Source organism: Ranitomeya imitator, chromosome 1 (assembly GCF_032444005.1).
Source record: "Ranitomeya imitator isolate aRanImi1 chromosome 1, aRanImi1.pri, whole genome shotgun sequence".
NCBI classification, from domain to species: Eukaryota; Metazoa; Chordata; class Amphibia; order Anura; family Dendrobatidae; genus Ranitomeya; species Ranitomeya imitator.
The window spans coordinates 904,273,603-904,410,261 of NC_091282.1; the positions used below are offsets into that span (position 1 = coordinate 904,273,603).

Here is a 136,659-nt window from a genome sequence, read left to right on the forward strand (position 1 = left end):
TGTGGCACAGACAGACGGACAGACATACAGACAGACAGAGGCCTAAAATAAAAATGGTGGCTTCATGCAGTTCAAAACTGCTAGCAGGACTAACCAGGTGGCCTAGCTGGTTTCAGGGGGGGACAGTTGTAATGTGTGGCGCAGACAGACAGACAGACAAATAGACAGAGGCATAAAATAAAAAAAAGTGGCTTCATGCAGTTCAAAACTGCTAGCAGGACTAACCAGGCGGCCTAGCTTGTTTCAGCGGGGGACAGTTGTAATGTGTGGCACAGACAGACAGACAGACAGAGGCCTAAAATAAAAAAGGTGGTTTCATGCAGTTCAAAACTGCTAGCAGGAGTAACCAGGTGGCCTAGCTTGTTTCGGGGGGGGGGACAGTTGTAATGTGTGGCACAGACAGACAGATAGAGGCCTAAAATAAAAAAGGTGTCTTCATGCAGTTCAAAACTGCTAACAGGACTAACCAGGCGGCCTAGGTTCTTTCAGGGGGGGACGTTTGTAATGTGTGGCACAGACAGACAGACATACAGACAGATAGAGGCCTAAAATAAAAAAAAGGTGGCTTCATGCAGTTCAAAACTGCTAGCAGGACTAACCAGGAGGCCTACCTTGGTTCAGCGTGGGAGGACAACTGTTATAAGTGGCTGACACAGTTACTAGGCACAAAAAAGTAAGTAGGCTACATGCAGTTCACAATTGATAACAGGAGTTCACAGGTGGCATAGCTTTGTTCAGCGGAGGAAAACTGTTATAAGTGGCTGACACAGTTAGTAGGCCAAAATACTAAAGTGGGCTAAATGTCAGTCAAGGAATTGGTCATAAATAAACTGGTGGCATAGCGAGGTACAGGGGTGGGCTCCTATGCAGAGTTGCAGACAGTGGTAGTCGGCGCAAAGTATTAACCCCTTTACCCCCAAGGGTGGTTTGCACATTATGGACCGGGCCAATTTTTACAATTCTGACCACTGTCCCTTTATGAGGTTATAACTCTGGAACGCTTCAACGGATCCTGGTGATTCTGACATTGTTTTCTCGTGACATATTGTACTTCATGATAGTGGTAAAATTTCTTTGATATTACCTGCATTTATTTGTGAAAAAAACGGAAATATGGCGAAAATGTTGAAAATTTCGCAATTTTCCAACTTTGAATTTTTATGCAATTAAATCACAGAGATATGTCACAGAAAATACTTAATAAGCAACATTTCCCACATGTCTACTTTACATCAGCACAATTTTGGAACCCAAATTTTTTTTTGTTAGGGAGTTATAAGGGTTAAAAGTTGACCAGCAATTTCTCATTTTTACAACACCATTTTATTTTACGGACCACATCTCATTTGAAGTCATTTTGAGGGGTCTATATGATAGAAAATACCCAAGTGTGACACCATTCTAAAAACTGCACCCCTCAAGGTTCTGAAAACCACATTCAAGAAGTTTATTAACCCTTCAGGTGTTTCACAGGAATTTTAGGAATGTTTAAATAAAAATTAACATTTAACTTTTTTTTCACAAAAAAATTACTTCAGCTCCAATTTGTTTTATTTTACCAAGGGTTACAGGAGAAAATGGACCCCAAACCTTGTTGTACAATTTGTCCTGAGTACGCCGATACCCCATAAGTGGAGGTAAACCACTGTTTGGGCGCATGACAGAGCTTGGAAGCGAAGGAGCGCCATTTGACTTTTTAATGCAAAATTGACTGGAATTGAGATGGGACGCCATGTTGCGTTTGGAGAGCCACTGATGTGCCTAAACATTGAAACCCCCCACAAGTGACACCATTTTGGAAAGTAGACCCCCTAAGGAACTTATCTAGAGGTGTGGTGAGCACTTTGACCCACCAAGTGCTTCACAGAAGTTTATAATGCAGAACAGTAAAAATAAAAAATCATTTTTTTTTTTTAAAATTATCTTTTCGCCCCCAATTTTTTATTTTCCCAATGGTAAGAGAAGAAATTGGAACCAAAAAGTTGTTGAACAATTTGTCCTGAGTATGCTGATACCCCATATGTGGGGGTAAACCACTGTTTGGACGCATGGGAGAGCTCGGAAGGGAAGGAGCGCCGTTTGACTTTTCAATGCAAAATTCACAGGAATTGAGATGAGACGCCATGTTGCGTTTGGAGAGCCACTGATGTGCCTAAACATTGAAACCCCCCACAAGTGACACCATTTTGGAAAGTAGACCCCCTAAGGAACTTATCTAGAGGTGTGGTGAGCACTTTGACCCACCAAGAGCTTCACAGAAGTTTATAATGTAGAGCCGTAAAAATAAAACAAAAATTTTTTCCCACAAAAATTATTTTTTAGCCCCCAGTTTTGTATTTTCCCGAGGGTAACAGGAGAAATTGGACCCCAAAAGTTGTTGCACAATTTGTCCTGAGTGCACTGATACCCCATATGTGGGAGGAACCACCGTTTGGGCGCATGGGAGGGCTCGGAAGGGAAGGAGCGCCATTTGGAATACAGACTTAGATGGAATGGTCTGCAGGCGTCACATTGCGTTTGCAGAGCCCCTAATGTACCTAAACAGTAGAAATCCCCCACAAGTGACCCCATATTGGAAACTAGACCCCCCAAGGAACTTATCTAGATGTGTTGTGAGAACTTTGAGCCCCCAAGTGTTTCACTACAGTTTCTAACGCAAAGCCGTGAAAATAAAAATAAAAAATTCCCCCCAAAATTATTTTTTAGCCCCCAGTTTTGTATTTTCTCGAGGGTAACAGGAGAAATTGGACCCCAAAAGTTGTTGTACAATTTGTCCTGAGTGCGCTGATGCCCCATATGTGGGGGGAACCACCGTTTGGGCGTATGGGAGGGCTCGGAAGGGAAGGAGCGCCATTTGGAATGCAGACTTAGATGGAATGGTCTGCAGGCGTCACATTGCGTTTGCAGAGCCCCTGATGTACCTAAACAGTAGAAACCCCCCACAAGTGACCCCATATTGGAAACTAGACCCCCCCCACAAACTTATCTAGATGTGTTGTGAGAACTTTGAGCCCCCAAGTGTTTCACTACAGTTTATAACGCAGAGCCGTGAAAATAAAAAATATTTTTTTTTCCCACAAAGGGTAACTGGAGAAATTGGACCCCAAAAGTTGTTGTCCAATTTGTCCTGAGTACGCTGATACACCATATGTTGGGGTAAACTCCTGTTTGGGCACACGGGAGAGCTCGGAAGGGAAGGAGCACTGTTTTACTTTTTCAACGCAGAATTGGCTGGAATTGAGATCGGACGCCATGTCGCATTTGGAGAGCCCCTGATGTGTCTAAACAGTGGAAACCCCCCAATTATAACTGAAACCCTAATCCAAACACACCCCTAACCCTAATTCCAACGGTAACCCTAACCACACCTCTAACCCAGACACACTCCTAACCCTAATCCCAACCCTATTCCCAACCGCAATTGTAATCCAAACCCTAACTTTAGCCCCAACCCTAACTGTAGCCTTAACCCTAACTGTAGCCTTAACCATAGCCCTAACCCTAGCCCTAACCATAACCCTAGCCCTAGCCCTAACCCTAGCCCTAACCCTAGCCCTAGCCCTAACCCTAGCCCTAACCCTAACCTTAGCCCTAGCCCTAGCCCTAACCCTAGCCCTAACCCTAACCCTAATGGGAAAATGGAAATAAATACATTTTTTTAAATTTTTTATTTTTCCCTAACTAAGGGGGTGATGAAGGGGGGTTTGATTTACTTTTATAGCGGGTTTTTTAGCGGATTTTTATGATTGGCAGCCGTCACACACTGAAAGACGCTTTTTATTGCAAAAAATATTTTTTGCGTTACCACATTTTGAGAGCTATAATTTTTCCATATTTGAGTCCACAGAGTCATGTGAGGTCTTGTTTTTTGCGGTACGAGTTGACGTTTTTATTGGTAACATTTTCGGGCACGTGACATTGTTTGATCGCTTTTTATTCCAATTTTTGTGAGGCAGAATTACCAAAAACCAGCTATTCATGAATTTCTTTTGGGGGAGGCGTTTATACCGTTCCGCGTTGGGTAAAATTGATAAAGCAGTTTTATTCTTCGGGTCAGTACAATTACAACGACACCTCATTTATATCATTTTTTTTTATGTTTTGGCGCTTTTATACGATAAAAACTATTTTATAGAAAAAATAATTATTTTTGCATCGCTTTATTCTGAGGACTATAACTTTTTTATTTTTTTGCTGATGTTGCTGCATGGTGGCTCGTTTTTTGTGGGACAAGATGACACTTTTAGCGGTACCATGGTTATTTATATCTGTCTTTTTGATCGCGTGTTATTCCACTTTTTGTTCGGCGGTATGATAATAAAGCGTTGTTTTTTGCCTCGTTTTTTTTTTTTTTTTTCTTACGGTGTTTACTGAAGGGGTTAACTAGTGGGACAGTTTTATAGGTCGGGTCGTTACGGACGCGGTGATACTAAATATGTGTACTTTTATTGTTTGTTTTTTTTTATTTAGATAAAGAAATGTATTTATGGGAATAATATATATATATTTTTTCATTATTTAGGATTTTTTTTTTTTACACACTTGTAAAATTTTTTTTTTAACTTTTTTACTTTGTCCCAGGGGGGACAATACAGATCGGTGATCTGCCAGTTTGCACAGCACTCTGACAGATCACCGATCTGTCTCAGAGCGCTGCAGCGTTACCAAGTGCCTGCTCTGAGCAGGCACTTGGTAAGCCACCTCCCTCCCTGCAGGACCCGTATCCGCGGCCATCTTGGATCCGGGACTTGCTGCAGGGAGGAAGGTAGGAGACCCCCGGAGCAACGCGATCACATCGCGTTCCTGCGGGGGTCTCAGGGAAGCCCGCAGGGAGCCCCCTCCCTGCGCGATGCTTCCCTGCACCGCCGGCACATCGCGATCATCTTTGATCGCGGTGTGCCGGGGGTTAATGTGCCGAGAGCGGTCCGTGACCGCTCCTGGCACATAGTGCCGGATGTCAGCTGCGATAAGCAGCTGACACCCGGCCGCGATCGGCCTCGCTTCCCCCGTGAGCGCGGCCGATCGCCTATGACGTACTATTCCATCCTTGGGAAGTAGGGCCCACCTCACATGGACGGAATAGTATGTCTAATGGCAGAAAGGGGTTAAGGGGTGTCTAAATGGAGGCCAGGGCCCCTGTATATTTTACTATCATCTATCATTGCAACAAATTTTTAATGGCAGTGCCATTTAAGGATTTAACAGCATAGACTACACAGTGGTGGGGCAGGGAGAGGTAAGTTTTACAAGTGGTAGAGCACAGTTCGAGCTGGGGAGAACACTCTCTCATGGGCGGCGGTACTGGCACAGGGCCCCTCATATTACGACGGTGTGTCTGACGTTGGTTGTGCACCACCACCGTCAGAGACACTTCATTGTACTATGTGGGACCCTGTGCCAGTGCCGTAGCCCAAGAGTGGGCACACCCACCTGTCCAGGCAAACGGCACTCGCACGGTGATTGCGCCAGATGGTGACCACGGCCCTGTGGGGGGAGTCAGCGAATTTAGGGAGGTATAAAATTGGCCTAGGGTAGACATTCAGCAGCTGCAAATGGAGGAATTGGAGAAATCAGTAAGAGGAGGCCAAAATCAAGACATTTTTTCACGCAAGCTACGTGTCAGCAGGGGAAGGTGGGGCAAAATAATTCAAAATCCATGATTGGTTCATTTTAATGAAGGTTAAATCATCAACATTTTGGGGAGCCAGACGTGTCCTTTTTTCGGTCAGTATTGAACCAGCAGCACTGAAGACTCGTTCTGAGAGCACACTAGCAGCTGGGCAAGCGAGCTCCTGTAATGCATATTCTGCCAATTCGGGCCAGGTGTCTAGTTTAGATGCCCAGTAATCAAAGGGGAATGACCTGTGAGAGAGATAATGGCGGAAAAATAGTTGGTAACCATACTGGACAAATGCTGTCTCCTGTCACTTTGAATCGATGCAGCAGTACCTGTCGTGTCTGCGGTCATTGCGAAATCACTCCACAACCTGGTCATAAATCCCCTCTGTCCAACGCCACTTCGGCTTTGTGAACCTCTAACACCTCTGCCATGTTGCCCCCTACAGCTCGTGTGAGAACCATCACTGCCGCTGTGTGCTGGGAATGCCTGAACTAAACAGTCTACAAGAGTTGCTTGTTTGGTAGCCAATATATGCTCAAGGTTCTCATGTGGCATGATAGTTTGTAATTTTCCTTTGTATCGTGGATCCAAGAGGCAGGCCAACCAGTAATCGTCATCGGTCATCATTTTGATAATGCGGGGGTCCCTGTTTAGGATACGCAAGGCATACTCTGCCATGTGGGCCAAAGTTCCAGGTGTCAATTCACTGCTTGTGCTGGGTTGAGGAGCACTTTCTTGAAAATCTACATCACTTGTGGCCCGCAAAAACTGTGGACCTGACCTTGCAATGCCACCAGTTTCTATTGCCCCCTGAAAAGCATCCTCCTCCCATAAATATTCATCCCCATCATCCTCCTCCTCCTCTTCATCCTCCACCTTGTTTCGGAGACTTCCCTGAGCAGACAATGGCTGACTGTCATCAAGGCTTCCCTCCTCCTCGGCTGCAGACGCCTGCTCCTTGATGTGCGTCAAACTTTGCATCAGCAGAGGCATTAGTTGGATGCTCATGATTATGATGTCGTCGTCTGCACTGACCAGCCGTGTGCATTCCTCAAAACACTGAAGGACTTGAGCTTCGACCACTGCACACCAGACAACTCCATGTCTGCCATCCAACTGCCTGCCCGTGTATGTGTATCCTCCCACAAATACATGACAGCACGCCTGTGAAGCATGTGCAGTGTGGAGTTCCACCTTGTTGCAACGTCGATTATTAGGCGGTGCTGGGGAAGATTCAGATTGGCTCAGCATACGGCTGGAGTGTACGGGCGACCGGTGGATGTGCGAGCAAAGTCTGCGCACCTTCAGGAGCAGGGCTGGTAAATCAGGGTAATTTTTGAGGAAGCACTGCACCACCAGGTTCAAGGTGTGAGCCAGGCAAGGTATGTGTTTCAGTACTGAAAGGGCTATGGCAGCCATAAAATTCCTTCCGTTATCACTGACTACCTTGCCTGCCTCAAGATGTACACTGCCCAGCCATGACTGAGTTTCTTGCTGCAAGTACTCGGTCAGTACTTCCGCGGTGTGTCTGCTGTCGCCCAAACACTTCATTTGCAGCACAGCCTGCTGACGCTTACCACAAGCTGTTCGATAATGGGACACCTTGGGTGCAACACTGGCAGCTGCGGATGGAGTGGTCGTGCGACTGCGCTCTGTGGACGAGCTTTTGCTTCTGGAGGAGGAGGGGGGGTGAACGCCTACAGCCAACTGTTTTCTAGACCGTGGGCTAGGCAGAACTGTGCCACTATGGCTGTCCCCTGTGGACCCTGCATCCACCACATTAACCCAGTGTGCCGTGATGGACACGTAACGTTCCTGGCCATGCCTACTGGTCCATGCATCTGTTGTGAGGTGCACCTTTCTACTGACCGATTGCCTCAGTGCATGGACAATGCGTTCTTTTACATGTTGGTGGAGTGCTGGGATGGCGTTTCTCGCAAAGAAGTGTCGACTGGGTAGGTCATAGCGTGGTTCTGCGCAGGCCATCTGGGCTTTGAAAGCTTAGCTTTCAACCAACCGGAAGGGCATCATCTCTAACGAGATTAGTCGAGCAATGTAGCCATTCAAACCCTGTGTACGCGGATGAGAGGAAGAGTACTTTCTTTTCCTATCATCGAGAGTCTCTTGTAGGCTGAGCTGGACTGGAGAGCTGCATATGGTGGAACTAGCGGGGGTGGTGGTGGACATGGCAGATTGAGAAAGGCTTGGTGATGGTATTCTTGATGTGGGCCTACCTACAGTGTTTCCAACCAAGAACCTTGTGATTCCCTGACTGCTTTGGCCTTTCGACAATACCTCCACATTAGCTACTGGTGGTGTCATAACCGGTGGGCTTCCAGTGAGGGAAGCAATGTAGCGTTGCTGACTAGCTTTAATATGAGCAGGTGCACCAACGGTACGGGACGTTAGGTAGTTAGTCCATGCTTCCAAGTGCCTGCTGGTTAAATGTCTACGCATGCACGTTTTATTCAAATTTTGAACATTCTTCCCTCTGCTAAAAGTCTTGGAGCATTTCTTACATATAACTTTGGACAGATCATTCGGATCTTGGTTAAAAAATTTCCACACTGCACTCTTCCTACTATGGAATGCCTTTTCAGGCTTTGCACGCTGTGCTACTGTCACCGGATGGCCACGCTGTCCTACACCTGTTGTGGTTTTTGACACACGTTTTTGGCCTGATACGGGCCTGCCAGATGACAGCTTTTGCGATGTAGATGGCTGCTGCAGATCATCCTCCTCCGCTTCTGAGCTACAGGCAGCGGCACCCTATTCCCCCAATGGCTGCCAATTTGGTTCAACAACTGGGATATCTATCACATCCTCTTCAATGTCATGTGCACCGTCCTCTGTGTCACCGTGTAAGGTGCTATAGCGTTCAGGACTGGGCACCATAGTCTAATCAGGGTCAGATTTTGGATCAGTACACAGCAAGGGCAATGTAGTCATCTGAGTCAATGGAACAGCATAATAATCTAGCTGTGGCTGTGCATCTGTGCACTCCATGTCCGATTCATCTTGTAATGGGCTTTTATCAATTTCCCTCTCTAACCCAGGCACGGTATGTGTAAAGAGCTCCATGGAGTAAAGTGTAGTGTTGCCTTCTGCATCCTTCACTTTTGTTTTGGGTGATGGACACAAGGAAGCTACTTTTTCCGGACCAGGAGCAGCCACTGACAACTCACTGCTTTTAGATTTCGAACCTTCTGAAGAGGAGGCGAAAGGGCTAAAGGCTGAGTCAGCAAGGAAAGCCAAAACTTGTTCCTGCTGCTCCGGCTGTAAAAGCTGTTTTCCAACTCCAAGATAAGGGAGCCTTCGAGGCCTTGTGTAGCCAGACGATGACGCTGGCTCAACACCTCGAGCCTTTGGTGCTATCTTGCTTTTCCCAGTACCACCAGATGCTCCACTACCACCACCATCATCAGTACCAGCTGGCAATGACCGCCCTCGGCCTCTTCCGCCAGTCTTCCTCATTTTGGGGGAAATGTTTCCAAAATAACAACCGTTATATGGTACTGTTAAACAAGGTAGAAGGTGTACATTAACTTTTGGAGAACTTATATTTCCCCTTTTTTTGGCGGGAAGACTGCAGCCAAAAACAGGCCCTCTGTATTACACTACACAATATCAGTGGCAGAACGTGGCTGCCAGATATACAACCAACACAACAGACGTATAGAAACTTGTGGGCAATTTAAAACTCCCTTTTTGGGGGGGGGAGAATGCAGCAATAAAACAAGCCCTGTGTACACTACACAATGTCAGTGGCAGAACGTGGCTGGCAGATATACGACCAACAGAACTGACGTATAGAATCTTGTTGGCAATTTAAAACTCCCTTTTTTGGGGGGGAGAATGCAGCAAAAAAACAGGCCCTGTGTATTACACTACACAATGTAAGTGTCAGAATGTGGCTGGCAGAAATACGACCAACAGAACTGACGTATAGAAACTAGTGGGCAATTTAAAAATCCCTTTTTTTGGGGGGGGGAGAATGCAGCAAAAAAACAAGCCCTGTATACACTACACAATGTCAGTGGCAGAACGTGGCTGGCAGATATACGACCAACAGAACTGACGTATAGAAACTTGTGGGCAATTTAACTCTCCCTTTTTTTGTGGGGAGAATGCAGCAAAAAAACAGGCCCTGTGTATTACACTACACAATGTAAGTGTCAGAATGTGGCTGGCAGATATACGACCAACAGAACTGACGCATAGATACTTGTGGGCAATTTAAAACTCCCTTTTTTGGGGGGGGAGAATGCAGCAAAAAAACAATCCCTGTGTATTACACTACATAATGTCAGTAGCAGAACGTGGCTGGCAGATATACGGCAAACAGAACTGACGTATAGAAACTTGTGGGCAATTTAAAACTCCCTTTTTTTTTTGGGGGGGGGGGGGGGGAGAATGCAGCAAAAAAACAGGCCCTGTGTATTACACTACACAATGTAAGTGGCAGAACGAGGCTGGCGGATATACAACCAACAGGACTGACGTATAGAAACTTGTGGGCAATTTAAAACTCCCTTTTTTTTTGGGGGGGGGGAGAATGCAGCAAAAAAAACAAGCCCTGTGTATTACACTACACAATGTAAGTGGCAGAACGAGGCTGGCAGATATACGACCAACAGAACTGACGTATAGAAACTTGTGGGCAATTTAATTCTCTTTTTTGGGGGGAGAATGCAGCAAAAAAAAAAAAACAGGCCTTGTGTATTACACTACACAATGTCAGTGGCAGAACGTGGCTGGCAGATATACGACCAACAGAACTGACGTATAGAAACTTGTGGGCAATTTAACTCTCCCTTTTTGGGGGGGGAGAATGCAGCAATAAAACAAGCCCTGTGTATTACACTACATAATGTCAGTGGCAGAACGAGGCTGGCAGATATACGACCAACAGAACTGACGTATAGAAACTTGTGGGCAATTAAAAACTCCCTTTTTTGGGGGGGGGGGGGGGAAATGCAGCAAAAAAACAATCCCTGTGTACACTACATAATGTCAGTAGCAGAACGTGGCTGGCAGATATACGACCAACAGACCTGACGTATAGAAACTTGTGGGCAATTTAAAACTCCCTTTTTTGGGGGGTGGGGGGGGAGAATGCAGCAAAAAAACAATCCCTGTGTACACTACACAATGTAAGTGGCAGAACGTGGCTGGCAGATATACGACAAACAGAACTGACGTATAGAAACTTGTGGGCAATTAAAAACTCCCTTTTTTTTGGGGGGGGGGGGGGAAATGCAGCAAAGAAACAATCCCTGTGTACACTACATAATGTCAGTAGCAGAACGTGGCTGGCAGATATACGACAAACAGAACTGACGTATAGAAACTTGTGGGCAATTTAACTCTCCCTTTTTTGGGGGGAGAATGCAGCAAAAAAACAGGCCCTGTGTATTACACTACACAATGTCAGTGGCAGAACGTGGCTGGCAGATATATGACAAACAGAACTGACGTATATCTCTCGCCCATGGAATGGGGAGCTAAAAGAGAGTGTAGGTGTAGAGGAGAGAACAAGGCTGCAAGTGCTGCTGAAGCACTGAGTCTGGAACTGCCGAGGCCGTGCCTCCTGTTGCAGGGAAAAAGGAAATTGAGGATGGAGGAGACCCATAACCTGCAGAGAGGGGGCGTGGTGAGTCAGGATAGTATAAGGAGGTTTGCACGGGAACAGAAAGGGGCTTCCCACCGGAGGGCTGAGTGAGTGAGGACCTGTGCCAAGCCGTGAGCAGTGGTAGGCTGCGTGGCAGCAATAAGGGTCGGTAGCAGTAAGGACTCGGGGAGCGCCACTGAGCGTGCAGGTCAGAGCACGCTGAGCAGGAGTTTGTTGGGAAAGGCTCCCAGCCACAGAGCAAAGAGAGACACGCGCCGAGCAGAACATTGCAGTGCGGACATCCAGGTACCAGCTGGTGTGCTGAGAGTCGGGTGCCAAGTGCAGCATTGCAGTGCGGGCATCCAGGTATTGGCGGATGCACAGGAAAGCACATGCTGAGTAGAGACTTGTGCAGAGCTTCACTCTTTGGCTCTGCAGTTCAATGGACTAGGGGCTCAGCGGGCAAAACCGGTGACTGCCTGCTGCCGCCAGAAGTGGGACCGTGTGTTAGGCAGGGAAGCCTGAAGACACAGCACCGGCATCCCATCACCCATCGGACTACAAGCGAGAAAAGGACAGCAGAGTCATGATAAGTTCAATTTGATAAAGAGTCAAATCACCAGTACACTGTTTAACCTGTTTTCCCCCTCCCTGTTATCTCCCTGTGTTCATTACTGCTGATTAATTAAATAATAGTTTACCCCTGCTCCGCGTCTCTGTGTTACTGCATCCTTATACCTGCTTTACAGCATGATGAGCCCATATAATGCTCCATAAATAATGAATGTTCCAGTGTATGATGAGCCCATATTAAATGAAATAAATGAAACACTCACCTGTCATCGCTGGCCGCTGCTCTGCTCCGGACTCCTCAGGGTCGGCATCTTCTGGCTCTCTGCACTGTGACTGCTCAGGCAGAGGATGCACAGATGCGACATCATCGTGCCCTCTGACCTGAACATCACAGTCAGAAGATGAAGAAGACACCCAGCGGTGGAGCGGGGAGAGTGCCGGCCCCTGAGCAAGCGGGGGGTCCAACTTACGGAAGCCAGCACTGGCACAGGCACCAAGCACACCGGTGTCCTTAACGCCGAGTGGGCTCCCTGGGTGATCAGGGCCCTGGCATGCTGGGTGCTGATCCTGACCCCGCTTTTATGCAATCCGAAAAAGACAGACACCGTCAGATCACAGGTCCTATGTTGTCCACAGTGCCTCCATCTGCCTTACAGGGAATCTCCCGCCGGGGGTTTTGTCTGTAGAGCACAGGATAAATGTGTGCTGAGCCTTACTATGATCTTTGGGAGGCAGAATAAACAAAACAGGTGAAGAATTGGTTTTATTTATTTTTTACTCCGTTTCTCGTGACGTATAAGTGATTAGGTGACTTTATTCTTCGGGTCGGTGCGATTACAGCAATATCACAGTTACATAATTTTTTTATGTTTTGGCACTTTTACACAATAAAAACTATTTTATAGAAAAAATAATTATTTTTTTGCATCTGAGAGCTATAGCTTTTTATTTTTCTTCTGGGCTGTATGATGGCTTGTTTGAGGGACAAGATGACGTTTTCAGCGGTATCATGTTTATTTATATTAATCTTGTTGGTCGCATTTCATTTCACTTTTTGTCTGGCAGTATGATAAGGCATTGCTTTTGCTTTTATTATAGTATTCAGTAAAGGGGTTAACTAGTGGGCAGTTTCATAGGTCAGGTCTTCCAGACTCGGTGATACCAAATATATGTACTTTCATTGTTTTGTTTTTGGTTTTTTTCAATAAACATTTTATGTTTTTTCATAAAAATATTAATTCATGGGTACAATATAGTTTGATTTTTTTATATTAGTTTTTGTTTATTTTTACAATTTTTTTCTAACTTTTTTCTAAGTTTTTAAAACTTTTTTACTTTGTCCCACTATGGGACATTCATTTTTGCAGGCTAATTGCTTGTATAGCGTGGGGATGTAGCAGAATCTCTATGCTATGCAAACTGTCAGCGCTGCACGGACAAATAAAGTTGCTGATCATGCAACATCGGGTCACCATGGCAACAATCGGGTCACCATGGCAACAATCGGGACCCCACGATGACGTTGCAAAGTCTCCGATCCAAAGGCAGAGTGGAGGTCTTCCCTCGCATTTGATCGCAGCATTTAGAGGGTTAAAGTGGCGGGAGATGTGCAGGACCACTCCTGGCACTTAGTGTCAGGTGTCAGCTATCAGAATCAGCTGACACCCGACGACGATTGTGTGCGCGCAAAATCTCCGGGACGTATCCATACATCCCAAGTCAGATAGACCCTGGTCACAGGGACGTATGGATACGTCCAAGGTTGGAAACTGGTTAAAAAAGCTCCAAACTGGTGACATAATCCTTAGCCTGGGAACTTAACAAGTGTGGGTGCTCTGGGGAATCAATAAATAGAAATATAAAGTGCTCCTCGGAGTGTCCAAGTGTGGAATCACTTGTCTTCTTGGATTCACCATGGTGGGAGACTGGACCGTGTGGAAGACCGGATGATGCAGGAAACAGACTGGAAGTATTATCTGCCATCCAACCAACCACCTGTTTGCACTGTTCTGGCTTCAAGAGTGGTGTCCTGTGCCCCCATGCAAAATGGGACAGGAAGTTAGGTCTCATGGATGAGCGTATTCGTTGTGCTCCCGCAGCAGGAACAGTTTCACCTGGTTTACGGCCTCGGCCTCTGCGTGCACCATCAGCTGCACGTCCACTTACCCCTCCCTTACCGCATGCCTTGCACATTTTAAATTAGGTATATATTTAAATGCCTGCAAACTTTCCAGTATAAGGCCTCTTTCACATGTCCATGTCTCTGATACATGTGGTGACAGTTTTCACAGATACCGGAGGCACACACGTTGACCCATTCGAATGAATGGGTCTGCACACAATCAATGTGTTTCCACGGATCTTGTGTCCATGTACAAAACACACTTGACATGTTTTTTTTACAGTCAGCACAGATGGCAAAACGTTCCGCACAAGTGCACACAGATGACAGAAGAAGCGGAATAGTAAGCTTGGGATCAGGAGGAAAAAACTTGCTCTTTCAGGGCAGATTGGTTCATGCATTATGGATGTACCTATACTTCTCTTCTTTACCCTTTCCCATCCCTTTGTTGAACTGCAGTGCCCCAGAGACCTGGTCGTTGCAGTAATGTCGCTCTGCCGCTAAGGGGAGTGATGTTATGTCTGATTACACTAAAGGAGTTCACCTGACCAGGTATCACAAGCACACATTACACTTCACACTCTAGCCACTAGGGGGAGCAAAAGGCACTATGTATTAGGCCACTCCTCACACTGGTAAAACTAGGGGTCGGATAGGAAGTTAGAACAGAACGCAGCCTGGGAGAGTCCAGGGAGGACCTGTCAGGGGTGGGTTCCTGACAGGGGCCTAGCAGAACGAATAGAAAGCAACGGAACCGCGCCTGCACTACCTTGCGGCGGTATCCTAAGAAAGGACACGAAGAGAAGGATATTGTGGAAAGTGAGAAACGAGATCAAGGCACAAAGGAGAGTCAGAAGGAGTCGTGCCCCGAGTACGGCAACATCCTACTGAGGCGCGTAGCCGGTGACCGGAACACCGAGGAAGTAACTGACTCTATGCCTTACTTCAAATACTGCAGGACAGTTAATTATAGGTTGGCTGTCTACCATACATCACCTAAGCAGACATAGGGGGCAAGCGTGGAGAGGGGCGTCTCTAGGGTCCCAGAATAGCTCCGAGCCTTCCCGTCAAACGGGTGATTCCTATCCAGATAAACTTGGGGGACGGAGCGAGAGAGAAAGAGAAAGAACGAGAACAGAAGTTGTGAGGACTATCCCGAATGCTCAGCAGGGAAGAACTACAACACACCGGCGCTAGTGGTAGGCACTGATTTCCACCTGCAAAGGGAACTCTGGATGTGCCCATCGGACCGTCCGGTCTCAGACAGCCCTGTTAACAGTGCTCTGGATTGCGGATCCCGAAGTCTTCAGTAAAAGGTAAAGAGACTGCAACCCTGTGTCCTCGTTATTGACTGCACCTCACACCATCGCCACCTACACTACTGGGAAACCCTGGGGATATACTTCACCTGTGGGAAGGTAAACCACCTAGCGGCCATCACATCACCCCAGTGGACCCCAAGCAGCGTCGGTCGACCTGACCGAGTACCACAGGTGGCGTCACAAAACTTTAGCCGACTTTCATCACCCCTTTTATTGGACGCCCCTTAGCAGGGTCACGGACCGGGTCCAGCTACCGTGACAACCTTAGAACTGAGACAGAGAGGACCGGTACCGAGTAACCCGCGGCCCTGCGTCTGGGGGTGCTCTAGAACCATTTGTCTTTTTCAACTTTTTCAATCATGCTAACTATGTAACATTTCAAGTATAGGGAGTGGGTGGCTTCCGGTAGGAAGAACGAGCATGTCACTTATTTTACTGAGCATGTTTCCGAATCCTGAAACAGTTAAAAGATGTAACAAAACATAGAGCATGTGCGCAGCAATATAGTTTTGACATTGCTGAGCATTATGTTCATTTAATAGGACACGATTCCAGACCGAATCCGTCTGACAAAAGATGACGTGAGCACATGCATTTAGGTTATTTTTCCAAGAGCACGGCTGCCATGACAGTCCATCAGCACCCAGCAATCACATCGCGAGAGCGCTAATGGGATAACAAAGCCCGTTACCTTTATCTCAACAATTAATAACTATTGAACGCGGCATCATATATGATGAGCATATATACAACAGCCACAACAAAATATGAATATCACAGAATACAACAACAATTGTTCTGCAAAAAAAACAAAAAACAGTGATTCATACAATAAAGTCAATCTAAAAAAAAAGCAACGATCGCAAAAGAAAACTGAAAAATTATTTGAAAATAGGCTTAGCCCTCAAGCGACAAAAGACACATTATTGAAACTGCAAAGCAATATCGCTATTCACAAAGAATGTCATCTGTAACTTCGATAAGGCTTTGAATGAGTTAACTGGAGATTGGCCAGTCTCAGAACTATACGAGGCTGAAGTTGGTTTCTTATTCGCTCAGTTTCTTATTTGGAGCTGAAGTTGGTTTCTTATTTGTCAGTTTCTTATTCGGCAATTTTTTCTTTTCTGTTTCTTATAGGTTTAACAACAAAAAATAATCATCACAATAATAAAAGACAATGCAGTGAGGTGCCCTGATGTGAATACACTTAAAAAAGGCTAAAAAAACAATAAAACTGGCACAAAAATGGGCATCAAAGTGGGCTGAAGAAAGGGTTAAATGCCTTTGGGCCACTGATCTCACACTGCAGATATATAGAACAGGACACCCCACATCAAAACCAGTTATCTCCAGCCTGGCCCAAATGGGTTCTGGGCATCAGAACTGGCATCAAAGTGGACAGACAGTCAATTTTGGCCATTTGAATAAGTAACTGATGTTTTTAAGGGGTTAAATGCCTTTGGGCCACTGATCTGACACTTAAAATACACAGAAAGTGATGCCCTGCATCAAACCCAGGTCCCTTCAGCCTGGCCCAAATGGGTTCTGGGCACCAGAACTGGCATGAAAGTGGGTAAACAGCCCTTTTCACAGATTTGAATAAGTAACTGATGTTTTTAAGGGATTAAATACCTTTGGGCCACTGATACGACACTTAAAATTCACATACAGTGACCCCTTGCATCAAACCCAGGTCCCTTCAGCCTGACCTAAATGGGTTCTGAGCACCAGAACTGGCATCAAAGTGAGCAAACAGCCCATTTTCACAGATTTGAATAAGTAACTGATGTTTTTAAGGGGTTAAATGCCTTTGCGCCTCTGATCTGACACCTAAAATACACAGAAAGTGATGCCCTGCATCAAACCCAGGTCCCTTCAGCCTGGCCCAAATGGGTTCTGGGCACCAGAACTGGCATCAAAGTGGGTAAACAGCCCATTTTCACAGATTTGAATAAGTAACTGATGTTTTTAAGGGGTTAAATGCCTTTGGGCCACTGATACAACACTTAAAATTCACAGACAGTGACCCCCTGCATCAAACCCAGGTCCCTCCAGCCTGGTCCAAATGGGTTCTGGGCACCAGAACTGGCATCAAAGTGAGCAAACAGCCCATTTTCACAGATTTGAATAAGTAACTGATGTTTTTAAGGGGCTAAATACCTTTGGGCCACTGATACGACACTTAAAATACACAGAAAGTGATGCCCTGCATCAAACCCAGGACCCTTCAGCCTGGCCCAAATGGGTTCTGGGCACCAAAACTGGCATCAAAGTGGGCAAACAGCCCATTTTCACAGATTTGAATAAGTAACTGATGTTTTTAAGGGGTTAAATGCCTTTGGGCCACTAATACGACACATAAAATACACAGATTTTGATGCCCTGCATCAAATCCAGGTCTCTAAAGCCTGGCCTAAATGGGTTCTGGGCACCAGAACTGGCATCAAAGAGGGCAAACAGCCCATGTTCTCAGATTTTAATAAGTAACTGATGTTTTTAAGGGGTTAAATGACTTTGGGCCACTGATCTGAACCTTAAAATACACAGATAGTGATGCCATGCATCAAACCAAAGTCCCTTCAGCCTGGCCCAAATGGGATTTGGGCACCAGAACTGGCATCAAAGTGGGCAAACAGCGCATTTTCACAGATTTGAATAAGTAACTGATGTTTTTAAGGGGTTAAATGCCTTTGGGCCACTGATCTGACACATAAAATACACAGATTTTGATGCCCTGCATCAAATCCAGGTCTCTAAAGCCTGGCCTAAATGGGTTCTGGGCACCAGAACTGGCATCAAAGTGGGCAAACAGCCCATGTTTTCAGATTTGAATAAGTAACTGATGTTTTTAAGGGGTTAAATGACTTTGGGCCACTGATGTCACTCCACGCTTACATCCCCCATAATGGTTTTGTGGTCCATCACCATTGTCATTATGTCACTTTTATTAGTGTTAAAATGTTGCAGCAGTTTTTCATTATATTTAATGAAATTTGCAAAACCTTCTTTTTACAGACTTATACCATTTTTAACGGTCTTTGAAGGCTTGATATATTTTGAAACCTGTAGAATTATACCTTTTCAACTGCACCTGTCAGGAAACAGGAAGAAGTTCTGATTACTTCAATTACACATACAGGGCTCTCAGCTGCAGTTTCCTCTGCCAGCACAAGGGTGGAATTCAAAGCCTCTCTTCCTCCCTTCCCCCTGCTATATGGATGTAATTGAAGACCAGCGTGCAAGCTCCACTGAGAAATTTTTATGGCTTTGTGCTGTGAAAGCCATCCTCTCCCTAAACCCCTCATCCCCCCTCCCGCCTGATACTAGCTATAACTGGTACAGCCTGATACTAGCTATAACTGGTACAGCCACTTTCAAACCGCATGGGACTCTTTTGTTCTTGAAAATTTATGTACAAGGACACAGATCAGGGATTGGGATATAAGGGTTACATATTCCGAATGTCCACCGAGAAATCTATAACTCACTGAAATTGCTAGTATCTACACCCAAAAAAATGCAAGGCAAGGATTTCTCCTTAAGCGAGTTATATATCTACGCCGCGTTTATACTTAATAGAACCCCCATGACATGGTGAGCATCATGATCATTGTGTCCTTCATCTCCGAGGTTCATACAGCGAGTTATGTATAGAAATGTCTTGTCATAACTCGAAGAAAGGGGAGTATTCAGCCTCTAAGTGAGATCACCACAGGGGCAGTGCCTTGGTTTTGGGCACGGAGATCAGTGAGTTAGACATCAGTCTTCACTAGTCTTTTGTCTAGGATCCAACTGCGAGACCCATCTGTAATGCATCTTGATGTATGCCCATCCCCCACAGCACATGGTCTGCTATGAGATGAAATTACATAACAAACTGTAAGTGTTTTTTCAACTTTAATCCCAATTTAGTTGTAATTGTACTGTACATACGATACTTGTCTATTTTTCAAATATCTTTTTATAATTCTGTTAACGCAGCCTACCTTTTTGTAGTAAAATATATTGCTCTACAACGTACTGTCCTGTCCTCTGAAGAGAATTACTCTACTAATTTGGGTTGCCTCCTGACACATTATGAATTTAAAAAATCAGAGCTCCTGGCAGCAGATATGTCCTCTGCATTTGAGAGACCTTGTTGCAATGGACGGCGTTGATAGTTATTGTTCCCGCCTGAGTGGGAGTAGTTATATCGCCCTCGCTGCAGCGTGCCAATTAGCCAGTACAAAGAAGGCAGACTTTCTGGCTACTAATTAAGCTAGGTGCAGTACCCTTTCTGACCTGAGGGTAAGGGGGGGTGCCATAGAGCTGCAAGTTCAAAACCGGAACTTTGAAGTGGGACAGAAATAATTCCCCTTCAGAAAGAAGTGAGCAACCTAACAACCCCGGTTCATGTCCTATTGGTATTTGTGGTGGGGATCATAAAGTTATCCTCCCTGTCAGGAACATGAGGTATTTGATTGTGTATTATCGCGCACACCGAGCTCTGCTACAACCAAGAGCAGAGAACAGACGCTGTGGGCCATTCCGACCCCCCTCTTCTGCTTGCTGCTATGAGTGTAATTTAAAACCCTCACTAGAAGTTATGGCTGTAGCTGCCGTTAGCAGTCTCTGTGAAGGCTGCTCATTTCCCCCCCTCCCACCAAAGACTAGTTTGAACTGGTGTAAAGCCCTGAGTTTCTTTACTCTATTAAAGTTATAGCGCCACTGATTTCAGCTACAAAGATAAGAATATATATTCCGGACATCCATCGATAGACTGAAAGCGCTAGCAGCTAAACCCAACAAGGGCAAAGTGCAGATTCTTCCGTAAGCGGTTCAGGGAATCAATCCGTATTTACAATTAAAAGAATCGCCCCGACGTAGTGCACCGCTTGATCCTGGCGTATTTCATATACGAGGTTCATACAGTGAGATATGCAACTAAAATGGTTTTAATATTTTCAGTAAAGGGGAGGTTTCAGCCCCAGAGTGATGTCACTACAGGGGGAGTGCCTGGGTTTTTGGGCTAAGAATATTTTTGTGTTTCAGCATTCCAGCAGTCTTGGTGCAGGAAGCAAACTAACAACAGCTCGGTAAAGCTGTGCTCATGCATCTGGATATATGGAAGCCCTTTCTCCTCCTGAGCACAAGGCCGCCATGCTGATATGAAATGACCTGAACGACCTGTAATTGTTCTCTATTCAATGTTAATCCTTTTTTTTTGTAATCTTCAATGCACATATGAGTTTGTCTTCTTTAGAACATCTTTTATACTTTATAAACACTGCCTACCTTTTTTATGGAGTAAAATATCTAATTTACTAGCTTGTCTCCCATGCTCTATAAACGAACTGTCACTTCCTCTTAAAGGGCCACTGTCACCCCCCTCCAGCCGTTATAAACTAAAAGAGCCACCTTCTGCAGCAGTAATGCTGCATTCTAACAAGGTGGCTCTTTTAGTTTTTGGTTCATGTATTCCGAAAATAAAGCGTTTTGAAAGTTATCCAAAATACCTACGTTTATCCATGGAGGCGGGTCCTCACTCCCCAGCTTGAACCGCTACTCTGCCGTCACTCAAATCTTCAGGGGCTTTCGGCGCCGCCCCCTCTGCGCTGTTTTCGCTTCAAAACCGGAGCCTGCGCTGTCTACTACTGTGTTTGCAGGCGCAGTAAGCTCTGGCCGTCTGACGTCCCAGCCAGGCTTGCAGACTGCGCCTGTGCGGGCATTGCGGCCACCCACCTTGGGAATCCCTGCTCCGCACTGTGTTATACATTATGCACAGTGCGGGGCAGGGATTCATAGGCAGGGCGGCCGCACACGCGCAGTCTGCAAGCCTGGCTGGGACGTCAGACGGCCAGAGCTTACTGCACCTGCCCCACACAGTAGTAGACAGCGCAGGCGCCGGTTTTGAAGCAAAAACAGCGCGGAGGGGGCGGTGCCGAAAATGGGTTGTTTGCCCACTTTGATGCCAGTTCTGGTGCCCAAAACCCATTTGGGCCAGGCTGAATGGACCTGGGTTTGATGCAGAGCATCACTTTCTGTGTATTTTAAGCGTCAGATCAGTGGCCCAAAGGCATTTAACCCCTTAAAAACATCAGTTACATATTCAAATCTGTGAAAATGGGCTGTTTGCCCACTTTGATGCCAGTTTTGGGGCCCCAGAACCCATTTGGGCCAGGCTGAAGGGACCTGGGTTTGATGCAGGGCATCACTGTCTGTGAATTTTAAGTGTCGTATTAGTGGCCCAAAGGCATTTAACCCCTTAAAAACATCAGTTACTTATTCAAATCTGTGAAAATGGGCTGTTTGCCCAATTTGATGCCAGTTCTGGTGCCCAAAACCCATTTGGGCCAGGCTGAATGGACCTGGGTTTGATGCAGGGCATCACTATCTGTGAATTTTAAGTGTCGTATTAGTGGCCCAAAGGCATTTAACCCCTTAAAAACATCAGTTACTTATTCAAATCTGTGAAAATGGGCTGTTTGCCCACTTTGATGCCAGTTCTGGTGCCCAAAACCCATTTGGGCCAGGCTGAATGGACCTGGGTTTGATGCTGGGCATCACTATCTGTGTATGTTAAGTGTCAGATCAGTGGCCCAAAGGCATTTAACCCCTTAAAAACATCAGTTACTTATTCAAATCTGTGAAAATGGGCTGTTTGCCCACTTTGATGCCAGTTTTGGTGCTCAGAACCCATTTGGGCCAGGCTGAAGGGACCTGGGTTTGATGCAGGGCATCACTATCTGTGAATTTTAAGTGTCGTATTAGTGGCCCAAAGGCATTTAACCCCTTAAAAACATCAGTTACTTATTAAAATGGCAAGAATTGACTGCCCACTTTGATGCCAGTTCTGGTGCCCAGAACCCATTTGGGCCAGGCTGGAAATAACTGGTTTGGATGCGGGGCACCCTGTTCTATATGTCTGCAGTGTTAGATCAGTGGCCCAAAGGCATTTAAACTTTTTTTCAGCGCTCTTTGGTGCCCACTTTGATGCCCATTTTTGTGCCAGTTTTATTATTTTTGTAGCCGTTTTTAAGCGTATTCACATTAGGGCTCCTCACTGCATTGTATGTTGTTATTGTGATGCTTATTTTCAGTTGTTAAACCTATAAAAAAAACAGAAAAGAAAAAATTGCCGAATAAGAAACTGACGAATAAGAAACCAACTTCAGCCTCGTCAGAACTATGACGTCTGCTTACTTCCTGAGTTTTCCCTTCTGTATATTAGAGAGAACAGCTTTTTCTTCACAGAGGACAATGAATATTGTTTTGGAAATCCTTCTGCTGCTGCTCACCATCGCCTACTCCTACCTGGAGGCTATGGTCAAGCTATTCTTTCCTGCAAAAAGAAAATTAGTCAGTGGAGAAATCGTACTGATCACCGGTGCTGGTCATGGCATAGGAAAGATCACTGCTACAGAGTTTGCAAAACTTCACAGTGTCCTGGTGTTATGGGATATTAATAAGGTGAGTTACCAGCAGAGGTTTCATTTACGAGGCTTTATGAGTCCCATACAGCGACCATGTAAGCTTTCATGTAACTGAATTATTATTGTTCTGTGCCTTCATCACTATGGTTATATGGGTAACTCTACAGGGGTATGTGAGGCTGCACACAAATACAGTGATTCAGCCGGGTAAAGGGGTCTTCTCATTGGTCATTTTCACATCAAACACTTCATAAGGCTTTAAAAAACTGCTTTACAATATTTCAGTAATTAAAAAGAAATTATTTTCATCATTAGTTGCTTCCTTGTGCCTACAGTGCCTAGGGGGCATAATCACAGTCCTATGGACCCCAGGGCACATATTTTTAGCTTGAGAACTTCCCTCCCCACCAGGTTGAGGCTTGGATACTGTTATATAATGGCCGAATAATATCGCCACCATATCATGGTACATTACAATTATACTGATTACCACAAATCCATGATCATATAGTGATAGACCACTCTGTGTGTGTGTGTATATATATTGTATATATACTGTATACACATATATATATATTATATAAAGCTGAATGTGTGTATGTGTGTGTGTATGTATGTCCGGGATTGGCATTTGCACCGTCGCAGCTACAGCCACAAAATTTTGCACAGTCACACGTCTGGACCCCGAGAGCGTCATAGGCTATGTTGTGAGGCAAAATTTTAACCCCGCGCGTTCCAATTCACCAAACAATTTTGCCCCTATCTACATAATGGGGAAAAAGTGAAAGAAAAAGTGTTGGAGGCAAATTGACAGCTGCCAGATGTGAACAAGGGGGACTTAAAGAAAAAGAGCGATGGCGCCAAAGAGTATATACCGTACAGTTGCTAAGGTGGGGCCCCAACATGGGATACTCACTACACACGGCGATATGAACACACACACAAAATGCGCCACACACTACCACGTGCTTGAACACATATCACCCTCAGCACACATTTCACCACACATACACAAACCTCGCCACATAAAAGTCGAAACACAAAAGTCACCGCTCAAAACCAGCCATGCGCAAAACTCGCCACATGCAAAACTAGGCTCATGCAAAACTCGCCACACTTGCAAAACTCACCTCATGGAAAACTCACCACATGCAAAACTTGCACACGCGGAAAAATTGCCACATGCACAAAAGTTGCAACACGTGCATAAGTTACCTCACACAAAACTTGCACATACTCACAACGCACCACACATAAAACTCGCCACGTGCAAAACTCGGCATGCGCAAAACTTGCTGCACACAACTTGCTACACTAACCGGTCACATGCAACTTGACACACAAAAAGTTGCTACACGTATGTCGCCACACAGAACTCATCTCACAAAAGTCACTACATGCATGTCGCCACATGCAACTCAGCACACACAACTTGACACATGAAACTCGCCCTAAAACACACACAAGTCTGGTATTATCCTACAAAAATAAAAATCTGATTAACCCCTATCTGACCTCGGACGGGATAGTATGTCCGAGGTCAGATCCCCTGCTTTGATGCAGGGCTCCGCGGTGAGCCCGCACCAAAGCCGGGACATGTCAGCTGTTTTGAACAGCTGACATGTGCCCGTAATAGGCGCGGGCAGAATCGCGGTGGCACGGTGGCACAGTGGTTAGCACAGCAGCCTTGCAGCGCTGGAGTCCTGGGTTCAAACCCCACCAAGGACAACATCTGCAAAGAGTTTGTATGTTCTCTCCGTGTTTGCGTGGGTTTCCTCCGGGTACTCCAGTTTATTCCCACATTCCAAAGACAATACTGATAGGGAATTTAGATTGTGAGCCCCAAAGGGACAGTGATGATAATGTGTGCAAGCTGTGGAATATGTTAGCGCTATATAAAAATAAAGATTATTATTATTATTAATCACGATCTGCCCGCACCTATTAAATAGTTAAATGCCTCTGTCAAACGCAGGCAGCGGCATTTAACTACCGCATCCGGCCGGGCGGCCGGAAATGACGTCATCGCCGACCCCCGTCACATGATCGGGGGTCGGCGATGCGTCTCCATTGTAACCATAGAGGTCCTTGAGACCTCTATGGTTACTGATCGCCGGTGGCTGTGAGCGCCACCCTGTGGTCGGCGCTCACAGCACACCTGCATTTCTGCTACATAGCAGCGATCAGCAGATCGCTGCTATGTAGCAGAGGCGATCGAGTTGTGCCTGCTTCTAGCCTCCCATGGAGGCTATTGAAGCATGGCAAAAGTGAAAAAAAAAAAGTTGAAAAAAATGTTAAAAAAAATATAACAATTATAAAAGTTTAAATCACCCCCTTTCGCCCCAATCAAAATAAATCCATAAAAAAAATATAAAATCTACACATATTTGGTATCGCCGCGCTCAGAATCGCCCGATCTATCAATTAAAAAAAAGCATTTACCTGATCGCTAAACAGCGTAGCGGGAAAAAAATTTGAAATGCCAGAATTATGTTTTTTTGGTCGCCGCGACATTGCATTAAAATGCAATAACAGGCGATCAAAAGAACTTATCTGCACCGAAATGCTATCATTAAAAACGTCATCTCGGCACGCAAAAAATAAGCCCTCAACCGACCCCAGATCACGAAAAATGGAGACGCTACGAGTATCAGAAAATGGCGCAATTTTTTTTTTTTTTATCAAAGTTTGGAATTTTTTTTCACCACTTAGATAAAAAATAACCTAGTGATGTTAGGTGTCTATGAACTCGTGAACCTAGCAAAAAAGCCAAACAAAAAACAAGTGTGGGACTGCACTTTTTTTGCAATTTCACCGCACTTGGAATTTTTTTCCCGTTTTCTAGTACATGACATGCTAAAACCAATGATGTCGTTCAAAAGTACAACTCGTCCCGCAAAAAATAAGCCATCACATGGCCAAATTGACGGAAAAATAAAAAAGTTATGGCTCTGGGAAGGAGGGGAGCGAAAAACGAACATGGAAGAACAAAAAATCCCAAGGTCATGAAGGGGTTAATAAGCAGACAAACTACAATAGCAACAAATGTACCATATAGGAAATACAGCAGCTGTCAGTCACATGACCTGTCTATTATGTTTATGTGTGAGCTAATATATACTACCAGCGGGGAGGGCTTCCTGTTGGCTGGGGATTTATCAGGCTGCCAATTTAGCTTACAAGTGCTGAGGTAAAAATACCGACCAAATAACGTGAAAGGCTATGTGCACACGTTGAGGATTTCTCGCAGAAAATTCCTGAGAAAAAACGGACATTTTCTGCAAGAAATCCGCAAGAAAACCGCGTTTTTGCCGCGGTTTTGACACGTTTTTTCCGCGTTTTTGCAGTGTTTTTTTCTGGACACTTCCCAATGCATTTTGGAGTGGGAAATCCGCAAAAAAACCGCAAAATTAATGAACATGCTGCGGTTTTTACCGCGATGCGTTTTTTTCGCGGAAAAAATCGCATCATGTGCACAAAACATGCAGAATTCATTCTAAATGATGGGATGCTTATTGTATGCGTTTTTTTTTGTGGTTTTATAGCGTTTTTATCGGGAAAAAACGCGAAAAAAACGCAACATGTGCACACAGCCCAAGGCTATGTGCACACGTTCAGGAATTCATGCAGAAAATTCCTGTGAAAATTCGGACATTTCTGGCAGATTTCCGCATGAAATCCGCATGCGATTTTTTGCGCGGTTTTTGCACGGTTTTGACGTGTTTTTTGCGTGTTTTTTCTGGACATTTCCCAATGCATTAGACAGTGGGAAAACCGCGAAAAAAACACAAAATTAATGATCAGGTCCATTATTTTTCCGCAATGCGTTTTTCAGGCGGAAAAACGCACATCATGTGCACAGAAAATGCGGATTTCATTAAAAATGATAGGATGCTTAATTTATGCAGATTATTTGCAGTTTTATAGTGTTTTTATAGCGCAAAAATGCTAGAAAACCGCAAATAATCTGCAACGTGTGCACATAGCCTGAATGCGGTCTAATACAGGAGGAGATGACACAGATATATACTATATACAGGAGAGATGACACACAGGTATATACTATATACAGGAGGAGATGACACACAGGTATATACTACTATACAGGAAGAGATGACACACAGGTATATACTATATACAGGAGGAGATGACACACAGGTATATACTATATACAGGAGGAGATGACACACAGGTATATACTATATACAGGAGGAGATGACACACAGATATATACTATATACAGGAGGAGATGAAACACAGGTATATACTATATACAGGAGGAGATGACAAACAGGTATATACTATATACAGGAGGAGATGACACACAGGTATATACTATATACAGGAGGAGATGACACAGAGGTATATACTATATACAGGAGGAGATGACACAGAGGTATATACTATATACAGGGGGAGATGACACACTGGTATATACTATATACAGGAGGAGATGATATACAGGTATATACTATATACAGGAGGAGATGACACAGAGGTATATACTATATACAGGGGGAGATGACACACTGGTATATATATATATATATACTAGATTGTGGCCCGATTCTAACGCATCGGGTATTCTAGAATATGCATGTCCCTGTAATATATGGACAATGATGATTCCAGAATTCGCGGCAGACTGTGCCCGTCGCTGATTGGTCGAGGCAACCTTTGACATCATCGTCGCCATGGCAACCATTATGACATCTACGTCGATACTGTGCCCGTCGCTGAATCAGAAACGTGAGATGTCTACGTCCTTTATGACATCATCGTCGCTGTGCCCGTTGCTGATTGGTCGAGGCCGCCAGGCGTGATCAGACGTGGGATTTCTACGTCCTTTATGACATCATCGTCGCTGTGCCCGTTGCTGATTGGTCGAGGCCTGGCGGCCTCGACCAATCAGAGACGCGGGATTTCTACGTCGATGCTGTGCCGGTCTCTGATTGGTCGAGGCCTGACGGCCTCGACCAATCAGAGAGCCGGGATTTCCAGGACAGACAGACAGACAGACAGACAGACAGACAGACAGACGGAAAAACCCTTAGACAATTATATATATAGATATATACAGGGGAGATGACATACAGGTACATATATATACAGAGGAGATGACACACAGGTATATAGTATATACAGGAGGAGATGACACACAGGTATATACTATATACAGGAGGAGATGACACACAGGTATATACTATATACAGGAGGAAATGACACACATATATATACTATATACAGGAGATGACACAGAGGTATATACTATATACAGGAGGAGATGACACACTGGTATATGCTATATACAGGAGGAGATGACATACAGGTACATACTATATACAGGAGGAGATGACACACAGGTATATACTATATACAGGAGGAGATGACATACAGGTATATACTATATACAGGAGGAGATGACACATAGGTATATACTATATACAGGGGGAGATGACACACTGGTATATACTATATACAGGAGGAGATGATATACAGGTATATACTATATACAGGAGGAGATGACACAGAGGTATATACTATATACAGGGGGAGATGACACACTGGTATATACTATATACAGGGGAGATGACATACAGGTACATACTATATACAGGGGAGATGACACAGGTATATACTATATACAGGGGAGATGACACACAGATATATACTATATACAGGAGAGATGACACACAGGTATATACTATATACAGGAGGAAATGACACACTGGTATATACTATATACAGGAGGAGATGACACAGAGGTATATACTATATACAGGAGGAGATGACACACTGGTATATACTATATACAGGGGAGATGACATACAGGTACATACTATATGCAGGGGAGATGACACACAGGTATATACTACATACAGGGGAGATGACACACAGATATACTATATACAGGGGAGATGACACACAGGTATATACTATATACAGGAGGAGACGACACACAGGTATATACTATACACAGGAGGAGATGACATACAGGTATATACTATATACAGGAAGAGATGACACACAGGTATATATTATATACAGGAGGAGATGACACACAGGTATATACTATATACAAGAAGAGATGACACACAGGTATATACTATATACAGGGGAGATGACACACACATATATACTATATACAGGGGAGATGACAGACAGGTATATACTATATACAGGAGGAGATGACATACAGGTATATACTATATACAGGAGGAGATGACACACACATATATACTATATACAGGGGAGATGACACACAGGTATATACTATATACAAGAAGAGATGACACAAAGGTATATACTATATACAGGAGATGACATACAGGTACATACTATATCCAGGAGGAGATGACACACAGATATATACTATATACAGGAACAGATGACACACAGGTATATACTATATACAGGAGAAGATGACTTACAGGTATATACTATATACAGGAGGAGATGACATACAGGTATATACTATATAAAAGAGGAGATGACACATAGGTATATAGAGGAGATGACATACAACAGGTATATACTATATACAGGGGAGATGACATACAGGTATATACTATATACAGGAGATGACATACAGGTATATACTATATATAGGAGGAGATGACATACAGGTACATAGTATATACAGAAGAGATGACATACAGGTATATACTATATACAGGAGGAGATGACACATAGGTATATACAATATACAGGAGGAGATGACATACAGCAGGTATATACTATTTACAGGGGAGATGACATACAGGTATATACTATATACAGGAGATGACATACAGGTGTATACTATATATATATATATATATAAGGGAGATGACAAACATGTATATTCTGAGGGGAAAATGAGAGGTGTGAGGTGAAAATGAGGAGTGTGAGGTGAAAATGAACAGGTGTGAGTGTAAAATGAGAGGAGTGAGGGAAAATAGTGGAGTGATCGGAAATAAGAGGAGTGAGGGGGAAAATGAGAGGTGTAGGGGAGAAAATGAGATATGTGAGGGGGAAAATGAGAAGCGTGATGGGAAAGTAAGAGGCGTGATGGGAAAATAAGAGAAGTGAGGTGCTATAACTAACCACAGATATTTACTATGCGCAGGCAACGCCGGGCTCTTCAGCTAGTATATATATAATATTAGTTTGCTTCCTCCCACACTCCAAAGATTTAATGATGGGGAATTTATAATGTGAGCCCCAGTGGGGATAGTGATGACTATGTCTGTAAAGGGCTGTATGGTGCTAATATAAGCACATAATATATGCATATGTATCTATATGTATACTAGATGGTGGCCCGATTCTAGCGCATCGGGTATTCTAGAATATGCATGTCCACGTAGTATATTGCACAGCCCACGTAGTATATTGCCCAGCCACGTAGTATATTTCCCAACCACGTAGTATATTGCCCAGCCACGTAGTATATTGCCCAACTATGTAGTATATTGCCCAGCCACGTAGTATATTGCCCAGCCACGTAGTATATTGCCCAGTCACGTACTATATTGTCCAGCTACGTAGTATATTGCCCAGCCACATAGTATATTGCCCAGCCACATAGTATATTGCCCAGCCATGTTGTATATTGCCCAGTCACGTAGTATATTGCCCAGTCACGTAGTATATTGCCCAGTGACGTAGTATATTGCCCAGCCACGTAGTATATTGCCCAGCCACGTAGTATATTGCACAGCGACGTAGTATATTGCCCAGTCACGTAGTATATTGCCCAGTGACGTAGTATATTGCCCAGCCACGTAGTATATTGCCCAGTCACGTATTATATTGCCCAGCCACGTAGTATATTGCCCAGTGATGTAGTATATTGCCCAGCCACATACTATATTGCCCAGCCACGTAATATATTGCCCAGTCACGTAGTATATTGCTCAGTCACGTAGTATATTGCCCAGTGACGTAGTATATTGCCCAGCCACGTAGTATATTGCCCAGCCACATAGTATATTGCACAGCGAAGTAGTATACAGCACAGAGTCACGTAGTATACAGCACAGACACGTAGTATACTGCCCAGTCACGTAGAATATTGGCCAGTCACGTAGTATATTGCCCAGCCACGTATGTAACAGGTTAAAAAAGACTTAAAATAAAAAATAAACATATACTCACCTTCTGAAGGCCACTTGTAATCCTGGCGCCTGTGTGCGGTGCACGCGGCAGCTACCGGTCCCAGGGTTGGTATGAGCGCAGGACCTGTGATGATGTCGCGGTCACATGACTGTGACGTCATGGAAGGTCCTTCTCGCATAGCATCCTTGGCACCGTAACCTGCCGCTTGCACTGCCGAGGACAGCGCACCACGTCGGAGGGTGAGAGTAACCTTTTTTTTTATTTTTATTATTTGTAACATGAGATCCTTTTACTATTGATGCTGCATACGCATCATCAATAGTAAAAAGTTAGAGTGCATAACGCGGTCTATTAACGCTGCCATTAACCCTGTGTGAGGGCTGACTGGAGGGGAGTATGGAGCGGGCACTGACTGCTCGGAGGAAGGAGCGGCCATTTTGCCCCCGGACTGTGCCCGTCGCTGATTGGTCGTGGCAATTGTCGTGGGCGTCTAGCCATGACCAATCAGCGACTAGGATTTCCATGACAGAGACCGCGACCAATGAATATCCATGACAGACAGAAGGACAGACGGAAGTGACCCTTAGACAATTATATAGTAGATATATATATATATATACTAGATGGCAGCCCGATTCTAAAGAATCGGGAGTCTAGAATCCATATATACTTTATTTATTCAAATGTAAGAATAATACAATTAATAAATAATAGTAAGAAAGAACAAAAAATGGCTGCACTCACCAGCTCTTGACAATTCTTGTTATTTAAGGTACAGTTACACAGGATCCATGAACATGCTTATGAGGGGAGGGATGAAAGACATCAGACGACAACTTTGCGTGTTGTGGGCAGTGTCAGGTAGTAGGAAAATAGCCAGTTAATAATAGGCAATAGTTCTTTGCAGGAATGCAGATATTAATAAATAGGCAGTTTATATTGCAGAGAAATTGCTGGGCAATAATGGACAATGTCCTTATGTGGCAAATAATAGAGCAATATACCCAATGTGGCAAAGAAGAGGTTAATAAACGGCAGTCTCTCAGTATAACAGTCAGTGAATAATAGGCAGTATATGGAGAAAACACCAAACAAAAGTTCAAAATTGGTGTGAAAATGTCACTGAACCACTTCACAACTAAATATATATAGTTTTGGTAAATGGTATTATCATTTTTTTGACGAAATTCGGCAGGAGCTTGAAGAGCAACGTCACTGGGCCCGCCTCCACGCAGTAGAAACTTGCTGTGAGGTAAAAATTCAAAAATCACACCAAAATGGCGGGCGGAGTGTGTCACAGTACGGCACGTTTCTGATTGGTCGCTCGCAGCAGGCGGCAACCAATCAGACACTGGACACTGATGACGTCACTTATCTCCGGACATTAGCTCCGGACATTAGCTCCGGACATTAGCTCCGGACAAAGCCACGGAAGTTGGCACAAATTGCAGGAAGTAGTATTCTAGGCAATTATATATTACTAGATGGCAGCCCGATTCTAAAGAATCGGGAGTCTAGAATCCATATATACTTTATTTATTCAAATGTAAGAATAATACAATTAATAAATAATAGTAAGAAAGAACAAAAAATGGCTGCACTCACCAGCTCTGCATTATTAGTATACTTTCTATCAGACCTAATCTTACGTGCGCCATCAGCAGCTTTGGGCTCTGTGTCATTAGTATCCTTACTATTAGAGCTCATGTTGGCTAAGCTAAACAGCTTTAAGCGTGGTGGTGGCAAACAACAGGTTAATAAGAGGCAGTGTCAGGTAGTAGGAAAATAGCCAGTTAATAATAGGCAATAGTTCTTTGCAGGAATGCAGATATTAATAAATAGGCAGTTTACATTGCAGAGAAATTACTGGGCAATAATGGACAATGTCCTTATGTGGCAAATAATAGAGCAATATACCCAATGTGGCAAAGAAGAGGTTAATAAACGGCAGTCTCTCAGTATAACAGTCAGTGAATAATAGGCAGTATATGGAGAAAGCACCAAACAAAAGTTCAAAATTGGTGTGAAAATGTCACTGAACCACTTCACAACTAAATATATATAGTTTTGGTAAATGGTATTATCATTTTTTTGACGAAATTCGGCAGGAGCTTGAAGAGCAACGTCACTGGGCCCGCCTCCACGCAGTAGAAACTTGCTGTGAGGTAAAAATTCAAAAATCACACCAAAATGGCGGGCGGAGTGTGTCACAGTACGGCACGTTTCTGATTGGTCGCTCGCAGCAGGCGGCAACCAATCAGACACTGGACACTGTTGACGTCACTTATCTCCGGACATTAGCTCCGGACATTAGCTCCGGACATTAGCTCCGGACAGGAAGTTGGCACAAATTGCAGGAAGTAGTATTCTAGGCAATTATATATTAGATATATATATATATATATATATATATATATATGTAGTGTGTAACTATCTATATATATATATATATATATACAGCAAAATTTGTTGGTAGTCTTCAGACTTCATAATGCCATGCACACGGTCAAGCAGTCCAGTGCCAGAGGCAGCAAAGCAACCCCAAAACATCAGGGAACCTCCGCCATGTTTGACTGTAGAGACTGTGTTCTTTTCTTTGAATACCTCTTTTGTTCTCCTGTAAACTCAATGTTGATGCCAAAAAGCTCTACTTTTGTCTCATCTGACCAGAGAACATTCTTCCAAAACATTTTAGGCTTTTTTCAGGTAAGTTTTGGCAAACTCCAGCCTGGCTTTTTTATGTCTCGGGGTAAGATTGAGTTTAAAGGAGAAAAAAAAGAGGCATTCAAAGAAAAGAACACGGCACTGGACTGCTTGACCGTGTGCATGGCATTATGAAGTCTGAAGACTACCAACAAATTTTGCTACATAATGTATGGCCCAGTGTGAGAAAGTTGTTTCTCCCTCAGAGGTCATGGGTCTTCCAGCAGGACAATGACCCAAAACACACTTCAAAAAGCACTAGAAAATGGTTTGAGAGAAAGCACTGGAGACTTCTAAGGTGGCCAGCAATGAGTCCAGACCTGAATCCCATAGAACACCTGTGGAGAGATCTAAAAATGGCAGTTTGGAGAAGGCACCCTTCAAATATCAAGGACCTGGAGCAGTTTGCCAAAGAAGAATGGTCTAAAATTCCAGCAGAGCATTGTAAGCATCTCATTGATGGTTACCGGAAGCGGTTGGTCGCAGTTCTTTTGGCTAAAGGTTGTGCAACCAAGTATTAGGCTGAGGGTGCCAATACTTTTGTCTGGCCCATTTTTGGAGTTTTGTGTGAAATGATCAATGTTTTGCTTTTTGCTTCATTTTCTTTTGTGTTTTTTCATTTAAGACAAATTAAATGAAGATAATAATATATTTTTATTTATTTAACCCCTTCTCGCCACGCGCCGTACTAGTACTGCGCTGCCGGCACTGCATTTGTGCCAGCAGCAGTACTAGTACGGCGCACCGATCACCGCGGTCTCGCACTGAGCGCCGCGGTGATCGGGTGCGGGTGTCAGCTGTATATGACAGCTGACACCACGCAGCAATGCTCACGATCGGCGCTATCGCCGATCGCGGGCATTTAACCCCTCTGATGCCGCTGTCAGTAGTGACAGCGGCATAGAGGGGGATCGCGCAGGGACGGGGGCTCCCTGCGCTCTCCCACCGGAGCAACGCAATGAGATTGCGTTGCTCCGGTGACCCGGAAGGAGACCCCGGATCCAAGATGGCCGCCAGACTCCTTCCGGGTCATGAAATGACCTGGCTAGACGGCGCCTGCTGAGAGCAGGCGCCGGAAAGCCAGCTAAACTGCCTGTCAGATCGTTGATCTGACAGCGTGCTATGCACAGTGTCAGATCAACGATCTGATCTAATACAGAGATGTCTCACCCTGGGACAATGGTAGAAAGTTAAAAAAAAAAAAAAATAGAATGTGTAAAAAAAAAAAAAAAAAAATCCCCAAATAAAAAAACCAAAAAACATTTCCCAATAAATCCATTTATTTATGTAAATTAAAACAAAACAATAAATGTACACATATTTGGTATCGCCGCGTCCGTAACGACCCGCTCTATAAAACTATCCCACTAGTTAACCCCTTCAGTGAACACCGCAAAAAAAAAAAAAAAAAAAACAAGGCAAAAAACATTGCTTTATTATCATACAGGCAAACAAAAAGTGGAATAACACGCGATGAAAATGATGGATATAAATAACCATGGTACCGCTGAAAACGTCACCTTGTCCCGCAAAAAAAAAGCCGCCATACACCATCATCAGCAGAAAAATAAAAAAGTTATAGCTCTCAGAATAATGCGATGGAAAAACAATTATTTTTTTATATAAAATAGTTTTTATTGTGTAAAAGCGCCAAAACATAAAAAAATTAAATAAATGAGGTATCGCTGTAATCGTACTGACCTGAAGAATAAAACTGCTTTATCCATTTTACCACACGTGGAACGGTATAAACGCCCCCCCCTAAAAGAAATTCAGGAATTGCTGGTTTTTGTTCATTCCGCCTCCCAAAAATCGGAATAAAAAGCGATCAAAAAATGTCATCTGCCCGAAAATGTTACCAATAAAAACGTCAACTCGTCCCGCAAAAAACAAGATCTCACATGACTCTGTGGGCCAAAATATAGATAAATTATAGCTCTCAAAATGTGGTGATGCAAAAACTATTTTTTGCAATAAAAAGCGTCTTTTAGTGTGTGACAGCTGCCAACCCTAAAAATCCGCCAAAAAAACGCTATAAAAGTAAATCAAACCCCCCTTCATCACCCCCTTAGTTAGGGAAAAATAATAAAATGTAAAAAAATGTATTTATTTCCATTTTCCCATTAGGGCTAGGGTTAGGGCTAGGGTTAGGGCTAGGGTTAAGGTTAGGGTTGGGGTTAGGGTTTCAGTTATAATTGGGGGTTTCCACTGTTTAGGCACATCAGGGGCTCTCCAAACGCGACATGGCGTCTGATCTCAATTCCAGCCAATTCTGCTTTGAAAAAGTAAAACAGTGCTCCTTCCCTTCCGAGTTCTCCTGTGCGCCCAAACAGCGGTTCCCCCCAACATATGGGGTATCAGCGTTCTCAGGACAAGTTGGACAACAACTTTTGGGGTCTAATTTGTCCTGTTACCCTTGGGAAAATAAAAACATAGGGGATAAAATATCATTTTCGTGGAAAAAAAATATTTTTTATTTTCACGGCTCTGCGTTATAAACTGTAGTGAAACACTTGTTGGTTCAAAGCTCTCACAACACATCTAGATGAGTTCCCTGGGGGGTCTAGTTTCCAATATGGGGTCATGGGGTCACTTGTGGGGGGTTTCTACTGTTTAGGTACATCAGGGGCTCTGCAAATGCAACATGACGCCTGCAGACCAATCCATCTAAGTCTGCATTTCAAATGGCGCTCCTTCCATTCCGAGCTCTGCCGTGCACCCAAACAGTGGTTCCCCCCAACATATGGGGTATCAGCGTTCTCAGGACAAGTTGGACAACAACTTTTGGGGTCTAATTTGTCCTGTTACCCTTGGGAAAATAAAAACGTGGGGGCTAAAATATCATTTTCGTGGAAAAAAAATATTTTTTATTTTCACAGCTCTGCGTTATAAACTGTAGTGAAACACTTGTTGGTTCAAAGCTCTCACAACATATCTAGATGAGTTCCTTGGGGGGTCTAGTTTCCAATATGGGGTCACTTGTGGTGGGTTTCTACTGTTTAGGTACATCAGGGGCTCTGCAAATGCAACATGACACCTGCAGTCCATTCCATCTAAGTCTGCATTTCAAACGGTGCTCCTTCCCTTCCGAGCTCTGCCATGCACTCAAACGGTGGTTCCCCCCCACATGTGGGGTATCAGCGTACTCAGGACAAATTGGACAATCACATTTGTGGTCCAATTTCTCCTGTTACCCTTGGGAAAAGAAATTGCGGGCTAAAACATCATTTTGTGGAAAGAAAAAATGATTTTTTAATTTTCACAATGCTACATTCTAAACTTTAGTGAAACAATTGGGGGTTAAAAGTGCTCACCACACATCTAGATAAGTTCCTTAGGGGGTCTTCTTTCCAAAATGGGGTCACTTGTGGGGGGATTCCACTGTTAAGGCACGTCAGGGGCTCTCCAAATGCGACATGGCGTCCGATCTCAATTCCAGCCAATTTTGCATTGAAAAGTCAAATGGCACTCCTTCCCTTCCGAGCTCTGCCATGCGCTCAAACCGTGGTTTATCCCCATATATGAAGTATCGGCGTACTCAGGACAAATTGCACAACAACTTTTGGGGTCCAATTTATCCTGTTACCCTTGGGAAAATAAAAAATTTGGGCCAAAAAGATCATTTTTTGTGAAAATAAATATGACATTTTTTTACGGCTCTACATTATAAACTTCTGTGAAGCACTTGGAGGTTCAAAGTGCTCACCACACATCTAGATTAGTTCCTTAGGGGGTCTACTTTCCAAAATGGTGTCACTTGTGGGGGTTTCCACTGTTTAGGCACATCAGGGGCTCTCCAATCGTGACATGGGCTCCGATCTCAATTTCAGCAAATCTTGCATTGAAAAGTCAAATGGCGCTCCTTCCCTTCCGAGCTCTGCCATGTGCCCAAACAGTGGTTTACCCCCATATATGGGGTATCGGTGTACTCAGGACAAATTGTACAACGACTTTTGTGGTCCAATTTCTCCTGTTACCCTTGGTAAAATGAAACAAATTGGACCTGAAGTAAAAATTTTGTGAAAAAAAAGTTAAATGTTCAATTTTTTTAAACATTCAAAAAATTCCTGTGAAGCACCTGAAGGGTTAATAAACTTTTTGAATGTGGTTTTGAGTACCTTGAGGGGTGCAGTTTTAAGAATGGTGTCACTTTTGGGCATTTTCTGTCATATAGACCCCTCAAAGTCACTTCAAGTGTGAGGTGGTCCGTAAAAAAATGGTTTTGCAAATTTTGTTGCAAAAATGAGAAATCGCTGGTCAACTTTTAACCCTTATAACTCCCTAACAAAAGAAAATTATGTTTCCAAAATTGTGCTGATGTAAAGCAGACATGTGGGAAATGTTGTTTATTAACTATATTATGTGATATAACTCTCTAATTTAAGGGCATAAAAACTAAGAGTTTGAAAATTGCTAAATTTTCATAATTTCCGACAAATTTTTGTTTTTTTCACAAATAAATGCAAGTCATATCAAAGAAGTTTTACCACTATCATGAAGTACAATATGTCACGAGAAAACAATGTCAGAATCACCAGGATCCGTTGAAGCGTTTCAGAGTTATGACCTCATAAAGTGACAGTGGTCAGAATTGTAAAAATTGGCCCTGTCACTTAGGTGAAAACAGGCTTTGGGGTGAAGGGGTTAAAGAGGTTGTCCAGGACAATAACAAAAAACTGCACAAAAGCAGCAATATATATCAAATAATATATGCTCCACCTTTTCCCCCAGCCCATTCCAACACTGCGTCCCTGTCTCCCCTTGCTTGTTTTCTGTTACCTCAGCCAAAGACTTCACAGCCAGTAAACCCAACATCACTGCCGCAGCCAATCGCTGGCCTGAGAGGGCTCATGCTGTACAGTCAGTGGCTGCAGCAGACACATGGGGTGAACTGGCTGTGAAGTCTGCTGCTGAGGTAAACTGAAGACAAGCAAGGGGCAACAGGAACGCGGTGCCAGAGGGGCCTATTGTTTCATCATTTTACATGTGTTGCCGCCAGTGTGCAGACGCAGTGTGTGAATGCAGCCCATCGGTACCAATGAAGGCTCACTTTGTGAACTCTCTAGTAGCGGCAGTTGTCATTCTATTTTGGCTGAAAGTAACTGCAAAATTGTCCCTCTTTTCTTCACTGCTCTTAAACAGTAGCAGCCATTTTAGAGCCCTTGACCTCTTTAGCTCTCTCCCTCTTGGCTCCATTACTTGTCCTCCTCCTGGCTATACAACCTGCCCTCATGCTGACTGTTCCTGTGAGACTAAAGGAGCAGCATAGAAGCATCATGTGTGAACTATTTAATAGCCAGAAGGCTGGTTTTGCCATAGTTTTCAACCGTATGAGTGTCCTGAATACGCAAATACAGTTGAAAATGGAGGATTGCCCAGGAATCCAGGAGTGTGTACTTGCCCTTCAGGCCCCTTCGTGGTCGCAACTTGCAACCTCTGTTACCACAAGCGTTACCTCACTGCATTTTCCTCCCACATTGGTTCTGCGGGTACTCTGTTCTAATGGGAGAATCAGTCTTGAGCACCCTCTTACAGCTGACAATACAATCCCTTTTTACTTTCCTGCAGAAAAAATCTTTTCAACTACTGTACTAGTGCAGAGCCTCTGCTCCTTCCCTGACCAGCAGGGCGAAAAGTAGCCCACAGTAGTGACCGACATGCTGATTTCAGTGGCTTGTCACTTCTTAATGTTTTTAAGAGCTTACATTTTAATCTCTGGAAAAGCTGATAAACTTAGCCAAGACCCTGAGGAGTCCTTCATTTCATAGCTGTACATCTTACATCTTCCATTTACTACTGTGCTCTATTTCATATTACTCAATAACTTATTTTTGTCAGGTGCTTCTGCCAAGATCACATATGAGTTTTGCAATACTTTTGTGAACAGAACACACCCCCATATTAAAATGACATTTTTTTTCTTTTTAATGAAATAAACAGATGACCGACAGCACTCACTCATACGGGCGCTCGTTTCATATCCAGGGAACCCTCCTGGGTAAAACGCCAATGTCTGCACAGAAGAACAGCGCTCCACCGAGTGTAGTAATCCAGAAAAATCTTTATTTAGCCATATAGCCATATAGCATGCTATATGGCTAAATAAAGATTTTTCTGGATTACTACACCTGGTGGAGCGCTGTTCTTCTGTGCAGAGATTGGGATTTTTTTTCTTTTTGTCTGTGAAAATCAAAGAGGCAGTATAATTTGGCAAAATCTTCATTGGACATTCTTGTTTTCAATACATTGCTTTATATTATTTTATCATAGTAAGTTGCCATATAGATTAGGCATTGTTCAATTTGCCTTTGACCTTTGAGTCCTACTTTTATCATATAAGTCAAAAGTATCGCTAGGCCTTTATTTACCAGACATAGGCCAAAAAAGTGTTATTTTGGCCTCTGCAGGGCTGGCATAAGTTAATATAAAATTTTCTACTCACGAAAATTCCAGGTTTGGCAACCATACCTCACAATATCACAGCAGAATGAAACGCAAAAAGTCTGACCTGATGGTGCTCAGTATCCACAAATAGCCAGAATAGATAACCATAAAATATAGAAATAAAGTCCAGAAAATATATACAACACTCACCATAATTTTCATATTGATTTTTCTTCCATATTAAAAGATTCGGGCTCTTTATTACAAAGTCAGCAATGTCGCCGTTTCACATCCCACTCAGGAGGTGCCTGAAGAAACATCACATGGGATGCGAAACCGGCGTAGTGCTGATTCTGTGAGAAGGAGCCCAAAGCTGCATTGCTCTGATAATCATGGAATCTTTTAATATGGAATCATTTATTTCTAACTAATTTTTACTGCTGCATTAACAAAATGTAGTCAGTTAAACATCTCTAGAAAAAAGCATGTGGCAAGAGAGTATAAAGTACGGGAGAGGCATAGCTACGGGTATAAAACAGGAGATAGAGAATCGTGAAAGAACTTTGAGTGGGCCGCTAACCCATGCAGCACATGTTTGTAATGTGCATTGGCGCATCCTCATTATAGTAGTTTATTCTATGCGATTACGGAAATGCCCAATCTACTTAGTTTGCAATAAGGAGATGCTACTGTCGCATTTCTACCTAGATCTGCTCTAATTACATTTGCCTTGGTCACAGGTGCTGCCGTATTCACCCTTCGAGTGGCGCTAGTGCTACAGAAGATGTGGTAGCCACTAGCCAGTAATCCAGTCGCTGTCTAGCCAGAGATTAATTTAACTGAGACCTGTGGTTCCACTCAGTCAGGGTGTGCAGCAGATCAAGTGTACTCATCTCATTGCTGTGACATATGGGATGGTACCACACCCTATATAAACTCACAGCTTCCTACTTCGGTTGTCAGGTATTGTGCCTCAAAGCTTCCTGAACTCTGTTGTTTTCTTGTTTGTGGATTCCTGTGATTGACACTTCTTGCACCAGGACCTTGTCTTATTCTATCACCCCCCTAATCTGACCTCTGCTTTTTTGACCAGCCTCTGACCGATTACTTGGTGTCTGAACCTGGCTATCCCTCTGACTATGGCTTCTGATTTCTGTCCTTGTCTTGTCACTCCTCTTTCTGACCGAGGTAGCTAGCCTTCTCTTGTCTCTGGTAAGCAGTCCCTCCTTGGAAGCACTTCATTGGGTCCCACTGGAAGACCAGATCCCTGTACAGTGGTTAAAGAGTGAAGGACGGGGTTCATCTGGTATCTGCCAGACAAAGTTAGTGTTAAGTCTGTCAAGGGGTAGCCTTTTTGAGCTAATGGCCTCTGACAGACACTAAAGCTACTTTGCAACATAACTAAAATGTTTCTGACCCATAAATTTATCACCTAAGTCACAATATATCCAAACCTGCTCAATAACTTGCCACTCGTTTGTCAAGGTCTCAGCAACATACCATAACTATCCTGCATACCCTCAACATTCCAGAACTATCCATACTGCATCATTCAAAGAGCAACTGTGCGCTTGAAAAACTGCAGGTACTTAAATAAACAGCGGGTTCATAAAGATCCTTGAACTGCTGGTTATGGCAGTTCATAGACACTGAATGGACTCTAGACTACAAGTTATTGCAAAACAGCCAGAGCTTGTTATAATGTAACAAATCAAGATGAAAGGTCAATCAATGGGAATTTGAGCTCTCCAATCTTCCTTGCCCTAGTCTTCAAACACTCCCTTAAGTAAAGTTGTGGGTACTGCTGATAATCATACTATATTAGGCAAATGCTGCATGTTAAGTTATATTATACAGAAGAAAGATCCTTAAAAGGGGTATCCATGACTTTCTAAGAAACAGAAAAAGTGCCTATGCAATAAATGAGGAATATAGTGGTTCAAAGCCTGCGCTGCCCAAGGTTCAAAGGTATGATCACACACAAAGGTGAAGCATGAATATGTTTTTTGTCAACATTTAACACAATAAACCACAGTCATGCTTCACCTTTGTGTTTGATTGTACCTTTGAACCTTGGGCAGCGCGGACTCTGAGCCACCGTATTCCTCATTTATTGCATTGTATCTAATTGGTGTTCCTGCTGTGGTCATGCTTCTATAAGAGTTGTGACTGCCAAAACCCCATCAGGTGGGTGTACCTATAATATTTTAAACCACTTGATTATCAGATAAGAACAGACCCTATTTGAGCTTTTCGACTCTCGAGTCTTACCATTTGATTTCTAAAAAGTGCCTAAGCACTAACAGGCAGGTGGTTGCTACCTACCTGCTTGTTATGCCCGACGCCGTTCTATGCCTGCACAGAGCGGTCACATACCTCTCATGCTGGCAATTCAGCTGCCTCTGCTGATGTCAGATTTACAGAGTGGTGGATTATTTTCCACTCTGCTTTGTTGACAGGACAGGACTGCCAACGTCATTCTGATTGACAACCGAATCCCTGCTGCCTAACAGGGGGAGTTGACTGTCAATTAGAATGATGTTGAAAGTCATGACTCATCAACACAGCAGGTCGGAAAAGAAACCACCACTCTGTCAATGGGTCATCAGCAGAGGCAGTGTTATGGCACAGCTGTCGGGTGACCCGGGACCATGGGCTCCTTTTCTGGCCCTAACACTAGGGCGCTCCCTAGCTTGCCCTGTTCCCTGGGATACTTCAGATGGCAAAGACGCCGAGGCCTCTGCCGTTGCCTTATCTCCCAAGTTAGCCCTCTGTCCATTCCCTTCCCCCACCAAGGGAAGAGGTGGCACTACTGTGCACTGCACTACACCAACCTGACCAACAGGACAACAAAGACAAGGGGTAACTGAAAACTCCACACACGCAAAATTTTCACTCACATATAACAGATGAATTCACTGGGGTGTGCAGGAAGGGGAATAAACCAAAATAGGGAAGGATAAGGAATTACCAAGCGTACAAACCAAAGAACTGTCTCCAGCACTCCTCATGCCAAAAATTCTCCCTTCTTTAGCCATGCAGCATAAAACTAACTCTGACGTGGATTACCGTAGTAATAGAGCCCAGATTATAAAGGGAAAAGGAGTAGCTAACTGAGCACAGCTGAGAACAGGGATTTCCAACATGGCCGATTAACCCCTGTTCTGCCAGAAGAAATAAACACATTTAATAAAACAGAGAAGTGCTTCTTCTCAGCGTCGGAGTAGGAGCAACCAGACGCTGCGGTCTTCTGGCTTCACTCCATCGCGGTAACCCCGTGACAAGAAGCTGAATCACCGTCAGGAGCACTCTGTGACCCGATCATTAGTTGATTCACATCTTGTTGACAATGGCCAATTATCGGCACTCTTAGGGTAGGTTTACACAAACCAGATTAGTTGTGGTAAAGAATATTTAATCTTTTCATACATGTTTAGGAAAAATGAGGAGGAAAAACCGGTGCCATGAACAAGTGTTGTTCTGTGTCCTGTTTATGGATCTGATCGCCAAACAACAGGAACCAGGTGCTCACTTAAACTAAGTCCATAACTTGAAAAGAAAGAAGAAAAGGTGGCACTCACCTGTTTTCTTAAGAAAATCCATCATTTTATTTGAACATCATGTTAAAACTGGTAGCAGGACTGTAACCACTCCCTGCACTACCCCGATGACTGGAATAGACCGTCTGCAGCGAGGATATAAGATCATTTTCTCCCTTTAGTCACGCTTCCAATAAGCCTGCCAGACATTATTTAAACGCTATTTACCCACAGATTACTACTATTTTTGTAGGTAAATGACTTTTTCTAGGTGACAGGTTCCTTTTAAATAATAGTTACGGTATATAGCCACATGAACAGTATACATATAGTGGAAACAAAAAGTCTACACAGACCTGTTAAAATGGCAGATTTTTGTAATGTAAAAAAATCATACCAAGAAGAAACATTTCAAAACTTTTTCCACCATTAATATCACCCATAACCTGTACAATTCAGTTGAAAAATAAACTAAAATCTTTTTGAGTGCATAAAGAAAAAAACAAAGAACTAAAATATTGTGGTTGCATAAATATGCTTAGCCTTAAACCCTTCACGCCGCAGTCCTTTTTCGTTTTTGCGTTTTCGTTTTTCGCTCCCCTCCTTCCCAGAGCCATAATATTTTTATTTTTCCGTCAATATGGCCGTGTGATGGCTTATTTTTTGCGGGACGAGTTGTACTTTTGAACGACACCATTGGTTTTACCATGTCTTGTACTAGAAAACGGGAAAAAAATTCCAAGTGTGGTGAAATTACAAAAAAGTGCAATCCCACACTTGTTTTTTGTTTGGCTTTTTTGCTAGGTTCACTAAATACTAAAAATGCCCTGCCATTATGATTCTCCAGGTCATTACGAGTTTATAGACCCCAAACATGTCTAGGTTATTTTTTATCTAAGTGGTGAAAAAAAATTCAAAACTTTGCTAAAAAAATTGTGCCATTGTCCGATACCCTTAGCGTCTCCATTTTTCGTGATCTTGGGTTGGATGAGGTCTTATTTTTTGCATCTCGAGCTGACATTTTTAATGATACCACTTTTGTGCAGATAAGTTCTTTTGATCTCCCGTTATTGCATTTTAATGCAATGTCGCGGCGACCAAAAAAACGTAATTCTGGCGTTTTGAATTTTTTTTCTCGCTATGCCGTTTAGCGATCAGGTTAATGCTTTTTTTTATTGATAGATCGGGCGATTCTGAACACGGCGATACCAAATATGTGTATGTTTGATTTTTTTTTATTGTTTTATTTTGGATGGGGCGAAAAGGCGGTGATTTAAACTTTTATATTTTTTTATTTTCTTCATATTTTTTAAAACATTTTTTTTTTTACTTTTGCCATGCTTCAATAGCCTCCATGGGAGGCTAGAAGCGGGCACCACTCGATCGGCTCTGCTACATAGCAGCGATCATCAGATCACTCCTAAGTAGCTGATTTGCAGGCTTGCTATGAGCAACGACCACAGGGTGGCGCTCACAGCAAGCTGGGATCAGTAACCATAGAGGTCTCAAGGACCTTTATGGCTACTATCCTGACGCATCGCTGACCCCCGACATGTGACGGGGGTCGGCGATGCGAGCATTTCCGGCCGCGCGGCCGGAAGCACCGGTTAAATGCCGCTGTCAGCGTTTGACAGCGGCATTTAACTGGTTAATAGCGGCGGTTGAATCGCGATTTCATCCGCCGCTATTGCGCGCACATGTCAGCTATTCAAAACAGCTGACATGTCGCGACTTTGATGTGGGCTCACCGCCGGAGCCCACATCAAAGGGGGAGACACAACATGCGCCGTACTAGTACGGGGCATGTCGTGAAGGGGTGAAACTAATATTTTGTTCAAGTATTCTTTGAATTTATAACAATATTCTGTCTTTTTTGGGTGGAAGTCTATCAGCATTTCACATCAGGAATTGGCAATCTTTACCCACTTCCTTATAGTGTCACAAAGAAATGTAAGATTCATCTGTTCATCGTCAGCTTTTTAGCAGAAACCTGGTGGTTTTGTTGCAAAATTAACTGATATTTCTATCTGTTCATAATTCTATCCATCTTGACTAAATCCTCAGTTGCAGCTGCCGAAAAACAGTCTCAAAGTATAATACTGCCTACACCATTTTTCACTGTGGAAATACTGTTCTTTTGGTGTTGCGCAGAGTGGACTTTGCATCTTTGGGAGTTATGGCCAAAAAAGTTCAACTTTGGTCTCATCAGACCATAACACATTTTCCAACATGCTTTTGGCAGATTTAATGGAGATTTTGACAAAATGTAGCCGGACCTCGATGTCTTACTTTATAAGAAAAGCTTCCTTCTTGCCACCATACCCTACAAGACAAGACATAGGAAGAATACAGGAGATTGATGTTGCTTGCATTACACAACCAGTACTTGCCAGAAATTCCTGCAGCACCTTTAAATCTTGTTGTAACTCTTGGCAGCCTACAGGACAAATTTGAATGTCTTTTCATCAATTTTTGAAGATTGTCCAGTTTTAGATAATGTCGCCGTTGTGCTCAATTTTAGCCACTTCTTGATAACTATCGTCACAGTGGTCCATGGTACATCGAATGCATAGGAAATTTTTTTGTGCCCTTCTTCTAACTTTTAACTTTAAACAATGAGATCCTTTTGCTGTGTTGTAAGCTGTTGAAGAACCATGTTTTTTGCTGTAAAGTGCAACTAAGAAAATGTCAGGACAATCCTACTTGAATATAAACTTTATTTGGAGTTAATTGGAAGCAATGTAAATGATGGTGGCTGTGTACTGGCTACTATTTATTACGACTTTAAATGTGATTAGTTAACTCTGAACCTAACCATATCCCAGTTATAAAATTATGTTTATATTTAGGAATACACATGTCCTCATAAGACCTAAAACTAAAATAATCACAAAACACCTTTAATGGTTGGAATAAAATGGCCGTGAGGTTTTATTTTGGGTTACAAACCAATTAAATAAATAACCAATAAATAACATCCATAAATTCATAAGTCCAAATGTCCATAAACTTCCAGAAACCAAATCCACCCAAACTTGAGTGATTTTTTACCCACAAATAAAACCAAACGACAGGTGAATGATAACATAAAGGGAGGGAGGGCGGGCTCTTCTTTTCTTCAAGCGCCGGCGAACTGAGCACCTGACGCCGGCGCTCATGTATATATAGCAAAAAATTCTGCCCGACAACTGATTGACAACCAATCAAATCTCACAAAAATGGGCGGGCAAAAAAGCCAGTCAGAACCAGATCTGACTGCTTTTACAATAGTAACAGCTCAACCTTGACCTGAACTTGACCCCAGTAAAAAATTAAATGAACATACTAGGCCTATGATGACATGGGACCCCCGCTATACTTCTGTTGTCTGAGCGGGGGGCTTACATGTCCTCATAAGACCTAAAACTAAAATAATCACAAAACACCTTTAATGGTTGGAATAAAATGGCCGTGAGGTTTTATTTTGGATTACAAACCAATTAAATAAATAACCAATAAATAACATCCATAAATTCATAAGTCCAAATGTCCATAAACTTCCAGAAACCAAATCCCCCCAAAGTTGAGTGATTTTTTACCCAAAAGGCCTAGACTCAAAGAGCCGAGGCCCCCCCCCCCCAAACCACACAGTCATTTTTTGATTATATTGCCCATATTAAGATTAAAGATATTGAGTCCGATATCGGACAAATGAACCAAATCATTTCTGAACATACCAGGTAAAAAACCTTCCAAGTCTGTGTGTCTAAAAGAAAAACCAGAGATAAGAGGCAAAAACTTCTTCATGGAGAAATTAACCCTCTTCCGGATCTTATCCAAAAAGGAAAGCTGACTACGGTGCCAAGCAAGCCTGGGAATGATTTCTGAAAAAACAACACCAGACAACGGAAAGGTCTGTCTTAAATAAATAAGGTCTGACCGCATAATGGCCAGTAAATTCAAAGTGTTGATTTTCCCCAAATCATTCCCAGCGAGATGCAAAACTAATAAATCCGGATAAGGGAACTTCTCCAAACAACTCTTTACCTCATACACCAAAGAAGGTCATTTCAGGCCACAAATGCCGTGCCAAAAGACTTGAATATTAGAAGTGTGGAACGATAAATTTTCAGAGTATGATCGAAGGCTGGCCCTCTTCTGAGCCCAGAAGACAAAGGAATGCCCAACGATCCAAATAACTGCAGGGTATAAAAGAAATGAAAATTAATCGGGATATAAATCAGGACGAACATAAATTCTGAATCTTTTCGAATCCCATCTTCCCATTTTTTTTAATCCTGTCATCAGATAGGCTTGAGGCTTGAGGCCTGAGATCTTGAGGCTTCCGTAGCTGCTCCAATTCTAAAAGAATGCGAAGTAATCTTGAGATGACCTTTTCCCAAAAATGACAAACATTTCTTTAAAATAAAATTAAATTGAAAGACCGTCACCGGGGATGAATCACTATGGATAAATAGGGAGCCTTGAGCCGGCGGCCTAAAAATAATCCATTTAGACAAATTAGCCACAGGACAAATTTTAGAGTCAGGGAATGAATTCAATCTAAGTTCAGATCCTCTCCCCAGTTGATCCGTTTTAGATTTTCTAATAAACAACAGAAGGAAAGATTCAAAAACTCTGACATCCGAGAGCATGAGCCCAGACGGAACAGATTTCTTGGCTGACACTACCTCACTAAAGGTACCGTCACACATAGCGACGCTGCAGCGATACCGACAACGATCCGGATCGCTGCAGCGTCGCTGTTTGGTCGCTGGAGAGCTGTCACACAGACAGCTCTCCAGCGACCAACGATCCCGAGGTCCCCGGTAACCAGGGTAAACATCGGGTAACTAAGCGCAGGGCCGCGCTTAGTAACCCGATGTTTACCCTGGTTACCATCCTAAAAAGTAAAAAAACAAACGCTACATACTTACCTACAGCCATCTGTCCTCGGCGCTCTGCTTCTCTGGTCTGGCTGTGAGCGCCGGGCAGCCAGAAAGTAGAGCGGTGACGTCACCGCTCTGCATTCCGGCTGACCGACGCTCACAGCCAGAGCAGGAGGAGTGCAGAGCACAGCGCTGGAGGACAGACGGCTGTAGGTAAGTATGTAGTGTTTGTTTTTTTACTTTTAGGATGGTAACCAGGGTAAACATCGGGTTACTAAGCGCGGCCCTGCGCTTAGTTACCCGATGTTTACCCTGGTTACCAGCGAAGACATCGCTGAATCGGTGTCACACACGCCGATTCAGCGATGTCTACGGGGAGTCCAGCGACGAAATAAAGTTCTGGACTTTCTTCCCTGACCAGCGATCTCCCAGCAGGGGCCTGATCGCTGCTGCCTGTCACACTGGACGATATCGCTAGCGAGGACGCTGCAACGTCACGGATCACTAGCGATATCGTCTAGTGTGACAGTACCTTAACCCTCAGAGCCCCAAAAAAAGAGATAGAAAATATGGAATTGAACAGAAGCGCTTCCTCATAGTTCTTACAAACATGTGTGAGGCCTGAACAAATGTCAATTAACAAAGAAATAGAAATTGGGCGCCTTGAATCCGGAAGAAACCTTTCCCTTTTCAGGCCCTTTAAAAATTGCTTAACTAAGAAAAATTCCGTTACCGCAATACCACCATGTAATTTCAAAAAGAAAGAGACTCCCGCAAAGCTTTTGGCTATTGCGGAGTAAGATAAGCCTTGCTTGACCAGAGACTCTGCGAATTTCAAAGCTGAAGTCGGGTCAGGAACAGAGGCGTCAAAACCGAAAAGCACTGAAAAATCGACCCATTTCTTCCATGCAGCTGAGTAGTCAGCCCATGATCTGTTTGATAATGAATTCTGAATAAAATAAGGAATTATATCGGAATCAGGTCCTGAATTGAAAGGGGGCAATCGTACGCCTCTTTGTCTGCCATTGGGACCTGTAGATAAAAATCACACCACTGACGATGTAGTATAAGATCAGTTAAATAACTAAGCTTACTACTTCCCGAAACTGACTTTAACCAAATATTGCAGTTCAAACATTCCAAAACCAATTTTCTCAAAATTTTTGCCGCGTACATATTTTTGGATGATAGTGTATTGATTGAAAAAACTACTGCCTGATTCGTGGAATGTAGTAGAACCCTGGAATTCTGCAATTCACAGCCCCATAGGAAAATACCTAAGAGAATTGATAAAAGCTCAGTAATAAAAGGGTTCTTGTTCAATTTTCTAGCAACCCAATTGACAGGCCAATCCAAAGATACCGAGTGAGATTGGAACAAACAAGCTACTCCTAGAGTAGCATCTGCAGAAAAAATGAGGGGAATAGAATCCGAAGAAACAAATTGAGATTGGATTATTGATCTGCCATTAAAAACCGCTAAAAATGACAGCCAGATTTTTGCATCCTCCTTTACATCAGAACACAATCTAATATGAGAATTAGGGGAAGAAGACCCCTTAGTAGCTTCGTATAGCGACCTGGAAAAAACCCTGCCAATCGGAATAACCCTTAAGGCATAGTTCAGTAGCCCCAGCAGGGACTGAAGCTCCTTAAGAGTGATTTTGTCTTTCACCAATAAGCTTTCCAGGGAACTACGAAGCTTGTCAATTTTTTCTTGAGGCAGGACGGTCTCCATTTTAGCCGAGTCAATCGAGATGCCCAAAAATTCAATACGGCAAGAAGGGCCTACTGTTTTCTCGTGGGCAATTGGGATGCCAAAAAATGCGCATAAATCAAGAAATTTAGAAAGAGTATTCTCACAGGACATAGACTGGTGTGGGTCGACAAAAAGGAAGTCATCTAAATAGTGCAAAATACCTGCTTCGCTACCGCTAGACTCCAGCACCCAATGTAAAAAACGGGAAAAATTCTCAAAATAGAAACAGGACAGGGAAAAACCCATAGGAAGGCATTTGTCAAAAAAGAAGCAGTTGTCAAAATGAAAACCCAATGAATTAAACCCTTCGGGATGAACTGGGAGAAGTCTGAAGGCAGATTTAATGTCAGATTTGGACATAAGGGCATTAGGGCCGAATCTTCTAAGCATATCCAGAGCGCCATCAAAAGAAGAGTAGGTGACAGAACACAATGTCTTATCCACCTCATCATTCAGTGACTGGCCAACTGGATACGATAGGTGGTGAATCATCCGGAAAGAACCAGGCTCCTTTTTGGGGACAATACCCAGGGGAGATAAGCGAAAATTTAAATACGGAGGGGACAAAAAAGGGCCAGCAACTCTACCTAATTCAAGTTCTGAAAAAAATTTTTCCCTGACAACATCAGGGAAGTCAGCTATGGACGGAAGATTTTTAACCAAGACACAGCCAGAGCCCTTGAATTGAGGAACACGAAAACCTAAAGAAAAACTGTCATATATTAAACTACTGATCTCCTTGCCTGGGTACTTGTTTAGCCAGTGGACCATTTTTTCCAACCTCACTGGCGATTGGGCCTTTTGAAATTGAATCCTTAGAGGATTGCTGGGCAGCCTGCTTTTTAAAGCATTTGGACATTGAGTGGGAATTCCCACAGAAAGAACATTCATGCCGAAAACGGCAATTATTGTTCCACTTACAAAAAGAATCGTTGTAAGCGAAACAAACAACTTTTTTTGCTGATAGAACTAGAAGGCTGCCTAGTACTAGCATTCCTCATAGGAAGCATGAGATTAATCCATAGCCCAATATCCTTGGAGCCCCATTTAACTTCCGGGTGAACTGATAGCTTATGCCTAAACGCCTCATCGCAACTGAGCCAGGCGGAGCCACCAAAATTTCTATAAGCCTCCAAAGTAATATCTACGTGTTGGAAGAGACTGCTACAAAGATTAGGGTATTTCTCTCCCAAGTCGACAAATTGATTGTTCCAAATGAGCTCCTTAACCGAGGGGCTCAAATGGAACTCAAGAGGGGAAAGCTCACAAGTTAAAGCCTCCTTGAAAGGATTCAAAGGAGGCACACTAAGGGCAGGAGCTTCCGAGCGAAAAGGGGCAGGAGAAGCTGCTGCCCAAGATGAATTATTGGCTTCACTTAAAGCTTCAGCTACCACAGTCTTAATTAATTCCTTTAACTGGTTCTGAGGGACAGACATGGGGACATTAAAAGTTTCACCCCTCGCAGGTCGGTCGTCCGGTCTTCTTTCTCCTTCACAGCCTGCGCTCCAGCCAGCGGGATGGGGCGAGCGCAGCTGCCTGGCAGGTCCTGCATCACGATCCTCCTCTTCGTCAGATGACAGGGGGAGAGGGGCAGACCTCGATCCCCGTGCAGCTGCTGCAGGAGCCGACCGGGCGCCAGTGGATGAGGGCACCGCGGCACTTTTACGGCCGGTACCCCTCCTGGCCTTTCCGGCCGCTCCCGATGACGTGGACGGCTCACCAGGATGACGGCAGCCGAAATATCGCGGAGGATTGCGGGACTTCAACGTCAGGCAGTGACGCGACTTCCTGCTTGTCTCAGACGGGCCGGGCCTGGAAGCTGCAGGAGACGGAGCCGGGGAGGAGGCCGCCCTCTGCCTTCTTGTCCTTGCCGGAGGGCTCACGTCGACCGGAGTCCCCGCATCTTGACCCGCAGCTGGCGCTATGCATTCCGGTTTAGGAGGAGGAGCGGTGGCATCGGAGGCTGCTATAGAAGGTTTCATAGCCAAGCAGCTCCTCAGCCAATCCTCTCCGTCCTCCCCGCCGGCTCTTGATAGAAGTTCCTGCAGGAGCTTCTCAATACTGCGGTGAGTCCTCTTCTTTTCTTCAAGCGCCGGCGAACTGAGCACCTGACGCCGGCGCTCATGTATATATAGCAAAAAATTCTGCCCGACAACTGATTGACAACCAATCAAATCTCATAAAAATGGGCGGGCAAAAAAGCCAGTCAGAACCAGATCTGACTGCTTTTACAATAGTAACAGCTCAACCTTGACCTGAACTTGACCGCAGTAAAAAATTAAATGAACATACTAGGCCTATGAGGACATGGGACCCCCGCTATACTTCTGTTGTCTGAGCGGGGGGGCTTACATTATTTTACTTTTTTATTTTTATATTCACCCTCAAAATAATTTCAGCTTGTTTTTCAAGTGATTTGTACAGACTATGGGTGACATAATGGGGAAGAAGTTCTGAAATTATTCTTCTTGGGCAGATTTTTTTTACATGACGTAAACCTGATCTGGCATTTTAACAAGTGTGTGCAGACTTTTCATATCCATTGTGCATATATTTAAATAATGCATAAGCTCACAATTGAAGCTATATCAATTCCTGATTACTGCAGAAATTGTCACCCAGGGCCTAGATGATAAAAGACAGTGGTGCCTTTCTACTCTCCTTAAAGTGTTCCTCATACTTTATGTCCCTAGGAATATTATGGAGGAAACACAGGACAAATGCTTCAGATATAGATAATTAACACTCAGTGTTGCCTATTGAACAGCAATGATAATCAATAAATTATATTAGTTTCTCCATACAAGTTTCAAACAAAACCCACCCAACATTAAACAAATCTTTATACAACAACTGGTCCCTGTTTAGGTATAATAATCTCAAATTTATCAGCACAGCATGTTTCACCCTTCAATAAGGTAGATTTCAGGTTCATCAGAGGAACTGGAACTGCAGAAATGTGGAGTTACTTGCCATAGTTAAGCAATGTAGGCAATACATTAGCCTTTGGTCATTTATATGGAGTATGTCTACATCTTTCAGATCTCTTACATTGCAGAAATAATGTTCAGTGTAGTTCACTGCCACTCACAACCAAAGTAACTCAACCCAAGTGTCAGATAGCTTTGGCAAATCTTGAAAAATACAAAATTCAGCTTGAATGCCAATCTTTTCAATGCAAGTATACCTGAATGCTGGAGTATGTCATTAATGCATAAAACACATTATCATCTTGTTAGTATTTGCTAATGAGTATTGTGAATTCTGTTCTTATCTTGACAGAATGGTGTTGAGGAAACTGCTGAACAATGCAGAAATCTTGGAGCCAAAGTATACACATATCTGGTGGACTGCAGCAAACGTGAGGACATTGGTCAAGCTGCTGAAAAGGTGAACAACTTCCCACACCTAAATACTATTTATTGATGATGGTCATTGAATGAAGTATTTTCAGCTTTTTAAAGGGGCACTGTAATTTGTTATAAATATGCAATATTTTACCTGGTGTAAATGCCGCTGTTCTCCTGAAACTGACATTGTATTCCCTTTGTTCCTACACCTCTCCATTCCTGAGATATGACCCTCCATTAGAGAAAAAAAAATTGCATTGCACTCACAAAAATTCAATTATGCAGTGTTCATCTGCAAGTTTTCCCTCACCTGGAATATGAAGAGAAATAATTTGCAGCATGCTGCATATGGCACCATAAAACAGCCGAGACTCATCAATGCAAGTCAATGGGTGCAAGAAAAAAACATTGCATGGCACACAGACCATGCGTGTGCCATCTGATATTTACACACCGATCTCATAACAAACCCAATCTTTCATTAGCCGAGAACAGTATATTCACAGTTAGTGCAGTGTATGCGAATTCACTGTACATGTATTTAGCTAATAAATAAAAAATTTAAAGAAAAAATGTCATTGGTTCCCCCTTAGTTATAAAAACCAGCTGAGGAAAAGCAGACAGATGTGTGCTGGTATTATTATTCTGGGAAGGGACCAATATCCATGGATCTTCCCAGGCTATTAATATCAGCTCGCAGCTGTCTGCATAGCATGTACTGGCTATTAAAAAGGAAGGGACCCCCCAAAAAAAATAACATGGAGTCGCCACTATTTTTAATAACTAACAAAAGCTAAGCAGACAGCTGCTTGCTGATATTAATAGGCTGTGAAGGGGCCATGGATATTGGTTCCCTACCAGACTAATACCACCAGTCCTCAGCCTCCTCAGAAATGGCACAACCATTAGATGCACCAATTCTGGAACTTAGCCTTGGTTCTACCCACTTGCGCTGGTGCTTTGGAAAACAAGGTAATGGCTTTGGGGTTGATGTCAGCTTTATAATGTCAGCTGACATCAAGCCCAGGGGTTAGTAGTGTAGAGGCGTTTGTCATACTAACCCTGCAGTCAAAAGCAATAAACACACACACACAGAAAAGTATTTTAATTGTTAAAAGCACTTCCAATCCTCTTTTACCCATTTATTACCTTTAAGAAAATAAAATAATCCAAAGGGGTCCACTGTAAATCCATCCCATGTCCCACGATGATCCCCGACTCTTCTACATCCGGATGCAGTGCTGAGCGGTGACATCTGTGACCGCTCAGCACGGCAGCCAGATCACAATGACAGTAAAGTCTGAATCTAGCTGCTGCAATGAGTGCTGATGTAAGTAAAGTTATCACAGTTCAAATCCGATGAACTGCGGTAACCTTACTGGTGTCACCGTTCGCAGCGTGAGAAATTTGTTATTATCATCTATCTATCTTCTATCTATCTATATCTGTATATAAAATTGTTTTATTAGTTTAAAAACTAGACTGAAATTACATAGGACTGATGTAATGACAGGACCCCAGTAATCAGGCATCCACCAGAGCTTTCAATTAAACTGACTATTGGGAAAGTTGTTATTGTGTCCTGGAAATCCACGATTAAGGGTTGGTTCACATTGCGTTATGGCTCTACGTGTAACGGACTACATTACACCGCGGCATAACGCGGTGTAACGTAGTCCGTTAACGCCGTCATAGACTGCAATGTCGGACGCATTGCTAGCGCACGCCCACAATGGGCGTGCACTAGCGATGTGCCATCATTTGAGTGACGGACCCGAGACGCGGGCTGCAGCTTTTCCGGGTCTGTCACTGCTAGTGCAGATGGAGCTAGCAGAAGCTCCATCTGCGCTAGCGCTGTGCAAAAGTCGGCACTTGCGTTAGCGCAGTCCGTTCAACGCAATGTGAACCCAAGGTGTGTGTTAGAGAGTCTCCTGTCAGACTAAAATCAGACAAGCTGTATAAACCAGTTCTTCCTAGGAAGTGATTGCTGTAATCATAGAAGAAATCAGGACAGCCAGCATCATCTTTATCACCTCTAGATAGAAGTGAGAGAGCTAAATCATCGGACTCATTCCCTCCCCCCCACCTCACTGCATTAGCAAAGCACAGTTTTGCTTAGTTTAAGACACTGTGTGTGAAGAGAAGTTATCTCTAAAGAGACTTTCATATATGTTTATGAAGCATTGCATGAAGAGAAGTGATTCTGTGATGAAAAGAAGCTTCACTAAAACCCCTGTGATCAACTTCAGCTCAGACCGGTGTCATAGCTGTGTGCCTGTAAACAGTTACCTCCCCTCTACTGACCCTGCCACCTCCCATGCTGTGGTTGATCCCGAACATTTAACTGTATCATAACCAGTGCAATTTACTTCCTACTGCCAATATCTAGTATGCCCACAACTGAGAGATACGTAACATCCTTTTTTGCAACATCCTATGACTAAGGGCTCTACTACCGAGCCAGAAACGCATCAGATTTCCTTTATCTTGCTTCTTAACATGTACCAATAAGTACTTATTTTTACCTGGATGGCTCTGCTGGGTCAAATCCTTCCTTCTTCTATGCCCACAACTGAATCTTTCCCCTTTCTAATTTAATCAGCATGTCCTATGCTATAGCTTTAACAAATGCAGTGCTACCCAGCAGTCCCTGGGGAAAAGTTCATGGTAAATATTAGACAGAGTCCATGGGGACAATGGGATAGAGTCCATGTGGCAGTTGCACACAGTCCATAGGGCTACCAGGGTTTCTGGCCCTTTAAGTGTTCACATTTCTGCAGTTCAGCAGAGGGTACGCAAACATATGCAAAATTACTTGGATTAAGGGGAAAAATAACACAATGCAAGGAAAAGAACCTTCGGCTACTCTAACCAGTCCCTGTGGCTTTCGGCACGTTTTAGTTCCTGCCCTCAGGATAGCAGAACAGTAACGAATTTGTGCAACTAGCACGCTGCCTTCTGGATACTATTTTTACTTTAAAGCGGCCACATTCCGACAAGGTTCTCTTTAAATTCATGGCCAAAGTAAATGGCCACTTCTGGACCCAGGCAGATGATATAGGTGCCCATAGAGGAGTCGCTGGATTTTGACTCCTCACTCCCTCTCCTGGGAGTGCTGGACTTAGGTATGACTCCCGCTTGTGTTTGCTGCTGCCGCTTGCTTGGGACCTAGGGGTAGTGACCCTCACTTGAGGGGCGATCTCCGCCTGTGGTGATGCAGTCTTGTGTACCTCTGCCACTCAACGATCCTCTTCTAGTGAGATCAGAGTGACCGCCACTGCCTACCACTGCCTAGGCCCATATTCTTTAACCCCTTTCCGACATGTGCCATAATAATGCACACATGTAGGATTCCCCCTGTTTGGTACAGGCTCCGGTGCTGAGCCCACACCTTTCCGGGCACATGACAGCTGACATGTGACTGCAAAACAACTACGTGTGGAATCTCGATCCACCATGGCTGTTAACTAGTTAAATGACACTGTCAATCTGTGACAGCGGCAATAAACTTGTGCTTATAGGAAGGGCGTCACTGGCTCCACCCATCGGTGACACCGTCACATGATCGTGGGTCACCGATGGGTCAGCATGACCTCTTGATTATCGCCTGTGTGTAGCAGAAGCGATGACAGTATTACAACTTCTAGTCTCCCATGGACACTATTGAAGCATGCAAATAGTAAAAAAGAGTCTAAAAATAAAATATAAAAGTTCAAATTTCCCCCCTTTCGCCGAATTCAAAATAAAATAAAAAAAATCAAATATACACATATTTGGTATCACCGCATTCTGAATTTCCCGATCTATCAATATAAGAAAAGAATTAACCTGATCACTAAACGGTGTAAAGAGAAAAAAATTAAAAATGGCAGAATTATATTTTTTTGGTCACCACTACATTGCAATAACATGCAATAATGGGCAATCAAAACATTGAATCTACACCAACCACTAAATACTAACCAATAAAAACGTCAGCTCAGCGTGCAAAAAATAAGCACTCACTCACCCACAGATCACGAAAAATGGAGACACTACAGGTCTCAGAAAATTGCATTTTTTTTTAATAAACAAATTTTAGATTTTTTTTCACCACTTAAATAACTGTGAACAGTGAACTTGTACTAACCTGGAGAATCATAATGGCAGGTCAGTTTTAGTATTTAGTGAACATGGTAAAAAAAAAATTGGAAATTTTTTCCAATTTTCCAGTACAGGATATGCTAAAACTAATGGTGTCGTTCAAAAGTACAACTTGTCCTGCAAAAAAAAAGCCCTCACATGGCCATATTGACAGAAAAATAAAAAAGTTATGGCTCTGGGAAGAAGGGGAGCAAAAAAAGAAAACTCAAAAACAGAAAATTGCCCGGGAGTTAATAAAGATCCCACTCCTGTATCGCTAAAACAGGATGGACCTGGCATTCACGTAGACTCGGTTATCAGTCCCTATCTTCCTGATGAGCCTCGAGCCATATTAAAATGTAAGTCTAGTAAGGAACTGTTCATCTCTTCTTCAATCCTCCCCATCCATCTCACCTCCTCCTCAGAACTGTTCCTCAAAATATAATCCTCTGTCTCAAAGCACAGACAACCACCTCATGCCCTCTCCTGCTCCCACCTGCTAACACTTTCTCTGCTCTTTCTTACTGCTGGTGATATCTCTCCAAATCCTGGTCCTCCTCACCACATCCCCACAGTCAGTTCTACCTCCCATTCACGCTCTATCAAAAATTTCGGTAACCTCTCTAGCATTATACCCATTTGCCCGGCTCCCACTTCCCCAGTCCCACTAACAGGAGCTCTATGGAACGCTCGCTCTGTCTGCAACAAGCTTTCCTGCATCCATGATCTTTTTATTACTAACAAACTTTCCTTCATCGCCATCACCGAAACCTGGCTCACCCCTTCTGACACAGCCTCTCCTGCTGCACTTTCATATGGTTGCTTCCATCTTTCTCACACACCCCGCCCCAGCTGCAAGCATGGCGGAGGAGTTGGTTTTCTCCTTTCAGATAACTGCTCCTTCACCCACATCCCACTGCCACCCTCCCTTCCTTTGAGGTGCACTCTGTGCTCATCTACCCCCCTCCAACTTCCAACTGGCTGTCATTTACCGCCCCCCAGGGCCAGCCACCACCTTCTTTGACCACTTCACCACCTGGCTACTTCATTTCCTTTCTGCGGACATCCCCACTATCATCATGGGCGGCTTCAACATCCCCACTGACACTTCCCTCTCAGCTGCCACTAAACTTCTATCTCTCACTTCCTCCTTTGGCTTCACTCAATGGTCTTCTGCAGCCACTCATAAAGATGGTCACACACTGGACCTCATCTTCACCCACCTCTGCTCCCTATCTAACCTCTCTAACTCACCTCTTCCTCTTTCTGACCACAATCTACTCACATTCTCTTCCCTCTCCACTCCTTGTCTACAATCCCCACCCCAGAAACTTGCACACCCTCGCAGAAATCTTAAACACCTTGATCTACACTCACTCTCTGAATCCCTCCTCCCTCTCACAGACATAAGTTCCCTACACAATGCGAATGACGCTGCCGCTCTATATAACACCACAATACCTGTAGCTTTGGAATCTCTTGTCCCTCTCACACATATCAAAGCTCGCAAAATCAACAGCCCTGGCACACCAGCCTGACCATAGAACTGAGGCGAGCTTCCAGGGCTGCTGAGATGGAAAAGATCCCACTCCAACGAGCACTTCATCGCATTCAAACAGTCCCTCACTACTTTCAAGACCACACTCGCCACAGCAAAACAAACCTACTTCTCATCTCTCATATCCTCCCTGTCTCACAACCCTAAACAGTTATTCAACACCTTAAATTCTCTCCTCCATCCCCCAGCACCTCCTCCCTCTCCACTCATCTCAGCTGAAGACTTTGCCTCATTTTTCAAGCAGAAGATTGAGAACATCAGAGACAGTTTTAGTCAACAACCCCCAGAGCCCTTCCTCCCAACTACCCAGCCCTCCATCTCCAAAACCAACTTCTCCACCATTACAGAAGATCGACTCTCCACTCTACTCTGAAGATCGCATCTCACCACCTGTGCACTTGACCCGATCCCTTCCCACTTCATCCCAAACCTCACCACAGTCTTCATCCCAACCCTAACCCATCTCTTCAACCTATCACTTACAACTGGTGTTTTCCCCTCGATCTTTAAACATGCCTCAGTCACACCTATCCTCAAAAAGCCTTCTTTTGACCCATCCTCTGTATCTAGCTATCGCCCTATATCACTTCTCCCCTATGCCTCAAAACTACTGGAGCAACATGTCCATCTTGAACTGTCCTTCCATCTATCTTTCTGCTCCCTCTTCGATCGCTTACAATCAGGCTTCTGGTCACACCACTCCACTAAAACTGCCCTAACTAAGGTCACCAATGACCTATTAACCGCCAAGAGCAAGCGACACTACTCTATCCTCCTCCTCCTCCTGGACCTGTCCTCTGCCTTGGACACAGTGGACCATTCCCTGTTGCTGCGGACCCTGTCATCCCTTGGCATCACAGACTTGGCCCTATCCTGGATCTCGTCATATCTAACTGACCGGACATTCAGCGTCTCCCACTCACACACCACCTCCTCACCTTGCCCCATATCTGTCGTAGTCCCGCAAGGTTAAGTTCTAGGTCCCCTGCTCTTCTCTATTTACACTTTTGGCCTGGGACAGCTCATAGAATCTCACGGTTTTCAGTATCATCTCTATGCTGACGACACACAGATCAACATCTCTGGACCAGATATCACCACCCTACTAACTAGAATCCCTCAATGTCTATCCATTATTTCATCCTTCTTCTCGGCTAGATTTCTAAAACTTAACATGGACAAAACAGAATTAATCATTTTTGCCCCATCTCACACGACCCCCCCAACGAACCTATCCATTACAGTAGATGGCTGCCCACTCTCCCCAGTCCCACAAGCTCGCTGTCTCGGGGTAATCGTTGACACTGGTCTCTCCTTCAAACCACATGTCCAAGCCCTTTCCACTTCCTGCCGCCTTCAACTCAAAAATATTTCACGGATCCATACATTCCTAAACCAAGAATCTGCAAAAACCCTAGTCCATGCCCTCATCATCTCCCACCTCGACTACTGTAACCTCCTGCTCTGTGGCCTCCCCTCTAACACTCTTGCACCCCTCCAATCTATTCTAAACTCGGCTGCCTGACTAATCCACCTGTCCCCCGCTATTCCTCAGCCTCTCCCCTCTGTCAATCCCTTCACTGGCTCCCCATTACCCAGAGATTCCAGTACCAAACCCTAACCATGACATACAAAGCCATCCACAACCTGTCTCCTCCATACATCTGTGACCTCGTCTCCCCGTACTTTCCTGCACGCAACCTCTGATCCTCACAAGATCTCCTTCTCTACTCCCCTCTTATCTCCTCTTCCCACAATCACATACAAGATTTCTCTTGCACATCACCCCTACTCTGGAACTCTCTACCACAACATATCAGACTCTCACCTACCATCGAAACCTTCAAAAAGAACCTGAAGACCCACCTCTTCCGACAAGCCTACAACCTGCAATAGCCACCGATGGTCCAAACCACTGCACGACCAGCTCTATCCTCACCTAATGTATCCTCACCCATCCCTTGTAGATTGTGAGCCCTCGTGGGCAGGGTCCTCTCTCCTTCTGTACCAGTTGTGACTTGAAGTGTTCAAGATAATTGTACTTATTTTTATTATGTATACCCCTCCTCACATGTAAAGCGCCATGTAATAAATGGCGCTATAATAATAAATAATAATAATAATGTTGAACATGGCTGCACTTCATCCAGCTGACCATTGCTCCTCCTCCGAGATGCTGCAACTCCACCGGGATTAATTTATCCTACTGCTTTTTCTTTTCTATCACCTCTCGGCTCTGTGGCAGGATCTCGACTCTGTGGCAGGCTCTCGTGTTATGAAAGGCAATTCAGTACCACAATGGACATAGCGGTCAGAGCACATACAGTGATCTGACAATAACTTAAAATCATAGAACGAGCTTTGAGACGTGGGAACTCTGCAGACCGCAATCCCTAATCCTCTCCAAACAACACTAGAGGCAGCCGTGGATTGCGCCTAACTCTGCCTATGCAACTCGGCACAGCCTGAGAAACTAACTAGCCTGAAGATAGAAAATAAGCCTACCTTGCCTCAGAGAAATACCCCAAAGGAAAAGGCAGCCCCCCACATATAATGACTGTGAGTAAGATGAAAAGACAAACGTAGGGATGAAATAGATTCAGCAAAGTGAGGCCCGACTTTCTTAACAGAGCGAGGATAGGAAAGATAACTTTGCGGTCTACACAAAACCCTAAAGAATACCACGCAAAGGGGGCAAAAAGACCCTCCGTACCGAACTAACGGCACGGAGGTACATCCTTTGCGTCCCAGAGCTTCCAGCAAAACAATTAGACAAGCTGGACAGAAAAAATAGCAAACAAATTGCAAAGAAGAACTTAGCTATGCAGAGCAGCAGGCCACAGGAATGATCCAGGGAAAAACAAGTCCAACACTGGAACATTGACAGGAAGCCAGGATCAAAGCATTAGGTGGAGTTAAGTAGAGCAGTACCTAACGACCTCACCACATCACCTGAGGTAGGAAATTCAGAAGCCGCAATACCACTTTCCTCCACCAACAGAAGCTCACAGAGAGAATCAGCCGAAGTACCACTTGTGACCACAGGAGGGAGCTCTGCCACAGAATTCACAACAGTACCCCCCCCTTGAGGAGGGGTCACCGAACCCTCACCAGAGCCCCCAGGCCAACCAGGATGAGCCACATGAAAGGCACGAACAAGATCGGGAGCATGGACATCAGAGGCAAAGACCCAGGAATTATCTTCCTGAGCATAACCCTTCCACTTAACCAGATACTGGAGTTTCCGTCTTGAAACACGAGAATCCAAAATCTTCTCCACAATATACTCCAACTCCCCCTCCACCAAAACCGGGGCAGGAGGGTCAACAGATGGAACCATAGGTGCCACGTATCTCCGCAACAATGACCTATGGAATACATTATGTATGGAAAAGGAATCTGGAAGGGTCAGACGACAAGACACAGGATTAAGAACCTCAGAAATCCTATACGGACCAATGAAACGAGGTTTAAACTTAGGAGAGGAAACCTTCATAGGAATATGACGAGAAGATAACCAAACCAGATCCCCAACACGAAGTCGGGGACCCACACAGTGTCTGCGATTAGCAAAACGTTGAGCCCTCTCCTGGGACAAGGTCAAATTGTCCACTACATGAGTCCAAATCTGCTGCAACCTGTCCACCACAGTATCCACACCAGGACAGTCCGAAGACTCAACCTGTCCTGAAGAGAAACGAGGATGGAACCCAGAGTTGCAGAAAAATGGCGAAACCAAGGTAGCCGAGATGGCCCGGTTATTAAGGGCGAACTCAGCCAAAGGCAAAAAGGACACCCAGTCATCCTGATCAGCAGAAACTAAACATCTCAGATATGTTTCCAAGGTCTGATTGGTTCGTTCGGTCTGGCCATTAGTCTGAGGATGGAAAGCCGAGGAAAAAGACAAGTCAATGCCCATCCTACCACAAAAGGCTCGCCAAAACCTCGAAACAAACTGGGAACCTCTGTCAGAAACGATATTCTCTGGAATACCATGGAAACGAACCACATGCTGGAAGAACAATGGCACCAAATCAGAGGAGGAAGGCAATTTATACAAGGGTACCAGATGGACCATCTTAGAAAAGCGATCACAGACCACCCAAATGACTGACATCTTTTGAGAAACGGGAAGATCTGAAATAAAATCCATAGAGATATGTGTCCAAGGTCTCTTCGGGACCGGCAAGGGCAAAAGCAACCCACTGGCACGAGAACAGCAGGGCTTAGCCCGAGCACAAATCCCACAGGACTGCACAAAAGTACGCACATCCCGCGACAGAGACGGCCACCAAAAGGATCTAGCCACTAACTCTCTGGTACCAAAGATTCCAGGATGACCAGCCAACACCGAACAATGAACCTCAGAGATAACTTTATTCGTCCACCTATCAGGGACAAACAGTTTCTCCGCTGGACAACGATCAGGTTTATTAGCCTGAAATTTTTGCAGCACCCGCCGCAAATCAGAGGAGATGGCAGACACAATTACTCCCTCCTTGAGGATACCCGCCGGCTCAGACAAACCCGGAGAGTCGGGCACAAAACTCCTAGACAGAGCATCCGCCTTCACATTTTTAGAGCCCGGAAGGTACGAAACCACAAAGTCAAAACAGGCAAAAAACAGCGACCAACGAGCCTGTCTAGGATTCAACCTCTTGGCAGACTCGAGATAAGTCAAGTTCTTATGATCAGTCAATACCACCATGCGATGCTTAGCTCCTTCAAGCCAATGACGCCACTCCTCGAATGCCCACTTCATGGCCAGCAACTCTCGGTTGCCCACATCATAATTTCGCTCAGCAGGCGAAAACTTCCTGGAAAAAAAAGCGCATGGTTTCATCACTGAGCAATCAGAACCTCTCTGCGACAAAACAGCCCCTGCTCCAATCTCAGAAGCATCAACCTCGACCTGGAACGGAAGAGAAACATCTGGTTGACACAACACAGGGGCAGAAGAAAAACGACGCTTCAACTCTTGAAAGGCTTCCACAGCAGCAGAAGACCAATTGACCACATCAGCACCCTTCTTGGTCAAATCGGTCAATGGTTTAGCAATACTAGAAAAATTGCAGATGAAGCGACGATAAAAATTAGCAAAGCCTAGGAACTTTTGCAGACTTTTCAGAGACGTCGGCTGAGTCCAATCATGGATGGCTTGGACCTTAACAGGATCCATCTCGATAGTAGAAGGGGAAAAGATGAACCCCAAAAATGAAACCTTCTGCACACCAAAGAGACACTTTGATCCCTTCACAAACAAAGAATTAGCACGCAGGACCTGAAAAACCGTTCTGACCTGCTTCACATGAGACTCCCAATCATCCGAGAAGATCAAAATGTCATCCAAGTACACAATCAGGAATTTATCCAGGTACTCTCGGAAGATGTCATGCATAAAGGACTGAAACACTGATGGAGCATTGGCAAGTCCGAATGGCATCACTAGATACTCAAAATGACCCTCGGGTGTATTAAATGCAGTTTTCCATTCATCGCCTTGCTTAATTCGCACCAGATTATACGCACCACGAAGATCTATCTTGGTGAACCAACTAGCCCCCTTAATCCGAGCAAACAGATCAGATAACAATGGCAAGGGGTACTGAAATTTAACCGTGATCTTATTAAGAAGGCGGTAATCTATACAAGGTCTCAGCGAACCATCCTTCTTGGCCACAAAAAAGAACCCTGCTCCCAATGGCGACGATGACGGGCGAATATGCCCCTTCTCCAGGGATTCCTTCACATAACTGCGCATAGCGGTGTGCTCAGGCACGGATAAATTAAACAGTCGACCTTTTGGGAATTTACTACCAGGAATCAAATTGATAGCACAATCACAATCCCTATGCGGAGGTAGGGTATCGGACTTGGGCTCATCAAATACATCCCGGTAATCAGACAAGAACTCCGGGACCTCAGAAGGGGTGGATGACGAAATTGACAGAAATGGAACATCACCATGTACCCCCTGACAACCCCAGCTGGACACCGACATGGATTTCCAATCTAATACTGGATTATGGACTTGTAGCCATGGCAACCCCAACACGACCACATCATGCAGATTATGCAACACCAGAAAGCGAATATCCTCCTGATGTGCAGGAGCCATGCACATGGTCAGCTGGGTCCAGTACTGAGGCTTATTCTTGGCCAAAGGTGTAGCATCAATTCCTCTCAATGGAATAGGACACTGCAAGGGCTCCAAAAAAAACCCACAACGCTTAGCATACTCCAAGTCCATCAAATTCAGGGCAGCGCCTGAATCCACAAATGCCATGACAGAATACGATGACAAAGAGCAGATCAAGGTAACGGACAGAAGAAATTTTGACTGTACCGTACCAATGGTGGCAGACCTAGCGAACCGCTTAGAGCGCTTAGGAGAATCAGAGATGGCATGAGTGGAATCACCACAGTAGAAACACAGACCATTCAGATGTCTGTGTCCTTGCCGTTCAACTCTGGTCAAAGTCCTATCGCACTGCATAGGCTTAGGTTTAACCTCAGGTAATACCGCCAAATGGTGCACAGATTTACGCTCACACAAGCGTCGACCGATCTGAATGGCCAAAGACATAGATTCATTCAGACCAGCAGGCATAGGAAATCCCACCATGACATCCTTAAGGGCTTCAGAGAGACCCTTTCTGAAAATCGCTGCGAGCGCAGCTTCATTCCATTGAGTGAGTACGGACCACTTTCTAAATTTCTGACAATATACCTCTATCTCATCCTGACCCTGACACAAAGCCAGCAAATTTTTCTCTGCCTGATCCACTGAATTAGGCTCATCGTACAGCAATCCGAGCGCCAGGAAAAACGCATCAATATTACTTAATGCAGGATCTCCTGGCGCAAGGGAAAATGCCCAGTCTTGAGAGTCGCCACGCAAAAAAGAAATAATAATTCTCACTTGTTGAGCTGGGTCACCAGGGGAGTGAGGTTTCAAGGCCAGAAACAGTTTGCAATTATTTTTGAAATTCACAAACTTGACTCTATCACCATAAAACAAATCAGGAATAGGAATTCTTGGTTCAAACATAGGCTTCTGAACCACCAAATCTTGAATCTTTTGTACATTTATAACGAGATTATCCATTGAAGAGCACAGACCCTGAATGTCCATGTCCACACCTGTGTCCTGAACCACCCAAATGTCTAGGGGAAAAAAAAGGCAAAACACAGTGCAAAGAAAAAAAAATGGTCTCAGAACTTCTTTTTTCCCTCTATTGAGAATCATTAGTACTTTGGGCTTCCTGTACTGTTATGAAAGGCAATTCAGTACCACAATGGACATAGCGGTCAGAGCACATACAGTGATCTGACAATAACTCAAAATCATAGAACGAGCTCTGAGACGTGGGAACTCTGCAGACCGCAATCCCTAATCCTCTCCAAACAACACTAGAGGCAGCCGTGGATTGCGCCTAACTCTGCCTATGCAACTCGGCACAGCCTGAGAAACTAACTAGCCTGAAGATAGAAAATAAGCCTACCTTGCCTCATAGAAATACCCCAAAGGAAAAGGCAGCCCCCCACATATAATGACTGTGAGTAAGATGAAAAGACAAACGTAGGGATGAAATAGATTCAGCAAAGTGAGGCCCGACTTTCTTAACAGAGCGAGGATAGGAAAGATAACTTTGCGGTCTACACAAAACCCTAAAGAATACCACGCAAAGGGGGCAAAAAGACCCTCCGTACCGAACTAACGGCACGGAGGTACACCCTTTGCGTCCCAGAGCTTCCAGCAAAAAATTAGACAAGCTGGACAGAAAAAATAGCAAACAAATAGCAAAGAAGAACTTAGCTATGCAGAGCAGCAGGCCACAGGAATGATCCAGGGAAAAACAAGTCCAACACTGGAACATTGACAGGAAGCCAGGATCAAAGCATTAGGTGGAGTTAAGTAGAGCAGTACCTAACGACCTCACCACATCACCTGAGGTAGGAAACTCAGAAGCCGCAATACCACTTTCCTCCACCAACAGAAGCTCACAGAGAGAATCAGCCGAAGTACCACTTGTGACCACAGGAGGGAGCTCTGCCACAGAATTCACAGCACTCTCGACTCTGTGGCAGGCTCTCGACTCTGTGGCAGGATTCAGGCTCTGTGGCAGGCTCTCGGCTCTGTGGCAGGCTCTCGGCTCTGTGGCAGGCTCTTGGCTTTGTGGCAGGCTCTCGGCTCTGTGGCAGGATTCAGGCTCTGTGGCAGGCTCTCGGCTCTGTGGCAGGATTCAGGCTCTGTGGCAGGCTCTCTGGCAGGATCTCTGGCAGGTTTCTGGCTCCTTCCATCTTGACAGGGTGTGCCAGGGTGTTGGCTCTTCTGCTTTTTGGCTGGAAATGTATGAAGGCCTCATGGCACTGCTTTATATATAGTCCAGGGGGCTGCCCATAGGTTTTTGAGCATGCTCAGTGTAAAAAGCCGGATACGGCCGCCGTATCCGGCTTTTTCTGGATCTGGCGCTTTCCGGCGTCCATAGACATGCATTGTTGCGAAAAGCTGGAAAGGCCGGATCCGGCGTTTCCAGCTTTTTCGCCGGAGACAAAAAACGTTACAGCAGACGTTTTTTCCAGACGCCGGAATCGAGTCGCCGCCGGATCCGGCTTCACACCGGAAGGAACGCTGGGCCATCCGGCGCCAATAATATTCAACGGGGGAAAAGCCGGATCCGGTTTCTCCAGTTTTCAATTCCGTTTTTTGGCGGAAGAGCCGGAATTCGCCTGAAACTAAAAACCTGATGCGTGAAAGCAGCCTAGCCCTAGTAGTAGAGTGTCACCACACAGATGACCATAAACCTAGTGCGAGTGATTAAGGAACTAGAGAGTGATTGTATGTAGCTTGTGCCACCATTCTAGTATTCATATTGATCACCAGCAGTAGTAGTGGCTCCTCAAAAAGGCTGATCGACTAAAGGTGCCTCACTGAGGAGCACAGTTCCTTGTGCCTACAATTATGAACATAACCATTTAACCCTGCTGTTCTGTTGGTCAAAAATGACCGACTTTGAACTTCAATATTCTTTAAAATATTCAAGATGCGGCTCTGAAACCCGTGGCCGACCGACCCATCCTCATTTAAGTCAATCAACCACAAGTTTCAGAACCGCATCTTGAACACCCCAAAAAATACCCAAGTTCAAAATAGGTCTCCCCAGACCGAACAGAACAGCAGGGTTAAAAGTTGTGCCAAGGTTCATGTGTAACCCCCAAGCTTGTATTTCTGAGAGAATCATCACTGCCAAGGATTAGGCCTTGTTTGAACAATACCACCCTCATTTCATCTACCACTTGAACACAACTTACACGATCATCCAATTACTTGCCAAGGCACTCGATGAGCAGTGATCATGATACTCTAATGTATATAAATTGCAAAGTATACACTGTGTGCACAGTTATTAAGCAACTAGATGGCGGCCCGATTCTAACGCATCGGGTATTCTAGAATATGCATGTCCACGTAGTATATTGCACAGCCCACATAGTATATTGCCCAGCCACGTAGTATATTGCCCAGCCACGTAGTATATTGCCCAGCCACGTAGTATATTGCCCAGCCACGTAGTATATTGCCCAGCCACGTAGTATATTGCCCAGTCACGTAGTATATTGCCCAGTCACGTAGTATATTGCCCAGCCACATAGTATATTGCACAGTGATGTAGTATACAGCACCGACACGTAGTATATTGCCCAGCCACGTAGTATATTGCCCAGCTACATAGTATATTGCCCAGTCACGTAGTATATTGCCCAGTCACGTAGTATATTGCCCAGTCACGTAGTATATTGCCCAGTCACGTAGTATATTGCCCAGCGACATAGTATATTGCCCAGTCACGTAGTATATTGCCCAGTCACGTAGTATATTGCCCAGTCACGTAGTATATTGCCCAGCGACGTAATATATAGCACAGAGCCACGTAGTATACAGCACAGAGCCACGTAGTTTATTGCCCAGTCACGGTGTATATAGCACTGCCCACACAGTATATAACAGTGGCCACGTAATATCTAGCACAGCCCACGGAGTATATCACACAGCCCACATAGTATATAACACTGCATATGTAGTATACAGCACAGAGCCACGCGGTATCTAACACAGCCCACGTAGTATACAGCAGTGTGGGCACCATATCCCTGTTAAAAAAATAATTAAAATAAAAAATAGTTATATACTCACCCCTGGGATCCAGCGAATCTCTGGCGATATGCGCGCGGCTGCCGCCATCTTCCGTTCCCAGGATGCATTGCGAAATTACCCAGATGACTTAGCGGTCTCGCGAGACCGCTAAGTCTTCTGGGGAATTTTGCAATGCATCGCTAATTTTTAATAATACCAGTTTTTAATAATACCAGTCCATAGCAGCTCCACCTTAGCATTTGGGTCAAAGTAGTCTGTACTCGTTACTGATCCAGCCATGGGCCCATCCATCTGGTCGATCAAGAGAATCTCCTCAGTCCATAAAACCTTTGAGAAACAAGTCTTTTTTTCTCAACATGTTTTTTTTTTCTGTGATTAGCAACAAAACTTGTGATGGTTGTATGTTCAGGCTCCAATAGTTTAGCAATTTCAAAAGCTCTGCATCCCTCTGTAAGATTAACAATTTTTTACTTTTCAGAGTCAGTTCAATTTTTGGGGGGCTCCTTTTACCTGAGGAAAACAAGCTGCATAATAATTCTCTCCCTATTAGACCAATACACATCACCTGATCTGCTTCATCCATTAAGCAATCAGATTTAAAATACTCACCTAATATTTGTGCACTAAGGCCCTATTTCATCAAAACAGTTTTGCCAGAATGCTGGTCTAAATTGCTTTGAAAAATAGAAAAATGCTGACGCAACTCAGAGCTGCACAAAATTTTTTAAACTTTTGGCTGAAGTTTATCCCAGCTAAGTGAAAATAGGCAGAGTTCGGTGGAGATTGGACTTGATGTCAGGGGCATGACACCACAGCTAGTCTAATTCATGATGAGCTGTGATGTTCCCTATGCCAGAATCTTAGACTGGAGTAACATTTCTGGTATGACACTCTTCATGAATCATGAATGTCTGACTCAACCACGAAAGAGAAAATCGCCGATCTTGTTGAATCAGTGTCACAGTGTATATAATACTAGATGGTGGCCCAATTTTAATGCATCGGGTATTCTAGAATATGTATGTAGTTTATTTATGAAGATTTAAGAATAATGCAATTGCAGCGCCCCAGAGATCTGGTCGTTGCAGTATGACACTCTGCCGCTAAGGGGAGTGATAGTACGTCTGATGGCATTGAAGGAATTCTACTGACCAGGTATCACCAGCACACATTACACTTCACACTCCGGCCACTAGGGGGAGAAAAAGGCTTTATTTATTTTGCCACTCCTCACACTGGTAAAACTAGGGGTTGGATAGGAAGTTAGTCAGAAGCTGACTGGGTTGGATTCAGGCAACATCCCATGGCAGAGGGTGTTGCAGGGAGAAGACACAGGGGGGTCCCTGTCAGGCGTGGGAACCTGGCAGGTGCCTAGCAAACAGAGCAGAACATTACGGAACCGCGCCTGCACACCCCGCGGCGGTATCCAAAGAAAGTGACACGATGGGAAGGATATAGTGGAACAGTGAGAAACGAGATCAAGCACAAAGGAGAGCCAGTAGGAGTCGTGCCGTGAGACCGATGCAACATCCTACTGAGGTGCATAGCTGGTGGCCGGAACACTGCGGGAGTAACTGACTCTAGGCCTTACTTCGAACTTCGCAGGACAGTTAATTATACGTTGGCTGTCTACCTTAAATTTCCTACGGAGACATAGGGGGCAACGCGTGGAGAGGGGCGTCTCTAGGGTCCCGGAAGAGCTCCGAGCCTTCCCGTCATACGGGTGCGTCCTAGCCATAACATACCTGGGGGACGAGAAACTAGTAACATCTGGAACTAACGAGAGAGAAATAAAGAGAACTAGAAAGTACGAACGAACGAGAACAGCAGTTGTGAGGACTATTCTGAATGCTCAGCAGGGTAACATAGTAACATAACATAGTAACATAGTTAGTAAGGCCGAAAAAAGACATTTGTCCATCCAGTTCAGCCTATAGCACTACAGGGTAGCACTACAATACACAGGCGCTAGTGGTAGGCACTGATTTCCACCTGCAAAGGGAACTCTGGATGTGCCCATCGGACCGGCCGGTCTCAGAAAGCCCTGTTAATCGTGCTCTGGATTGAGGATCCTGAAGTCTTCAGTAAAGAGACTGCAACCTTGCGTCCTCGTTATTGACTGCACCTAACACCATCACCATCTACCTTACTGGGAAGACATGGGGACATACTTCACCTCTGGGAAGGTATACCATCCAGCTGTCATTCCATCACCCCAGCGGACCCCACAGCAGCGTCGGTCACCCTGACCGAACACCACAGGTGGCATCACGAATCCCTGATAGACTGTACCACTTTTATTGGACGCCCCTTAGCAGGGTCGCGGACCGGGTCTAGCCACCGTGACAGCCTCAGAACCGAACCAGAGAGGCCCGGTACCGAGAACTCGTGGCCCTGTGTCTGGGGGCGATCCACAATGAATACACAGGATTTTCTGGGTAAAATATATACATTATCATGAAATTTTATTGCTCATAGAACTTAATACAGCTGAACGAAATTATTAAACAGATCATCAAAATATATAAACCATTACATGAATATCTAAGTAGACGTGACTGAACTACATGGCACTGTGACTGACAGAACTTGTTCAGTAAATGTGACTGAACTGCGTGGCACTGTGACTGACAGAGCTTGTTCAGTAAACGTGACTGAACTGCGTGGCACTGTGACTGACAGAACTTGTTCAGTAAACGTGACTGAACTGCGTAGCACTGTGACTGACAGAACGTGTTCAGTAAACGTGACTGAACTACGTGGCACTGTGACTGACAACTTGTTCAGTAAACGTGAGTGAACTACGTGGCACTGTGACTGACAGAACTTGTTCAGTAAACGTGACTGAACTGTGTGGCACTGTGACTGACAGAACCTGTTCAGTAAAACGTGAGTGAACTATGTGGCACTGTGACTGACAGAACTTGTCCAGTACACGTGACTGAACTACGTGGCACTGTGACTGACAGAACTTGTCCAGTAAACGTGAGCGAACTATGTGGCACTGTGACTGACAGAACTTGTCCAGTAAACGTGAGTGAACTATGTGGCTCTGTGACTGACAGAACTTGTCCAGTAAACGTGATTAAACTACATCACACTGTGACTGACAGAACTTATTCAGTAAACGTGACGGACTGCGCCTGTCGCTGATTGGTTGCACCAGCCGCCCGCGACCAATCAGCGATGCGGGATTTCCATTACAGACAAACAGACAGAATTAGACGATTCTTTATCAATAAGTTGCACTACCAATGTCAATAGGACTCTGCTCTTCCTAAACCCTGTAATATTTCTGAAAGAATAAAAGTTTGAATATTGAAGAAATAATATATAAAAATGTGAGTTTGAGATAAAATACTAGGCATTGCCCAAGGGCACACATAGCACTGTTTGAGGAAAAAGCACACAGTCATACTAAATATAATTTACTAATTTATGGTGATATTACTGCCGGTGATTTCATTTAAAAAAATAGTTGAAGACATATCACATATAGTAGTGTGCTGCGTAATAGGTGAAACACGATTTTTTTGATTGTGTTGAAATTTGCTGTGAAACGCGCAGTTTTGCCACACTACACGTACATGTGAACCCAGCCTTAAAGAGTAACCGTCATTTCAGTTTTTTTTTTTAAATAGATCAATAGTGCTCTTGAAAATAAGAAACTTAGTGATATATCTGATTAGAGAAAAACGATTTCTGGACTCATCATTCAATCTTAAAATTATCTATTCACAGGTAAAATCTTTTTTCAATGAATACACATGTTCCCAGTTTTGAAATAGGAGATGACAGTTGGTGCTCATCAAGTTCTATGGAGAAATATAACTTGTTTCATTAGAACTTGAAGCACAGTCAATGTCTGTCTGTCTCTAGCTCCTCCCCTTCTCCATAGAATTTAAAAATCACCAACTGTCATCTACTAGCTCAGTAATGTGGAAACCTGTCTTCACTGAATACAAAAAGATAATTGGCTGGTCCCATCGAAATTGGTTGGCTCAGCCAACTCTTATGTAATGTGTCTGTGGGCCTTAAAGGGAACCTGTCACCATTTTTTTCCGACATAACCTACGGCCACCACCTTTCAGCCCTGATATACAACATTCTATAATACTGCACATATGCCACCAATTCTCCCTGCAAGGCTAAAAAAGACCTTTTATTATACTCACCTATGGGGCTGTCCAGTCAATGGGCATCGCTGGTCTTGGCAGGTTCCCCTAAAGGCTACGTTCCCACAATGAGCTTTTGGCCAGTTTTTGATGTTGCAGATTTTCTGCAGAATTTGTACACTCAATAAATAATATAGGTTACTTGCATGTTTTCGAAAATACGTAGCATTAAAAACTCAGCATAAACTGATATGCAGCGAATGTTATATCTGCAGCACTGGTCAGTTTCCACTGCAGATTTTCTCAGCATATAGGTTAAATTTTGATAAATAATTTTCTTCACAATGCTGCTATTGTAATATATATATTGGATTTTTCAATCACAAACATTAAGACTGAAAATCTATGTATCCAACTCTTCTTAACATTCCCCTATTCTCTCTTCTAGGTAAAAGAAGAAGTGGGAGATGTTAATATCCTCATAAATAATGCTGGTGTTGTGTTCTGTGCGGACCTTCTCTCTCTAGAGGATAATCAGATCCAGAAAATATTTGAAGTGAATGTGCTTGCTCACTTTTGGGTAAGTATAACTGGTAGTTGTTTGTTTAGAACTGGACTATGTCACTTTTAAATGTCTTATACTGTATATTATATATAGTTAGTTAATTCAAGGCAACACAGTATTAACAATATATACTGTTTTAGATCACAGCCAACCAGCAACTTTTCCTGCATGTGACAAATTCCGGTAATTAGCAAGATGTACAATAACAAATTGCATTGTGGTACCATGTTAGCCAGAAAAATCGATGTGAATACTTTTCTGCCCAATGATGACTGAAGTATTCTAGGAGTGATACCTTTATTGGCTAACCAGAAAATAATATTTTTTCAAGCTTTCAGAGCACAGAGGCTCCTTCTTTAGGCAAGATTACAAAAGGTTACTAAAGGTTACAAAAGATTACTTCTGTCATCATTGTGCAGAAAAGTATTCACATCAGTAATTAGCAAAAAACCTATAAAGGCGGTATCAGACTAGTTTTCCAGGGGCCGATCAGTAACACTGATTCTTGGAGACCACTGTTCATCTACATGCAAATATTACATTCTCCTTAGTAACAAATTTACCTGTGTTTCTATATATTATAATCTAAGACAATTTTTACATGAATGATAAGATGCTGCTCTGGTCTGCACAGAAGGAATCAAGTATATAGTACCAACTGCTACTCAAATAGAGGGGTGGGTGTCCACTTCTGCACAGGGGCCCACCCGGAGATTCATCTGTTCCCAGGGCTAGTCCAATTCTGCATATGGGGCCATTTATACTGCATTATTATTGAGAATGAGCATTCCTAAGAACACGATAATCGTGCAGTCTAAGCATGCTGCCCATCACACTGTGAGGTGGACAGGGTGGTAGTCATGGCGAGGGGCTGCTGTTTCGACACACCCTGGCTCCCCGCAAAAAAAAATAATGTCCCATCTGTTGTGTGATTTGTGTGAAATGCAAGTCACTCACTTTTGGATTGGAGTTCTCCTCAGGTTGCACGGTCTCGGTTCCAGATGTCACCACACACTGACTGACTTATTCTGAGTCCATTTTTAACAACTCAACTTTACTCAAGAGGTTCAGTTCAGTCACAGACACCGCACAAAAATTCTCACTGATCACAGATCGTTCCAGCTGTGCCGTCCCTTGCTCTCCTGGCAATCTTTGTTCCTGATACATATCATCCGGCACCACAGTTTCTCGACTAGCCAGAATGGTTCTTGCTTGGGGGTCCCCACTTGTTTTCCCTTCTGAGGGTGAAATAAAGGATGGCCCTTCCAAACATTTTCCAAACTGTAGGTCTCGGATGTTACGGAATATACCACTGAACCCAGTTGCTGCCATTTTCATGCTGCTCCTGTTTCCTCGTACTTGTGTGACTTCCAACCCTAAGGCCCCGAACTGTTGGTCTGTCCTTGAACTAGTTTCTGAAACTACCTCACCAAACTCCATCCAGCTCTCTAAGGCCAGGATCACACATGCGAGAAATACGGCCGAGTCTTGCATGTTAATACCCGGCACTGCCACCGGCACTCAGGAGCAGAGCGTGCGGCCGCATAGCAATACATGCAGCCGCACGCTCCGCTTCTGAGTGCCGGGTATTAACATGTGAGACTCGGCCGTGTTTCTCGCATGTGTGATCCCGGCCTAACTGACTAATCTAGGAAGTGTCTCAACTATCACTACTCCTACCCCTTCCAACTTGGAAATCCCCTATTTTCTTAACTACTTCTATTCTGAACTTATCTAATTTCCTAATCTACAGTGCCCCCACTATACTAAACCCTATACTACCCGTTGCTATTACGCTAGTTAAATCCTACACTTGTGCTATAATTCCCTATCTTTATCCCTAGTTCCATAAAAATACATAACTATACATTACACAATAAAGCATTATCACATAACACACCATCTTACATGTAAAACGTACCCATTTTACTAGGAAGGGATGCAGGACATAACTTGACCCGGACACACCCTTACAACACGATGGAGAAGCGTTTAGAGATCATCGTGTAAACAGGATCTCTGCTGCCTAGACCAATGGCAGCCTATGCGCACTGATCAATCAACTGCAGATCATTCAGTGAGCATCTGAAGTGCCTGTGTAAAAAGGCTACAAATCAACCATTGACTGACACAAGTGTTCCCTGCTGACAAATGTTTAACACTATGCATATTACACATTGTAATTGAACTTTTAAAAAATGCTCATTGACAAAGATCAAATATATGTAAGAGCAAATACCATACCAGGGTAATACTTAATGTAATCTTTGCACCACACAATGCTCAACTGTGAAGTGCTCATTTGCGTACATGAGCTATCTGCCAAAGGGTACTTGTTATCACATTTAGGCAAATAGCAAACAAGAGTGTATCTACATCTGTAGGACAAGGCTTGGCAGTGTCAATGTGTTTGCTATTGGTTTTTACTCTCTTTTTGTAACTCTAGACCACACGAGCATTCCTGCCATCAATGATGAGGAAAAATCATGGGCACATTGTGACTATTGCGTCATCAGCTGGACTTCTTGGGGTTCCATTTTTGGTGGACTATTGGTATGATTTTATAATGTATTCTCACAATTATCAATGTTCAATGCTACCAAACCACAAGGTACTATAAACCAAAGAACCATAACATACTTGTACGTTTTGCAATTATAATGAAAACTACTATGTGAATTCTTTAATTAGAACTAAATAATGCATGTCATGATACATCAATGTGGTATGGAAGGGTATGCATAATAGGAGAGGTTAGAAAAAAAGATAATTTATTCCAGAAACAGTGGCACTTTCATTAGAGTTACATTACCAGATATAGCCTAAGGATAAGAGTGGCACTGCTTCTGGAAAAATAAAAAAACACCTTTTTTTCTAAGACTATGAGTACACATTTTTCTGAGAGTTTTTAAAATAGAAAATGAGCAGAAAGTGAACAAATATTCTCTAAATCCTCATCAAATTCTCAAAAGTCCTCAAAAACTAAGTTTCTGCTGTGGAAAATCAGAAAAAAAATGGCAGATAACTTTATTTGGAAAATCCCTTTAAGGCCAGTTTCACAAGTCCATTTTTTTCCGGTACCGGAAAAAAATGGTACCAGAGATATCGGTGTCCGTGTGTGTAACATTGGCAGCACATGTGTGTGGCAATCGTGTGCTGCCCATGTGGTGCAACAGTACCACACATACTGGCACCTGAGAAGCAGCAGTACAGTTAACGCTGTTCCCAGGCGCCGGGTGCTGAAGATGGCTCACATCATTCTCCTCTGCTCTGTCAGCAATCAGCGCGAGCAGGGGAGAACGATGAGAGATATATTCAAGTGAGAACAATGAGAACAGGCAGCGGCTGATGGGACTATTACTCGCATCAGCCTACACCTGCTGCCTCTAATACCAGTGATAGCAGGAGCGGCTGAAGGGTGTATTCACACGCTGCCTGCGCTATAAATAAATAAAAAATTGTGGGTTCCCCTGTAATTTCTTTAACCAGCCAGGCAAAACTCTCAGCTGGGGGGCTGTAACCCTCAGCTGTCAGCTTCAGCAAGACTAATTATCAAGAATAGGGTCCCCACGATGTTTGTTTTTAATTATTTAAATAAATATTTTTAAAAATGGTGTGTGGTCCCCCCCATTTTTGACAACCAGCCAAGCTAAAGCTAACAGCTTGGGGCTGTTATTCTTAGGCTGGTAAGGCGCCATGGATATGGACCCCAAGCCTAAAATTAGCAGCCCGCAGCGCCCAGAAAAGGCACATCTGTTTGATGCACTAATTCTGGCGCTTTGCCTGGCTCTTCCCACTTGCCCTATACCTGTGGCAAGTGGCGTAATATTTGTGGGGTTGATGTCATCTTTGTATTGTTTAGTGACATCAAGCCCATGGATTACTAATGGAAAGGTGTCTATAAGACACCCTACCCTTTACTAATCCTATAGTTATATGGTAAATAAAGACATAGCCAGTATAGTAAGTAATTTATTTGAAATAAAACAAAACACACGTTTCCATTTTTATTTAAAAGTAACAAACACCATTATACTCACTGAACACCTAATTCCACTGAATCCCTCGTCTTCTGTAATTAAAAAAATAAATAAAAAAGCAATATTCCTCACCTGTTCATTGTTTTATCCCATCCTCGTCGGTTTAATCTGCTTGTTTCAGGGGCAGCACGGTGGCGCAGTGGTTAGCACAGCAGCCTTGCAGCGCTGGGGTCCTGGGTTCTAATCCCACCCAGGGCAACATCTGCAAAGAGTTTGTATGTTCTCTCCGTGTTTGCGTGGGTTTCCTCCCACATTCCAAAGACATACTGATAGGAATTCTAGATTGTAAGCCCAATCGGGGACAGCGATGATAATGTGTGCAAAACTGTAAAGCGCTGCGGAATATGTTAGCGCTATATAAAAATAAAGATTAGGGGCAGCACGGTGGCGCAGTGGTTAGCACAACAGCCTTGCAGCGCTGGGGTCCTGGGTTCTAATCCCACCCAGGACAACATCTGCAAAGAGTTTGTATGTTCTCTCCGTGTTTGCGTGGGTTTCCTCCGGGCACTCCGGTTTCCTCCCACATTCCAAAGACATACTGATAGGAATTCTAGATTGTGAGCCCCATCGGGGACAGTGATGATAATGTGTGCAACCTGTAAAGCGCTGCGGAATATGTTAGCGCTATATAAAAATAAAGATTATTATTGGGGGAAAATGTGTGTAAATGGGTTAGTAACTGGCTTAGTGATAGAAAGCAGAGGGTGGTTATAAATGGTATAGTCTCTAACTGGGTCGCTGTGACCAGTGGGGTACCGCAGGGGTCAGTATTGGGACCTGTTCTCTTCAACATATTCATTAATGATCTGGTAGAAGGTTTACACAGTAAAATATCGATATTTGCAGATGATACAAAACTATGTAAAGCAGTTAATACAAGAGAAGATAGTATTCTGCTACAGATGGATCTGGATAAGTTGGAAACTTGGGCTGAAAGGTGGCAAATGAGGTTTAACAATGATAAATGTAAGGTTATACACATGGGAAGAGGGAATCAATATCACCATTACACACTGAACGGGAAACCACTGGGTAAATCTGACAGGGAGAAGGACTTGGGGATCCTAGTTAATGATAAACTTACCTGGAGCAGCCAGTGCCAGGCAGCAGCTGCCAAGGCAAACAGGATCATGGGGTGCATTAAAAGAGGTCTGGATACACATGATGAGAGCATTATACTGCCTCTGTACAAATCCCTAGTTAGACCGCACATGGAGTACTGTGTCCAGTTTTGGGCACCGGTGCTCAGGAAGGATATAATGGAACTAGAGAGAGTATAAAGGAGGGCAACAAAATTAATAAAGGGGATGGGAGAACTACAATACCCAGATAGATTAGCGAAATTAGGATTATTTAGTCTAGAAAAAAGACGACTGAGGGGCGATCTAATAACCATGTATAAGTATATAAGGGGACAATACAAATATCTCGCTGAGGATCTGTTTATATCAAGGAAGGTGACGGGCACAAGGGGGCATTCTTTGCGTCTGGAGGAGAGAAGGTTTTTCCACCAACATAGAAGAGGATTCTTTACTGTTAGGGCAGTGAGAATCTGGAATTGCTTGCCTGAGGAGGTGGTGATGGCGAACTCAGTCGAGGGGTTCAAGAGAGGCCTGGATGTCTTCCTGGAGCAGAACAATATTGTATCATACAATTATTAGGTTCTGTAGAAGGACGTAGATCTGGGTATTTATTATGATGGAATATAGGCTGAACTGGATGGACAAATGTCTTTTTTCGGCCTTACTAACTATGTTACTATGTTACTATGTAATCCATGTCTGGGGGATAAACAGTTTTCTACCTGGATGGTGCCAATATGCGACCGTCCAGACTGAGAACCACTGATGAATGAGCTACTGCAAGTGACCGGTGGTGACATCATCAAGGTTACCACTGGTCACTGAGGCTGCATTCCCAGCTGGGCTGATCTGCGGTGACCTCAGCACCGTGGGAAAAAGTCACTATGTTCACCGCAGTTCATCTCAGTGAGTTCACTGCAGATCACCGGCTGAACTGCGGTGAACTCAGTGACATGGTCCGTGGAAAAACACTGATATATGGTCCGTGGAAAAACACTTGACATGTGCGCAGAGCCATAGATTATAATGGGTCTATGTGTGTAAGTGTCTCCGGTAGGTGTGAAAACTGTCATCACACGGTCCAGAGACACTGATGTGTGAAAGAGGCTTAAGGTACTTTTCACAAAGAAAATATCATGCACACATCTGCACTAAATTCTAGTCATCCACACCATTATCATTAGCGATCACTACTGACAAAATTGCATTTTATTAGTCATATATCTGTTTAGCTTTAACCCCTTAGTGACCGAGCCAAATTTTTGAAATCTGACCAGTGTCACTTTATGTGGTAATAACTCTGCAACGCTTCAACAAATCCCAGTGATTTTGAGATTGTTTTTTCGTGACACATTATACTTTATGATAATGGTAAATTTAGTTCAACATTTTTTGTGTTTATTTATAAAAAATATAAAAAATTTGAGAAAAATTTTAAAAAATTAGCAATTTTCTAAATTTGAATGATTATCCCTTTAATCCAGATAGTCATACAACAGCAAACCATTAATAAATAACATTTCCCACATGTTGGCTTTACATCAGCACCATTTGTAAATAGTTATTTTATTTTGTTAGCATTTTAGGAGGTTTAAAAATGTAGCAGCAATTTTTCATTTTTTCAAAGAAATTTACCACATTTATTTTTTTAGGGACTTATCCATGTTTGAAGTGACTTTAGGGGTCCCATATATTGGGAAACCCCCAAACGTGATACCATTTTAAAAACAGCACCCCTAAACATATTGAAAACTGCTGTCAGGTAGTTTATTAACCCATCAGGTGCTTTACAGGAATTAATGCAAAGTGACATGACAGAAATGAAAATGTGTATTTTTACCACCTAAATGTCGGTAACTTCTAAACAGATTACTACAGTCATCAGACTCTAAGGCCGCTATTTGGTCATGAATTGCCATCGCAAACATCAGGACAACAAAATCATGATCTGAGGGCACCAATTGGGATAAAGAAGAAGCCCCCACACTCTGTTAACCATTTATAATGATGTAGTCACTATTGACAGCAGCATCTAAGGGGTTAAACAGATTTAGAAGGTGCAAATACTGATCATGGGTGATACAGCAAGTTGTCAGCTATAGTGTACAACCAACAGATGCTGGATTGTCATCTGTATGGGGAGGCCATTCTCTTATATGTCAGGTCAGTTAAAAGGCGTATTGGCGGTCATTAAGGGGTTAAGACACAAAAGAGCACAGTGAGGTCAAAAATACTCTGTTGTAAAAAAAAAAATCACAGTAATAAGCAAGTGCTAGTCAAAAGATGGAAAAAACAGGGTATTTAGTTGATACGGTTTTTTTTGCTGCTCCACCAATGGTCAAGGTATACCCATATAGAGCAGTCCTAACTAATGTATATAATCCCTATCTGATGTATTTAAAAACCTGATCATCTGTATAGTACCTGTATAAGCAGGGTTCAGAGAGGGAATATCCATGTGGACATGCTGGATGGAACAGCTTTGATGCAAATGACCCATTAAGAGTGGTGGACTCCCTAGTCTTGTAGAAACAAGAGAACAATTATAGAACCAGAAACACATGGGCTACTTGCACATTGAACAAGTCTGTAGGAACCTGTTCACACACCACCAAGAAACTTGAAGACACAAAAGAGCACAGAGAGGTCAAAAATACTCTGTTGTAAAAAAAAATCACAGTAATAAGCAAGTGCTAGTCAAAAGATGGAAAAAAACAGGGTATTTAGTTGATACGTTTCTTTGCAAAAAAATGTATACTAAGCTGCTCCACCAATCGTCAAGGTATGTTTTAGCTTTAGTAATATGAATGATGATGTGAAATGTATAATCTCATTTCAGCTCTACCAAGTTTGCTGCAGTTGGATACCATAAAGCTTTGACCGCCGAGCTTGCTGCACTAAAGATGTCAGGGATAAAAACATCATGTCTGTGTCCTGTTTTTGTAGATACTGGCTTTGTTAAAAATCCAAGTACAAGGTAAAAACATGAATGTTCTTAATTTTCAACATGCACAATTATTATTATTTTACAAGGCGTATGAAAAAAAGACAACAGAAGTGAATAAGATCCACATATGCCACGTGACTCAAATGATGAATAGCTGCATGACTTGATACATGACTCAAATGGCCTAATAAAGTCCCCCATACACATCATATTCACATTGGCTGAAGCCGCTGATAATGACAGGTTCAGCCAATGGTCTGATGTGTATGGTGGCATCGGCCAACTGATGGTCAGAGGAGATGTCAATCGGACATGTCCAATTTTGGACTGTCAATTGGATTGTTCTCCCAGATATAAGTTGCCGGCCGATGTGTCACTGGGTGGCTTCCTCATACAGAACACAGGAGCGCTCGGCCGAGCAGGCGCTGCCATGTATAGGAGAGTCGGCTAAGATGGCTGCCGGCTAAAGCGTTGTTCAGCCGGCAGACATCTGATGTGTATGGCCAGCTTTAGGCTCAGTCCACATCTGAGTCATTACGAGAGCAAAATAACAAAAGCAACCAAAGTAACAAATCGGTCTCACGACAGACAAGCAGAAGAGAGAGGATACATCCAAGCAATAATCAAGAATATAGACACTTGCCATTAAGTAAAATCTACCTTATTTTCTACTAAAGAAAAGGTAAAACAGCAATTGTCCAGGGAGGCACAATCAGGCAGCGTGGAACCGGCTATGTCCTTTTCACCTTAGCTGATGCTTTAACAAGCCGGAAACACTAAACATCTTGATACAGCTAGCCTCATTCTGAGAATGTACTGATTTCCATGATGTCGTGGTTGATTTAATTACCCAATTTGATAAATAATTGTATATGTAACAAAATATGGAGAAACAAAGAAACCAGCAATAATATGAATACAAAATAGCAGGAAGGTTGTAAAACCATACTTAACCCCTTCATACTTAACCCCTTCACCATACTTAACCCCTTCATGACCAGACCAAATTTTACATCTCTGACCAGTGTCACTTTATGTGGTAACAACTCTGGAACGCTTCAACGGATCCCAGTGATTGTTTATTTTCTCGTGACATATTGTACTTTATGATAGTGGTAAAATTTGTTCTATATGACTGAAAACTATTTATTTGTGAAAATATAGGAAATTTGGCGGACATTTTGAAAATGTTGCAATTTTTAAACTTTTAATTCTTATGCCCTTAAAGGTAACCTTTCACCCCCCCAGGGCCTATTAAATTAAAATAGCCACCTTCAGCAGCACTAAGGGTATGTGCACACTATGCAGATTTAGTGCAGATTTAGTGCAGTTCTGCAGCGTTTTTTTCTGCAGCAGAAACGCTGCAGAACTGCACTGTGATTTACAGTACAATGTAAATCAATGTGAAAAAAAAAGCTGTGCACATGGTGCAGAAAAATCTGCGCAGAAACGCTGCAGATTTCAAAGAAGTGCATGTCACTTCTTTTGTGCATTTCTGCAGCGTTTCTGCACCCCTCCATTATAGAAATCTGCAGTGGTAAAATCCGCACAAAAACTGCACAAAATCCGCATCAATTCCATACAAAAAATGCACTAAAACCACATAAAAAAAGGCATCTAAAATGCATCAAAAATGCACCTGCGGATTCTGCCAGGAGATGGAGATTTAGTGCAGAAAATTCTGCACCACATTTCCTACGTGTGCACATAGCCTAAGGCTGCATTCTGTGAAGGTGGCTCTTATGTTTATTGTCCCTAGGAATGCTGAAAAAATTACTTTTATAAATTTCCCGCCATACCGCTATTGAGTCAGAGAGGTATATGTTCTCCCCCTGACTCAACCGCCTCGCAGCCGTCCATCATCTAGCTTTGTCCTCCGTGCGCCGCCTCTTCTCTTTCTTGTGACATCACTGGTGCCTGCGCTCTGCAATCAGTTCCCGGGCATGCACCTGTGTGTAGCCGAGGCCCCAGATCCCGCCCCGCAGTGTGTTATGATGTATTCACACTGCGGGGCTGGGAATCTGGCGCCTGCGTAGTGGAGCTACACGCAGGCACAGGCACCTGATGTAAGTTCAGGGGCAGCGCGCACAGCGCATGCCCGAGAACTGATTGCAAAGCGCAGGCGCCGGTAACGTCACGAGAAAGAGAGGAGGTGGCGCACGGAGGACAGAGCTGGATGATGGATGGCTGGGAGACGATTGAGTCAGGGGGAGAAATCATACCTCCCTGACTCAATAGAGGTATGGCGGAAAATTTACAAAAGTCATTATTTCAGTGTTCCTAGGGATAATAAACACAAGAGCCGCCTTCACAGAATGCAGCCTTAGTGCTGCTGAAGGTAGCTATCTTACTTTAATACGCCCTGGGGGGGGGGGGTGACAGGTTCCCTTTAAACCAGAGAGTTATAGCACACATTTTGGTTAATAAATAAAATGTACCACATGTTTACTTTATATCAGCACAATTTTTTAAATATAATAGTTTTTAGGAGAAGTAAAAATTATATATAATCCCAGACAGAAAAGCTGTAAAACTTGAAATAAAATGACAAATTTAGTGATGTGTTTCGATCTGCAAAGATCTTGGTCCTTGCTACATTTTTTCCACTAAAAATTTCTTTTAGCCCCAAATTTGTAATTTTTACAAGGGTAGCAGGAGAAAATGGACCCCAAAATTTGTTGTGCAATTTCTCCTGAGTACAATGATAGCCCATATGTGGGGGAAAACTACTGTTTGTGAACATGGCAGGGATTGGAATAGAAGCAGTACCTTTTGATTTTTAAACACAAAATTGACTGGAATCCAGAGTGGATGCCATGTTGCCTAAACAAAGGAAACCCCCCAACAAGTGACCCCATTTTAGACACTACATATCTCAAGAAATGTATCTAAATGTGTGATGAGCACCTTGAACCCACGTGTGTGCTTCACAGACTTTTACAACATAGTGCCGTGAAACTATCACTTTACCACAAAAAATTTTCTTTTAGCCCCAAATTTTTTATTTTTACAAGTGTAACAGGAGAAAATGAAACCAAAAATGTGTTGTGCAATTTCTCCTGAGTACATTGATACCCCATTTGTTGGGAAAACTACTGTTTGGGTGCATGGCAAGGCTCAGAAAGCCCTTGAGGTGACAGAACAGCAGATCCCCCCCATAATGTGTGTACCTTTTTGTTTTATTTATTTTTTTACATAAACATACAAATTTATGGGTACAATATACAATACAGACCAAAAGTTTGGACACACCTCATTTAAAGATTTTTCTGTATTTTCATGACTATGAAAATTGTAAATTCACACTGAAGGCATCAAAACTATGCATTAACACATGTGGGATTATATACTTAACCAAAAAGTTTGAAACAACTGAAAATACGTCTTATATTCTAGGTTCTTCAAAGTAGCCACCTTTTGCTTTGATGACTGCTTTACACACTCTTGGAATTCTCTTGATAAGCTTCAAGAGGTAGTCACCGGAAATAGTTTTCACTTCACAGGTTTAATAAGTGAGCCAGTTTCTTTGTAGCGCTTGATGGTTTTTGCTACTGCACTTGGGGACACTTTCAAAGTTTTCCCAATTTTTCGGACTGACTGACCTTCATTTCTTAAAGTAATGATGGCCACTCGTTTTTCTTTACTTAGCTGCTTTTTTCTTGCCATAATACAAATTCTAACGGTCTATTCAGTAGGACTATCAGCGGTGTATCCACCAGACTTCTGCACAATACAACTGATGGTCCCAACCCCAATTATAAGGCAAAAAAAATCCCACTTATTAAACCTTACAGGGCACACCTGTGAAGTGAAAATCATTCCCGGTGACTACCTCTTGAAGCTCATCAAGAGAATGCCAAGAGTGTGCAAAGCAGTCATCAAAGCACAAGATGGCTACTTTGAAGAACCTAGAATATAAGACATAATTTCAGTTGCTTCACACTTTTTCGTTAAGTACGGTATATAATTCCACATGTGTTAATTCATAGTTTTGATGCCTTCAGTGTGAATTTACAATTTTCATAGTCATGAAAATACAGAAAAATGTTTAAATGAGAAGGTGTGTCCAAACTTTTGGTCTGTACTGTATATTCAGAATCAGAATCATGTATTTGCCAGAGAAAATTATCTGTTTTTACATGTTTAAAATTGACTTATACCGGAACTTATTTTCTTTACACTTGTTTTTATTGAAAAGCTGCATATATTGCTCAGTGAGATGGGTTTGTAATTCAGTTCGTGCTTTACAGAGTCCAATGATAACATTAGTGCTCTCTTCTTGATCATTGTGCTGTAATATGAGATACATTCATGGCATGCTCCATATGGGCTTGCTTCCAAGCTGCTAAATAGACTGTGTCATCACTCTACAGGAAAAAGGTCCCTAGAATTGCGGTACACTGTTGCATTATACATAATATTTTGAGTAATTAATAGTCTAAAAAGCCGTACTTCGGGTTCAGCAAGTGTTTCTACAAAATCACGTTTCGACATGCACCTGTATTTTCTCTCGTCTCATTTAGGCCAGATACTACACAGCGTTGGTTAGCGCCACTTGTTCCATTTCAGATTCCGTGCAAATTATAAATCTATCAACTACTTCTGTAGTAGCTCAGAATATTAGTACACCTTTGTAACATTCTCACACTATGGCCGAGATCACACTACAGCGAGATATGGCAGAGTCTCGCAGGTTAAAAACAAGCTTTGGCACCGGCACTCTAGAGCGGAGCGTGCAGCCGCATAGCAATACATGGAGCTGCACGCTCCGCTCCGCAGTGCCGATGCCAGAGCTTGTTTTCAACCTGCGAGACTTGGCCGTATCTCGCTGTAGTGTGACTCCGGCCTATCACAAATGATCACACATATGGAAATTCAATGTTGTAGCTGCTTTACTTAATCTGGTCCATTTTATATTTTCACAGTTTTCTTCTTAATAATTTTATTCAAAAAAATATGTTTTTGGTCACATACCATTTATACGTATGCATTTATTTCTGTTATCTTATGTTTAACCTGTGTACCTTTTTTCTTGACAAGCTGAGCTTTAAAATGGCGATTAGGAATAAGTAAATATTGCCGCCCCGCAGCCGAAATTCCCGTAGGTGATTTGTAGTTTTCAGTTAATGAGATTCTCATTCTCCGGGGCGGGCCTGTGGGGGGGTCTTTATGTGGTGCTCTGCTTACATATTCATCCTTATAAGCTTATGAAACGTCACTGATCCTTCAGTGACCTTCTTCTTATTTTACATAATACAGTCATGGACAAAAATTTTGAGAATGAGACAAGTATTAATTTTTCCAAAGTCTACTGCTTCATTTTTTCTAATGGCAATTTGCAAATACTCCTGAATGTCAGAGTGATCAGCTTAAAGGGAACCTGTCACCCCGAAAATCAGCCACGGCTCCGGCGCAGGCGTACTTTGCTCTGCCCTGTTGAGAGCAGACAAAGTACTGCAGTGCGCAGGCGCCGGGCCTCTGACCTTTCCGGCGCCTGCACACTGCAGTACAACAGGGCAGAGCAAAGTACGCCTGCGCCGGAGCCGTGGCTGAAGATCAGAAGAGGACATCTTGTAATGAAGATGGGAGGCGCCGCAGCGGATCGGAGACACCCATCCGACCTGACCAGCAGCGGGACCGCCCCTGGGTGAGTATAATATAATGTCTTTTTTTCCTCTTTCAGGTAACATCGGGGGCTTATCTACAGCATTACAGAATGCTGTAGATAAGCCCCTGATGCCGGTGGGCTTACCTCACCCGCGATTTTCGGGGTGACAGGTTCCCTTTAACAGCAATTACTGTACTTGCAAAGTCAATATTTGCCCCCAAACACATTTCAACATCATTGCAGTCCTGCCTTAAAAGGAGCAGCTAACATCGTTTTAGTGATTGATCCATTAACACAGGTGTGGGTGTTGATGAGGACAGGGCTGGCGATCAATCAGTCATGATTAAGTAAGAATGACATCACTGGACACTTTAAAAGGAGGCTGGTGCTTGGTATCATTGTTTCTCTTCAGTTAACCATGGTTATCTCTAAAGAAACACGTGCAGCCATCATTGCACTGCACAAAAATGGCCTAACAGGGAAGAGTATCGCAGCTACAAAGATTGCACCTCAGTCAACAATATATCGCATCATCAAGAACTTCAAGGAGAGAGCTTCCATTGTTGTCAAAAAGGCTCCAGGGCGCCCAAGAAAGACCAGCAAGCGCCAGGACCGTATCTTAAAACTGTTTCAGCTGCGGGATCGGACTACCAGCAGTGCCGAACTTGCTCAGGAATGGCAGCAGGCTGGTGTGAGTGCTTCTGCACGCACTGTGAGGCGGAGACTCTTTGTGCAAGGCCTGGTTTCAAGGAAGGCAGCAAAGAAGCCACTTCTCTCCAGAAAAAGCATCAGGGACCGACTGATATTCTGCAAAAGGTACAGGGAGTGGACTGCTGAGGACTGGGGCAAAGTCATTTTCTTTGATGAATCCCCTTTTCGATTGTTTGGGACATCTGGAAAACAGCTTATTCGGAGAAGAAGAGGTGAGCGCTACCACCAGTCTTGTCTCATGCCAACTGTAAAGCATCCTGAAACCATTCATGTGTGGGGTTGCTTCTCAGCCAAGGGAATCGGCTCACTCACAGTCTTGCCTAAAAACACAGCCATGAATAAAGAATGGTACAAGAATGTCCTCCAAGAGCAACTTCTCCCAACCGTCCAAGAGCAGTTTGGCGCCCAACAATGCCTTTTCCAGCATGATGGAGCACCTTGCCATAAAGCAAAGGTGATAACTAAATGGCTCATGGAACAAAACAGAGATTTTGGGTCCATGGCCTGGAAACTCCCCAGATCTTAATCCCATTGAGAACTTGTGGTCAATCATCAAGAGACGGGAGGACAAACAAAAAAACAACAAATTCTGGCAAAATGCAAGCATTGATTATGCAAGAATGGACTGCTATCAGTCAGGATTTGGTCCAGAAGTTGATTGAGAGCATGCCAGGGAGAATTGCAGAGGTCTTGAAGAAGAAGGGTCAACACTGCAAATATTGACTTGGTGCATTAACTCATTCTAACTGTCAATATAACCTATTGGTACTCATAATATGATTGCAATTATATTTCTGTATGTGATATAAACATCAGACAAACACTAATAAAAACCAGAGGCCAGCAGATCATCTGAAAATATAATTTTGGTGTCATTCTCAAAAATTTTGGCCATGACTGTACATTAATTTTAGCAAAATGGTGGCGGTGCATGTTCAGTAGCATCTATAGTTTGCCGATAGATGATACTGCGCAAGCGCCGCCACTAGCGCCATTTTGTTGCAGGAAAAAAGATTTGCTATGGCAAAATAGCGCCAATGGCGGCACATGCACAGTAGCATCTATCCCTAGCTGATAGATGTTACTACACTAGTGCCCCCATCTGCGCCATTTTGTTGGAGGAAAAAAATGTGGCTGTAGCAAAATGGCGGTGGCGGCGGCGCTTGTCAGTAGCATCTTTTGTCAATTGGTAGATGCTACTGCGCATGCTGTGCTATTGGCGCCATTTTGCTAAAGTTAATTTTTTTTTCAAAGCCAACACTATTATATGCATTATGTAAAATAGGCCTAGCCACTATGTGCAAAACAGATTCTATACATGGCATAAGGTGCGAGTGCAATATCAGAGCCACATAAAGGCAGCAAACCCATACACCCCATGAGTAGTAACACCAGCATTATATTAATAAATAATCCTGGGGGTGGAATGCTTACCAGAGGCCAAAGTGTAGGAGTTCTGGACCGGGTGTGCGTGCCCCGACGCGGGTTTCGTGGGTAGAAAACCCCGCTTTCTCAAGGGGAATGCAGCGTTTACCCAGGCAGGACCTTATATTACCCTTTGAACCGGCATGTGACATCCAGCCGGCCAATCACGGGTGGAGTTAGCGGCGCACGCGCACTGCGGATCCCGGACTCCCGGCCAGTGAAGCAGGGCGTCATCGTCGTCACGTGCGAGAGGGGAGGAGGAGCAATCCCCCTTCGCACGGACAAGGATAAAGCACCCAACACGGTGTGCTGAAGGAAACGATTCTGGTATTACATCTTTCGCAGTGACACGTATCTTCCCTCCATCACTACACCAGTGACTGTCACAGCATTCATAATCTATTCCAGACAAATTTTCTGCCCCAAAAATCAAATAGCCTGCCATGTGCCCAAACAGCAGTTTTTGACCAGATAAGGTGTAGTATCAAGTTAGAGAGAAAATTGCTTAACACAATATGGGATCCATATTCTCCTATTATCCATTGTGAAAACTACAAATTTGGGGCTAAAACAACATTTTAGTGGGAAAAAAAGTAAATTTTCGCTTTCACACCTAGATTGTAAAAAGTTCTGTCATGCATCTATGGGTTCAACATACTCAACATAGTCCTAGATTTATTACTTGATGGGCCTAGTTTACAAAATGTGGTCAATTTTATGGGTTTCTGCGGTTTTGGTACATCAGGGGCCCTACAAATGTGACATGGTGTCTGCAATCTATTCCAGCCCAGTTTACATTCCAAATACCAAATGTTGCTTTTTCCCTTTCGAGCCCTGCATTGACTTTGTGGGGTATCATCACCCAAAAGATGGTGAATACCAAACTGTGGGGTCCCTTTTTGTGTTTCCTCTCGTAGAAGTGAAACATTTGGGGATGAAGCATAATTTTTGTGAAATTTTTTTTAAAATATTAATACATGTGGGTTAAAAATGCTCACTATACCCTTGCGTAAAGTCCTTGAGGGGTGTAGTTTACAAAATGGTGTCTTTCTTTGTGGTTTCTACTGTTTATGCACCTTAAAGGCCCTGCAAATGTGACATGGTGCCCGCTATATATTTCAGCCAAATATGTGTTCTATGATTCAAATGGTGCTACTCCCCTACCAAGCCCCAAACAGAGGTTTCTGACCACATGTGGCCTATCGGCGCGCTCAGAAGAAACTAGGTAATACATTTTGGGAGTCCATTTTCTTGTGCTATTCCTTGTAAAAGGTAAAAAATTGGGGCTAAAGCAAAATTTTAGAGTTAAAACTACAGTTTATTTATTTTTTCATTCCACTGTGCAGTTTTTAAGATGGTATCACTTTTGGGTCATTCCCAATATATAAGCTCCTCAAAGTCCATTTAAATTTGAATAGGTTTCTAAAGAAATAGGTTTTGTATATGTCTTGGAAAAAGAAAACAACTGAAAATTGCTGCTAAACTTTTAACCCTTTTAAAATCCTAACAAAACAAGATGACGTTTGAAAAATGATGCAGATGTAAAGTAGACATATGGGAAATGTTATGAATTAATTATTTTATACAGCATGACTAACTGGTGTAAGGATATAAAAATTGAAAGTTTGAAAATTGCGAATTTTTCAACATATTCGCCAAAATTTGGATATTTTCACAAATAAATGCAAAACATATCAACCTAAATTTACCAATAACATAAAGTACAATGTGTCTCGAAAAATCAGTTTCAACATCACTGGGATACGTTTAAGTGTTCCAGAGTTGTTGCCACATGAAGGGACACTTGTCAAATTTCCAAAATGTGGCCTGGTCAATAAGGGGTTAATTATCCGCCTGGCTTCTTTTTCAAGTAAGAGCTTGTGTCTATCACCTCCTTGTGATGGGAGTGGAACATACCCAAGTCCGGTAAACATGGCTGTAATTTGTCTCCTGCATACGTTTTATCAGACATGATCCACCCGTGCTTGTACCAATGGACCGGTAATGTTCTCTAAGACATTCAAAAAGAAATATAATTGTTTTCCCAATACGATAAAAGCTACAGAGGTCAAAAATTTTTGTAACATGACAGATCATGTTATACCTGAAATGAACTGTTTCATTTATGTGTGACTGCTCCCATTTGTATCACTGGAGTGACTAAATGGTGATCAGAAAAGAGCAGTGACCACATCAGAAGTTACCTTCTGGTTTGGGCATCATGAATCAAATGGCAGTCAATTGGTGGATATAGAACAGAGAGGACAGCTAGGTTCCTGTGTGTCTTGTATCAATACTCACTGACTAAAGCCATCTACTCCAAAATGACTGACATTATTAAGAATACATTATATAAATAATTATTTATCCGGAGTGATGATGTAGACTACGACCTTGTCAGACATGGAGGATTTGTTGCAGATTTTTGGCACAGTACAATACATGACAATAGGATTATCACATCCCCATCAATGTGCAGCAGATATGAAGACATGCAGAAGATTTTAATATCTTAATATACGCCACTGTAGATTACTTATGGCATATCTGGACTCGCCCTAAAGGAGGAAATGCATTTATTCTTTGTGCAGGACTTGTTTTATCAGACCTTCTTCGCTCTCTCAGATAAAACATTCCATTTATTTTCAGATTTGCTCCCGTGCTATTGCCTGAAGATGTAGCAAAGACATTGGTGGATGGTATTTTAATTAATAAGAAGATGATTTATATCCCATCTTTTGTGTCACTTACTGGAGTGCTGGACCTGTAAGTATCAGATAAAATTGCATTAATGGTAGTTGTGTTTGGAAGTGAAACTATATTACTGATTTTTTTTACCATGAAAATTGTGGCATCTATGACCTGACAGGTTGTGGGATGATAACCAGAGATTCATGAGAAAGGTATTTTTACATGGACCTGCCACTTATAATACCGTAATCTAATATGCAAAAAAAAAATGTCCCAAAGTGTACCTATGGCACTTAAAACAATATTATAAACACATACTCTGTCCATACCATAAAGATCCAGAGTAAGGCCGGGGTCACACTTGCGAGTGCATAGCAAACATAACTCAGTAGTAATACATAACATAAGTTGATAATCCTAATATGGGTAATAGAACACTACAAGGGGACTGTGGTCAGTAAAATAATTCATGTACACAATACATATGTATGGGCAATGCAGGAAACCAGATAAGAGGAAAATACCAATGAGTGAGATGTCTGAGGAGCGATCAAGTGATACAGGACGTAAGCGGCATCCACCTCACCCCGACGTGCGTTTCGCCATTGGATTCTTCCGGGGGCATCTTGTAGTCTTAAAATAATATATATCTCTGCTTCCTTTTCTTACAGGTTCCTACCAGAACGTGCCTTGAAGGCTTTGAGTGCGTTCCAAAGTATTCAGTTTGATGCTAAAGTACGGAGCGTTGACAAGGACAAGTAGACTCAGATAAAATTATATTATTTCACTGTTTACTTAATTGTAACCTAATTAGGGATCAGGTGATAACATTTACAGTTGGGGAAATAATTATTTGATCCCTTGCTGATTTTGTAAGTTTGCCTACTGACAAAGATATGAACAGTCTATAATTTTAAGGGTAGGTTAATTTTAACATTGAGAGATAGAATATCAAAAATAAAATTCAGAAAATCATATTGTATAAATTATAGAAATTTATTTGCATTTTGCAGTGAGAAATAAGTATTTGATCCCTCTGGCAAACAAGACTTAATACTTAATGACAAAACCCTTGTTGGCAAGCACAGCAGTCAGAAGTTTTTTGTAGTTGATAATGAGGTTTGCACACATGTCGGGAGGAATTTTGGTCCACTCCTCTTTTCAGATTATCTCTAAATCATTAAGATTTTGAGGCTGACGCTTGACAACTTGGAGCTTCAACTCCCTCCATACGTTTTCTATGGGATTGAGGTCTGGAGACTGGCTAGGCCACTGCATGACCTTAATGTGCTTCTTTTTGAGCAACTCTTTTGTTGCCTTGGCTGTATGTTTTGGGTCATTGTCTTACTGCAAGACCCAGCCACGACCTATTTTTATGATCTCTCACCTTCCTCATGATCAAGGATACCCTACGAGGTGAGATTTTGCATGATGCCCCTGATCGATGTCGATTGACAGTCATTTTGTATTTCTTCCATTTTCTTACTATTGCACCAACAGTTGTCTCCTTCTCACCCAGCGTCTTACTTATGGTTTTGTAGCCCATTCCAGCTTTGTGCAGGACTATGATCTTGTCCCTGAACTCCTTATAAAGCTCTTTGATCTTGCCCATGTTGTAGAGGTTAGTGTCTGACAGATTAATTGAGTCTGCAGACAGGAGTCTTTTATAAAGGTGACTATGTAAGACAGCTGTCGTTAATGCAGGTAACGAGTTGATTAGGAGCGTCTAACTGGTCTGTAGGAGCAAGAACTCTTAATGGTTGGTAGGGGATCAAATACTTATTTCTCGCTGCAAAAAGCAAATAAATTGATACAATTTATACAATGTGATTTTCTGGATTTTATTTTTGATATTCTATCTCTCAATGTTAAAATTAACCTACCCTTAAAATTATAGACTGTTCATGTCTTTGTCAGTGGGCAAACTTACAAAATCAGCAAGGGATCAAATACTTATTTCCTCAACTCTATAGGACTGAAATCTTCTATCAAGAAAAAATATTACCAGAAAATAACCTACTGTTTAAATGTCACTGTTGTTTCAATAACATTTGCATACATTACAAGTACAAGAGTATAAAATAAACTCTATAATATACTCGTATCTTATCAGAGAAATCTGCATTTTTCTACACTTATGAGCCCCTCCCCCTTGAAGTCATCATCCACTCTAAAAGAAAAAAAAAAGTTAAAATCTATACTTTGACCAAACTTGCATTAACCAAGACTGACTTTCAGCCCAGTGAGGTATCAGATTACAGCTCCAATTATACCCTACTGAGAGGCGAGGGGGAAGAGGAGTGAGGAACACTCAGCACAGTGAGAGACAAGCAGACAGACACAGGTCCTGCTACAGCTTATAGTAAATGTATTTCATTTCAGTGCTGGGTTCACAGCCACACAGCTCAGTACTGCTGTATATTGTATTCCATACTGTTGCTGCTATATGTGAGATAAAGAGGTTAAAAGATGCACTCCCTCTGATTCTGTATGCTTTTTATGGGAGACATCATAGCTGCTAGTTTCCACTCATCAGCTCAGAGAGTGCTGTAAGTTAGAGTCTACAAAGAGAAAAAATGCAAAAAAAAACAAATCATATAATGGCCCGAAATAGTGTTAATCCTCATACATATGACAGTTTATTCTGAAAAGATAGGTATGTTTAACTCATTAGCTGATGAATATTTCTGGACATTTTTCACCTTGGGAATGGAGAACAAATTTTATACTTGTGACATATACTTGCCATAAACACAGAAAAAAATTTAAATGAAATAGAAAATATCTACTCCCCTATCCATATTATTATTAAAAGTGAGCACCAAACAAATTGTCAAACACGTCATGCAGTTTACACTCACAACCACCATCATTCAGGTTTGTTGAACGTGGCAATTATGCAATTTAAAATGTCATTGTTTCGTAAGCAGCTTCATGTAAGTATCCATCGTGTCCATATCTATGGTTTTATTAAGTTAGTTACCAAAGCTGCCTGTTGTAATGAAAGCTTTGCATGAGGTGGAGTGGGATCGGGACAGTGTGGACATACAGGTCCTTCTCAAAAAATTAGCATATAGTGTTACATTTCATTATTTACCATAATGTAATGATTACAATTAAACTTTCATATATTATAGATTCATTATCCACCAACTGAAATTTGTCAGGTCTTTTATTGTTTTAATACTGATGATTTTGGCATACAACTCCTGATAACCCAAAAAACCTGTCTCAATAAATTAGCATATCAAGAAAAGGTTCTCTAAATGACCTATTACCCTAATCTTCTGAATCAACTAATTAACTCTAAACACATGCAAAAGATACCTGAGGCTTTTATAAACTCCCTGCCTGGTTCATTACTCAAAACCCCCATCATGGGTAAGACTAGCGACCTGACAGATGTCAAGAAGGCCATCATTGACACCCTCAAGCAAGAGGGTAAGACCCAGAAAGAAATTTCTCAACAAATAGGCTGTTCCCAGAGTGCTGTATCAAGGCACCTCAATGGTAAGTCTGTTGGAAGGAAACAATGTGGCAGAAAACGCTGTACAACGAGAAGAGGAGACCGGACCCTGAGGAAGATTGTGGAGAAGGACCGATTCCAGACCTTGGGGAACCTGAGGAAGCAGTGGACTGAGTCTGGTGTGGAAACATCCAGAGCCACCGTGCACAGGCGTGTGCAGGAAATGGGCTACAGGTGCCGCATTCCCCAGGTAAAGCCACTTTTCAACCATAAACAGCGGCAGAGGCGCCTGACCTGGGCTACAGAGAAGCAGCACTGGACTGTTGCTAAGTGGTCCCAAGTACTTTTTTCTGATGAAAGCAAATTTTGCATGTCATTCGGAAATCAAGGTGCCAGAGTCTGGAGGAAGACTGGGGAGAAGGAAATGCCAAAATGCCTGAAGTCCAGTGTCAAGTACCCACAGTCAGTGATGGTGTGGGGTGCCATGTCAGCTGCTGGTGTTGGTCCACTGTGTTTCATCAAGGGCAGGGTCAATGCAGCTAGCTATCAGGAGATTTTGGAGCACTTCATGCTTCCATCGGCTGAAATGCTTTATGGAGATGAAGATTTCATTTTTCAGCACGACCTGGCACCTGCTCACAGTGCCAAAACCACTGGTAAATGGTTTACTGACCATGGTATTACTGTGCTCAATTGGCCTGCCAACTCTCCTGACCTGAACCCCATAGAGAATCTGTGGGATATTGTGAAGAGAAAGTTGAGAGACGCAAGACCCAACACTCTGGATGAGCTTAAGGCCGCTATTGAAGCATCCTGGGCCTCCATAACATCTCAGCAGTGTCACAGGCTGATTGCCTCCATGCCACGCCGCATTGAAGCAGTCATTTCTGCCAAAGGATTCCCGACCAAGTATTGAGTGCATAACTGAACATTATTATTTGATGGTTTTTTTGTTTGTTATTAAAAAACACTTTTATTTGATTGGATGGGTGAAATATGCTAATTTATTGAGACAGGTTTTTTGGGTTATCAGGAGTTGTATGCCAAAATCATCAGTATTAAAACAATAAAAGACCTGACAAATTTCAGTTGGTGGATAATGAATCTATAATATATGAAAGTTTAATTGTAATCATTACATTATGGTAAATAATGAAATTTAACACTATATGCTAATTTTTTGAGAAGGACCTGTACTAGAATATGTATATGATTGTATTTTTACAGACTTTCGAAAGCAGGATTTCGATTGTGGTGCATTGTCATACTGATATAATGAGCTATGTCTGCAGTTTCTGTATTTTTGGTGTTTTGGGCTTTTTATAATCTTTTTTTAATGCTTTTATTGAGGTGGGATAGAATTATGAATAATAAAGATGTTTTGAAAATGACTGTAAATAGTGTGTTCTATGGTTGCAGTACAAGGATAAGATATATAGAAGAATTGTTCTCTCACCATCTGGTTACCGTGACCTTGTCACTCTATGGGGTGTCCCTGGATCATGATCATGGTCACTGATATAAAATAAAGCAAAACTGGAATTTGAGGACATGGCCTTACTTGATTTTATCAGCAACCAGGAGGTAGAAAGTGCACTATATTAATTACCGTATATATTTGAGTAAAAGCCGACCCAAATATAAGCCGAAGCACCTAATTTTACCACAAAAAACTGGGAAAACTCGAGTATAAGCCTGGTATGCATAGCCCCCTCATCCCCATCCTGGTATGCATGGCCTCCTCATTCCTATCCTGGTATGCATGGCCTCCTCACCCCTATTCTGGTATGCATGGCCTCCTCATTCCTATCCTGGCATGCATGGTCCCCTCATCCCTATCCTGGCATACATGGTCACCTTATCCCTATCCTGGTATGCATGGCCCCCTCATCTCCAGCCTGGTAGGCATAGCCCCGCTTCCCTATACTGGTATGCATGGTTCCCTCATCCCTATCCTGGTATGCTTGGCCTTCTCATCAATATTCTGGTATGCATGGCCCACTCATCCCCGTCCTTGTATGCATGGATGCCTCATCCCCATTCTTGTATGCATGGCTGCCTCATCCCCATTCTTGTATGCATGGCCCCCTCATCCCTGTCATGGTATGCATGGCCCCCTCATACCCATCCTGGTTTGCATGGCCCCGTCATCCCCATCCTGGCATGCATGGCCTTCTCATCCCTATCCTGGTATGCATGGCCCACTCATCCCCATCCTTCTATGACCTCCTCATCCCCATCTTTGTATGCATGGCCCCCATATCTCTATCCTCGTATGCATGGCCACCTTATCCCTATCCTGGTATGCAGGTGCCCCATCACAAAGACATAAAAAAATAAACCATCCTACTTACCTTCCTACGCTTCCTCGCAGCATCTTGTTCCGATGCCAACAGCTGATTTATGCTTGTAAGCAGAGCAGGGCAGTGACATCATGCGCTGCCTACAAGTAGAGGGCAGCTGCCAGAATACTCACTACTCTCCATGCTGGGAGTATCTGTGTGGAGAGCAGTGAATATTCATTGCTCATTAATAGTGGCACAGTAACCTCAGCCGCTGACTTGCTGCAGCGACCGGGTGATCACGTTTGCCCACTACTAAAGGGAATGAATATTCACTGCTCTCCAAACCTATGGGAGTGGAGAGCAGTGAATATTAATTCCCTTAACTTGCGGGCACACATGACCGCCCAGACGCTGCAGGAAGCTGGCTGCTGCGACTACTGTGACCGCTATTAAAGAGAAATGAATATTCACTGTGAGCGCAGTGAATATTCATTTCTCATTAGCAGCGGGTACAGATGTTAGCTGCAGCAGCTGGCTCCTGCTTCCTGTTACCCGCTGCTCTGCCGCTGCCGCTTCCCTCCGTCTTGTGGGACCCTGATTCGAGTATAAAAAAAGTGGTGGAAAACTGGGCATATACTCAAGCACATACGGTAGTTATAATAGGGAATCTCAAGCCTACCCTAGTGGAACTCAGCACCCATGCACCAATTCATTAGGAGCAGCATTGTTCATCTGCATGGTGGAGTAAAAAGTGCCTGATTCATTAACCTCTTCACCCCAAGCCTGTTTTCACCTTTCTGACCAGGACATATTTTACAATTCTGACCAGTGTTACTTTATGAGGTAATAACTCTGGAACGCTTAAACGGATCCCAGTGATTCTGAGAATGATTTTTTATGACACATTGCACTTCATGTTGTTTTTATTGAAGCAACTGACAGTACAAAGATCATAACAGTGCAAAATTTACATTTGTAATATATTCCTTAATCACTAAAATAATATTGATGTACATAACCACTGTTAATAAAACTGAACTCCCCCTCCCATTAACTCAGAATCCCCACCACACCTCAAGGGACCAACCCTCCCCCCTTAGGTTCATGAAATGCTTTTCATAGATAAATCCAAACTGTGAATCTAAACTACAGTATAATGCATTATCCAAGTATACAGTGGGGAAAATAAGTATTTGATACACTGCCGATTTTGCACGTTTTCCCACCTATAAAGAATAGAGAGGTCTGTAATCTTTATCGTAGGTACACTTCAACTGTGAGAGACAGAATCAGAAAATCCAGAAAATCACATTGAAAGATTTTTAAATAATTAAATAGCATTTTATTGCATGAAATAAGTATTTGATCACCTAACAACCAGCAAGAATTCTGGCTCTCACAGACCTGTTAGCTTCCCTTTAAGAAGCTCTCCTACTCTGTACCCATAACCTGCATTAATTACACCTGTTTGAACTCATTACCTGTATAAAAGACACCTGTCCACACAATCAATCACACTTCAACCTCTCCACCATGGCCAAGATCAAAGACTTGTCTAAGGACACCAGGGACAAAATTGTAGACGTAGACAAGGCTGGGATGGGCTACAGGACAATGGGCAAGCAGATTGGTGAGAAGGCAAGTGTTGGCATAATTATTAGAAAATGGAAGAAACACAAGATGACTGTCAATCTAACTCAGTCTAGGGCTCCACGCAAGATCTTGCCTTGTGGGGTAAGGATGATTCTGATAGTACTGGGCTGATTCCTGACCTACACTGGAGGACCTGGTCAACAACCTAAAGAGAGCTGGGACCACAGTCTCAAACATTACCGTTAGTAACACACTATGCCGTCATGAAATAAAATCATGCAGGGCATACAAAGTCCCCCTGCTCACGCTAGCATATGTCCAGGCCCGTTTGAAGTTCACTAATAACCATCTGGATTATCCAAAGGAGGCATGGGAGAAAGTCATGTGGTCAGATGAGACCAAAATAGAACTTTTTGGTGTCAACTCCACGCCCCATGTTTGGAGGAATAAGAAGAATGAGTGCAACCCCTAGAACTCTGTCCCAACTGTGAAGCATGGTGGGGAACAGTCAATCTTTGGGAGTGCTTTTCTGCAAAGGGGACAGGACGATTGCACTCTATTGATGTAAAAAAATGGAGGGGGTCAGCAACCTACTTCCCTCCGTAAGCACATTGAAGATGGGTGGTGGCTGGGTCTTCCAGCATGACAATGACCCAAAACACACAGCCAGGGGAACTAAGGAGTGGCTCCATAAGAAGTATTTCAAGGTCCTGCAGTAGCTTAGCCAGTCTCCAGACCTGAACCCAAAAGAAAATCTTTGGAGGGATCTCTGTAATTGCAAATAAAGGTTCTGTACCAAATATTAAGTTCTGTTTTTCAAATGTATTAATTGTATCAATTGTTTATTTCATGCAATAAAATGCAAATTTTATTGCATGTTAGAGGTACATTTGGTCAATATGATTTGCGTTTGTGAAAATATTGAAAATTTCACAAAAAAAGAGAACATTTTTTCAAGCTTTGAATTTTTATGCCCTTAAACCAGATAGTTATACTAAGCAAAATAGATAATAAATAACATTTACCACATCTACTTTACATTAGCATCATTTTTTTAAAGTATTTTTGTTACAAAATTAGAAGGGTTAAAAGTTTATATCAGCAATTTTTCATTTTTCCAACAAAATTTACAAAACCATTTTTTGTAGGAACCACAGCACATTTAAAGTGACTTTCAGAAGCCTATATGACAGAAAATACCCCAAAATGACTCTATTTTAAAAACTTAATCTTTCAAAGTTCTCAAAACCACATTCAAGAAGTTTATTAACCCTTTAGGTGCTTCATAGGAATTAAAACAATGTGGAAGGTAAAAATTTACATTTTAATTTTTCTCACACAAACGTGCTTTTCACAATGGTAATAGAAGAAACTGGCCCATACAATTTGTTGTGCAATTTCTCCATAGTGCACCAATACCCCATATAAAGTGGAAACAACTGATTGGTTGCACAGAAGGGCTTGGGAAGGGAAGGAGCATCATTCGACTTTTGGAGTGCAAGATTGGCTGGAATAGATATAGGACACCATGTCGTGTTTGTAGACCTGCTGATGTGCATAACCAGTGGAAACACCTCACAAGTCACACCATTTTGGAAACTACACCTCTCAAAGAATGTATTTAAAGGCATGGTGAGCACCTTGATCCCACAGGTGCTTCACATAATTTTATAACATTGAGCCATGAAAAGTAAAAAAAATACATTTGTCCTGCAAAATTGCTGGTTTTGTCATGTTTTCTTTATTTTTACAAGGGTAAAATAAGAAAAAGAACGACAAAATGTGTTTCACAATTTCTCCTGAATACACCGATACCCCATATGTGGTGGAAAACTAATGTTTGAATGCATGGCAGAGCTTGGAAGGGAAAGAGTGCCAATTGAATTCAGGAGTGCAATTTTGGCTGGAGTAGATTGTGGATGCCATGTCACATTTGAAAAGCCCATGCCATGCCAAAACAGCAGAAACCCCCACAATTGACCCCATTTTGGAAGCTGCACCTCTTGAGAAATTCATTTAGTGGTCTACTGAGCATTTTCTAACATTCAGGTGATTCACAGAATTGTATAACATTAGGCTAAGTAAATGGAATATTACCATTTTTTCCACTAAAATGTTGCTTTAGCCCCAAGTTGTTAATTTTCAAAAGGGATAACGAGAAATGGATTGATAAAATTTGTTACACAAGAGAAAATGGACACCAAAATTTGTTGTGAAATTTCTCCTGAATACACCGATACCTCATATGTGGTCAAAAACTACTTTTGAGGCACAGTGCAAAGCTCAGAAGGGAAGAAGCGCCATATTGGAGTTCAGATTTTTCTGAAATGGTGTGTGGGTGCCATGTCACATTGGCAGAGCCCTTGTGGTGCCAGGACAGTAGAACCCTCCATAAGTGTCCCCACTTTACAAACCACACTTCTAAATGAGTTCATCTGGGGATGTAAAGAATATATTCACACCACATGTGCATCACCGAATTTTATACCAATCGGCAGTGAAGAAAGAATAAATTACATTTTTAGCACTAAAATGTTGTTTTAGCCCCTAGTATTTAATTTTTTATAAGGGCTAGTAAGAAAAAAATGGACCTCACAGTTTGTGGTGCAGTTTCTCTACAGTGCACCAATACCCTACATGTAATCAGGAAATACTTTTCAGGCACAATAGAAAGTTCAGAAGGGAAGGAGCACCATATTATAGTTCACATTTTGCGGTTATGGATTGTGGGTGCCATGACCCACTGGAAGAGCGCCTGAGATGCCAGAACATCAGAACCTCCCCCCATAAGTGACCTCCACATTTTACAAACTAGATCTCTCAATGAATTCATCTAGGTGTGCAGTGATCATATTGACACCACTGGTATGTCACATATTTTTATACCATTGGGCAGTGAAGAACAAATAATTACATTTTTACCACAAAAATTTGTTTTAGCTCCTAATTTTACATTTTCAAACTGGGAAATGGGTAAAAATGGCACCAAAATGTTTCCCACAATTTCTGTTGAACGTGGACATACCCCATATGTGTCTGTACATTACTGCTTAGCTATACGGTGAGACTCGGGAGGGACGGGGCGCTATTTGATACTTTGAGAACAAATTATCGTAGAATAGTTTGCAGACTCCATGTACAGAGCCCTTAAGTGCCAGAAGAGCAGAATCTCCACTCAAGTGACCGCATTTTGGAAATTATACCTCTCTAGGCATTTACAGGTGTAGTGACGATTTTGACTCCATGGGTGTTTTCCAGAAACAAGCAGAAGTAGACGTTGCTGAGTGAAAATTGAATATCTGATGTTTTAGTGACCAGTACATTGTAGTGCCCAGTATCTTATGTCCAGCTCGTACCTCTGCAGACACGAACACTGGAAATTTGGTGGGCTTCAGCACTACAGAAATGCCAAACATGTGCACGCTAAATGTGGTTTAGGCACACTCTGGGGCTCAGCAGGGAGGGGGCATTTGAATTTGCATAGAATTACTGGATTTCTTTTGGGGGATGAGCAGGCATAGCGGTTTTCCAGAGCCTTTGTGCTGCCAACGCCATGAACATGAAGTTCACTTTTCATTTTGGTGGTGCAGAATTGGTGTTCTTAGATGTAAGATTAAAGGTGGATATGGAAGGATTGCATACAGAGGTTTACCGTAAGCCATCTTCCTCCAATTCCCTATTGCATTTCGACAGTGCCCATCCCCATATACCAAACGAGCCCTGCCTTACAGCAAATTCTTAAGGGTCCAAAGAATAAACAACAGCGCTATCGGTTTTAAAAAACAATCCCAGGAATTATATAGTAGGTTTGAAAATAGAGGTTACCCACAATCCATCCTAAATGCGGCATCAGGAAGAGCAACTAAGACAACCCCTATCAGAACGAATAAAGGGATAGAAAAAGAGAAAAAAATTGTATTTTGCTTTAAGTATGGTCCAATGGACACGCAAATCAGGGCAGCGATTAGAAAAAATTGGCAGATTTTAAGCCAGGATCCCGATCTAAAAGAAATGGCAGACAGAGGTCCGTTATTTGCTTGCCGCCGCAGTAAAAACATCAGTGATTGTCTGGTACGCAATCGAATAGTATCCCCACAGGGTAGTTGGCTACAAGCGGGAGTCCCCAAAGGGAATTTTAAGTGCGGTCACTGTAACTTCTGTAGTTATCATCTTACAGGGAGTACAGTAATAGTCGGCTCCATCTTCCATATGGTACGCGATTTCATTTCCTGCAGGACAACACATGTCGTATATGTGTTGCATTGCCCATGTGGGTTCTTTTACATTGGCAAGACAATTCGGCCGTTGTTTGTACGAATCAGGGAGCACTTCAATGCAATACGTACAGGGAAGGGGGTGCCCCTATTAATTAAACATGTAAGGGAACACCATGAAGGTAACGCTCAAGTGTTGCGCTTTGCAGGGTTGGAGAAAGTTTCCTTGCCGCAACAAGGAGGAAACTTACATCGCATCCTACTAAGAAATGAAGCAAGGTGGATTTTGCGTGTAGACGCATCAGGACCAATAGGGTTCAACGAAAAAATTGACATGTCATTTTTCCTGTAAAGGGTCATAATGTTGAATGGTTAGTGTTATTTAGGGTAATTTCTTGTGTTATGTAATTGTTTTTAAAATTTTTTTATATGGTGTGTTATTTCACTTGTTTTCCGATTAGTGGTTATTCAGCCACTATGACGTGTGAAGAAGTGGGAGGTGTTAGAAGATCTCACAGGTAAAAAGACCTACCTCACTTCCTCCTGTCATCAGGACCTGTTGAAGTGCTTTGAGCACGAAACGGCCGTCGTCCGTGTGTGTTCACATCCCTCCCCGCTGTACATAGTTATGTCCGAATAAATTTGACGGTTCATCACTGGTGAGTGCGCTCTACTTTTTTCTTTTTTTGGTATTTTATAGAAAAACCAATTGTTTTTGTATCGCTATATTCTGAGAGCTATAACTTCTTTATTTCTCCACTGACAAAGCTGTACAGCAGCTTAATTTTTGGGGACAATATTTATTTTCTTACAGTGTTCACTGAAGGGGTTAAATAGTGTGACAGTTTTATAGATCGGACCTTTCTGGCAAATATGTGCACTTTTACATATATATATATATATATATATATACACACATCACACACACGCACACATTTATATATTTAATACCTTTTTCATATATTTGTTCTTTGTTTATTTATTTATTCTGATTTTTAAAAATTAAGTTTGCAATTTTTTTTTAACTTTTTTACTTAGAACACAAAAGTGCCCTACAAAGTTAACACGGAGGAACGTGACATCAGAAAGAACCTATACAAAGAATTAGTCCTCCAATCAAATTTTATATAAGAAGTAAATTTTATTGAAACACATGATTAAAATTTTTGTAAAAAAAGGAGATGCAAACGAACAGAACAAAAATGGAAAACAAGCCAACACTGTGCAGATAAATAAATTAAGTCCAAAATTATGTATGGAAAATGCAGCAGCTTGCAATGATGAACCCTGAGTTAATGTATAAAAGTGAGTACGCTTAACCTTCGTCAGGCTGCATAATTTTACAACGTTAACAGACTGCAGAGGTACAATTGTACCTTCATATATATTTTATTGAAATTTGTCCAATATATTCTGGACCAAAACTGCAGAGATGTCACGAAATTTCAGCCCTCTACGGCTTTTCGAAAAAAAAAATTATTGCAATTTTAAAACGGAATAGTTACAATTGTACCTACTCAGCCGGACGAAGGTTAAATAAGGAGGGATCAAGTGCAAGGTGCAAATAGCTAGATGTAAGCAAGGACATAAGTAAATAGACTGGACTTTGCTGTGTTTTTGTTTTAGGAAACTCCTTAAAGAGTATACACAAACGGTATAAAAAAGACTAAGTGCAAAAAATTAAATTCATTGGAGAATCCAAAGAACAAAAAGATTTCTTTGCACACCATAGCTCAAGGTAATGGAAATAATAGCAAGTGCATAATAACACAAACAGATATATACGGTATATATACACAAGCTAGAGGGTGCAAATAATTACCCATGGTCCAGGTAGCTCCAGTGTACCCCTTGACGCGGGTTTCGAAAATCTCTTCCTCAGAAGGGGTGCATATTATTTCCATTACGTTGAGCTATGATGTGCAAAGAAATCCTTTTTTATTCTTTGGATTCTCCGATAAATTTAATTTTTGTACAGAGCTGGAATAGTACAGCTGCGTACATTGTCACTCAGTGTACAAAGCTGGAACAGTACAGCTCCATACATTGCCATTCAGTGTACAAAGCTGGAAAAGTACAGCTCCATACATTGCCACTCAGTGTACAAAGCTGGAACAGTACAGCTCCATACATTGCCACTCAGTGTACAAAGCTGGAACAGTACAGCTCCACACATTGTCGCTCGGAGTACAGAGCTGGAACAGTACAGCTCCTTACATTTTCACTCACTGTACAAAGCTGGAACAGTACAGCTCCATACATTGTCGCTCAGAGTACAGAGCTGGAACAGTACAGCTCCATACATTGTCGCTTGGAGTACAGAGCTGGAACAGTACAGCTCCATACATTGTCGCTCGGAGTACTGAGGTGGAACAGTACAGCTCCTTACATTGTCGCTTAGAGTACAGAGCTGGAACAGTACAGCTCTGTCATGATCCCAATGGCAGGGGATCACAAAAGGACAAGCACAAAAAACAAAACAAGCTCTAGGGTGATGGAAACTGAGCTGACCGCGATCCTGAACCTAAACACACAACTAGCTGTAGCCGGGGAACGTGCCTACGATGATTTCTAGACGTCTCGCGCCAGCCGAAGGACTAACTTCCCCTATTAGAAGAAACACAGACCTCTCTTGCCTCCAGAGAAACACCCCACAGAAATAGCAGCCCCCCACATGTAATGACGGTGAAATGAGAGGAAAGCACATACGTAGTTATGAAAACAGATTCAGCAAAATGAGGCCCGCTAAAGCTAGATAGCAGAGGATACAAAAGTGAACTGCGCGGTCAGCGAAAAACCCTACAAAAAAACCATCCTGAAATTACTTGAACTCATATGCCAACTCATGGAACATGAGGAGTAATATCAGCCCACTAGAGCAACCAGCAAAAAGGAATCACATATCTGCAAGCTGGACTAAGACAAAAATTAAGCAAAACGTGGAACAGGAAAATCAAAAACTTAGCTTGTCCTGAAGATTACAGAAGCGGGAAGCAGAGGTAACAAGACACACTGATTACATTGATAGCCGGCGAGGAAATGACAAGAAAGCCAGGTTAAATAGGAAACTCCCATATCCTGATAGAACAGGTGGACACCAGAGACCGCAGAGAACACAAGTCACCCAGTACCATCTGTAACCACCAGAGGGAGCCCAAAAACAGAATCCACAACACAGCTCCATACATTGCCACTCAGTGTACAAAGCTGGAACAGTACAGCTCCATACATTGTCGCTCAGAGTACAGAGCTGGAACAGTACAGCTCCATACATTGTCGCTCAAAGTACAGAGCTGGAACAGTACAGCTCCATACATTGTCGCTCGGAGTACAGAGCTGGAACAGTACAGCTCCATACATTGTCGCTCGGAGAACAGAGCTGGAACAGTACAGCTCCATACATTGCCACTCAGTGTACAAAGCTGGAACAGTACAGCTCCATACATTGTCGCTCGGAGTACAGAGCTGGAACAGTACAGCTGCGTACATTGTCACTCAGTGTACAAAGCTGGAACAGTACAGCTCCATACATTGTCGCTCAGAGTACAGAGCTGGAACAGTACAGCTCCATACATTGTCGCTCAGAGTACAGAGCTGGAACAGTACAGCTCCATACATTGTCGCTCTGAGTACAGAGCTGGAACAGTACAGCTCCATACATTGTCACTCAGTACATAGAGCTGGAACAGTACAGCTCCATACATTGTCGCTCAGAGTACAGAGCTGGAACAGTACAGCTCCATACATTGTCGCTCGGAGTACAGAGCTGGAACAGTACAGCTCCATACATTGTCACTCAGTACATAGAGCTGGAACAGTACAGCTCCATACATTGTCGCTCTGAGTACAAAGCTGGAACAGTACAGATCCATACATTGTCGCTCAGAGTACAGAGCTGGAACAGTACAGCTCCATACATTGTCACTCAGTACATAGAGCTGGAACAGTACAGCTCCATACATTGTCGCTCAGAGTACAGAGCTGGAACAGTACAGCTCCATACATTGCCACTCAGTGTACAAAGCTGGAACAGTACAGCTCCATACATTGTCGCTCGGAGTACAGAGCTGGAACAGTACAGCTGCGTACATTGTCACTCAGTGTACAAAGCTGGAACAGTACAGCTCCATACATTGTCGCTCAGAGTACAGAGCTGGAACAGTACAGCTCCATACATTGTCGCTCAGAGTACAGAGCTGGAACAGTACAGCTCCATACATTGTCGCTCTGAGTACAGAGCTGGAACAGTACAGCTCCATACATTGTCACTCAGTACATAGAGCTGGAACAGTACAGCTCCATACATTGTCGCTCAGAGTACAGAGCTGGAACAGTACAGCTCCATACATTGTCGCTCGGAGTACAGAGCTGGAACAGTACAGCTCCATACATTGTCACTCAGTACATAGAGCTGGAACAGTACAGCTCCATACATTGTCGCTCTGAGTACAAAGCTGGAACAGTACAGCTCCATACATTGTCGCTCAGAGTACAGAGCTGGAACAGTACAGCTCCATACATTGTCGCTCAGAGTACAGAGCTGGAACAGTACAGCTCCATACATTGTCACTCAGTACATAGAGCTGGAACAGTACAGCTCCATACATTGTCGCTCAGAGTACAGAGCTGGAACAGTACAGCTCCATACATTGTCGCTCGGAGTACTGAGGTGGAACAGTACAGCTCCATACATTGCCACTCAGTGTACAAAGCTGGAACAGTACAGCTCCATACATTGTAGCTCGGGGTACAGAGCTGGAACAGTACAGCTCCATAAATTGTTGCTCAGTGAACAAAGCTGGAACAGTACAGCTCCATACATTGTCGCTCAGAGTACAGAGCTGGAACAGTACAGCTCCATACATTGTCGCTCGGAGTACTGAGGTGGAACAGTACAGCTCCATACATTGCCACTCAGTGTACAAAGCTGGAACAGTACAGCTCCATACATTGTCGCTCGGGGTACAGAGCTGGAACAGTACAGCTCCATACATTGTTGCTCAGTGAACAAAGCTGGAACAGTACAGCTCCATACATTGTCGCTCAGAGTACAGAGCTGGAACAGTACAGCTCCATACATTGTCGCTCGGAGTACAGAGCTGGAACAGTACAGCTCCATACATTGTCGCTCGGAGTACTGAGCTGGAACAGTACAGCTCCATACATTGTTGCTCAGTGCATAGAGCTGGAACAGTACGACTCCATACATTGCCACTCAGTGAACAAAGCTGGAACAGTACAGCTCCATACATTGCCACTCAGTGTACAAAGCTGGAACAGTACAGCTCCATACATTGTCGCTCGGAGTACAGAGCTGGAACAGTACAGCTCCATACATTGTCGCTTGGAGTACTGAGCTGGAACAGTACAGCTCCATACATTGCCACTCAAGTGTACAAAGCTGGAACAGTACAGCTCCATACATTGTCACTCAGTGTACAAAGCTGGAACAGTACAGCTTCATACATTGTCACTCAGTGTACAAAGCTGGAACAGTACAGCTCCATACATTGTCACTCAGTATATAGAGCTGGAACAGTACAGCTCCATACATTGTTGCTCAGAGTGCAGAGCTGGAAAAGTACAGCTCCATACATTGCCACTCAGTGTACAAAGCTGGAACAGTACAGCTCCATACATTGTCACTCAGTGTACAGAGCTGGAACAGTACAGCTCCGTACATTGTCACTCAGTGTACAGAGTTGGAACAGTACAGCTCCATACATTGTTGCTCAGTGCACAGAGCTGGAACAGTACAGCTCCATACATTGTTGCTCGGTGTACAAAGCTGGAACAGTACAGCTCCATACATTGTTGCTCAGTGCACAGAGCTGGAACAGTACAGCTCCATACATTGTTGCTCGGTGTACAAAGCTGAAACAGTACAGCTCCATACATTGTCACTCAGTGTACAGAGTTGGAACAGTACATTTCCATACATTGTTGCTCAGTGTACAGAGCTGGAACAGTACATTTCCATACATTGTTGCTCAGTGTATAAAGCTGGAACAGTACAGCTCCATACATTGTCACTCAGTGTACAAAGTTGGAACAGTACAGCTCCATACATTGTTGCTCAGAGTACAGAGCTGGAACAGTACAGCTCCATACATTGCCACTCAGTGTACAAAGCTGGAACAGTACAGCTCCATACATTGTCGCTCGGAGTACAGAGCTGGAACAGTACAGCTCCATACATTGTCGCTCGGAGTACAGAGCTGGAAAAGTACAGCTCCGTACATTGTCGCTCAGTGTACAGAGTTGGAACAGTACAGCTCCATACATTGTTGCTCAGTGCACAGAGCTGGAACAGTACATTTCCATACATTGTTGCTCAGTGTATAAAGCTGGAACAGTACAGCTCCATACATTGCCTCTCAGTATACAGAGCTTGAACAGTACAGCTCCATATAGTAAAAAACTTTTCACTCAGTATGTAGAGAATTCAGAGCATCCTTTTATTTGTTCATCCAGACAAAAAATGATGAAAGTTTTTGGTCCGTCACAGGACCTGCATCAGAAAACTCTTTAACATGAACTGGATGTGAAGGAATGCTCAATATGAGCAAGTGAGCGTCCAGGATAAAGAACCTGCTGCAGCGGTTGTGTGCTGTGAGACTGTTAGCAGGGCTGCCACTAGAAATTTTGGGGCCCCATACTGGCAAAATTTTCGGGGTCCCCTTGAGACTCCGCCCAGGCTCCACCCCAGCCCCGCCTCCACCCCTCGAACTGTCCACAGTCCCACCGCTCTCTTGGAAAATCTCCACTTCTCACCTATCACACATTGACAGTTCCCATCACCAGATCACACATATAGCCGGCAGCTTTTGTTTTGGCCAAAAGATTTTTTAAGCCACCAAAATGACAAGGTAGACACTTTTGGCCGGGCCCTACTCTACTGTAACCTATTAAATATTTGTTAAAATATGCAATACAATTTAGGTATATTTTTATTTATTTATCAATTTCCTATAATACCACATACAAGGAACAAATACCACAGCACTATGACCAGATGACATATTACCACCAGAGTGATAGAATAATATCACATACAAAGAACAAATACCACAACATCATGACCAGACCACATATTACCACCACATAGTCACTGAATACTACAATACTGATCAGTAATAAAAAAAAAACCCACAATACTATCACCATCAGTGTAATTATACACAGGAGATCTGTACTTAGTATGCAGTGTCTGTGTACAGGTAATACAGTGATCACCAGTGACATTATACACAGGAGCTCTGTATATAATGTATAGGTAATACAGTGCTCACTGGTGACATTGTACACAGGACCTCTATGTATAGTATACAGTGTATAGTGTCAGTGTATAGGTAACAGTGACTCACCAATGATGTCTCTAGGTGAAGTCCTTCATCTTTCATCCAGCAGAAACCGCCATCACTTCATCCAGCCAGGACTCGTCTCTGCAGGAAATAACACAGTTATCTCGAGTTCCACTTGCAGAACACATCACTTAATTTTCCCAGCCTCTACATTACACCACATGAAGAAGGCAACATAGCATCACTCTACACAATAACAGGACCGCCCCCCATTTAAAACAGTATACTCAAAAAATAAAAAAAATACATCACTGCAATAATAATATCCCTTAATTAGCCCCTATGGTAATATTCACCATCCTAGCCCCCGTGTGTCTCATTCCTGGCGTCAGCCATATGTTCTCCCATCCTGCCCTCACGAGTATCCATTCTGCCCCATATGATCTCCCCATCCTGCCCCATCGTATCCATCCTGCCCCATGATCCTGCCCCATCTGTCTCCAATCCTGCCCCCAGTGTCTCCAATCATGCCCGTATCTCCAATCTTGCCCCCTGTGTCTCCATTCTGCCCCATCTGTTTCCAATCCTGCCCCATCTGTCTTCAGTCATGCCACCATGTCTTTCATCATGCCCCCTGTGTCTCCAATCATGCCCCGTATCTCCATTCTGCCGTGTCCAGCATTCTGCCCCTGTGTCCAGCAATCTGCCCCTGTGTCCAGCTATCTGCCCGTGTCCAGCTTTCTGCCATGTCCAGCTTTCTGCCCGTGTCCAGCATTCTGCCCGTGTCCAGCGTTCTGACCCCTGTGTCCAGCGTTCTGCCCCTGTGTCCAGCTTTCTGCCCCTGTGTCCAGCTATCTGCCCGTGTCCAGCTTTCTGCCCCTGTGTCCATCGTTCTGCCCCTGTGTCCAGCATTCTGCCCCTGTGTCCAGCATTCTGCCCCTGTGTCCAGCTTTCTGCCCGTGTCCAGCGTTCTGCCCCTGTGTCCAGCGTTCTGCCCTGCCCCGTGTCCAGCGTTCTGCCCCTGTGTCCAGCATTTTTCCCGTGTCCAGCGTTCTGCCTCTGTGTCCAGCATTCTGCCCTGGGCCCCCCCCAGATCGCCGCTCTCAATAAAAAAAACCAAAAAACTAGTTCTTCTCACCTGGCTGTGCTCCTGCGGCGGGCGAAGCTCTCTCCACGCAGCTGCAGTGCGCACTCGCCGGCGACGTCAGACGCCGGCGACATGCACGCACACTGTGGCTGACTTCAGCTGCCAGCCTCAGATTGGCTGGCGGCTGTTAACTATTGACGTGCGGGCCCGCGCCCGCATGTCAATAGCTTTAAACAGCTGCAACGTCGGCGCTAAGGGCCCAGTTAGCCTGCGGCTGCCGGTAGAGGCCCAGTGAGCAGATGAGACGGGGCCCGATGCGCGCCCCCTCTGCCCACCGGGCCCCATACGCCAGTCACGGCCGTAATGCCCTGATGGCGGCCCTGACTGTTAGACACCAACCAGGAGAGAGCGCATCGGGTCAGGAGCAAATTAATTGCGGGAGAACAGCTCTGTGTGTCCGGGTCCGAGTGAGTTGAGCGCGCCGTGCATCAGGAGCGCGCTCTACTCACTCGGACCCGGACACACAGAGCTGTTCTCCCGCAATTAATTTGCTCCTGACCCGATGCGCTCTCTCCTGGTTGGTGTCTAAGTCTCACAGCACACAACCGCAGCAGCAGGTTCTATATCCTGGACGCTCACTTGCTCATATTGAGCATTCCTTCACATCCAGTTCATGTTAAAGAGTTTTCTGATGAAGATCCTGTGACGGACCGAAAACTTTCATAACTTTTTGTCTGGATGCACAAATTAAAGGAAGCTCTGAATTCTCTACATACTGAGTGCCAAGTTTTTTATTATATTTCTACAGGTTGGATACCCGACTTGAGCACCAAAAGAACTGTTTCTACTGAGTGCCGTGTTTTTCTTTACTAGTACTGCTCCATAGTTGCTCAGTGTACAGAGCGGTAACAGTACAGCTCCATACATTGTTGCTCAGTGCTCACAGCTGTGGTGTTCCTCCCTGTATATTGTTTACATCTGCCTGGCACCAGAGCTAATAGAAGCTCATCAGCAGGGTTGTCTGATTTCAGATTCTTGCTGATCTGATATTGAAGACCTATCTAAAAGAGAGAAGTCAGTAATAGCAAAGTAGTGGACAACCCGTTTATTAATGACCCATAATTTGTGATGATGGCTAGAGATTTCACTTAAAGGGAACTTATCACCATGAACATGCAGTATAAGCTGCAGAGCATATTAGACTGATACAGGTGCATCTCACAAAATTAGAATATTATCAAAAAGTTAATTTATTTCAGTTCTTCAATACAAAACGTGAAACTCATATATTATATAGGGTCATTGCAAACAGAGTGATCTATTTCAAATGTAGATGAGTTGCCCGCCAGGGCCGTGGGGTACTCGGTACCGGGTCCAGTACTTAAGGGGACGTGTCACGGCGGCAACCCGGTCCGTGGCCCTGGGCGCCCATGTAAAAGGGATGATTGAATAAAGTTTATGTTCGTGACGCCACCTGTGGTGTTCGGTCAGTGGGGACCGACGCTGCCTTAAAGGGAAGGTGCCACCAGTTTTCTTGTATTTTGTTTTTTTGTGAAATTAAGCTTAAAATAGTAATTAAAATGTATTAATGCAATGTTTGCACTGTTTGCAAACATTTCTATATGAAAAATATTATATATTTTTCTACAAATATACATATTTACCACTAGGGGGAGCATTTTCCGTTTTAGACCTCAAGCAGCTATAGTAAGATTTAGCAGCTCTGCCCCAGGGATATTAGACCACCCAAAAGGGGAGGGAAATGGTGATGTCAGCAGTTACTGCCCCAACAGTAAGAATGAAGGGCAGCATCACAGGGCAGCACCATTTTGTGTGTGACTGCCCTGTGACCTGCTGTCACCAGCAGTTACTGCATCAGAGTCAGAGCTTATTTACAGAGGAGCAGAACACAGTGGGCTCAGCAGAATCTGGACCCAAGAAGAATGAAGACATCTGGTGTCCATGGAGCAGCATTAGGAGCTGTCTGGGAGCTCCAGCTCTGCAGTGAATAGCCAGGCATTATGGAGGGAGGGGGGAGATGCATTGTATGGCTAAGGCCGGGGTCACACTAGACCGCAATACGGATGAGTGCAATGCGATAAAAAAATCGCATAGCACTCGTCCCAATGTTAATCTATGGGGCAGCTCCCATCATCCGATATTTTCTCGGCCGTATTCAGGATCAGAGTGAAATCGCAGCATGCTGCGATTGTGAGCGTATCTCGGCCGAGAATCGCCAATGAAAGTCTATGGGGTGAGAAAAAAATCGCACAGCACACGGACCATCAGTGTGACGTGAGAGAAATTCTCAGGCATTGGGCAGGTGACAGGAAAGGCTCAGCCATTATTTGCTCATTTTGCAAGTGTGTGAGAAAATCTCACCATACGGACGCCATACGGATGTCACACGGATCATTGGATGCGAGAAAATCGCATCCTCGCACTGCACACGGATCACTGTTTTGGTAACATTTGTGCGATTCTCGTCCATCAAAAACGGACCTTTTTTTATACGTTGTGTGTGTCCCCGGCCTAAGAGTGACTGATGGGAGAGAAAGAGACGTGAAGTATGATGAGTGAGACACATATGGAGTGTGATGGGGAGATACACCTTGAGGCTGTGTGCACACGTTCAGGATTTTTCGCATTTTTTTGCGTTTGTTCGCTATAAAAATGTGATAAAAACAATTTAAAAATGCATACATCATTTATAATGCATTCCGCATTTTTTGTGCATATGTTGCGTTTTTTCTGGGGGAAAAACGCATCGCAGTAAAAAACGCAACATGTTCTGCGCATGTCGTGTCTCCTCCTTTGATGTGGGCTCCGGCGGTGAGCCCACATCAAAGTCACGACATGTCGGCTGTTTTGTACAGCTGACATGTGCGCGCAATAGCGGCAGGTGAAATCGCAATTCACCCGCCGCTATTAACCTGTTAAATGCCGCTGTCAAATGCTGACAGCGGCAGTTGACTACCGCTTCCAGCCGCGCGGCCAGAAATGAGCGCATCGTCCATCCCCGTCACATGATCAGGGGTTGGCGATGCGTCAGGATGGTAACCATAGAGGTCCTTGAGACCTCTATAGTTACTGATGCCCCCATGTGGTCGGCACTCATAGCAAGCCTGTAATTCAGCTACGGAGCAGCAATCTGATGATCGCTGCTATGTAGCTGAGCCGATCGAGTTGTGCCAGCTTCTAGTTTCCCATGGAGGCTATTGATGCATGGCAAATGTAAAAAAAAAAAAATGTTTTTAAAAATATGAAAAAAAAAAATAAATTAAAGTTTAAATCACCCCCCTTTTGCCCCATCAAAAATAAAACAATTAAAAAAATCAAACCTACACATATTTAGTATCGCCGCGTTCAGAATCTGGGCGATTCTGAACGCGGCGATACTAAATATGTGTAGGTTTGATTTTGATCTGTCAATAAAAAAAAACATGACTGACGTGCCCGCAATAGCGGCGTGTGAGATCGCGATTCAACCGTTCCTCTGTATGTGTTTTCCGTCCGGCGGGAACAGCTGTTTTGACGGATCCTGCAAAAAACGGATGAAACGTGTGGCCATCCGGCGCTAATACAACTCAATGAGAAAATAATGGATCCGGCCAAAAAAACCTGATCTGGCAGAAAAAAAAGTAAATTGTGGAAAAAAAACGGATCTGGCGTGAAAAAACGGATCCGGCGGAAAAAAACGGATTAGGCGGGAAAAAAAGGATCCGATGGAAAAAAAACTGATCTGGCAGAAAAAAAAGGAAATTGTGGAAAAAAACGGATAAGGCGGAAAAAAACGGATAAGGTGGAAAAAAATGGATTAGGCGGGAAAAAAAGGATCCGATGGAAAAAAAACTGAGCTGGCAGAGAAAAAAGAAAATTGTGGAAAAAAACGGATCTGGCGGGAAAAAACGGATCAGGCGGGAAAAAAACGGATCCGGCGGAAAAAACTGCCCCTCTCTTCCCACTCCCGTGTAGCGGTGGGATATGGGGTAATAAGGGGTTAATGTCACCTTGCTATTGTAAGGTGACATTAAGCCGGGTTAATAACTGAGAGGCGTCAATAAGATGCCTATCCATTACTAATCCAATAGTAAGAAAGGGTTAAAAAAACACGCACACATTAGGAAAAAAGTATTTTAATATTCTTCATTTCACCATACTTACCATACTTCAGCGCCTGCAAAAAACGTAAAATAATAAACCGCATACTACCTGTCCGACGCAGTCCAATTAATAACGAGTGTCCCACGACGATCTCCCCTATAGAACAGTGACATCAGGTGATGTCACTGCTCTATAGGACCCTCAGTGACACACTGACGGGAGACAATGGTCCTGCAGTGCATCACTGAGGTTACTATAGTTCACTGGTCTCACTTTCTCATACAGCAATGGCATAAAGTGAGACTAGGGACTTTTTTTTTTACAGTGGCGGAGGAATACAGTGGTGGAAGGATACCTTCCTGCTGTCATTGTGTTCCTGTGGCCCCTAGAGAGCAGTCGCATTATCTGATGCTGCCGTTCTCCACGGGAGATCGCCGTGGGACACTCGTGGATTTCTGCGGACAGGGAGTATATTGGTTGTTTGTTTTTTTAATATTTTTTTTTACAGATGACACTGGCTTCGGGGAACAAAGTGACAAGTAATGGTGAGTATGAAATCTATGTTTAATGTACTGTATGTCTATATGTATGTATTGTATGTAGCATGTATGTAGCATGTATGTATGGATTTTTTTTTTTTTTTTTTCATTCAACACATTAGCCGGATGATGGGACTATTACTGTCCCATAATTGGCTAATGTGTCAATTACTGTCATTGTAGCAGGCATCGTCCGATGGGACTTGTAGTCCCATCGGACGATGCTTGCATACACGGAAAATACTAAAACCCTATGTGTCATTTGTCTATACCTATGCCTATGGTAGATTTTGCCTATGGTAGATTTTTTTAGTCATATTAGTCTATACCTATGGTAGATTTTTTACAGTGTGCGGGAAATCAGCGATTCCGCAGAATTAATGAACATGTTGCTTTTTTTTCCGCGATTTATTTTTTTTCTCGGAAAAAAAATCGCAACATTTGCACAAGTTTTGCGGATTACATTGAAATGATTGGGAACCATATGTAAGCGTTTTTTTCACGTTTTTATCGCATTTTTATAGAAAAAAAACGCGAAAAATACGGAACGTGTGCACATAACCTTACAACTCCCTTCTCTGTGTACCTGAACTGAGAGAGGGAGGGGGATGTTTTGAGTGAGATAATATTAAGGCTAGGTTCTCATTTCGTTTTCGGGTGAGCGCTAACAGACAGCGTTGCACGGCGAAATTAACGCCGTGCAACGTGTCCGTTAACGCTCCCATTGCCAGCAATGTTAAAGCGCATTGCTAGTGCGTGCCATTTTCGGCACGCGCTAGCGATGTACCGTTCTTTTGTGGCGCGCCTCGGACGCTGCTTGCAGCTAGCGCTAGCGGGGACATTTAACGCGACCCCTAAAAAGACATTGCGTTAGCGCAATCCACTAGCGCTTAGCGCTAAACGGATTGCCCTAACGCAATGAGAACCTAGCCTAATATTGTCTACCTTGAGATAGTTTATAAACCCTCCTCTCACACATCCAGTACCCTGGCAACCACAGAATGCAGAGTAAGTGGACATGCTGGCTGGGGCATATCTTAAGGTACCGTCACACTCAGCAACTTTGCAACGAGAACGACAGCGATCTGTGACGTTGCAGCGTCCTGGATAGCGATCTCGTTGTGTTTGACATGCAGCAGTGATCTGGATCCCGCTGTGCCATCGCTGGTCGGAGCTAGAAGTCCGGAACTTCATTTGGTCGCTAGATCGGCGCGTATCGTCATGTTTGACATCAAAAACAACTACGCCAGCAATGTTTTACATGGAGCGAGAACAATAAGCGAGTCGCCGTTACGTCACTGGATCGCTCCTGCATCGTTCTGTTTGACGTCTCTACAGCGACATAAACAGCGACGCTCCAGTGATCGGCTCGTTGTCTATATCGCTGCAGCTTCGCTATGTGTGACTGTACCTTACTGAAGTCAAGCATCAACACCAGGCTCTCCCATCATCACTTTGGTAAGAATTACGAATAACGGTTTTAAGCTCCGTTTTTTTTATTGGAATAAGTTCATATTAGTACAACAACGTTATCTTCCAAGTTTCATTAAGATCATTTTAGGGATTCAGTCTTTATGCGCCATTTTCTGCCATACCTATGCCTAGTGTGTTATCACGGTTGGAAACGGAAAAACGATTTTGAGCTCCGTTTTTTTTATTGGAATATGTTCATATTAGTACAACAACGTTATCTTCCAAGTTTCATTAAGATCTTTTTAGGGATTCAGTCGTTATGCGCCATTTTCTGCCATACCTATGCCTAGTGTGTTATCACGGTTGGAAACGGAAAAACGGTTTTGAGCTCCGTTTTTTTTATTGGAATATGTTCATATTAGTACAACAACGTTATCTTCCAAGTTTCATTAAGATCTTTTTAGGGATTCAGTCGTTATGCGCCATTTTCTGCCATACCTATGCCTACAGTGTTATCATGGTTGGAAACGGAAAAACGGTTTTGAGCTCCGTTTTTTTTATTGGAATACGTTCATATTAGTACAACAACGTTATCTTCCAAGTTTCATTATGATCTTTTTAGGGATTCAGTCGTTATGCGCCATTTTCTGCCATACCTATGCCTAGTGTGTTATCACGGTTGGAAACGGAAAAACGGTTTTGAGCTCCGTTTTTTTTATTGGAATTAGTTCATATTAGTACAATGACGTTATCTTCCAAGTTTCATTAAGATCTTTTTAGGGATTCAGTCGTTATGCGCCATTTTCTGCCATACCTATGCCTAGTGTGTTATCACGGTTGGAAACGGAAAAACGGTTTTGAGCTCCGTTTTTTTTATTGGAATTAGTTCATATTAGTACAATGACATTATCTTCCAAGTTTCATTAGGATCTTTTTAGGGATTCAGTCTTTATGCGCCATATTCTGCCATACCTATGCCTACAGTGTTATCACGGTTGGAAACGGAAAAACGGTTTTGAGCTCCGTTTTTTTTATTGGAATATGTTCATATTAGTACAACAACGTTATCTTCCAAGTTTCATTAAGATCTTTTTAGGGATTCAGTCGTTATGCGCCATTTTCTGCCATACCTATGCCTACAGTGTTATCACGGTTGGAAACGGAAAAACGGTTTTGAGCTCCGTTTTTTTTATTGGAATTAGTTCATATTAGTACAATGACATTATCTTCCAAGTTTCATTAGGATCTTTTTAGGGATTCAGTCTTTATGCGCCACATTCTGCCATACCTATGCCTACAGTGTTATCACGGTTGGAAACGGAAAAACGGTTTTGAGCTCCGTTTTTTTTATTGGAATATGTTCATATTAGTACAACAACGTTATCTTCCAAGTTTCATTAAGATCTTTTTAGGGATTCAGTCGTTATGCGCCATATTCTGCCATACCTATGCCTATGGTAGTTTTTTTTCTAAAGTTGAATGTTTTTAATCTATTTTTCCTTTCCACTTCACTATTTAAAAATAAATTAGCGGAGGTTAAACTTTAATTGCGTTTTCAACAAGGCAAACCCATACATTGCTATAGAGTAACTTTACATTTGAAATAAACACTGAATCCCTAAGAATATCTTTATCGAAAATTTTTGCCTTAGGCCGACCTCACACCTGCGAGTTTTACGGACGTATTAGCGGTTCATAAAATACGGATTGCATACGGTACAATGCTTCTCTATGGCCCAGCTCCTATCAGCCGTGTTTTACTGATCCGTATTATACGGTCTTCTACGGCCATAGAAAATTGCAGTATGCTGCGTTTGTCACCGTATTGCGCAAAAAATCCACTAATGAAAGTCTATGGGGGCCAGAAAAATACGGATTACACACGGACCAACAGTGTGACTTGCGAGAAATACGCAGCGGTGTTAGAGAGAAAAGCCGGAAATTCAGTGCGGTGTACAGTAAAATCACACTGACAGCTTCCAGTAGAATAGGTGGAATAAATGTGTACACATAAAATAGGCATATATATATATATATGTAGATATACTAGATGGTGGCCCGATTCTAACGCATCGGGTATTCTAGAATATGCATGTCCACGTAGTATATTGCCCAGTCACGTAGTATATTGCCCAGCCACGTAGTATATTGCCCAGCCCACGTAGTATATTGCCCAGCCCACGTAGTATATTGCCCAGCCCACGTAGTATATTGCCCAGCCACGTAGTATTTTGCCCAGCCACGTAGTATATTGCCCAGCCATGTAGTATATTGCCCAGCCCACGTAGTATATTGCCCAGCCACGTAGTATTTTGCCCAGCCACGTAGTATATTGCCCAGTCACGTAGTATATTGGCCAGCCCACGTAGTATATTGCCCAGCGATGTAGTATATTGCCCAGTCACGTAGTATATTGCCCAGCCACGTAGTATTTTGCCCAGCCACGTAGTATATTGCCCAGTCACGTAGTATATTGGCCAGCCCACGTAGTATATTGGCCAGCCACATAGTATATTGCCCAGTCACGTAGTATATTGGCCAGCCCACGTAGTATATTGGCCAGCCCACGTAGTTTATTGCCCAGCCCACGTAGTTTATTGCCCAGCCCACGTAGTATACTGCCCAGCCACGTAGTATTTTGCCCAGCCACGTAGTATATTGCCCACTCACGTAGTATATTGGCCAGCCCACGTAGTATATTGCCCAGCCACGTACTATATTGGCCAGCCCATGTACTATATTGGCCAGCCCACGTACTATATTGTCCAGCCACGTACTATATTGCCCAGCCCACGTAGTATATTGCCTGTGACCACAACGTCATCACAGGTCCTGCGCTCATACCAACCCTGGGACCGGAAGCTGCCGTGGACTACAAGGGGCCCTCAGAAAGGTGAGTATATTTTTATTTTTTTAAATGTGACAAACCTGGCTGGGCAATATACTACGTGACTGGGCAATATACTACGTGACTGGGCAATATACTACGTGGGCTGGGCAATATAGTACGTGGCTGGGCAATATACTACGTGGCTGGGCAATATACTACGTGGCTGGGAAATGTACTACATGGCTGGGCAATATAGTACGTGACTGGGCAATATACTACGTGACTGGGCAATATACTACATGGCTGGGCAATATAGTACGTGACTGGGCAATATACTACGTGGCTGGGCAATATACTACGTGGCTGGGAAATGTACTACATGGCTGGGCAATATAGTACGTGGCTGGGCAATATACTACGTGGACATGCATATTCTAGAATACCCGATGCGTTAGAATCGGGCCACCATCTAGTGTGTGTGTGTGTGTGTGTGTGTGTGTGTGTGTGTGTGTGTGTGTGTGTGTGTGTGTGTGTGTGTGTGTGTGTGTGTGTGTGTGTGTATATATATATATATACACATATACACACACACATACTATGTGTAGACATTTATCTTAGCTATTCTATTCTAACCTGTCAGTGTGATTTTACTGTACACCGCACTGAATTGCCGGCTTTTCTATAGAACACCGCTGCGTATTTCTCGCAAGTCACACTGCTGGTCTGTGTGTAATCCGTATTTTTCTGGCCCCCATAGCGGCCCTGCACTTAGTAACCCGATATTTACCCTGGTTACAGGTGAACACATCGCTAGATCGGCGTCACACATGCCGATCCAGCGATGACAGCGGGTGATCAGCGACCAAAAAAAAGGTCCTGATCATTCCCCACGACCAACGATCTCCCAGCAGGGGCCTGATCGTTGGTCGCTGTCACACATAACGAGATCGTTAGCGGGATCGTTGTTACGTCACAAAAAGCGTGACGTTGCAACGATATCCTTAACGATATCGTTGTGTGTGAAGGTACCTTAAGGCAAACATTTTCGATAAAGATGTACTTAGGGATTCACTGTTTATTTGAAATGTAAAGTTATTATATAGGAATGTATGAATTAACATTGTTGAAAACAGAATTACATTTTTAAGCTCTGTTTTTCTTGCTGGAAAAAGTTCATATTAATGACAAACTTATTTTCAAAGTTTCATCAAGATCTTCTTAGGGATTCAGTGTTTATTTCAAATGTAAAGTTACTATATAGAAATGTATGGGTTTGCCTTGTGGAAAACGCAATTAAAGTTTAACCTCCGCTAATTTATTTTTAAATAGTGAAGTGGAAAGAAAAAATAGATTCAAAAAATTCAACTTTAGAAAAAAAACTACCATAGGAATAGGTATGGCAGAATATGGCGCATAAAGACGGAATCCCTAAAAAGATCCTAATGAAACTTGGAAGATAATGTCATTGTACTAATATGAACTAATTCCAATAAAAAAAACGGAGCTCAAAACCGTTTTTCCGTTTCCAACCATGATAACACTGTAGGCATAGGTATGGCAGAAAATGGCGCATAAAGACGGAATCCCTAAAAAGATCCTAATGAAACTTGGAAGATAATGTCATTGTACTAATATGAACTAATTCCAATAAAAAAAACGGAGCTCAAAACCGTTTTTCCGTTTCCAACCATGATAACACTGTAGGCATAGGTATGGCAGAAAATGGCGCATAAAGACTGAATCCCTAAAAAGATCTTAATGAAACTTGGAAGATAACGTTGTTGTACTAATATGAACTAATTCCAATAAAAAAAACGGAGCTCAAAACCGTTTTTCCGTTTCCAACCGTGATAACACACTAGGCATAGGTATGGCAGAAAATGGCGCATAACGACTGAATCCCTAAAAAGATCCTAATGAAACTTGGAAGATAACGTTGTTCTACTAATATGGACTAATTCCAATAAAAAAAACGGAGCTCAAAACCGTTTTTCCCTTTCCAACCATGATAACACACTAGGCATAGGTATGGCAGAAAATGGCGCATAACGACTGAATCCCTAAAAAGATCTTAATGAAACTTGGAAGATAACGTTGTTGTACTAATATGAACATATTCCAATAAAAAAAACGGAGCTCAAAACTGTTTTTCCGTTTCCAACCATGATAACACTGTAGGCATAGGTATGGCAGAAAATGGCGCATAACGACTGAATCCCTAAAAAGATCTTAATGAAACTTGGAAGATAACGTTGTTGTACTAATATGAACTAATTCCAATAAAAAAAACGGAGCTCAAAACCGTTTTTCCGTTTCCAACCGTGATAACACACTAGGCATAGGTATGGCAGAAAATGGCGCATAACGACTGAATCCCTAAAAAGATCTTAATGAAACTTGGAAGATAACGTTGTTGTACTAATATGAACATATTCCAATAAAAAAAACGGAGCTCAAAACCGTTTTTCCGTTTCCAACCGTGATAACACACTAGGCATAGGTATGGCAGAAAATGGCGCATAACGACTGAATCCCTAAAAAGATCCTAATGAAACTTGGAAGATAACGTTGTTCTACTAATATGAACTAATTCCAATAAAAAAAACGGAGCTCAAAACCGTTTTTCCGTTTCCAACCATGATAACACTGTAGGCATAGGTATGGCAGAAAATGGCGCATAACGTCTGAATCCCTAAAAAGATCTTAATGAAACTTGGAAGATAACGTTGTTGTACTAATATGAACTAATTCCAATAAAAAAAACGGAGCTCAAAACCGTTTTTCCGTTTCCAACCATGATAACACTGTAGGCATAGGTATGGCAGAAAATGGCGCATAACGACTGAATCCCTAAAAAGATCTTAATGAAACTTGGAAGATAACGTTGTTGTACTAATATGAACTAATTCCAATAAAAAAAACGGAGCTCAAAACCGTTTTTCCGTTTCCAACCGTGATAACACACTAGGCATAGGTATGGCAGAAAATGGCGCATAACGACTGAATCCCTAAAAAGATCCTAATGAAACTTGGAAGATAACGTTGTTGTACTAATATGAACTAATTCCAATAAAAAAAACGGAGCTCAAAACCGTTTTTCCGTTTCCAACCATGATAACACTGTAGGCATAGGTATGGCAGAAAATGGCGCATAAAGACTGAATCCCTAAAAAGATCTTAATGAAACTTGGAAGATAACGTTGTTGTACTAATATGAACTAATTCCAATAAAAAAAACGGAGCTCAAAACCGTTTTTCCGTTTCCAACCGTGATAACACACTAGGCATAGGTATGGCAGAAAATGGCGCATAACGACTGAATCCCTAAAAAGATCCTAATGAAACTTGGAAGATAACGTTGTTCTACTAATATGGACTAATTCCAATAAAAAAAACGGAGCTCAAAACCGTTTTTCCCTTTCCAACCATGATAACACACTAGGCATAGGTATGGCAGAAAATGGCGCATAACGACTGAATCCCTAAAAAGATCTTAATGAAACTTGGAAGATAACGTTGTTGTACTAATATGAACATATTCCAATAAAAAAAACGGAGCTCAAAACTGTTTTTCCGTTTCCAACCATGATAACACTGTAGGCATAGGTATGGCAGAAAATGGCGCATAACGACTGAATCCCTAAAAAGATCTTAATGAAACTTGGAAGATAACGTTGTTGTACTAATATGAACTAATTCCAATAAAAAAAACGGAGCTCAAAACCGTTTTTCCGTTTCCAACCGTGATAACACACTAGGCATAGGTATGGCAGAAAATGGCGCATAACGACTGAATCCCTAAAAAGATCTTAATGAAACTTGGAAGATAACGTTGTTGTACTAATATGAACATATTCCAATAAAAAAAACGGAGCTCAAAACCGTTTTTCCGTTTCCAACCGTGATAACACACTAGGCATAGGTATGGCAGAAAATGGCGCATAACGACTGAATCCCTAAAAAGATCCTAATGAAACTTGGAAGATAACGTTGTTCTACTAATATGAACTAATTCCAATAAAAAAAACGGAGCTCAAAACCGTTTTTCCGTTTCCAACCATGATAACACTGTAGGCATAGGTATGGCAGAAAATGGCGCATAACGTCTGAATCCCTAAAAAGATCTTAATGAAACTTGGAAGATAACGTTGTTGTACTAATATGAACTAATTCCAATAAAAAAAACGGAGCTCAAAACCGTTTTTCCGTTTCCAACCATGATAACACTGTAGGCATAGGTATGGCAGAAAATGGCGCATAACGACTGAATCCCTAAAAAGATCTTAATGAAACTTGGAAGATAACGTTGTTGTACTAATATGAACTAATTCCAATAAAAAAAACGGAGCTCAAAACCGTTTTTCCGTTTCCAACCGTGATAACACACTAGGCATAGGTATGGCAGAAAATGGCGCATAACGACTGAATCCCTAAAAAGATCCTAATGAAACTTCGAAGATAACGTTGTTGTACTAATATGAACTAATTCCAATAAAAAAAACGGAGCTCAAAACCGTTTTTCCGTTTCCAACCATGATAACACTGTAGGCATAGGTATGGCAGAAAATGGCGCATAACGACTGAATCCCTAAAAAGATCTTAATGAAATTTGGAAGATAACGTTGTTGTACTAATATGAACTAATTCCAATAAAAAAAACGGAGCTCAAAACCGTTTTTCCGTTTCCAACCGTGATAACACACTAGGCATAGGTATGGCAGAAAATGGCGCATAAAGACTGAATCCCTAAAAAGATCTTAATGAAACTTGGAAGATAACGTTGTTGTACTAATATGAAATAATTCCAATAAAAAAAACGGAGCTCAAAACCGTTTTTCCGTTTCCAACCGTGATAACACACTAGGCATAGGTATGGCAGAAAATGGCGCATAACGACTGAATCCCTAAAAAGATCTTAATGAAACTTGGAAGATAACGTTGTTGTACTAATATGAACATATTCCAATAAAAAAAACGGAGCTCAAAACCGTTATTCCGTTTCCAAAAAATTTGACCCCTACATTCATGTATTGCAACTTTATGTCAAATAAATACATATGTAAATAAATTGGTTACTCTGCTTCAAATGGAGTGAAGTGGAAAGGAAAACTAAATTAAGAAAATGAAACGGTAAAAAAAAATCTAAAATAGGCAGAGATGAATACGACTAAAATATCTACCATAGGCATAGGTAAATTTGCCACATAGGGTTTTAGTATGCACCTGCATACACGCATAGAGACTCCCCCACGCCGCACAGAGACCCCCCCACGCCGCACAGAGACCCCCCCACGCCGCACAGAGACCCCCCCACGCCGCACAGAGACCCCCCCACGCCGCACAGAGACCCCCCCACGCCGCACAGAGATCCCCCACGCCGCACAGAGACCCCCCCACGCCGCGCAGAGACCTCCCCACGCCGCGCAGAGACCCCCCCACGCCGCGCAGAGACCCCCCCACGCCGCACAGAGACCCCCCCACGCCGCACAGAGATCCCCCACGCCGCACAGAGATCCCCCCACGCCGCGCAGAGACCCCCCCACGCCGCACAGAGACCTCCCCACGCCGCACAGAGACCCCCCACGCCGCGCAGAGACCCCCCCACGCCGCACAGAGATCCCCCACGCCGCACAGAGACCCCCCCACGCCGCAGAGATCTCCCCACGCCGCGCAGAGACCTCCCCACGCCGCACAGAGACCCCCCCACGCCGCACAGAGATCCCCCACGCCGCACAGAGATCCCCCCATGCCGCAGAGATCTCCCCACGCCGCGCAGAGACCCCCCACGCCGCACAGAGACCCCCCCACGCCGCACAGAGATCCCCCACGCCGCGCAGAGATCCCCCCACGCCGCGCAGAGACCCCCCCACGCCGCACAGAGACCTCCCCACGCCGCACAGAGACCCCCCACGCCGCGCAGAGACCCCCCCACGCCGCACAGAGATCCCCCACGCCGCACAGAGACCCCCCCACGCCGCAGAGATCTCCCCACGCCGCGCAGAGACCCCCCACGCCGCACAGAGACCCCCCCACGCCGCACAGAGATCCCCCACGCCGCGCAGAGATCCCCCCACGCCGCGCAGAGACCCCCCCACGCCGCACAGAGACCTCCCCACGCCGCACAGAGACCCCCCACGCCGCGCAGAGACCCCCCCACGCCGCACAGAGATCCCCCACGCCGCACAGAGACCCCCCCACGCCGCAGAGATCTCCCCACGCCGCGCAGAGACCTCCCCACGCCGCGCAGAGACCCCCCACGCTGCACAGAGACCCCCCCACGCCGCACAGAGATCCCCCACGCCGCAGAGACCCCCCACGCCACAGAGACCCCCCCACGCCGCACAGAGACCCCCCCACGCCGCACAGAGACCCCCCACGCCGCAGAGACCCCCCATGCCGCACAGAGACCCCCCACGCCGCAGAGACCTCCCCACGCCGCACAGAGACCCCCCACGCCGCACAGAGACCCCCCATGCCGCAGAGACCCCCCACGCCGCAGAGATCCCCCCACGCCGCACAGAGATTCCCCCCACGCCGCACAGAGACCCCCCATGCCGCAGAGACCCCCCACGCCGCAGAGACCTCCCCACGCCACACAGAGACCCCCCCACGCCACACAGAGACCCCCCCACGCCGCACAGAGACCCCCCCATGCCGCACAGAGACCCCCCCTACACCACACAGAGACCCCCCATGCCGCACAGAGATCCCCCCACGCCGCACAGAGAGGGAGTGTGACACGGGGAGAGTGCAGTTTACCGGAGATCACTGGGACTCTGTGCAAGTGGGGAGGCGGAGACAGAGCAGGAGAAGCACACGGCAGAGTGTGAGAGCAGAAGATGTCTGCCCAGGACCTGCAGTGCCTGCAGTACAGAGGAGCAGTGAGGGCTTCTTCTCTCCTGCGATAGAGAGCAAGTGGAGCTCGGCAGATTGCACAGGGCTATCATAAAATGGCAGCCAGTCACACCTACAGCAGTGAGTTGTGCATCCCACAGAGGCGTGCCCAGCTCACTGCTAATGCTGCTGCAATGTTACAGATAGGGTCCGAGCCGGTCTATTGTCTCCTATGTCCATGGGGTGCCGTAATCTGACACTGATAGTGCCCTGCTACTGCTGCAAAACCAAGATGTCAGCCCCCAGTGCATTCTTTCTACTCATATATCACACGAAATCTGTTTTACATGCATTCAAATCTGGGTTATAACAGCATGTTATGCTACATTACATTGATTAATTAATAATCTACAAACGCGGTACCTTCCCTTTAAGGGGTTCTCTGGGGTGATGTTATGGCAGCTAGCTGGTATAACTTCCCACAGGTGAAGTGTATCCCCAGGGTTCCCGATGTGTAGACGGAAGATGGTGAATGGCGCAGTAAAGAACGAGGACACAGGTTTGCAGTCTCTTTACCTTATTTACTGAAAACTTCAGCAGCCACAGTCCAGGGCACCAGATCAAAGTGCAAAACAAACGTTATTTTTTTTAAAAATTCTCTTCAAAGTGCAGAACTTTCCTATAAACGGCGACTTCCCCTGCGGGTATACTGCATCAGGTCCGTTTAATTCAAATGTGCAACATCTGACATTTTCAATACTTTCTGCACATAACACTATCTGGATTCAAGTTTCAGCTTTGTTTTTATTCGTTATATTAACTCACTAATATATTAACTATCTGGCTTATAAAACACAGTTCTAACTAACTTCAAATATCACTTTAACAAAGTGCGACAAGTCAACATTCCCTTTAAGGGTGGAAACAATTTTCAAGTCTTTCAATACGGAGATAGTGCAATTAAAGGCGCAATTTAATTCTCAAGTCTTATAATACTTTATAACAGCAGCAATGATGCGAGGGACCCCTCATACACCCCCAACGTAGGTGGGCTACAAGGCGTGTATCCAGACCTGGAATCCTGCTGCGCCAAACAGAAACAGTCTCTTAAAAGCTTCTTTGCAAAATCAGTAGGAAGCACCTAAATAGGTGCCAACTCTGTACAGTGGAAAGTTTTTGGCCATGCTCAGTTCATGATTCACAGTTCTTTAAACGAATGAACTCTTTAAACAGAGGATCCCTTTTAATGAGGGACCCCTTTAAATGGAAACCTGGTCAGGTTTATCAAAACTTTTAAATTGTAGCAGTCATTTTAAACTTTCAGAAACGATGGGTTAACTTCCAACTATTTACAGTCACATTCTTTCTTTTTATTTACTTTGGCTGTCTCCAAGGTAAGATTTGGCACTGAATACTTCCTAGCCTGGGAAGGTCTTGAGCCAAAGTTACTTCTGGTAACAAGTAGATGTCAAGGGTTTTGAATTCGTGTACAGTTAGGTCATGTCCTGCAATGGGGGTCTGCGTAGCCTGAGTACACGTGATGATTGGGGAGGTTGCCGCTGCTGTTGTTTCAGTCATGGTTATAGTGCACACAGTCGTTTTTGTGGTGGCTTGGGATACTGGTGGCACAGTTGGTGAGGTAATGGTGGTGGCTACTTTGGCACTAGGTGGCGCTGCTGGTGCCCTTGGTTTGATCAGCTTTGGGGCAGTGTCTCTGAGTTTTGTTACATTTAAGGCGTACCACCCTTTTTCACCAAAATGTCTGGTGTATGTCACAATATCCCCTGGATACAGATCCTGGTCCGGGTGTCCTTCCCAGAGGTGCGATTATACATCTTGTCTGTTGACACAGACCTCAGCGTACAGGCCTGGCTCTTTAATAAACCCCCCAGCCTCCCCTTAGCTTGAAGGTTACCACTGTGCCCTGCCTTAGCGGGGCCTGATTTGTTTGTCGGTCTTTGCGGGGCTGAGCCTTAGCGTGTAGATTCCTTTCATTAAAAGCTCTGCGCCCGGCCTGGTACTCCTCATCCTTCTTTCTCCATTTTAGCTCTAGATGCTGGCCATACTCCACCCAAGTGAGGACTTCTATATGGGATCCCTCTGGCTGGTCCTCCCCAGGGAACCCGATCAGTTCTGCTCCCAGATTGTCCCATTGGAAGACTACCCCCTCTGCGCTCACCTCCAGTAGGGTACCAATGGGTGTTAGTGAAGCGTTCAGGTGCCTCTCCATCCCGGATTCTTGATCCCAGGAGACGTTGTAGTGGTCCCAACCAGGTCGGGGGGCTGATGGAGCAGGCCTTCCAGTGTCTCGTCGGTGGTGGCGGTAGTAGTTACTAGAGCAGGGCCTTCAGCTGAGCAGGAGCGGTCGCGGGAGCGGAGTCGGTAGCTGAGGCAGGAGCAGTCGCGGGGTCGGTCACCAGGACAGGGTCGATTCCTATACCTGCGTCTGATGTGGTTTCACCGGTGTCGGTCCGCTCCGCAGGTGAGGCTGCTGACGTTGGCTGCTGCTGCAGCTCCTCCAGCACGATCTTCCTGCGCAGGGCTGCTTTCCATTTCTTCACTGCAGTCAGCTCGGCGTCCAGGAGCTGGCGGCTCAGCTCCTCCACCTGCACTTCCAGGAAGTCTGGATTCTCTGGCAACGGTGAGTCCGGGTTCTCTTCAGCTGCTTCCCCACGCTCCGGGTGACTGCTGGTCGCCATCCTCTCTCCCGGGTCTGCAGCCACACGTGCACGCTGCTGCTCTGTCTTCCGGGGACGGGGTCTCCTCTCCTTCTTGTTCCCGCCATAGCAGATCAGGAGGTGGACCTCTTTGGCTGACAGGCACATCCTCGTCGTATAATAACATTTGAAGGGGGCGTTCATCACTGTTCGCGCCGCTCTGGTAGTCGCCTCCCATGATGGCACGCCCTTCTTCTCCAGCACTCCTCGTGGCGCTGTAATGGTGGCGGTTTTGGTGGCAATTTACAGTTTACTAGTCACACAGTCAAATCACAGTTTGGCACAGTCTTTTAGGTGCACATGACCCGATTTGCTGGTTCAGTCCATCCTGTTCGTGACGCCAAGATGAGTCATCCGCTCGGGTCTTGGGGTACTCGATACCAGGTCCAGTACTTAAGGGGACGGGTCACAGCGGCGACCCGGTCTGTGGCCCTGGGCGCCCATGTAAAAGGGATGATTGAATAAAGTTTATGTTCGTGACGCCACCTGTGGTGTTCGATCAGTGGGGACCGACGCTGCTTTAAAGGGTCCTCTGGGGTGATGTTATGGCAGCTAGATGGTGAAGTGTTTCTCCAGGGCTCCTGGTGTGTAGATGGAAGATGGTGAATGGCGCAGTAAAGAACGAGGACACAGGTATGCAGTATCTTTACCTGGTTTACTGAAGACTTCTGGCAGCCACAGTCCAGGACACCAGATCACAGGGCAGGCAGGGTCCTGCCGGCTTGGAAGCGAATTCAGAGTCCCCTTTACCAGGTGGAGTTGAAAGCCTTCCTCTAGCGCGGTGGCGTTGTAGTCCCTTACTGCCTTTAGATAAGGTCCTCACAGTTCTTCTCTCTGTCCTCCATATAGGATAGGACATAACCTGTATGACTGGTGACTTGAGCCTTTTTACAGGGACTATAGTATGCCCCGGGCTCTATATGTGTCACCGTGCCTCCTGGGTATTAAGGCAGACAGGTAACTTGCAGTTCAGCTGTCCTGCCGGTCTCTGATGTAAGTCGCAGAGTCCTTACAACCTCGGTTGTCCGGCTACCGTCTCTCTGCGCCTCAGAGGGAGGCAGCCTGCTCTTAGCTGGTCTCCCCTGATATTACTCTCCTTTGCTTCGCTCTCCTTCACGCTCACTGAACAATGTTCGGCTTTCTGTATGTCTCTTTCCAGGAGCTGTAGTGCTTCAGACTACACGGCCCCTTCAGACCTACTGACCCTCTAGGTCGGTCTGCTCTCTTCTGTCTCTCTGACAATCTAATCTCTTTCCCTCCAAACTACAATATATATAAGGGAGTCACCTAGTAAATAGGATCAAAAGCTCCCCCTTGTGGCTTGGAGTGTGAACATATTGTGTGTATGGTGGTTACCTGATAAAAGATATCCTTAATCGCTTCCAAACGTAACATCACTCTCCCTGTGAGGAAAGCAATGCTACTGTGACGACCAGGAACCTGGGGCGCCACATTTATTTCTGTTAATGTTGATGATTATGGCTTACAGCAAAACCCAAAAGTCATTATTTCAGTAAATTAGAATACTTTACAACACCAGCTTGAAAAAATGATTTTAACACCCGCTATACATTAGTGTAGTTAGAGTTCCGTATTTCTGCCTGCACAATTAAAAAATCAAGCAAATGTTACTCGGTTTCCACCTCCATATACATTATATTAGGTTATAATAGATCCTGGTAATACAAACCAATCTATATATTTTGCTTTGGTTCCTTCACCAACTTTAAAAGGATTATCCTGGACTAGTTTATTTTTCTTATGGGATTAAGAACTGATAGGCAGGTAGTTGCTCAGAGAGGTCAAGGACCGCTCCTGCAGGTGATTCTGCTGGTTCATGCCATCGGAGCAGCTCTTTCTCTTCCAGTTGCTCTGTCGAGGTGTAACTGTTGTCATACCGATTACCAGCTGGCTCCCTGCAGTTAGTCAGCAGTGGGCCGGCTGTCATTCAGCATTATTTTGGCAGTCACGCCCAATTAACATAGCAGATCGGAAAAAAAGTCACTGCTTTGTCGACACAATGTCAGCGGAATCCACAAAATCACCATCAGGAGTGGTCAGTGATCGCTCTGCACCAAAATAAATCGTCACCAAACACAACAGGAAGGTAGGTAGTAACTGCCTGTTAATTCTTAGATCCATTAGAAAAAACAAAAGAGTCTCAAATAAACCCCTTTATTCTGACGCTATACAGAAATAATGTCCAAACTAACAGAGAACTATACAGCTTCTAGGCAGGGGGATAATGTGAGGCTCATATAGGGCCGGCTCCAGGTTTTTGAGGGCCCCGGGTGAAAGAGTCTCAGTGGGCCCCCCCTTTAACACATACTACTATTCATGATGCACAGATACAGCAGAGAAATATAGCACAGCCACGTAGCATATTACACAGCCCACGTAGTATATAACAGCCCATGTAGCATATAGCACAGATATGTAGCATATAACACAGCCCACGTAGTATATAACACAGCCCTCGTAGCATATAGCACAGCCACATAGCATATAACACAGACACGTAGTATATAGCACAGCCACGTAGTATATAACACAGCCACAGAGTATATAGCACAGCCCACGTAGTATATACCAGCCACGTAGTATATAACACAGCCCAAGTAGTATATAACACAGCCACGTAGTATATAACACAGCCCATGTAGTATATAACACAGCCCAAGTAGTATATAACAGCCCATGTAGTATATAACATAGCCCAAGTAGTATATAACACAGCCCACGTAGTATATAGCACAGCCCCGTGACGTAGTATATAAAGCAGCCCACGTAGTGTATAACACAGGCAGACCATGTAGTATATAGCACAGCCAGCCATGTAGTATATAGTCTATAAGTCCCACCCGCACCCAGCATCACTCAGATGCCATACTGTAGGTCTGTGGTGGCCCCGTACAGTCGCACCTTGTCCCAGGCTGCATCCCCCCGCAATGCTTTGGTTTGGGAGTTGGGACCAGCCTGGAACTTGGAATTAAGGCTCACTGCTTTCACCGTCACGCCGTCGCCCCCGTTGTGGACACAGGGATGGCCCGGGTGCACCGTTTACTGACTGCTGGCTGCTCGTCGTCATCTTTCTGCTTGGCGCTGGACCTGGCTGGACGTGGACGATCTCTGAGTTCACCTGGAAGTGACGACACAGACGACCGCCGGCCCGGAAGTGACTTTTCGTATCCATGGTGACAGTGAGGTGAGTATTCCAGCAGCTGCACAGCGAAACTCAGTCACAGAGAGAGCTCTGTGCCGCGCCTGCTGCCGGGGATGGCTCCGCCTCCGGGTCCTGGCTGGGAGACGGAGATCACAGGGTTGATCATGATATAATACTAATACACACAGCACAGCTGAGCCGGATGTAGTCCGGCTGCGGGGGGCCCCCAGGAGCGCATCAGTGTAGTATCGTACCATACAGTTACTACCTTAAATGGGCCCCCTGTCTCGCCAGGGCCCCGGCACTTGCCCGGGTGCGCCGGGTGCTGACACCGGCCCTGGGCTCATGGGCCCCAGTGCAAACAGGGCACCCAACTCTCACAGGTCTCGGATAGTATAGGTTTCCTTATATGTGTAATGCAGGTGTCCGGATGCAACGAGCAGAGGTCACGAGGCGGAAACAGCCAAGGGTTGATATAATGCTATTTATATACAGTAGTAACTTTTAAACAATTAGTGCTAGTAGCTATGCAATTTTAGCAGTAGAAGGAATGACAACAGGTTTAGAATAAACAAGAAAGTTGTTCACTATTTTACCCCTTAATGTCCAGTGATGGACAAAGTCCATCAATTCCCAAAGAGTTATAATTTCCAAAATGGGGTCACTTGAGGGGGGATTCTGCTCTTCTAGAAATTAGGCGCACTATATATGGAGTCCACAAACTATTCTTGGAAAATCTGCGCTCCAGGAGGCAAATAGCGCTCTGTCCCTCCCGAGTCTCTCCTATGGCTAAGCAGCACTGTACAGCCACATATGGGGTATTTCTATATTCAGCAGAAATTGGGGGACACATTCTGGTTCCAATTTTACTCACTTCTTGTGTGAAAATGTTAAATCTGGGGCTAAAACAAAATTTTTGTGGCAAAAAATGTAATTATTAATCTTCACTGCCCAATGGTATGAAATTCTGTGACACATCCTTGGTATCCATATGATCATTACACCCCTAGAATAATTTATTGAGAGGTGTAGTTTTTAAAATGGGGTCACTATAGGGCGTTCTACTGTTCTGGCCCCTCAGGCGCTCTCCTAGTGGGTCATGGCACCCGCAAACCATAATAGTAAAATCTGCACTATAATATGGCGCTCCTAACCTTTTGAGCTTTGCACTGTGCCTCAAAAGGAGTTTTCACCCACATATGGGGTATCTGCGTACTCAGGAGAAATTGCACAGCAAATTCTGGGGTCCATTTTCTCCTGTTACCCTTGAGAAAATTAAAAATTTGGGGCTAAAATAAAAATTTTGATGGAAATTTTTTTTTTTTTTTCATTTTAGCTATGTTATAAACTTCTGCAAAGCACATGGTGCTTCACCACACATCTAGATAAATTCCTTGAGGGGTCTAGTTTCAAAAATGGTATCTTTTGTGGGGGGTTTCCACTGTTTAGGCACATCAGGAGCTCTCCAAAAGTGACATGGTGTCCGCTCTCGATTCCAGACAATTTTGCGTTCAAAACATGAAACGGCGCTCATTCCCTTCCGAGCCTTGCTGTGCGCCAAAACAGTGGTCTTTCTCCAGACATGGGGTATCTGTGTACTCAGGAAAAATTGCACAACCTTTTTTGCGGTCCATTTTTTCCTGCTACCTTTGTTAAAATAAAAAAAAATTGGTGCTGAAAGATGATTTTTGTGGAAAAAACGTGATTAATTTTCACAGTTCTATGCTATAAACTTATGTGAAGCACCTGGGGGTTCATGGCACTCACCAAACATCTAGATAAGTCTCTTAAGGGGTCTAGTTTACAAAATGGGGTCACTTGTGGGGGGTTTACACTGTTTAGGCACATCAGAGGCTCTGCAAACACAGCATGGCGTCCTCTAATTATTCCAGAAAATTTTACATTTAAAAAGTCAGTGGTCTTCCTCCACATATGGGGTATCGTTCTCAGGAGAAATTGCACAGCAAATTTTGTGGTTCATTTTCTTTTGATACCCTTGAAAAAATAAAAAAAATTATGTCTGAAGAAAACTTTATGTGACAAAAAGTTAAATGTTCATTTTTTCCTTCCACATTGCTTCAATTCCTGTGAAGCACCTGAAGGGTTAATAAACTTCTTGAATGTGGTTTTGAGCACCATGAGGGGTGCAGTTTTTAGAATGGTGTCACTTTTGGGTATTTTCTATCATATAGACCCCTCAAAGTCACTTCAAATGTGAGGTGGCCCCTAAAATAAATGGTTTTGTAAACTTTGTTGGAAAAATGAGAAATCGCTGGTCAACATTTAACCCTTATAACTTCCTAACAAAAAAAAATTATGCTTCAAAAATGGTGCTGATGTAAAGTAGACGTGTGGGAAATGTTATTTATTAACCCGGTGACCCCCACTACAACCGTCCCCCTCCCAACCTCTTCTCCTAGGGGATAGCTGGGAGTGACGGCCCTGCTCACTCGCACTGTTCCTCCTCTATCGCAGGCGTGCCTCTCCTGTCGCAGTCTCCTCACGGCTATTCTTGGGTTGACTGTTGGCGGAAGTCTCTTATGCTCAGGGCAGAGAGAACTGGGCTTCAGCTCTTGACATGCTTGACCAGTGAAGGGCGCAGATCCTGGCTCTGACCAGCGTAAGCGGTACTTGGGGATATCTTCCGGGGAATCCGGACCTTGCCAGGAGGTGACCGACACCAGAGTGGCACAGACTTCCCGGTGAGGCATGCCACGTTGGTCTC

The 136,659-nt window shown here is 43.7% G+C and overlaps 1 protein-coding gene across 1 annotated transcript; it reads left to right on the plus strand.

Annotated features, from left to right (window-relative positions):
- Positions 1–22,427: 22,427 nt before the first annotated feature.
- On the plus strand, positions 22,428–97,242 carry LOC138654113 (17-beta-hydroxysteroid dehydrogenase 13-like). The gene is made up of 7 exons (XM_069743390.1): positions 22,428–22,697; positions 53,295–53,402; positions 73,765–73,896; positions 76,328–76,434; positions 81,843–81,980; positions 92,344–92,460; positions 93,057–97,242. The coding sequence occupies exons 1-7, from the start codon at positions 22,488–22,490 to the stop codon at positions 93,145–93,147; spliced, it is 903 nt and encodes a 300-aa protein (XP_069599491.1). The 5' UTR covers positions 22,428–22,487; the 3' UTR covers positions 93,148–97,242.
- The last annotated feature ends 39,417 nt before the right edge of the window (positions 97,243–136,659 follow it).

Coding starts and splice junctions, on each gene's coding strand:
- LOC138654113 (XM_069743390.1), top strand. CDS start 22,488: ATGAATATTGTTTTGGAAATCCTTCTGCTGCTGCTCACCATCGCCTAC. Junction 76,435..81,842: donor CCATTTTTGGTGGACTATTG/GTATGATTTTAT, acceptor ATCTCATTTCAG/CTCTACCAAGTTTGCTGCAG. Junction 81,981..92,343: donor GTTAAAAATCCAAGTACAAG/GTAAAAACATGA, acceptor ATTTATTTTCAG/ATTTGCTCCCGTGCTATTGC.